Genomic DNA, 144,179 nt, shown 5'->3' with positions numbered 1-144,179 from the left:
TTATTACCGTCGCTTTGTGGAGGGATTTTCATCTATTGCATCGCCCTTGACCAAATTGACCCAAAAGGGTGCTCCATTCAGGTGGTCGGACGAGTGTGAGGAGAGCTTTCAGAAGCTCAAGACTGCTTTGATCACAACTCTAGTGTTGGTTCTGCCATCAGCTTCAGGTTCTTACACCGTGTATTGTGATGCCTCGAGGATAGGCATTGGTTGTGTTTTGATGCAAGAGGGTAAGGTGATTGCCTATGCCTCGCACCAGTTGAAGACCCATGAGAAGAACTATCCTGTCCATGATCTTGAGTTAGCAGCCATTGTTCACGCCTTGAAGATTTGGCGTCATTATTTGTATGGGGTTCATTGTGAGATCTATACTGATCACTAGAGTTTGTAACATCTGTTCAAGCAAAAGGATCTTAATTTGCATCAGCGGAGATGGTTGGAGCTTCTTAAGGACTATGATATCACTATTTTGTACCATCCGGGGAAGGCTAATATGGTGGCCGATGCTTTGAGTCACCGAGCGCAGAGTTTGGGGAGTTTAGCATATCTTCCGGCAGCAGAGAGACCTTTGGCTTTGGATGTTCAGGCCTTAGCGGGCCAGCTTGTGAGATTGGATATTTTGGAGTCGAGTCGAGTGTTGGCTTACGTGGTCTCCAGGTCTTCTCTTTTTGACCGTATCAGGGAGCGTCAGTATGATGACCCCCACTTGCTCGTTCTTCAGGACAGGGTTCGGAGAGGTGATGCTAGGGATGTGATTATTGGTGATGATGGTGTGTTGAGGATGCAGGGCCAGGTATGTGTGCCTAATGTAGATGGGCTTTGGGAGTTGATTCTTGGGGAGGTCCACAGCTCGCTGTATTCCATCCATCCGGGTGCCGCGAAGATGTACCAGGATTTGAGATAGCACTATTAGTGGAGGCGGATGAAGAAGGATATAGTTGGGTTTGTAGCTCGGTGTCTTAACTGTCAGCAGGTTAAGTATGACCATCAGAGACCGGGTGGCTTGCTCCATAGATTAGACATTTCAGAGTGGAAGTGGGAGCGGATCACCATGGACTTTGTAGTTGGGCTCCCACGGACTTCGAGGAGGTTTGATGTTATTTGGATTGTTGTGGATCGGCTGACCAAGTCCGCTCACTCCATTCTAGTTGGTACTACTTACACTTCAGAGCGGTTGGCTGAGATTTACATCCGAGAGATTGTTCGCCTGCATGGTGTCCTAGTTTCCATCATTTCAGATAGGGACACTCAGTTTACATCGCAGTTTTGGAGGGCAGTGCAGCGAGAGGTACTCAGGTTGAGTTGAGCACAACTTTTCACCCTCAGATGGACGGGAAGTCTGAGCGCACTATTCAGATTGGAGGACATGTTGCGCGCTTGTGTCATTGACTTTGGGGGTTCATGGGACCAGTTCTTGCCGCTCGCAGAGTTTGCATATAATAACAGATATCAGTTGTGTATTCAGATGGCTCCGTACGAGGCTTTATATGGGAGGAGGTGTAGATCTCCGGTTGGATGGTTTGAGCCGGGTGAGGCTAGGATCTTGGGTACAGACATGGTCCATGATGCATTAGATAAGATGAAATTGATTCAGGAGCGACTTCGCACGGTGCAGTTTAGGCAGAAGTGTTATGCGGATAGAAAGGTCCGTGATGTATCTTTCATGGTTGGGGAGAAGGTTTTGCTGAAGGTATCACCCATGAAGGGTGTTATGAGGTTTGGGAAGAGGGGCCAGTTGAGCCCCCGGTTCATTGGGCCTTTTGAGGTGCTTCAGAGAATAGGGGAGGTGGCTTATAGGCTTTCCTTGCCACCCAGCTTGTCGAGTGTGCACCCAATGTTTCATGTTTCCATGCTCTGGAAGTATATTGGAGATCCGTCCCATTTTTTGGATTTCAGCACGGTTCAGTTGGAAGGTGATATGACTTATGATGTGAAGTCCGTGGCTATTTTGGATCGGCAGGTTCGAAGGTTGAGGTCAAAGGATATAGCTTCAGTGAAGGTGTAATGGAGAGGTCAGCCTGTGGAGGAGGCCACCTGGGAGACCGAGCGGGAGATGCAGAGCAGATATCCACGCCTATTCGAGACTTCAGGTATGTTTCTAGACCCGTTCGAGGACGAACGGTTGTTTAAGAGGGGGAGGATATAACGACACGGCCAGTCGTTTCGGGAGTTATAGCCCTGTTTCCCCTATTTTGTTTCCTTTATGCTCTTAAGTTATATTATGATATACCAGGTTAGTTGGTTCGGGTCCGGAGTGGTTTCGGAGTGGAATGAGATACTTAGTCTCTAAAGTAGAAGTTTAAGTTGGAAAAAGTCAACTGGATGTTGACCTATGTGTGAACGATCTCGGATTTGAATTCTGATAGTTCTGTTATCTCCGTTAGGTGATTTCGGACTTAGGAGTGCATCCGGAATGTGATTTGGAGGTCCGTGGTAGAATTAGGCTTGAATTGGTGTACGTTGAAAATTTGGTGATTTTGGTCGGCAGTGAAAAATTTGATATCGGGATCGGATTGGAATTCCGGAAGTTGTAGTAGGTTCATAGTGTCATTTTTGTTGTGTGTGCAAAATATAAGGTTATTCAGACGTGGTTTGGTTGGTTTCAACATCGGTTGTCGAATCTGAAAGTTTAGAAGTTCTTACGCTTGAATCCGAGGGTAATTTGGTGATTTGATTCTGTTTTGAGTGATTTGAAGGTTCAACTAAGTTTGTATGTTGATATATGACTTGTTGGTAATTTTTATTGAGGTCCCGAGGGCCTCGGGGTGATTCCATGTGGTTAACGGATTTATTGAAGTTGGAAAATATAGCTCAAGATGCTGCTACTGATATTTCCGCACCTGCGGAAGGAGGAGTCGCAGGTGCGAGGTCGCAGGTACGTTTGGGGTAGCCGCAGATGCGGAAATTGAAGGCTAAGCCTGCGAACACAGGTGCAAAGGATTTTTCGCATCTACGAGCACGCATGTGCGAGGCCTTGAGCGCAGATGCGGGAAGGAAGAGTTGAGCCAGTTCCGCAGAAACGGAGGTGTTGCGCAGGTGCACGCCCGCAGGTGCGGAATCTGGGGTGCATGTGTGGAATTGAGGACTTAAGTGATTCTCGCAGGTGCGAGAATTCGATCGTAGGTGCGGTTTCGCAGGAGCGGACATTTGGCCGCAGGTGCAAATGTTCTGGGCAGAAAAGCCCCTTATCTTCATTTTTCAGTTTTTGGATTTGAGAAACTCGGGAGAGAGGCGATATTTTGAAGGTTTTCAAGGATCAACGTTGGGGTAAGTGATCCTAACCCATAATTGTATAAATTTCGTGCATCTATGGCTTTGTTCACCATTAATTAGTAGGATTTTGGAGTGAAAATGAGGGGTTAGGGCTTCACATTTTGGAGAATTTAAATTAAGGATTTGAGGGACCAAACGATATCGGATTTTGATGAATTTTGTCTGTATGGACTCGTGAGTGAATGGGATTTCTAGTTTTGTAAATTTTTTTAGATTTCGAGAAGTGGGCCCGGGGCCCGGGTTTGAGCCAGTTTCGGGGTTTTGGGCTAATTTGATAGTTTTTCTTGTTGAATTTATTCCATTAGCCTATATTGATGGTATTGTATTGATTGTGAATAGATTCGGAGCATTTAGAGGACGAATCGAGGGGCAATAGCATCGCAGAGTGGGGATTTGATCAGTTTGAGGTAAGTAACGATTTTAAATCTAGTCCTGAGGGTATGAAACCCCAGATTTCATATCATTTTACTATTTTGAAGTGAAACACATGCTAGGTGATGGGCGTGTGGGCGTGCACTATTGGGGATTGTGACTTGGTCCATCCTGTAGCAACTGTGAAGTTGCATATTTTGTTGAAACTATATGATACTTATATATTTTAGCAAGAGTTTCTGTAAATTGGGTTGAATGCCATGTTTTGAGCCTTGTGCCAGTGCTGTTTGGACCCTTAGGGGCCTTTTCTTACTATCCTCTCACTATTTTCGATTTAAAATCTATACTCAGCCATGGTTATACTTGTTTACTGCATAACTCAGTTTTTTAACTCTATTTTGATGCATATAAATATTGTTTTGGGCTGAATGCCCTGTTTTTATTGAAATGCCCGAATGGCTTGAGAGGTTTATGACTGAGTGAGGCCGAGGGCCTGATTTGTGAGAATATTTATGGGATCGGACTGCACGCCGCAGCATGTTCGATATAGGCCGAGGGCCTGAGTGATTTATGCCATGATTTGGCTTGAATTAGCGCTTGGGCTAAAGGAGCCCCTCCGGAGTCTATACACTAGGGCCGCTTATAGAGCGGATCGGGCGGTTATTTACGCCTAACGCTTCGGCTTATCAGTTATTGGTTTTTAAATGTATTAATGCTCTAGCCATCCGATAAGATATTGGGCAGATTGGTATCGGTTTAGCTATTATCGGGCGGTTTATCGGTCTATTTATATATCTTCTATGTATGTTTACATATTTTCTCGGAGATGCATATGATATTCTTTGACTTTTAGAAAAACAATTATGCAATTAGATGTTTTGTGACTTGACTGGAATTGTTACTGATTCATCCACCGAATTAATGAGATGTATTATTACCTTAATTAACAGTATAAAAAAACTACAGAACTAACTAAATTCTGTTTTTCACTTTGTGAGTTGGTTTAGGCTGATCTTCACTTAAGCTTAAGGAAATCCAAATAAAAATAAACTAGTGTTCGAAAAACAAATAGCAACAGAAAAGAGGTAGCGGGCTAGCTTGCTAGTGTTCGAATTCTTACCAGATATATTAGAACTGAATCGAAATCGAATTAGAAATTAATTTAATTTCCTGACAAAGTATGACGAGGAAAATGACATTCTTCTGCCACGAAATTCCTCTTTTAATCCCTAGAATTATTTTGACATTTTCCCAAATTTTTACATAGATTTGGTCTATTTTATCAATAGTAGAACTAAAGATTCGACCATCAAGTAAAGATTCGAAAATGAGAAGAAAGAAACTTATCATCTGCTGCTCTGGCTATGGCCATAACTAAGAGTCTGAGATCTAGTTATGAGATTAGAGCTATAGATAGAGCTATGGAGGAAAGAGCTATGGAGGAGAGAATGGGAGGAGAGAGCGAGAGGCAGCAGCTGGAGAAATTGGGAAGTCTAGATTTTAGGGTTTCTAAATTCTAAATTTCTAATAGAGTAAATTGTACTATACATCATTTTCTCTATATTTAATACAATGGTGAGCGATGACCACTAAGGCACTAACCGGAAAAAATAGAAAATAAAAGGCATGTATTTTGGCTACCAATACCAACACTTGTTAATGGGAAATTGGGAATTGATACTTGACACTTGACAGAAGCTATATCATTAGGATATATAAATATATATATTCTTAGTGGGTTAACGGATTATCCGGGTTAACTGATTATCCATTAAAAAAATTTAATAATCTGCCCACAAATCGATAAGCAGTTAATAAAACAATTTCAATCTGTTCCCCGTCCATTAAACCGTTAACCCGATACCAATAAGCCATTAAGCTTCAGTTTCGGTTTGGTTTTCGGTTTCAGTTCGATTTTGAACACCCCTACTGTACACACCCCCAGTGAGCGCAGGTACCTACTGAGTGCGAGTGCCGAGTGTTGAGTGACTGGGAGGCATGAGTGATTGTGAGGTATGCCCGAGTGGCATGAGTGACTGTGAGGTATGCCCGAGAGGCATGAGTGACTGTGAGGTTTGCCCGATGGGCTGTATATGAGTGATGTTTTTCCCGAGGGGCTGTTTATGATTTCATCATTTGTTTCTCACCTTTGCATTTAGCCTCTATTTGAAAACTGTTGAAAAATATCTTTAAATGATTTTACTGGAACTGGGTTTAAACGAGATGTTTTGATTCAAATCCTGATTTTAAAAGCATGTGGTATTTTATTGAGATTTCATGATATGAACTTTTTATGCTTTATTGCTCGTCAGTACTGCTCAGTCTTTATTTATTGTTGTTACTGACTGAGTTGTCGTGCTCACGTTACTCCCTGCACCTTGTGTGTTGATCCAGGTGTAGCTGGACAGGTTAGCGGTTGTTGATTATTCTGGTTGCAGATTCTCGCGGGGATAGCAAGGTAGCTGCGAGGCGATCGCAGCCCCTGCTCTTCTCCCTCTTATCTTCCTTTAGTTTTATTTAGCTACTTTCCAGACTATGTTAGTCTTGATATTTTCAGACAAATGGTAGTAGATGCTCATGACTAGTGACACCCCGATGTCATGCTTTTCTTTTCTGCAATTTTGTTTTGATTCCTTTATGAAGGTTTTTATGTTAAATAGCATTGAAATTATCTTTGAAATAAAAATATCGGTTTGTTTTGTAAATGAGTCATCTTGCCTAGTTCCACGATAGGCGTCATCACGAAAAGGGTTAGTTTGGGTCGTGACAGTTGTGCAATTTGTGATATGTTGTAATATTTGAGCACTTGATGTGCAATTTCTGATATGTTGTAATATTTGAGCACTTGATGTGTAATTTGTGGTATGTTATAATATTTGAGCACTTTATGTGTAATTTGTGATATGTTGTAATATTTGAGCACTTGATGTGTAATTTGTAATATGTTGTAATATTTGAGCACTTGATGTGCAATTTGTGACAATTTGTGATATGTGAGTACTTGAGGTGCAAGTTGTATTATGCTATGATATTTGGGAACTTGAGGTGCGATTTGTGAAATATCATGATATTGATACGCATGCGGTGATATAAGGTCAGGGTGTTGAAACGCATGCGGTGAGATAAGGGTGGCTTGAAATGCGTGGCTAGTAGGGGAACTACTAAGAAGTCATACGGTGTGATAAGGGTGACTAAAATGCGGGATGGTATTTCGAGAAAAAATGATTTCTTTAAAAATTAAATGTGATGGCTCCCGCGGTGATATAAGGAAATGAGATATTGTGAATTTATTTATGATTTGGGACTACGAGGCGGTACCTCGGGAGTGCCCTATTGATATTTCTTTATTTATGTTTTTGTCTTGGGTGATTTTGTTTCATTTAATATGTAAATTCTTGTCTTCTTTCGTGATGTACTAGTTGACTTTATTATTATGTGTTTTGTGCTCCTAGTTGTATTGTTGGCTTTGGCTTTTTAGCATGAGACTCTGAAGAAGTATATTTCTGGTTTTTCTTACTGATTTTCGATTATTGAGTTGATTTAAATAAAAAAAATTATTATTATGTTTTAAATTAAATAGTTTTACATCCAAATCAGTAGTTTATCTGATGCTTTAATTTAAGTGCAATGTTATTTTCTTCACCCAAATGATTTCTAAAATAAATTTATTTCTTTGTTGATTTCTTACTTGATTTCAAAATTGTAAACTCACTTTAGTGTAAATAAATTGATCATGTGGATCTTATATACATTGATATTATTGGCACGTGAGTTGTCTGTGCAGTTGTGATAGAAATATGGGCACGAGGTGCCGTGGAAATATGGAAGTGGGCCGAGACCCGTATGTTTATGATTTTGAAATGAGGTGTCACAAGGTGGCTTTTATTTGAAAGAAGTATATTAAAAATATTATTTGAAGGAATTATATTCGAAAAATATTTATTTGAAGGAAGTATATTCGAAATATATTTATGGGTAAGGATTATATTATAAAGATTATTATTTGAAAAACTTTTACGTGAAAGATTTATAATTGAAGGACTTGATTAAATGGTTGTACTTGTATTCATTATTAGTTGAGAAATATTTATGGTGTTCTTGTTGTTTTGCTGTTTATATCACTAGTTGATTATTGTTGTTATCATTGCTATTTGTTTCCTATTATTTTTGTATGCTATATTGCACAGGTTATTAGACTAGTGAGTGTCTTGACTATACCTCATCACTACTCCACCGAGGTTAGTCTTGATACTTACTGGGTACCGACTGTGGTGTACTTATACTATACTTCTGCACATTTTTGTGCAAAGCAAGGTATTGGAGATATCAGACTTGGACAAAGTTAGATTGTGATCGCAAGGACTTAAGGTAAATCTGCTTGGTCGTCGCAGTCACTTGGAATCATTCCATTTTATTGTACTGTCAACTATATTTTGAACAGTATTGTATATTCGATTCTTGAAATTATTGCATGTATTCAGTTAGAGTTTGTGACTCAGTATTACCTGATCGGCATGGCGGTATTTTAAGTTCTATACAGAATTTGCATGTGTGACAGGAACCGTATGCCTACCACCATTACTGTGTTAGGCACTTGAAGGCTAAATTTCAGAGGGCTTATCCGAACAAGGACTTATATGATTTAATGTGGATTGCTGCAGCAAATCACCAAGGGTGTAAATTCAGGAGGTGAATAGAATTAATTAGGCAGAAAGACCAGAAGCCTATCATTGGTTGATGCGACATGAGATTGACAAGTGGACTTTGCATAAGGATGGTGGTAGAAGATGGGGAATTTTGACTACAAATGTGTCAGAGTTTTTCAACGGGTTATTGAAGTCTGCGCGTGGATTGCCTATAACTGCCATGGTGCGAATGTCATTCAAGTAGATGATGGAGAGGTTTGTTGAAAGATCTAGAGGTGTATCGTCATTGATGAAAATGGGTGTTGAATTTATGCTACAACCAATGAAACTATTTGAGAAATATCGGAAGCGAGTACAATGGCATTCATTTTTGCAGTATTGCAGTGAGCGAAATATTTTTGAAGTTCGCACTGGTCTGCATCACAATCACGGGAATAATACACACACCGTTAATAAATCCAGAAGATTGTGCTCCTATGAAAATGGTCAATCTATCACTTGCCATGCTCATATGCCCTGAAGTGCTTTCAACATACAGGTTTCACGGCAACAAGGTACGTTGATAAAGAATATAGTGTTGTTGCATACTTAAACACCTATAGTGGACAGTTGCAGCCAATAGGTGCTGAGCTATATTGGCCGCCAGAACTATTTAAAATGGTGTGTAACAAAGATTATGTGCGTCAACGGCAAGTGCAAAAAATAGAGCGGATACAGAACCAAATGAATGTTGGTGATATCATTTATGCGCGTAAATGTGGCATATGTTCCCAAACAGGACACGCCCGTCGTAAATGTCCTTCAGTGTGATAACTCAAAATGTCATCTTCAAAGTTATTAATTAATTTTGTGTTCTAAGACCTCAAAAAGCACTATTTATCATTCCTCGACTTGTGTGCACAGTCCGTAAAATTTTTCGAAAAGTTTTTATATGAAAAATGGATTAAAATGTGAATTAGAACTTTAAAACTCAACTAAGTTGACTTTGGTCAACATTTTGAGCAAACGGACTCGGATCAGTATTTTAACAGTTCCGGTAGGTCCGTATCATGGTTTGGGACTTGGGCATATGTCCGAAATTAAATTCTGAGGTCCCTAGCCAGAGATATGAAATTTTGATGAAAAATTAAAAGTTTAAGTTCAAATAGTGACCGGATGTCGAATTATGTACAAATGACCTCGAAAAAATTTTTAGATGATTCCAACAGCTTGGTTTGGTAATTTTGGACTTAGAAGCATGATCGAAATTTTATTTGGAAGTCCGTAGTGAAATTAGGCTTGAAATGGCTAAAATAGAAATATAAGTTTGGAAGTTTGACCGGGGACTTGACTTTTTGATATCGGGGTCGGAATCCAGTTACAAAACTTTTCATAGCTCCGTTATGTCATTTATGACTTGTGTGCAAAATTTGAGGTCAATCGGACTTGATTTGATAGGTTTCGACATCGAATGTAGAAGTTGGAAATTTTAAGTTTCATTAAGCTTGAATTAGAGCATGATTCGTGATTTTAGCGTTATTTGATGTGATTTGAGGTTTCAAATAAGTTCGTATGATGTTTTAGGACTTGTTGGTGTATTTGGTTGAGGTCCCGAGGGTCTCGGGTGAGTTTCGAATGGTTAACGGATCAAAAATGGGACTTAAACAACTGCTGCAAAAGCTGTTGCAAATTTTCTTCTGCTGAGCAATCGAGCCCAGAAGTCGAGCCCAAATATCGAAGGCCATAAGTCGAGCCCCAAAATCAACCCCATAAATAGAGCCGAGGATCGAAGGATTTCTGTGATCGAAGTCACGATCGAGGCCTAAACTCGAGGGCCATGATCGAAGGTAAGGCACGAGGGTTAGGGATCGAGGCTCAGGATCGATGGCTATGACCGAAGCTAGGATCGAGGGCCATAAAGTGTAATGACCCAACCGGTCATTTTAACTGTTAGAAACTCATTCCCTAAAATAAAACTCCTCGAACATGCTTTTATTACTTTATGACTCGCGAGGATGGTTGGTTCAGGATTTGGAAGTGTGTGGGTTGAAATTGGAACACTTGGTTCCTTAAGTTAGCCTTAAAAGGCCAACTTTGACTTTGGTCAACATTTTGAGAAAACGACCCCGGAATCGGGATTTGACGGTTCCAATAGGTTCGTATGATGATTTTGGACTTGGGCATATGTCCGAATCGGGTTTTGGATAACCCGAGAGCGTTTTGACGCTTAATAGTAAAATTCAACTATTTGAAGGTTTAAAATTCTTTAAATTTGGTTTGGAGTATGATTTTGAGTAATTGAAGTCCGTTTGGAATTTCGAGTTTGGGAATAGTTCCGTATAGTGATTTAAGACTTGCACGCAAAATTTCGTGTCATTCCGAGTAGTTTAATTATATTTTGGTGCATTGGAAGTAAATTGAAGAACTTGAAATTCTTAAGTTTGAATCAATTTGGTTTGAGGTGTAATTCCTACATTTGATGTTGTTTTACAAGTTCCGTATGTTCGAGCGAGTCCGTTTTGTGATTTGAAACCTGTTGGTATGTTCGGGCGGGGCCCCGGGGGCGAGTGTTAATCAGACGAGGCTCGGATCAATTTTGAAAATTTTGAAGAAGAGCTAAAGCCTTCTACTTCTGGTACATTCACACATGCGCTTGGACAGTCGCAAGTGCGACTCTCGCAGATGCGAGGTTTATGCGCAGAAGCAAAAAGGGAAGGGAGGCCTGCCATCGCAGGTGCGGAATCTCGGGCACACCTGTGAACGCGTAGGTGCGAGAAAAAGTGCACAGATGTGGAAATTGGGAAGTCAAGCTAAGCTCGCACCTGCGAGGAATTTCCGCAGGTGCGAAAGCCGCAAGTGCGGTACACCTTCCGCAGGTGCGAAAATGCCTGTTGGACAGAATGGTTAAAAAGTCGGGGCTCAGACATTTTGAGCCCATTTTTCCTCCATTTCCGGGCGATTTCAAAGCTTTTGAGAAGGGGGTTTCAACTAGCAATTGAAAGGTAAGTTAATTCCACACACCTTGAGTTAAATACATAGATTATAACTAGTAAATCTTAAAAATCAAGGGTTTAGGTGAAAAACCTAGATTTTTATAAAAATGAGATTTTAACCACGAAAATAGTTATGGAATTGGGTAGAAATTATATATTTGAGTTTTTGAGATTATGGGTAACGTTTCCATCCGAAAATTTTCGAAATCCGGGCTCGTGGGCCCGGGGTGAATTTTAGGAATTTTACCATTTTGGATAGGGTAATTTATTTAATAGATGAATTTTGAATTATTGAACATATATTAATTATTTTATATAACTTTTGGATAGTTTCGGATTTTTCGGCATCGAATCGAGAATTTTACGCTACGTGGTAATCGGAAAGTGGACTTTGAGACGAGGTAAGTCTCTTGTCTAATCTTGTGAGGGAAAAATTACCCCATGGGGATTAAATTGAATAATTGTTGCTAATTGTGGGGGGCTACGTACGCACGAGGTGATGAGAGTCCATGCGTAGCTACTATTAATGCTAAAGTCCGGATAGTTTAGGACTCAAAGCATGAATTACTTGTGTAAATTTTATTCTTTGTTTAATTAATATTAATTGATATATATGAATATATTGTGAATTGTTAGATAAAGATGTTAAAGGATGGAAATCTCATATGCTTGATTTCTGTTAAATTAATTAATTGTTAAAAGAAATTGTTCTTCCTCCCGAATTTATCTTATAATAAATATACTCTCCTTTCGGAGGTACATAAGAAAATGTCATGCTTTCTTGTGGAACGGGCCGAACGCCTCGGCAGGATAAATGCATCTATGGATCTTGCCGCACGTCCCTCGGCAGTGTACACGACACTCTGGATCGGGCTGTACGTCCTCGGCAAAAATCGTGCTTATTAATAATAATCACACGATATCTTAATAGCTTATTTCAGCTTGCGAAGCCAATTGATAAATTTGAGAATCTTTGGAATTTAATGAATTATTATGCCTGCTTGTTAAGGAATTAATTGTTATTCATGTAAATGAGATTTAATTGATAAATTAGAAATTATTTGAATTGAAGGAATTTAATTAATATATTGAGAATTGTTGCATTTGAATGAATTTGATTATTTTCGCTGATTAAATAAATTATTGTAAATTCTGTGAATCATGCTGATTTAAATATTCTAGTTGTATTTCAATTATTATTATTGACCCATAGTGAGTGTCAAAGTCGGCCATCTCGTCTCTACCACTTCGAGATTAGGCTTGATACTTACTAGGTACACGTTGTTTACGTACTTATACTACACTTGCTGCACTTTTTGTGCAGGAACTGAGGCAAGTACTAGTGGGGGGCCTATCGTCTTACACCCACGTTATCCATGGGCTTAGTGGTGAGCTATTTCTCTGATCCGTTCTGCAGCTACTAGTGTCTCTCTTTGTATTTATCATTCTGTAAATTTTTATTTCAGACAGTATTTGAGGTTTTGTATAATCTACTAGATGCTCATACACTTGTGACACTAGGTCTTGGCACACACATTGGTAGAATTTGGGTTTTATTATTTTTCTTGATTTTAAATTTTTGTCAATATATGCTTAAGTTATTAAATTGGCTTTCCTAGCTGTTGTGTTGGGCGCCATCACGACCTATAGGTAAAATTGGATCGTGACATAAAGATCGAAGCCATGACCGATACCCAGGATCAATGGCTGCCTCGACAGTTTATAAAACTGGGGACTTCATCCCCAGTTGCCATTTTTGACGAACTTGAGCTTGAGCATAAGCGATTTTTGGCAGATTTTTAAGGAGAAACATTTGGGTAAGTGATTCTAACTCGGATTTTGTCAATATACATGAATATATCATTATTTTCACCATTTAATTAGTGTATTGAGATGGAAATTTGAGAAAATTTTAAAAATCTCATAAAAATGAATTTTTGAGATTTCGGTATCGATTCGGAGTCGGATTTGAGTGAAACTGGTATGGTTGGAATCGTAATTGAATGGGTTGTCGGATTTTGTAAGTTTTACCGGATTTCGAGACGTGGTCCCCACGGGCAATTTTTGAGCTAATTTCGGATTTTATTAAAAAATTTAGTATTTTCTTATGAAATTGATTCCTTTAATTTTTGTTGACTGTATTGAATTAATTATGACTAGATTCGAGTCTATCGAAGTCGGAAAATCGAGGAAAAGCATACTACTTGATTAAATTGGAGCAAGTCGAGGTAAGTAACTTGTCTAACCTTGTGGGGGGAGGGGGAGGGTGTGGAGAAAATTTTCCCTAGGATTGGTATTGAAGTGATAAATTGTAATGTATTGAAAGTCGTATATACGAGGTGTCGAGTATGTACACGGGCTAAATGTGAAAGATTATGTTTTTATATTGTGTAGATAATTGCTGCGCATTAATTAAACTATTTTATTCTGATATATTGTTCATCATTGATTTAATGTTTATATTTAAAGTTGGCTGACCTTTTCCTGCTAATTGTTTTACCTGTTTAGTTGAAACTTGGTTTATTTTATTCTGTGCATTATTTAAAGTTGATTTTCTTTAAATTAAATATTATTAATATGAAGTATTTGACATTTTAAAATTTGGTATTGAATCAACGTATTAAAGATTTTGAAATATTATTTTGCTGAATTATTTATTTTTGAATATTTTTGTAAGATTTTCGTACTTATTGTGATGGAGCCGTGAGCTCTTTATTGTGAAAAAGTATTATTGATGATTTATGTTGGCATGAACCGTGAGCTCTTTATTGTGGAATAATATTGTTATTGAAGTATTTTGGCAAGTTAAATTATTGGAGTACTTGAGGTGCAAATTGTGATATATTGTGATGTTGATACGCATGCGGTGGTATAAGGTCTGGGTATTGAAACGCATGCGATGGTATAAGGTCTGGGTATTGAAACGCATGCGGTGAAATAAGGGCGGCTTGATACGAGTGGCTAGTAGGGGAACTACTAGAAGTCTTGCAGTGTAATAAGGATGGCAAAAACGCGGAATGCTATTTCGGAAAAAATATTTTCTTTAAATAAATTGTGAAGGCTCCCGCGGTGAGATAAGGAAATGAGATGTTGTGAATTTATTTATGATTTGGGACTACGAGGCGGTACCTCGGGAGTGCCCTTGATTTTCCGGATTAAAATCTGAAATTCATCCCAAAAATCGATAGTGGGGCCCACGTCTCGAATCTCAAAAGAACATACAAAATCCGAACACCCGTTCCGAGATGAGTCCAACCATACAATAATTACCAAATTCCAATGTTAAATGTGTAACACCCCAGAAAATTTCGAAGTACTTAAGTGTAAAGCCCAGTAAAATATGCAAAGAAAATAATGTTTTATCGTGCCGGACTAGGCTTATGTGTTTGAGGATTGTAGATCGAGTGTTGGACCTACTTCTTCCAGTCAGCCAGGGGATTCTACTAGTTCCAGGGTGAACGGGTTTCTCCAGTTGGATCCTCAAGTGTTCACGGGTACTAACCCAGAGGAAGATCCCCAGGATTTCATTGATGAGATGCACAAAACTCTCAGAGTTATGTGTGCTACTGAAACAGAGGCAGTGGAATTGGCCTCCTACCTCCTGAAAGAGGTGGCGTATTCTTGGTTTGAACTATGGGAGGAGTCCCGTGAAGAAGGGAGCCCTCCGGCAAGGTGAAGTGAGTTTACTGATGCTTTTATTGACCACTTCTTGCCTGCTGAAACTAAGGCGGCCCGTGCCGTTGAGTTTGAGAGCCTGAGGCAAGGTAACCTGAGTGTATTGGGAGTACCATATGAAATTCGCACACCTGTCTAAGTATGCTATTTACATGTTTCCCACTATGGAGGCAAGAGTACGCCGGTTTGTGCAAGGACATAGTCCCAGTGGGAGTTGAAGGCTCAAACCCCTAAACCCTGTCGAACCTCATTGTTCATATTTATAGAAACTAGTGGGAGTTGAAGGCTCAAACATGTCAAAGAAGAAGCATTATCTCGTGATCAAATATATTGAATAGGAAATTTTATGGTAATATTCAAGCTAGAACATCTTAAAGTAATTGTTGGAGGTTGCCAAAGGTTTACTTTGGGTATTCGGCATAGAGATTTAGAATGGAAGAAAGTGAACAGGTTATTCTAAAAGATTTGTCTATGAATATATTGTGTAAATTGTTAAGGAAGGTAAAGTATATATAGTCACCTCAGGCCTTATGAAATCTTAAAGAAAATAGGCCAAACTATGAGTATTATTTTTTTCCCCTATTATTGTCCTCCGTGTACCCGGTGTTTCATGTGTCTATGTGTATAAAGGTGGAGTTAATGAATAATTGGATTATGAGGAGCAACTATTTGGGAGGTTACTTGGGAGGCCGAGGAAGAAATAAAGAAAAGTATCCTTACTTGTTTGAATAGCTATGTATTTACTAAGTTGTGCACTATGGAAATTCTAAAAGTTGCTTTCTATGAGTTATGTATCATTTGTACAATTGGCATAAAGGGTGTTCCCTTCTGGTAATACCATATACCGCTTGCGAGGCCACAGTTTGAGTTGTTTTGTATTATGTTACGTCGTTGGATTATGTATATATTGTTGGAGTGTGTTTTCTGGGCTCTCTGACAGGTGGATAGGCCTAGTTACAAGGGAAACTCTAGCGAAATTTTTGGAAATTTTGGGAGTTAGTCAAATTTGGGGTTGCTCGAATGTGGTATGAAATAAACTGAGTTGCATAAGATGCTAATGATGGATTTTTACCCTCATTCGAGGACGAATGATCCTAAGCAGGGGAGAATGTAACACCCCGAAAAATTTCGAAGTACTTAAGTATAAAGCCCGGCTCGGACATTTTGGGTTGAACAATGCACCGGAAAGTAAAAGAAAATTTTTGGCGGAAATGTGCATTTCTGCGGTCCATTATGCGACCGCAGAATCACTCTGCGGACCGCATAATGTCCGCAGAGTGAGGCACTTAATTGGCTCAGTTGGAAGCAATTATACGGTCGACTATGCGACCACATAACTGTTATGCGGTGTACTATGCGACCTCATAACTGTTATGCAGACCGCATAGTGACCGCAGACTTAGGTAGATTTTTGGTCATTTTGGACTGCAATTATGCGACTGATATGCGGTCCGCATAACCATTATGCGGTCGCATATGCGACCACAGAACCTGTTCCGGAGCTTTATTTTTGGATTTTTAAAACCCGACCCTACTTCGTTAAATACACGCAAAGGGTCATTTTTGAGCAAATATTCTGATATTTTAGAGAGAAGGGAGAGTGTTTTAGAGAGAGAAAACCCTAGGCTAATTATTCATCAAGTCTTGCTCAAATCTTGGAAGATTAACAAGGAAAACCCACAAGTTCTTCATCTAAGAGGTAAAGTTCCATACCCTAGTTTTCAATTTCGAATTTGGGTGGAAGATGGTTGATTATGAGTATGATTCATGGGTATGAGAGTATTATTTATACATGCATGTACCAATAAGAATTGCGGGAGGATTGTTAAACTTAAATAAGTAAGGATTGGGTTGTGGAGTGAAGGAAATCTTGTAGAAGAAACTTATGGTTAAATTTGCACACCTAGTGTTTGACAAAATGCTCAAATGAGCTGAGACCATGAATATCTTCCTAATTATGGTTCAATTTTTTATGTCTCAAATAGATTGGGATTGCTAAAATTTTCGGAACGTTATAGTAATTTAAGGAAAGCTCAATTGAGGTATGTTGGCTAAACTTTCTCTCTTGGAATTGAATTCCATAATGTTTCCATGAGTTTCAAAGTATGGGTTGCATATTAAAATGTGGTGGCTTGAATCGTATTTCAAATGAAAGCTAGTATGCTAAATTGTGTGAGAAAATCTCAATATTCTTAAGACTCTTAATTGCTCATATGTGTACCTAAAGTCTTGATTGGGAATGTCTTATTATTGGTAACCTATAAAGATGGTTGGAAGTAAAATCAGTGAATCGGGGATATAAAGTGTGGCCAACGTGGCAATAGTGAAAGGTATATATGTGGCCAATGCTGCCGATATAATGAAATAATGTGAGAAAGATTATGAATGAGCTTTGACTTAACTATTCCAAAATTTTCTTCGACAATATAATCAGCTAAAAGTTTATGAACTCAAGTGATGCCCATATGTGGCTGTTTTAGCTAATGCTATACTTTGTAAGAAATTTTCAATGTGCTTTGCATTCTTACATATTAATGAGTGTTGCGACCAAACACACTCACGCAAGTACACGTGGTCGTCAAGTAATAGAGTAATGAGTAAAGTATCGTTCCCACGAAGACTTATGATTAACTTTTGACTAATTCAAACTCAAACAACTTATCGATTCAAGCGATTTCTTACAAAATAGATGATTTTCTTATTTACTACTTAAAAACTATCAAGTAATGAAATACTAGAAATCAACCACAACACTTAAATAGTTTCGAATAACAATCAATAGGAGATAATATTCCAGGGTCACGGGCTATCTAACAATCATGTTGCATTCTTAGCTTAAAATAACTAATTAATTTATCTGGATTGTTGATTGACAGGGTTGATATTACTCATAAGAATCTGTCGAGTCCTTACTTGCCTATTTAAGCTAACTTAATACCTATATGTCTATGGAATTAAGATTAACAAGAACGCATTTATAATTCCTGTATTGCAACCGAGCAAGGCAATTAGGTATATCTCTATCCTAATTGCGAATCTGTTCCCCGATGCCCGGGTTTAAGAACTTGCTCTATTTAATTCTATATGCAATCTAGAGTTCCCACTTTCGAGTTCAACTCTAGATTCGTAGATAGTATTTCATTGTTAGCTACTCAGCAAAATAATTAAAAATAGAATTAAATAAACAACCCAATATGATAAAATAAACTTCGTCAAATTAAACTTCAAACATCAACATCCATGTATACCCATGACCCTAGAACAATAGGGTTCTTAGCCACTCATGTTCATACAATCATCAAAAATAATGTTTTAAAACAAAAAACCAATGAGTACTAGGAAAAGAATGGAAGAATTGATCAAATCCTTGCTTTCGAGTGTTTGGCGCCTCCTTCTTCTCTCTAAATCACGCCCTCCTTCAAAAATAGGTTTAGGTTGGCTTTTATATGAGTTGGAGGCGTTTAGGGGTTGAAATAACCGAGTCCTAGTCAAAAAAGGACACTTTCCCGTCTTGAGCGTCCAGGGCAGCATGGGGCGCTAGCCCTGGAGGTCAAATATTTTGGCTGCTGTAAATTGCGCCACAGCCAGCGCCCCACGCTGGCTGTGGCCCTCAAATCTCACTTTTTGCGATTTTGCCCTGATTTCGCTCCAATTCGCGCCCTTTCGTCCCAAATTGCATCCGAATGATCCCTACACATAGAAATACCAAAATGTAGCACAAATAATCATATTAAACATCTCAAATTGTCGAGACATGAGCAAAATGTGAGGCGATATATATATCACAATATGCATACATTAAGCCGATTATCAATGAGTGAAAATTGTGTATGATTTTAATTTGTGCTTTGATTGCCAATCATTTTACTCCATTTATTGGAAAGGAATCGATTATGTTTAAAGCCTTCATTACTAATAAACTTAAAGTTATGATTTCCGAAATATTCTACTTGTTGATAATTATGATGATGATCTATGAAAGGGAAGAAATGAAAGTGTGAAATATAAAATACGGTCATTGCGCCATGAATAAAGAATCATATGTTTGGCCAAGAGAGCCAATGAAATAATGATGTGGTAAGTGGTTGAAAGTATGGATTAGGTGCTATGTGATGTGAAAGGTTATGAGATGTACGTATTTGTACTTTTGTTTCCAATGTGTTATGAAACCCTATGGACGGTCTTTGAAACGCATAGGTATATTGTGTCATGAAACCCTATGGACGGTCTATGAACCGCATAGGTATATTGTGTCATGAAACCCTATGGACGATCTATGAAACGCATAGGTATATCATGTTATGAAACACATAGGTATATCGTGTTATGAAACCCTATGGACGGTCTATGAAACACATAGGTATATCGTGTTATGAAACCCTATGGACGGTCTATGAAACACATAAGTATATCGTGTTATGAAACCCTATGAACGGTCTATGAAACAAATAGGTATATCGTGTTATGAAATCCTATGGACGGTCTATGAAACACATAGGTATATCGTGTTATGAAACCCTATGGACGGTCCATGAAATGCATAGGTATATTGTGTTATGAAATCCTGTGGACGGTCTATGAACGCATAGGTACATTGTGATATGAAATCCTGTGGAAGGTCTATGAACGCATAGGTACATTGTGTTATGAAATCCATTGTGATATGAAATCCTGTGGACGGTCTATGAACGCATAGGTATATTGTGTTATGAAATCCATTGTGATATGAAATCCTGTGGACGGTCTATGAAACGCATAGGTGCATTGTGTATAAGAGGTATAGATGTACAGTATGAATAAAGACTATGGACGGTCTATGAAATGCATAAGTGCATTGTGCATAAGAGGTATAGATGTACGGTATGAATAAACACTATGGACGGTCTATGAAACACATAAGTGTATAATATGATATGTGATCACTAAGGACGGTCTAATGAGACACATTATTAATGCAGACAATAGGTGCCCCTTTTTGTTGTCCTTGTTCGTACAGGTTGTTTCAATTACATTATATTATGTGTTCCACGTATAGATCATATGGGCATTCTATTTTGAAAGAGGATTTCTAGCTATACATACTAGTACTATTCGACAGTACTAACGTCCCTTTTGCCGTGGGCACTGCATCTTTAATGGATGCAGGTGGTTCTACAGCAGGTGGCATTGATCAGTGATAGCAGTACACTCCTTTCAGCCGATTTGGTGAGCCCCACTTCATTTTGGGGTCATGTATCTTTTGTTTCTTATGTACTTTGTGGTTGAGGTATAGCCGGGGCCTTGTTACCGGCATTTCCATATTACTATTCAGTTGTACTTAGAGGCTCCGTAGACAGGTTGTGGGTGGTATTTGATGTTGAGAATTGGATTAGAATTGTTGGCATTTGGCAACATATTTTTCATTAAATCTATAAACTTGTACTATTTTGGAAATATTGAATGATGTTGTTAATGGGAATGAAATGGAAGTGGTTAATGAAATCTCTTCAGTATTTGATTAACGGAGTACATCTCCTCTTTATTCACGAATGAACTTGGGTAGAATAAAATTTAACAGGTTTGCTCAGTCAGGTTCACTCGGTTGAGCGCCGATCGCGCTCCTCGATTTTGGGGCATGACAAAATGGACCTTCAAATCTTAATTTTTTGTTTTTGGAAAGTTTTACAAAAATTCCAATTTCTTCCATCCAAATCCGAAATAAATGATGAATTTAGACATGGATTTATGAAATATAATCACTTTTGGTTATAGAACACTTACCCAATTCAAAATCATAAAAACTCCCTTTGAAATCGCCTAAATCTGAGACTCAAAAAATGAGTAAAAATGGCCAACTCCTAATTTTTAAGCATTCTGTCTAGCATTTTCACATCTGCGGACATATTTTCACATCTGCAAGCTCGCATCTGCGAAATGGGCTTGCCCAGCTTTTGTCCGTATCTGCAGAACTTGAGCCGCATTTGCGAATGCGCAGAACCACATGAAGGAGCCACAGAAGCGGTGCCTTCCGCATTTGCGAAGGCCGAGCCGCAGAAGCGATGCCGCACCTGCGCTCCAAAAGTCGCAGGTACGAAACACCATAACCAGAACTGATATTTTTTGCAAAAATGATCCGAAACTCACCCGAGCCACTCGGGACCTCGTCCAATTATCCCAAAAAGTCCGATAACATAATAAGGACTTATTCGGGGTCTCAAATCACATCAAACAACATCGAAATTACAATTTACACCTCGATTCGAACTTAAGAGTTTCAAACTTTTCCATTTACCAAAACTTGTGCCGAAACATGTTAAATGAATCCGGAATGACTTTAAATTTGGTACACAAATCATAAATGACATAATGGAGCTATTCCAATTTTCAGAATCAAATTTCGGCTCTGATATCAAAAAGTCAACTCAGTGGTCAAACTTGGAAATCTTTAGCCTTTAAATTTCTGGTTTCCGTCAAATGGTCATAACTTGAGCTAGGGACCTCCAAATTAAATTCCGGGCATAGACCCAAGTCCCTAATTATGATACGGACCTACCGGAATTGTCAAAATACTGATCTGGGTCCGTTTGCTCAAAATATTAACCAAAGTCAACTCAGTTGAGTTTTTAAGGCTCTATTTCACATTTTAATTAATTTTTTATATAAAAACTTTTTGGAAAATTATACGGACTGTGCACGTAAGTCGAGAAATAATAAATAGTTCTTTTCAAGGTTTTAGATCATAGAAATAATTATTAAATTTAAAGAGGACCTTTTGGGTCATCACATTCTCCACCTCTAAAACAAACGTTCGTCCTCGAAAGGAATTAGAAAAAGTATCTGAGCTGGTGAAAAGGTGTGGATATTTACCCTGCATGTCCGACTCAGACTCCTAGGTAGATGCTTCTACGGGCTGACCTCTCCATTGCACCCGAACTCAAGGATAACTCTTAGACCTCAACTGGCGGACCTGCTGGGCTAGAATAGCTGCCAGCTCCTCTTCATAAGTCAAATCCTTGTCCAATTAGACTGAGCTGAAATCTTGCACATGGGACGGATCACCATGATATTTTCGGAGCATAGACACATCGAACACCGGATGAACCGCTGATAAACTAGGTGGTAATACAAGCCTGTAGGCTACTTCACCCACCCTTTCAAGAATTTCAAAGGGTCCGATATACCTAGGGATCAACTTGCCCTTCTTTTCGAACCTCATTACACCTTTCATAGGTGAAACCCGAAGCAATATTCTTTCTCCAACCATGAATGCAATATCACGAACTTTACGATCGGCATAACCCTTTTGCCTAGACTGAACTGTGCGAAGTCGATCCTGAATAATCTTGACCTTATCCAAGGCATCATATACAAAATCGGTACTCAACAACCGAGCCTCTCCCGGTTCAAACCAACAACCTAGCAATCGACATCGCCTTCCGTACAATGCCTCGTATGAATCCATCTGAATACTCGACTGGTAGCTATTATTATAGGCAAACCCCGCAAGTGGCAAGAATTGGAAGAACCTCCAAAGTCTATAACACAATCGTGAAGCATATCTTCCAATATCTGAATAGTGCGCTCTGACTGTCCGTCTGTCAGTGGATAAAATGTGGTACTCAACTCAACCTACGTGCCTAACTCACGCTGTACAACCCTCTAGAAGTGTGAGGTAAAGTGCGTACCTCGATCTGAAATAATAGACACGGGCACATCGTAAAGGCGGACAATCTCGCAAATATAAATTTTAGCTAACCGCTCTGAAGAATAGGTAACTGCCAATGGAATGAAATGTGCCTACTTTGTCAACCTGTTCACAATAACCCATACTGCATCAAATTTTCTCTGAGTCCGTGGAATCCCAACAACAAAATCCATAGTGATACGCTCCCACTTCCACTCAGGAATTTCTAACTTCTGAAGCAAACCACCAGGTCTCTAATGCTCGTACTTAACTTGCTAACAATTCAGACACCGAGCTACATATGTAACTATATCCTTCTTCATTCTCCTCCACCAATAATGTTGCCGCAAATCTTGATACATTTTGGCGGCACCTGGATGAATAGTATACCTTGTACTGTGGGCCTCTTCTAGAATTAATTCACAAAACGCATCCATATTAGGCACACAAATACAACCCTGCATTCGCAGAACTCCATCTTCCCCCACAGCAACCCGTTTGGCATCACCGTGCCGCACCATGTCCTTAAGGACAAGTAAATGGGGATCATCATACTGTTTCTGATGCACTCATATAAAGAAGACCGAGCGATTGTGCAAGCTAGAACCCGACTGGGTTCTAAAATATCTAACCTCATGAACTGATTAGTCAAAGTCTAAACATCTGCATCTAACGGCCTCTCACTAACCGGAATATATGCAAGACTGCCTATACTCACAGCCTTTCTACTCAAAGCATCGGCCACCACATTGGCCTTTCCGGGGTGATACAAGATGGTGATATCATAGTCTTTCAACAACTCTAACCTTATTCTCTGCCTCAAATTAAGATCTTTTTGTTTGAATAGATACTGAAGGCTACGATGATCAGTAAATACCTCACACGAGACACCGTAGAGGTAATGCCTCCAAATCTTCAGTGCATGAACAATGGCTACCAATTCTATGTCATGAACATGATGATTCTTCTCGTGAACTTTCAATTGTCACGACGCGTATGCAATCACCCTGCCATCTTGCATTAATACTGTACCTTTCTAGGTCAGTCTGGTCAATGGGCTTGCTATATATGAAAATCCTTCCACGAACCGACGATAATAACCTGCCAAACCCAGGAAACTCCGGATCTTTGTAATTGAAGTAGGTTTAGGCCAATTCTGAACAACCTCAATCTTCTTAGGATCCACTTTTATGCCTTCTGCCGATACAACATGCCCCAAAAAAGCAATCGAGTTTAACCAAAACTCGCATTTTGAAAATTTAGCATATAACTGATTATTTTTCAAAGTCTGAAGCACACTTTGAAGATGCTGCTCATGCTCCTCTCGACTGCTGGAGTAAATCAAGATATCATCAATGAATACAACCACAAAAGAATCCAAATAGGGCTTGAACACCTGATTCATCAAATCCATAAATGTTGTTGCGGCATTTGTCAACCCAAATGACATCACTATGAATTCATAATGCCCATACCGAGTCCGAAAAGCTGTCTTAGGGACATCAGATGCCCTAATCTTCAACTGATGGTAACCAGACCTCAAGTCAATCTTTGAAAATACCTTGGCCCCCTGAAGCTGATCGAATAAGTCATTAATTCTTGGCAGTGGATAATTGTTCTTGATAGTAGCCTTGTTTAACTGCTGATAATCTATACACATTCGCATTGAACCATCTTTCTTCTTTACAAATAACACTAGTGCACCCCAGGACGAGACACTAGGTCTAATAAATCCCTGATCAAGCAAGTCTTGTAACTGCTCCTTCAGTACTTTCAGTTTCGGCGAGGCCATACGGTATGGTGGAATAGAAATAGGCTGAGTGCTCGGAGCTAAATCAATACAGAAGTCAATATCTCTGTCGGGTGGCATCCCAGGCAAATCTGCAGGAAATACTTCTGAAAATTCACGAACAACTGGTACTGAGTCCATAGAAGGAATATCCGCACTAGGATCGCGAATATAAGCCAAATAGGCTAGACACCCTTTCTCGACCATACGTCGAGCCTTCATATAAGAAATAACTATGTTGGTAGAATGATCAGGAGTTCTTTTCCACTCTAACCGAGGTAACCCCGGCATGGCTAGGGTCACCGTCTTGGCATGGCAATCCAATATAGCATGATAAGGTTACAGCCAATCCATACCCAAGATGACATCAAAATCTACCATATCAAGAAGTAGAAGATCCACACTAGTCTCAAGACTACCAATAGTAATCACACACAAATAATAGATATGGTCTACTACAACAGACTCTCCCACAGGTGTAGATACACATACAGAAACACTCAGAGAATCACGAGGCACAACCAAATATGAAACAAAATAAGAGGACACATAGGAATAAGTAGATCCTGGATCAAATAGAATTGAAGCATCTCTATGGCAAACTAGAATAATTCCTGTGATCACGTCATCAGATGACTCTGAACTGCGCCCCACCACTCTGAACTGCATCTCTGGGACGGCCTCTAACTAGCTGGCCTCCACCTCTAATAGCCTGACCTCCACCTCTAATAGCCTGACCTCTACCTCTAGCTGCCTAACCCCTACCTCTAGCTGGCTGAGCAGGCAGTGAAGCAGCCGGTGCCAGTATGATGGCACGAGAATCCTGCCGAGATCTGTTACCTGACAACTTAGGGCAATACCTCCTGATGTGGCCAATGTTCCCACACTCATAACACTCATCCTTATGCCGTGACTGTTGAAGTTGAAGTTGACCCGAACGGGCCGGATAACCGTTGTAGTGACTCTGGAGTGGTGATGCACTGATAGAAGCTGAATGTGCACTAAATGCTAGGTTCCCATAGTAAGGCATAATAGGACCGTGACTCCCTAAAGCACCAGTAGATGCCTAAAGTGCTGAATCAAATGGTCTGGGAGGATGACCCCTACCAAATTTACCCCTGCCTCTAGACGAGGCATCACTGAAACCACTGAACTGATGAGGCCTCTTATCAGACCTATGCCCTCTCTCTTGTGCAAGAACCATATCGATCCTCCTCGCGACATTAGCAGCCGCCTGAAAGGAAATCTCACTTCTGGTCTCCTTGGCCATCTAAAGCCTGATAGGGTGAGTGGGTCCCTTAATAAGCCTCCTCACTCTCTCTCCCTCGGTAGGTAGTAAAAGGAGAGCATGACAGGCTAAATCCATAAAACGGAATTCATACTGAGTAACAGTCATACTGCCCTGCTGTAGACGCTCAAATTTCCTGCGGTAATTCTCTCACAATGTGATAGGGAGGAACTTCTCTAGAAATAGTCGTGAAAACTACTCCCAGGTCAATGCAGGCGATCCAACTGGTATGGTCAATGTATAATCTCTCCACCACATTTTGGCGGAACATGTCATCTGAAATACAACAAAATCGACCCACCACCTCTAGAAATGGGATCGATTTTGCACTGGAGTAGCTATGAATCCTTCCGGGACCTGAACTGGTCCAACTGGTACAGTCTGAACTGAAACTTCCCCCTGAAGATCCACCTGAGGTTCTACAATAGGTGATGCCGCTCGAGCTCTAGACTGAGCTCTACCTCTGCCTCAGCCTCAACCTCTACCCCTGGCCATAGTTGCCACCAGGGACTCTGGTCCCTGCCCGTCGGTAGAAGTATTACGTGTTCTCGCCATCTGTGAGAGAATAAGAATAGAATGGTTCAATTATCGATGATAGAATAAAATCGCACGACTGGATGACGCCTAACATTTCACTTGCTAGGCAAGCCACCGTTAGAATATAACTAGCCATTTTAACAAAATTTTAAATTAATTAATAACAAGGAAACAAATACGGAAATAAAGTTTGAAATAAAGTGAACAATCCATAATAATCGCGATATATAAAATACCATCCAGAATTGGAGTCATAAGTGCACGAACTTCTAGAATAATACAAATAAAGGTCTGAATAAAATTCAAGTTGTTTGAAATATAATACAAAGCTGAGATAAGATAGAAGGGGACTTCAGAACTGCGAACGTTGTGCAGTTATACCTCAAGTCTCCACTGGTAGTTGTATCCGGGCAAATCTACAGTACGTCGTTGGGACCAACTACGAAATCTGCACAAGAAGTGCAGAGTGTAGTATTAGTACACCGACCCCATGTACTGGTAAGAGTCGAGCCTAACCTCGACGAAGTAGTGACGAGGCTAAGGCAGGTCGCTTACATTAACCTGTACACAATAATAATAATAATAATAATAATAATAATAATAATAATAATAATAATAATAATAATAATAATAATAATAATAATAATAATAATAATAATAATAATAATAATAATAATTGAAGTCCATTCAGCAGTCATAATCCCTCAACTTGTTTCCATTACGGCGTGCAACCCGATCTCCCAATATAAACTTAGAATAAATTTGTTGCGGCGTGCAACATGTTCCCCCAATATGAACTTTGAATAAATCTATTGCGGCGTGCAACCCGTTCTCCCCAATATATTTTAACATCTCTTAAATGTAATAAAAATACTCCAATAAAATACCATGTTCAACGAGAAACTATTAAGCATCAAGGCATACAAAAATTATAATTTATTAATGAAACAAACAATGACAAGTAGCAATTAATTGTGGAAAGCAGGGAGAAAATAGGCAGTTTAATATTTAATATGCTAAATGTCAAGTAACAATTAAGACACATAAATCAAATAAGCATGTAACAATTATTGCAGGAATTCAAGAATTAATATTTGACCAGGAATAGGAGAGAAACAATTATTATAATAATTAATTTGTGTCTTAAAATAATTTAAGATATTTAAATAATTAAGCAAATAATTAATTTGATAAAGTATATACACTCGTCACCTTGCCTATACATCGTTATACATGAAATTCACATAGCAAATAATTCAAGGGTTCTATTCCCTCAAGTCAAGGTTAACCACGACACTTACCTCGCTTTGCAACCAAATTCAAGAATTCAATAAACCTTTTCCTCATGAATTCATATCCAAAATTCTCAAATCTAGTCATAAACAATTCAATATACTCAATACAAATCGTAGGATATAATTCCATATGAATTTACTAATGTTCCGGATTAAAATCCGAAATTCATCCCAAAAATCGACAGTGGGTTCCACATATCGAATCTCGAAAGAACGTATGAAATCCGAACACATGTTCCGAGACGAGTCCAACCATACAAAAATTACCAAATTCTGATGTCAAATGGACCTTCAAATCTTAATTTTTTATTTTTGGAAAGTTTTACAAAAATTCCAATTTCTTCCATCTAAATCTGAAATAAATGATGAATATAGACATGGATTTATGAAATATAATCATTTTTGGTTATAGAATACTTACCCAATTCAAAGTCGTGAAAAATCCCTTTGAAATCGCCTAAATCCTAGACTCAAAACTCAAACAATAAGTAAAAATGGCTAACTCCCGATTTTTAAGTATTTTGTCAAACATTTTCGCATCTGCGGACATATTTTCGCATTTGCAAGAAAAATCTCGCATATGCGAAATGGGCTTGCCCTGCGTTTGTCCGCATCTGCAGAACTTGAGCCGCATTGTAACGACCTGAATGATTGTTTTGAGCCCTAGCGTGTCGTTCGGCAGTTTGACGCCTTGAGCAGCTTCACTTCAGGTATTATGACTTGTACGCATGGTCGTAATTAAATTTCGGAAAGTTTGGAGTTGATTTGGAAAGAAAATTCTCATTTCGAAAGCTTTAAGTAGGAAGAATTGACTAAGTTTGGATTTTTGAGTAAACGACCTCGGAATCGGGATTTGAAGGTTCCAGCAGGTTCGTAAGTTAATAAGTGTACGAGTCATATTATAAGTGATGTGGGGTCTAAGGATAGCCCTAAGTCTAAGTCAAGTTGGAAATTACATGATAGACTAAAGTTCCAAATGAATACACACTCTCTCTCTCTCTCTCTCTCTCTCTCTATATATATATATATATATATATATATATATATATATATATATATATATATATATATATATATATATATATATATATAGAGAGAGAGAGAGTTATGATGGACAACCTATCAAATGAAAGATCTTCGAGTCTAGTTTCTAACGCTTTAAACCGTTCGTCATTTGGATATTCCAGCAGGGGAAAACTTGTTATACGAGGTACAACCTGCACATCTCAAAGTACCGAGGTACAACCTGCACAATGCAAGTTACAACTCACTGAAGCACCTATGCCTATATAAGGCAGTCACGGGCAGCAGCCATTTTGGGGGATTTTCTTGAGCTAGGGATTTGTTCTTTCATGGTAGATTCGACCTTGGGGACTACTTAAGAATACAAGGTAAGTTTTTTTGAATATTTTAAGTTAATAACATCCTATTAACACTAGTATTAACATCCTTCAATCTTTGAAATCCCTAGAAATCTTTCAAGTTGTTCAAGAACACCAAATTTTCCAAACATTGAAATTTTAAGGAAAAGCTTCAAGAGGGTAATACTAATGCTTCAAGTTCATTTCTTATGACTCGGTGAGAGTAATTCTAATATTTGTTTCAAGTTGTTATGGTTGGATAATTGATTTCATAAACCCTAGTCCATGGCATGAATAGTGTTCTTGAGAAAATGAGGGAAAGATAAATAGTATTCTTACAAATAAAATTAAAGGATGCAATGAACCTATGAAATCATTTTCTAGCTTAGTGTTCAAATTAGTAATCACCAAATTGAATATTTTGGAAATGTTGGTTAAGGAAGACGATGAATAGTAATTTGGCGGTGTTGGAGAATTAATGTAGTATCATTGATGACTTCAAATAGGTATTAAATGATAAGAGTGGAGTAGAATATGCTAGTAAGTGAACCTATTAGACGATTTGAGCTGGAGACTTATAGCCAACTTGTGAGCCATAAATGGATATTGATAAATATTTTTGAGTCATATTTTGATTGTAATTGGGATTGTAATTGTAGATATCAATTTGTTGGTAGCGTATGAGCATTTTTCTCAATGTTACGATGTAGGAGGAGAATTAAAAACTTGTGAATTTTAATAAAGCGAAAGCGAGTTTTGGAGCGTTGGGCATCAGTCGAGTTATTTGGAAGGCTTGGGAGCCGGCTATGAAACTTCGGAGCGAGGTAAGTCTCTTGTCTAATCTTGTGAGGGAAAAATTACCCCATAGGTAATTAAATTAATAATTGTTGCTAATTGTGGGGCTACAATTGTGGGGGGCTACGTACACACGAGGTGACGAGAGTCCGTGCGTAGCTACTATTAATGCTAAAGTCCGGGTAGTTTAGGACACAAAGCATGAATTACTTGTGCAAATTGTATTCTTTGTTTAATTAATATTATTTGATATATATATATATATATATATATATATATATATATATAAAAATATTAAAAGATAAAAATCTCATATGCTTAAATTTTCTGTTTAAATTAATTATTGTTAAGAGAAATTGTTCATCCTCCCGAATTTATTTTATAATGAATATGCTTTCCTTCCGGAGGTACATAAGAAAATGTCCTCCTTTCTTGTGGAGCGGGCCGAACGCCTCGGCATGATAGATGCATCTATGGATCGCGCCGCACATCCCTCGGCAGTGTACCCGACACTCTGGATCGGGCCGTATGACCTCGGCAGTAATCGTGTCTAATAATAATAATAATTACTCTATACTTTGCTATTTTAATTGCAGCTTGTGAATTAAATTAATAGATTGAGAATTGTTGCATTTGAAGGAATTTAATTGATAAATTGGAAACTATTGAAAATTGAAAGAATTAATTATCTCTGCTTGTTAAGGAAATTATGGTTATTCCTGTAAATGAGGCTAATTGATAAATTGGGAATTTATTGGAATTGAAGGAATTTAATTATTTCTGTTGGTTCAATAAAATTATTGTTAACTCTGTGAATCATGTTGAAAAAAATATTTCTATTTTTATATTACTTATTATTATTGACCCTTAGTAAGTGTCAAAGTAGACTATCTCGTCTCTACCTCTTCGAAATTAGGCTCGCAACTTACTCGGTACACGTTATTTTCATACTCATGCTGCACTTGCTGTACATTTTATTGCGTAGGTACATATTTGTCTAGCGGCCTTGTGGGCGTAGAGGTGTGGTTAATAATTGTGGGGACATAGGTGAGCTGCATTCTGTGTTACGATCCGCAGCCAACAGAGTCTCCTTCAGAGTTATTATATTTTTCTGTCTAATTTGTATTCTGGACAGATGTTGTATTTTATTCTAAATTCCCTAGTAAAAGATCATGCACTTGTGACACCGGATTTTCGGAATGGTTGTGAACTGTTTAGAAATTTAGTTGCTAAAAATATTTATCATTTACTCTATGAGTTTTATCTTTATTATTTCATTGAAGAAGGTTTGATTTCAAAAATAATAAAATGGGTAATTAAGCTAAGTATGTATTGTTGGTTTTCCTGACAATGGTGTCTGGTGTCATCACGACCTTAAAGGATTTTGGGTCGTGACAACATGGTATCAGAGCACTAGGGTCACTTAGGTCTCACGAGTCATGAGCAAGTCTAGTAGAGTCTTGCGGATCGGTACAGAGACGTCTGTACTTATCTTCGAGAGGCTACAGGGCTGTTAGAAATACTTCCCTTTTTGATTCCTTTGAGGCTTATGTCTCATTTCTTTCCTATTCAATCTTATGCGACGTGAAACGCTTGTTATAAATTGGGGATCGAGGAAATTTTTAATGGTACTACAGATATAGTGCAGGATACTTCTCCCTGTATAATTAATTGGGCTATTGTCGTTGCCTTGCGGAAGGCCGCTCTGTCATTTCAAATTAAGTATCAGTACTACCTAAGGTTTTGAGATTTGGCATTGATTGTTATGATGATTCATGTGTTGTTATCACACAGTGTTTATGAAATGGTAAAATGCTTGTCTATGTGTTAGGGCAGTAAACGACTTGAAAGAAGGTTTTTCTCAGTACATGATTCAGAGGTTCCATGTTTTATTTCCAGCTGAGAAAAAGCAATCGGACTATGAATGTTTAGGTTTGGATTTGATGGAGTAACTGAGCTTGATATTTTAGAGCGTGGTAGAGTTCTCAATTGTGATGTGGTGTCATCGCCTTTTTAAATGCGATAAGGTTCGTCGGTGTTATGGTCTTCTTCAACTCGCCTTCACGCTGGGGTGTTAGGAATTGGTGTAGGGGAAGCAGTTGTTAGAGATTGCGGTGTGTAGTGGTTCAGGATCTAAGCAATGTTCCTAGCATTGATGGCTCGATAAGGATGATCCTCGAAAAGGTTTAAAGCTGGTAATGATCTATTGGTTCAAGTGATACAGAGACAGATTTTGAGTTAAGGCAACAACTGGGCATCGAAGGATGAGGAAGGACATGTGGAAGGTGCCTTGCGGTGGTTAGGTTCCGAAAAGGCGAAGTGTAAGAAAAACAGAAGTCAAGTAGTTGCTTAAAGGAGATGGTTGACCAAAGTGGGAGAGTGGTAAGGTAGCACATGGGCTACGTGGTAGGATAACTACACATATTGAGGAACATTTAGAGTGATTTGGGATTCATGGTGGACACTGACTGGGTCTACAAGCTTAATTTGGAATGTTGGCTGTTATACTGGGGAAGATTGGATGAGACAGAAATGAGTTTGCCTGATATGAAGAAGAATGCAACATGACTTCGGGTTGGGATGTATCATCGCACATGTAGTTGATGTCAATGGGGAGTGAATGGACTTGTACAGCTGGTGAACGAGCACGAGCTCAGGATGGTTTATTGGTTTCGTGGTAATAGTACTCGGTGCAGCATTGTTAGAGGATGTCGGCATGGAATTTCCACAGGTGAGATATCTCCCGTAAGTAGGTTAGCGGTTGCGTGGTGTTGACGAAGCTTCTGCGAAGAATCCTACTAGCCACCGGTAAGAAATTTAATATTTAAATGTGACTACAGGTTCGGAGTGTTTATTAAAGGTTAATAGAAGAATTTCGAGAAATTTGGCGAGTTGCATATGCAGGATCATGTCAACGATGAAGAAAGAATCTCGGTGGATTCCAGAATCTATGTAATTGTAGCTTCAACCTAAGTGGGAGAGCCCCGCCGTCTATGATTGGATTGCATAGTGTCAACTTATACGGTTCCTGGTTATCGGTGTATTGGTGGGTCATTACGACTAAGGAAAGAAAATATCGGTGGTATTTTGAGCAAAGGATTTGAGGAATGTGTGCTATATTTGGCCTTATCGACTCATATTCAGGTTTTTGGAAGACTCATAGTTTATGCTTCGTGTAGATGTAATGCACAGGGAAAGTGAGACAGTCGGGTGTTTCCTTGAGAAAGTGTCCATGTGCTAGCAGGGCCTTGGAGTTCATCATGTTTAGGAACAAGTCAGGGCAAGTAAATCTCAATAACAGTCTTAGTGGGTTCATTAATTTAAAGTGTGGTGCCTAAGGATGTCGAGTTCGTAGTATGGTTGAGTATCGAGCTTTTACAGCATATTATGAAACGGGGCTTGGAGTACTCTGCGTTATCTTCAGGTCGTGGTCTCATAAAATAAAGTCACTCGGGATGAGTGCGGATTTGAGTTCGTGATGTAGTGAATGGAGCTATTATTATTTCTAAGGCAAGTGTAGAATAATTGAGAAAAGACGGGTCGGCTAGCAATGGTTGAATTGGCATGATGATGGCAATGATCAATTCCTTCAACGCATTGAGTTATGCATGTGATTTGTGGCGGTACGTGCGAGGCTTGATGGCCGCCGTAATTGATTTTATTTGGAGGAATTCAAGTATTATGGCATGTTATGTGTAGAGGGGTCCCAAAAGAGTTATGGTGGTTTAGACCACTACTTGAGGCCAGTATTTTCTGCGGATATGGGAATTCAGTCACGTGTTGCAATGGTTCTTTTGAAATGAGTTAAGTAGAAGGTTTCTATATGGTGAAGTGTTTACCTAATTAGTGGTTCGGGGGTTATGATGGAATTCTTGTACTCCTGTGCATTTGCGTGATTAAGTGCACTAAGTAGCATGGGATTCGAAAGTTGAGGATTCAAGATTTCGGTTCGGTGTTGACAAGGATGTCATGAGCCCGGATGAACAGGAAAAGGATTTAGATGCTTAAAGTAAGATGGTATAGTTTTAGGCATCACCTAAGGTCGATGTCAGGTGTAAGAGACCTTGTGTATTGATTTGTGGATTTTTGATATGCTTTACAGCATTAGTGTAACCGGTAGCATGGATATGCAGACTTGTTACCTGGTGCGGAAGGTCGTGGGAGTGTGTCTCACGGAAAGACTGTGTAAGAGTGGCATGTAGTCACTTGATTGAGTGAAGATTGAAACCAAGTATGAAGATTATGGTAATATTGCTGATTCGAGAATTTATGCCTGGAGGGCGCTCGGTTCATTTGGTTGTAGACTATGGAAGTTTGTTCCGGTTATGATGGTTGTTCTTGTGTTTTATGAAATAAAAAATGGTTATTATGGATCCTTGATGGGTTATTAGCCTAGTATAGTGTGACCAGAATCGGCTTGAGGTCTGTGGATGGATTTAAATATGAATATGGGCTCTATATCAAGCCGGATGTGTTCATTCAGCATAGCGCTCCTTATGGAGGAGTATTCGGGAGTGGGATATTAATTTCGTCGCCAGCTATTTCATGTTATACTTTATAGTGTCGTGTGGGCTATGAGACAGCTTGATTATTTGTACAATGTGTTGAGGTCCCGCACAGCGGTGGTGTTATGTGAGCAGGATGGCTCTCGAGATGCAGATCATATATCGCACCTTAGTTATGCTCGAGTTTTATAGCGCATGACGCTACCAGTCTCCCCAAGGATTTATATTATGCACTTGGCGTACTTGTGGTTGATATTCAGGCATTGCGTGAGTATGAGTGTTACGGCACGATGGGTGTTTCTTTTTAGATTATTAGGTGTGGATAGGGTGGCATGCTGCCACGGGTTTGTTGTTTGGATCGGGTTGCTAGCCGCAACGGTATCATATGTGAATTGGGTTGCACGCCGAAGTACCGTGATGTTGAGCATTGTTCCCTATATCTATTCTTGTGTGTTTTGTCTGCATTTTCTGAGAAAGATTCATGACATCTTTTCAGTTGTTAAATTATTTACGCGGGTTGAGTAGTTCTTTCCAGAGTTCATTTTTTCCCCTTATGTATCACATTTGAGTTTGTAGCATGTTGGCACATTGTTGGCATCATACGAGATCTTGGTCAGTGTTTGAGGTAGCTTATTGCCTGCATAGCTTATACTAGGTGAGACGAGACTACTGGACCTGAAATCAGTGCCATCAGATTTATATACGGTATATTAAAGAACAAATATCGCTATTCAATTCAGAATGAGGTGATGGTCCTTGTTAGGAGGAGAGACTCCATGATTTGTTAATTCGACTGTTGGTTATGAATTTCTATACATCTCTTCCGTCGTGGCATCATTTCAAGAGTTGGAGCATGAGTTATATGTGTCATGAGGTGTTGTGGGCATCGGATTTGTAAAATTTTGGCTACTGTTATCAGAGGATATTATTATGGTTATGTGAATTATGTGGTGCATGATGTGGATTTAGCAAATGTATGCAACCATGTATTGGTGCATCGTGTAGTGATTGATATGGTGTTCGGATGATGGAAACAGGCCTGGCGGAGAATTCTGAATGTTGGAATTGGGCTCTAAGGTTTATTTTACTAAAAAAAAAAGAGAATCTTCAGACTGGCTCGAGCTAGTAAGCTCAACTAAGTTATGGTAGCACGGGTAGGCGCACGATGTGTTAAATAATGATTTCAAACAACTCTAGAGCTATTCTTAGCACATTCGAGGATGAACGTATGTTTAAGTAGGAGAGAATGTAACGACCCGACTGGTCGTTTTGAGCCCTAGCACGTCGTTTGGGGGTTTAAGGCCCTGAGCAACTTCACTTCAGGTATTATGACTTGTACGCATGGTCGGAATTTAATTTCAGGAAGTTCAGAGTTGATTAGGAAAGAAATTCTCATTTCGAAAGCTTTAAGTTGGAAGAATTGACTAAGGTTAAATATTTGAGTAAACGACCTCGGAATCGGAATTTGAAGGTTCCAGCAGGTTCGTATGTTAATAAGTGTACAAGTCATATTATAAGTGATATGGGGTCTAAGGATAGCCCTAATATATATATATATATATATATATATATATATATATATATATATATATATATATATATATATATATATATATATATATATATATATATATATATATATATATATATATATATATATATATATATATATATATATATATATATATATATATATATATATATATATATATATATATATATATATATATATATATATATATATATATATATATATATATATATATATATATATATATATATATATATATATATATATATATATATACAAGGAGTTATGGACATTTTAGTAAAAGGTGCCCAGCAGGAGAAAACTTGTAATCCGAGGTACAACCTGCACAGAGTAAGGTACAACTCGCTGAAGCACCTATGCCTATATAAGGCAGTCATGGGCAACAGCCATTTTTGGGGATTTTCTTGAGCTAGGGATTGTTTCTTTCATGGTGGATTTGACCTTGGGGACTACTTAAGAATACAAGGTAAGTTTTTTTGAATATTTTAAGTTAATAACATCCTATTAACACGAGTATTAACATCCTTCAATCTTTGAAATCCCTAGAAATCTTTCAAGTTGTTCAAGAACACCAAATTTCCCAAATATTGAAATTTTAAGGAAAAGCTTCAAGAAGTTAATACTAATGCTTCAAGTTCATTTCTTATGAGTCGGTGAGAGTAATTCTAATATTTGTTTCAAGTTGTTATGGTTGGATAATTGATTTCAAAAACCATAGTTCATGGCATGAATAGTGTTTTTGAGAAAATGAGGGAAAGATAAATAGTATTCTTAGAAATAAAATTAAAGGATGCAATGAACCTATGAAATCATTTTCTAGCTTAGTGTTCAACTAAGTAATCACCTGTCACGTCCCAATTTAACCCTCCGTAAGGTGTCGTGATAGCACCTAGTCTTTACGACTAGGTAAGCCTAATATTACGAAAAATGTAAAGAAAACACAACATCTTAAAGATAAACAGCATATACAAAATAATTTTCCAAGACCCGGAATATTACTAAGTCACAAGGTGCTATAATCTATGTAGCTCTACACAAAAGTCTGAAGATAATAAAGAAAGTATTTAGGCGAGGGAGTAGAAGGAGACTCCGAAGATCTGCGGACGCAAGCAGAAGCACCTTGAAGTCTCCTAGAATCAACAGCACGCACTAACCCCAAGGCTGATAGCTCGTACCTGGATCTGCACATGAAAATATGTGCCAGAAAGGGCATGAGTACACCACAATGGTACCCAGTAAGTGTCAAGCCTAACCTCGGTCGAGTAGTGATGAGGTCAGGTCAAGGCCCTACTAGAGTAAATATAATAAATTAAATCCGTTAACCATCCGAAACTCACCCGAGGCCCTCAGGACCTCGACCAAGTACACCAATAAGTCCTAAAATATCGTTATAAAGAAATTAAACAGTTAAGGGAGTCCTCGGCTTAGAACGAGGTAAACACAGTGGGGAATCTCCCGGGATACCGTCTCGTAGTTCCAAATGAATATGCAGTACAAAGGGATTTCTCGGAATACGTCCGTAGTCCCAAAGTAAATATACAGTGCTGGGGGATCTCCCGGAATACGTCCGTAGTCCCAAAGTAAATATGCAGTGCTGGGGGATCTCCCAAAATATGTCCGTAGTCCCAAAGTAAATATGCAGTGCTGGAGGATCTCCCAAAATACGTCTGTAGTCCCAAAGTAAATATGCAAGATAGGGGGATCTCCCGGAATACGTCTGTAGGTCCCAATTTAAATATGCAACGCAAGATGAAATGGCAGGTATGGCATCGAGTTATACAGTTTATACTGAACACGGATAAGAAAAATAGGGATTTAACTAAGCATGGCGCACAGAATGTCAAATAGGTAGTTAAAACACGTAAGCATGTTTTTCTAGTCTAAACTAAACAATTAAACATATTAGTAAAATTTAATAAGAGAAACAATTTATGATTTAAAAAGGATAAACAGGATTTTTGCAATAACAACCCGTGTACGTACTCGTCACCTCATGTACACGGCGCCCACACACCAAATAATATCAAGATATCCTAAGGGGAAAGTCCCCAACACAAGGTTAGGCAAGCCACTTACCTCGAACCGCTCAAATCAACTCGATATCATGTTCTTGCCACGAGTATCTGACTCAAATGGCCTAAATCTATTCAAATTAATTGCATAATGTAAATATAACTACAAGTAACTAATATAGCTAAATAATTCAAAGCTAAAGCGTGAAATTAGGAAAAATGCCCAAAAAGTCTCCCCGGGCCCACGTCTCAGAATTGGGTAAAAATTACAAATTATGAACACCCATTCACTCACGAGTTCACTCGAATAAAAATCATCTAAATCCGACGTCAAATTCCCATTTCAAATCTCAGATTTTCAATTGGGGAACCTTTTCCCCCATTTCCAAACTTTTACCCTCAAATTCCTTAATTAGACTAGGAAAACAACAATAGATTATTGTATTATGATAAAAATAGAGTTAGAATTCGTTACCCAATAGTTCTCCTTCAAAATCCCCCGAGAAATCGTCTCCCACCGAGCTCCAAATCAAATTTTGTGTTATCAAATTTCAAACCCTCGAAATCCCTTTTTCTGCCCAGCGATTTCTGCATCTGCGCTCATGAGGCCGCATCTACGGTCCCGCACCTGCGGAAAAATCAACGCAGGTGCGGAAGTCACTTATTGGGCTGGGTCCGCATCTGCGACCCCTGGGCGGCATCTGCAGCTCCGCTTCTACGGACGACCAGCCGCACCTGCGAGCCCAGCATGCCCTATCTATTTCCGCATCTGCGAACACCCAAGCGCACATGCGAGTCCGCACCTGCGAGTCTGCACCTGCGGACTCCCTTCCGCAGGTGCGAAACACCAGAACCAACAATGCACCAGATTTTCCTAAGTCTAAATTTCTTCCCGTTAAGCATCCGAAACACACCCGAGGCCCCCGGGACCTTAACCAAACATACCAACCAATCCTAAAACACCATACGAACTTAGTCGAGCCTTCAAACCATATCGAACAACACCAAAATCATGAATTAAGCACGGATTCAAGCCTAAGAATTTAAAATTTTCCAAATTCTTCAAGCGATGCCGAACCATATCAAATCTAGTCCGAATGACTTAAAATTTTACACACAAGTCACAAATGACACTACGAATCTACAGCTACTTTCGAAATTCCATTCCGAGCTCGATATCAAAATTTCCACTATCGGCCGAAATCGTCGAAAAACTAACTTTCGCCAATTCAAGCCTAAATCTACTACAGACCTCCAAAACACATTCCGGATGCGCTCCTATCCCCAAAATCACTCAACAGAGCTAACGGAGTTGACAGAATTTCATTCCTGATCCGTCTTCACACAGTTCCGATTACGGTCTAAACTCTAAGGCTTAAACTCACAACTAGGGACTAAGTGTCCCAAAACTCCCCGAATTCCATAACCAAACTCTCCGAAAAATCCCAAAAGCAGAAACAAATATGGGGAAAGCAGATATTAAGGGATCGGGGCTCTAATTCTCAAAACGACCGGCCGAGTCGTTACATCACCAAATTGAATATTTTAGAAATATTGGTTAAGGAAGACGAAGAATAGTAATTTGGCGGTGTTGGAGAATTTATGTAGTATCATTGATGACTTCAAATGGGTATTAAATGATAAGATTGGAGTTGAATGTGCTAGTAAGTGAGCCTATTAGACGATTTGAGCTGGAGACTTATAGCCAACTTGTGAGCCATAAATGGATATTGATAAATAGTTTTGAGTCATATTTTGATTTTAATAGGGATTGTAACTGTAGATATCAATTTGTTAGTGGCGTATGAGAATTTTTCTCAATGTTACGATGTCGAAGGAGAATTAAAAGCTTGTGAATGTTAATCAAGCGAAAGCGAGTTTTGGAGCGTTGGGCATCGATCGAGTTATTTGGAAGGCTTGGGAGCCGGCTATGGAACTTCAGAGCGAGGTAAGTCTCTTGTCTAATCTTGTGAGGGAAATATTACCCCATAGGTAATTAAATTAATAATTGTTGCTAATTGTGGGGGGGCTACGTACGTACGAGGTGACTAGAGTCCGTGCGTAGCTACTATTAATGCTAAAGTCCGGGTAGTTTAGGACACAAAGCATGAATTACTTGTGCAAATTGTATTCTTTGTTTAATTAATATTATTTGATATATATTAATATATTTATATATATATATATATATATATATATTGCAAATTGTTAGGTAAAAATATTAAAAGATGAAAATCCCATATGCTTAAATTTTCTATTTAAATTAATTATTGTTAAGAGAAATTGTTTATCCTACCGAATTTATCTTATAATGAATATACTCTGCTTCCGGAGGTACATAAGAAAATGTCCTTATTTCTTGTGGAGCGGGCCGAATGCCTCAGCATGATAGATACATCTATGGATCGCGCCGCACGTCCCTCGGCAGTGTACACGATACTCTATAGCTGGTCGTACGACCTCGGCAGAAATCGTGTCTAATAATAATAATAATTACTCGATACTTTTCTATTTTAATTGCAGCTTGTGAATTAAATTAATAGATTGGAAATTATTGCATTCAAAGGAATTTAATTGATAAATTGGAAACTATTGGAAATTGAAAGAATTAATTATCTCTGCTTGTTAAGGAAATTATGGTTATTCCTGTAAATGGGGCTAATTGATAAATTAGAAATTTATTGGAATTGAAGGAATTTAATTATTTCTGCTGGTTCATTAAAATTATTGTTAACTCTGTGAATCATGTTGAAAAAAATATTTCTATTTTTATATTACTTATTATTATTGACCCTTAGTGAGTGTCAAAGTCGACCATCTCATCTCTACCTCTTCGAGATTAGGCTCGATACTTACTGGGTACATATTGTCTTCGTACTCATGCTGCACTTGCTGTACATTTTATTATGCAGGTACATATTTGTCTAGCGGCCTTGTGGGCGTAGAGGTGTGGTTAATAATTGTGGGAACATAGGTGAGCTGCATTCTGTGTTACGATCCGCAGCCAACAGAGTCTCCTTCAGAGTTATTATATTTTTCTGTCTAATTTATATTCTAGACAGATGTTGTATTTTATTCTAAATTCCCTAGTAAAAGCTAATGCACTTGTGACACCGGATTTTGGGAATGGTTGTGAACTGTTTAGAAATTTAGTTGCTAAAAATATTTATCATTTACTCTATGAGATTTATCTTTATTATTTCATTGAAAAAGTTTTGATTTCAAAAATACTAAAATGGGTAATTAAGCTAAGTATGTATTGTTGGGTTGCCTGACAACGGTGTCCGGCACTATCACGACCTTAAAAGATTTTGGGTCGTGACATGCATTTACGGCTGTGCAGAAGCGCATGAAGGAGCCGTAGAAGCGGTGCATTCCGTATTTGCGAAGGCCGAGCCGCAGAGGTGATGCCGCACCTGCGCTCCAAAAGTCGCAGGTGCGAAACACCAGAACTAGAACCGGTAGTTTTTTCAAAAATGATCTAAAACATATCTGAAACTCACCCGAGCCACTCGGGATCTCGTCCAATTATACCAACAAGTCCCGTAATATAATACGGACTTACTCGGGGTCTCAAATCACATCAAACAATATCGAAATTACAATTCACACCTCGATTCGAACTTAAGAGTTTCAAACTTTTCCATTTACCAAAACTTGTGCCGAAACATTGTAAATGAATCCGGAATGACTTCAAATTTGGCACACAAGTCATAAATGACATAATAGAGCTATTTCAATTTCCAAAATTGGATTCCGGCTCTGATATCAAAATGTCAACTCCATGGTCAAACTTGGAAATCTTTAGCCTCTAAATTTCTAGTTTCCATTAAATGGTCATAACTTGAGCTAGGGACCTCCAAATTAAACCCCGGGCATACGCCCAAGTCCCAAATCATAATACGGACCTATTGGAACTGTCAAAATACTGATCCGGATCCGTTTGCTCAAAATGTTGACCAAAGTCAACTCAGTTGAGTTTTTAAGGCTGTATTTCACATTGTAATCAATTTTTCATATAAAAACTTCCCAGAAAATTATGCGGACTATGCACGCAAGTCAAGGAATGATAAATAGTGATTTTTAAGGTCTTAGATCACAGAAATAATTATTAAATTTAAAGAGGATCTTTTGAGTCATTACTGTTGAAATGGTTGGCCGAAGGTTAACTTATGCGTAAGCAAACTCGGAATAGAGTTTTGATGATTATAATTGCTCTGTATGGGAATTTTGGACTTAGGAGCGTGTCTGAAAAATTATTTGGAAGTCCGTAGCTAAATTAGGCTTGAAATGGCTAAAAATAGAAATTTAAGTTTGGAAGTTTGATCGGAGAGTTGACTTTTTGATATCAGGGTCGGAATCCAATTTTGGAAAATTTGAATAGGTCTGTTATGTCATTTATGACTTGTGTGCAAAATTTGAGGTCAATCGGACTTGATTTGATAGGTTTCGGCATCGAATGTAGAAGTGGGAATTTTTTAGTTTCATTAAGCTTGAATTGGAGTATGTTTCATGGTATTAGCATTGTTTGATATGATTTGAAGTTTTGACTAAGTTCGTATGATGTTTTAGGACTTGTTGGTATATTCGGACGGGGTCCCGAGTACCCCGAGTACTATCCGGATCGAAATCGGATCAATTTTTGGACTTAGGCAAATTCTAAAATTTGCAGCTTCTGGTGTCATCGCACATGCGGAGGGACTGACCGCAGGTGTGGACTCGCACAAGCGAGTTGTGGCTGACAGAAGCGAAAAGAGCTCCACAGAAGCAAAGCCGCTTCTACAATGTAACGAACCGCTGAAGCTAAGGTTGCGTAGAAACGGGAGGCGAGGTTGCACCTGCGGTTGCGCAGAAACGGACCATTGTCCACAGGTGCGAAGGAAGATGTCCAGTGCTTCTTCGCAGAAGCAAAAATATGGTCGCAAATGCGACTCCGTAGAAGCGACAATTGGTCCGCAAATGTGGAAATACCTGGACAGAACATATAATTCGGGGGTTGACCATTTTTACTCATTTTTGGATTTTAAGAGCACGGGTGAGGCAATTTTCGGGAGATGTTTTAAGGAAAACATCGTTGTAATTGTTCTTAACTCAATTTTGGTCAAATTACCAGAATCTATGGTTGTTTTTAACATTTAATTGGTGATTTAAGTTGGAAAACTTTAAAAACCCTCTTGGTTAAATTTAAAGATTTGAAGGTCAAGTTGATGTCGGAATTTTGTAATTTTGGTATGATTGGACTCGTGATTGAATTGGTGTTCATATTTTGTAACTTTTGTCGGGTTCCGAGATGTGTGCCCCACGCGCGAATTTTGAGTTAGATTTCGGATTTTGTTGAAAAATTTGTATTTTCATATGGAATAAATTCCAATAATTTGTATTGATTGAATCGAATTAATTGTTACTTGATACGAGGCTTTCGGAGCCTAATTCGGGAGGCAAAGGCATAGCGAAGTAAAGAATTACCCAGTTTGAGGTAAGTGACTTGTCTAACCTTGTGTGGGAGAAATTCCTGTCATGACCCAAAACCCCACCACAGGCGTCGTGATGGCACTTAGTCTCTAAGACTAGATAAGCCGATTACAATTACAATTCAAGTCATGCTTTCATTGGCATAAATAGCAAATGCTAGAGGAAATATACTTCCATTAGCATCTACTGCAATGACGATCAACAACTTAATATCATACTTTCTATAGACATGAGTCCCGTCTATGGATATTACCGGCCGACAATGCACAAAACCATCAATGAATGGTTTAAATTCCCAGAATACATATCTGAATATGTATTCTGGTATTCTCAGACTCCTCTGAAGCTTTCATTCAACAGCAGTCCCGGGTTTAAAGTGTTTCAATGCAGCCATGTACCTGGGTAGAGTGGCAAAGGACTTATCCCAGTTACCATAAACAATTTTTCAAACGCACGTTTATGCTCAATAAATGCCTTTATTTTGGTAATGGTACATCCATATACCTGGTGGACAGATGTTATACACTCTTTGAACTTTTACCTTATGGACGCTTCAATGTGTGGAATCAAGATAAGAGAAATCAAGTCAACATTCAAGTTAAAATAATTCCCACTGAATGCGACCATTTCACAAGTGTGGGTGCCAATGTATTTCCCCACAATACACATATTTGTTTTCAACTTTCTTGCACGCAGCATCCAGTTACAACCTTGAAACCATCTACGGCAAATAACCTTATATAGTTCCGGAGATGACTCATGAACCACGATATCACGACACTCTTTTATGTTGTACATTCGCACTGCCCTGCTTAGGCGTATTTTATCAGCAAAAAGCATGCCCTTTGACAGCACCGTTGCTCTAGATTCATCCCACATTGCTGTCTAAATTTTATCAAGATCCCTTGTGAGGGCATCCACATCAGGCATACTTGGCAACTGATCAAGGTAGGTAATTCTCCCTTGAATGAAACACATGGGACTCGTACACTCTTGGTCTAATAGGAGGTGGAGCATGCTCCCTCGTCAAATCAGGTTCATCATTCTCGTCCTCATTATCATCACCCTCATCAGGGAAGGGTCTATCATCTCCAGAATCATCAGCATTATTGTAATAATCACTATCATCTTCCTGACTCTGCGCATCTGCTAGATCTCGATTAAATATGTCATCTTCGGGCAATTGAGTAAGGACAAGACCTTAAAGTTGCTCGTTTTCACTGCACAACCAATAAAATAATGAGTTTCTCTGATTTATCCAAACATTACATATAAACTTTATCACTTAACATACAAATCATAATGTGTTGATATCCCATGATGCACATTATCCTGTTGCTGATGACTCGCGGATGGACCACCGTGATCCAACAAATGAAAATTAGGCATATTCCAACTGTATGTTGGTTCATAACTTGTAAAATTCATATCTGGCTGGTACCCCGTATGAAATATATGAGTGTTAATAAAAATACAATACATAAAATTAAACATCATAACACAAAGGAAAATTGAAGTTTACCACTCGGCTTGTGGATTATGTCTAACTTGGGGAGAAATTATGTCCTCGCTCCTCATTCGACAGTGGAGATAAGTTTAAATCTGGCCAAACTCTTTCACCCGAAACCTTTTTGGATAAAACTGCTCCAAAAGAACTACCCGATGATTGAGGGATATCCCTATTTTGACGAACCTCAATATTGCGAATGTCTTCAGCCTTGACATACATTTCCAACATTTTTATCACAAGAAGTTCCCGATGTCCATCCGGGGTCCTCGATGTTAAACTCAGCATAACAAGAAACCCCTTGCGGAGTAACATAATACGGATATCTTCCGGTTACTTTAATATTAACCGACCTTTTGCTCACACTCATTATTTTACATAACAACGATAATGATCTATTGTACTTCATTGTAAGTGGCAACATAACATGATACTGTGGAGAACAACTATAGCGTACTGAGTTATTCTCCACCACAACCTCACTCTCCCAATATAATAAAACCCTAATTTTTTGCTCTTCGGACATTATGACAAAATATAAAATAACTTAACGAACAAATATTTCGGAATACCTGAATGATCCTTAATGGAATTTTACCAAATTCTGAAACTCCTTAAATAAGAAAATGTCACGACCCAACATCCCACCACAGGCGTCGTGATGTCACTTAGTCTCTAAGACTAGGTAAGCTGATTATAATAACAATTCAAGCCTTTTTTATTTTTTATCTAATACAAGTGCCAAAACCAATAGCGAAAATATTCAAACAACCTCCCAAGAATGGAAATACTGAGTCACGAACTCTAACTGAATACATGCAATGATCTCAATGATCGAATATACAATACTATTCGAATAAGAGCTGATGGTACAATAAAATAGAAAGACTCCAAGGGATTGCGACGACCGAGCAGCTCTACCTTAAATACGTGCGATCAACACACTAACTCTGTCCGAGTCTGATATCTCCAATACCTGGCTCTGCACAAAAATATGCAGAAGTGTAGTATGAGTACAACACAGTCGGTACCTAGTAAGTATTAAGACTAACCTCGGTGGAGTAGTGATGAGGTACAGTCAAGACACTCACTAGTCAAATAACATGTGCAACATTACATACAAAAATAATAGAAAACGGATAGCACTAATAGCAACAATAATCAACTAGTGATATAAACAACAAGGCAGCAAGAACACCATAAATATTGCTCACACAAATATTAAAGACAAGTACAACCAATTAATCAAGTCCTTCAAAATATACATCTTTTATCTATAAGTTTTTCAAATAAAAATCTTTAGAATGTATTCCTTTCAATTAAATATATCTCGAATATACTTCCTCCAAATAAATATCTTACGAATGTAAATCTTTCAAATAAGTATCTCCCAATATAATTCTTTCAAATAAATATCTTTCGAATATAATTCTTTTAAATAAAAACTTTCGAATATAATTTTTCAAATAAAAACCTTTCGAATATAATTCTTTTAAATAAAACCTTTCGAATATAATTCTTTCAAATAAAAACTTTTCGAATATAATTCTTTTAAATAAAACCTTTCGAATATAATTCTTTCAAATAAAAACCCTTCGAATATAACTCTTTTAAATAAAACCTTTCGAATAAGATCCTTCGAATATAGTTTTTTTCAAGTAAAATCCTTCGTATGTAATTCCTTTCAAGTAAAATCTTTCAAATATAATTTCTTTCAAGTAAAATCACCGGTTGACGCCTCACCTCATAATCCTAAAAATCTCGAGTCTCATCCCACTTTCATATCTCACGGCACCTCGTGCCCATATTTCTATCACAATTGTACGGGCAATTCACAAGGTAGAAGACATAATAATTTAATGAGATGACTGAGAAGTGAACGACGAGAATTTACAGAAAAGTAACAGCACAGCAAATAGAGGTAAACAACAGGGGCGCTCCCGAGGTATCGCCTCGTAAACCCAAATGTAAATGCTCAAAAGGGGGATCTCCCGAGGTACCGTCTCGTAGTCCCAAAATAAATATGCAAGACAGGGGGATCTCCCGAGGTACCGCCTCATAGTCCCAAAGTAAATATGCAAGACAGGGGGATCTCCCGAGGTACCGCCTCGTAGTCCCAAAGTAAATATGCAAGACAAAGGGATATTACGAGGTATCGCCTTGTAGTCCCAAAGTAAATATGCAAAGTAAAGACAGAAGAATAACTCAACAAGAATAACCTCTTCTTAAATTCAAATTTCTGATAAATATATTAATGTCCCCCTTTAAACTTATTTAATAATTATTTACAGATGAAAAAATCAAAAATGTAATTATTTCCAAAAAATGTCAACTCAAGCAGTACACGGAATCAACATAAAGATCAAAAGTAGCAATCACACCAAATTATCATATAAAACAAATTCGACAAACAAAGAACGAGGCATGACAAATAAGGATTTAATAAGTGCCAGCAAATTTCTAATTTAATACTTAAAGAATCCTAAGACTTTAAACCAATACAATTTGCACATATAAGCCCGAGTACATACTCGTCACCTCGCGTACACGGCTTTCACATTACACAAATGGCACATACGACTCAATGCCTAAGGAGAAATTCCCTCACATAAGGTTAGGCAAGATACTTACCTTTTTGAAGTTAAGCCGCTATTCCAAAATAGCTTTCTTGCTTGAATTGATCTCCGGACAGCTCAAATCTATCCAAATTAATTGTATAACTTCATTAAAATTTATCGAAAATAATTACGAAAAATAAAACATCGACTTAAAAATTCACATTAAAAAGTCAACCAAAAGTACACGCGGGTCTCGTCTCTCGAAACTCGACAGAATTTTTACGAAATTCGAACACCCATTCCGATATGAGTTCAACCATACCAATTTTATCGAATTCCGATAACTACTCGACCTTCAAATCTTAAATTTTTGTTCTTGAAAAGTTTTACAAATTTCACTAATTTCTTCCATTTGATTCACTAATAGTTGATGAAAATAATCATGGAATCATGAAGTATAATCACTTTTGGATATAGAACACTTACCCCAATCCATATGGTGAAAATCGCCACAAAACTCGCTTCCATCCGAGTTCCATAGCTCCAAATATGTTAAAATGGTCGAAACCCCCGTTTTAAGAATTTGTCCAAGCAAGTCTCATTTGACATTTGAGACTTATAAATCGCATTTGACACCTGTGATTTTTCTCAGCCCCAGAAAAATAGCAGTTTTTTTCTGATACAAAAATGGGCATAACTCTCTCATACGATATCCGAATGATGAATGGTTTACCTTTTTAGAAACTAGACACCAAACGCTACAACGTTCATGTTTTGCTCATCTCCCAATTCCTTATAAATGGTGAGATAAGCTCCCAAAGTCAGCCCTATGCAGCAGAAATTTCTTCTTCGTGATTTCAAAACTCTTCTCAGACAGCCTATAGTGTATCAACTATAACCTTTTGTACCCAAATCCAACTACCAAACGGTTTAAATTTATGAAAATTAGATACAAAGGGCTACAACTTTATTTTTTGGATCATTACCAAATTCCTTATAGATTACGAGATATAAGCTTCCAAAATCAGCCATGTGCAACAAAAATTTCTGCGATGCACCCTACCAGGCAAAACAACTGCAGTATGAGGCTTCAGTTAATCAATCATAATATTTTGTACAAATTTCCAAATGATGAATGGTATAAATATCTGAAAATTAGACTCAAAGGGCTACAACTTTTATTTTTAGATCATCTCCAAATTCCTTACAGATTACGAGATATTAGCTTTCAAAATCAGTCTTGTGTAGCACAAATTACTGCGATGCGCACAATTGTAGCCAAAAACCAGCAGTTAAAAATGGCCTAGTAATGGTCCGAAACCACTTCGAAACTTACCCGAGTCTCCCAGGACCCAGTTCGAACATACTAACAAGTCTCAAAATATATTACGGACTTAGTCGGGGCCTCAAATTATATCAAACAATACCGAAACAACGAATCGCACCTCGAATCGAACTTATGAGTTTATGAAAATTTTCAAATTCTATATCTTGTGTTGAAACGTATCAAATCAATCCGGAATAACATCAATTTTGTATGCAAGTCATAAATGACATAATGGAGTTGTTCTAATATCCAGAATTGAATTTTGACCCCGATATCAATAAAGTTCAACTCCCGGTCAAACTTTCTTAAAATTTTTCATTTTTTAACTTTCGCCAAAATGCATCGAATTGTCCTACGTACTTCCAAATCCAAATCTGAACATGCGCCTAAGTCCGAAATCACCATACAAAGCTATTGGAATCATCAAAATTCTATTCCGGAGTCGTTTGCTCAAACGTCAAATCTCCGGTCAACTTTAGAAATTCAAGCTTTATAAAGGAGAATTGTTCTTTCAATTAAATTCCAAATCTTCCGAAAACCAAACTTGACCCCACACGTGGGTCATAATACATATTACGAAGTTGCTCGGGACCTTAAGTCACTGAACGGAATGTAAATTCTCAAAATGACAAGTCGGTTCGTTACAGAAAAAAACCCAGTCCGGGGGAGGGGGGAGATACAATAATTGAGGTATAGCGCATGCATAATAGGCGTTATATATGTAGCGTATATATTGCATGCGCTATACCCATTTAAATTATTGGTGGGTCAATAAAGTGCAGATGAATTATTGGTGGGGCAAGAAAGTTCAAATATAGCGCAGTTATTCACCGCGCTATACCTTAACGGACAAACGTGTTGTTAATGTATAGCGCGGTGAATAACCACGCTATATATAAAATGATAGTCAGTTTTTTTCATCTATTTTCTTCGTTTGAGTCCAATAAGACCATACTTTGGTTCCGAACTCCGTCATTTGGCATTTAAAGCAAAGGTTTATGTTATCTTCTATGTACTCTTTTTTTTTGGAGGGGGGAGGGGGTCTTTTTTTTTGGAGGGGGGGGGGAATATAAGGGTCCTTACTAGGGTGGGGTTAGGTCAAACCTAAAATACGCATATTCCTGGCCTTAAATATTTTCGAAAAGATGTGAACTTTTATTAAAATCATATGGTAGTATTCTTCTAAGTACATAACTGTTTATAGGAGTATGATTTCAATAAAACACATACCCTTTTAAGGAGGTGGTTTACAATTAGCAAGAAAATACGTTTTTATTCTACTTTATGTGATATTATTTTCTATTTAATTTATCGCAAAAAAGATATATTTATTTTGGAATTATCTGTAATAATATAATTTTATTGCCACACAAATATCATGTCATATTTAAGATCACTACTCTTATAAGTTTTTTTTTTCTTCATTAATTTTTGTGTTCAATTAAATAGGTTTACATAAAATGAAACAGGGTAAGTATTTGTTATGTTCTTTATTTACGTTTACAAAAACGTTTCTTTCAAAAATAAATAAGTAAATTCGCTATACTATTAGAGAACTAGCTTACTAGTAGCAAAAATCATGACAATTCGTTGTATCTTGAAAGTGTTATTGTATCGAACAAATAAGGGTTTTTAACAAATTTGGTCGGTGAGCCAAAAACAATTACCTCCCCTAGCTAAAAATAAACACTAACTGTGTAAAATATGTATATTATACATCAATAACGACTATACAATGTAGATTCACTAAAAATAAATGGTTTGGGCTACTATAAGAGGTATTATTGCTTTTAGCCCGCGTCAGAAACTATTTATAATTGGTAGTCGAAATTATATACGCGTATATATATATATATATATATATATATATATATATATATATATATATATATATATAGTTATTCACAGTACATTTCATAACTATATATGTGACTATTATTTTAAGAGCGACTATACAATATCATTTTTCCGATTTCCTCACATAACTAGTTATTCAAAATGCCAACCGCCTTATGTTTTGGCGACCTACCTCTTTTTTATTTCAATTCCAAGTTTTAAATAGAGGTCATCTATTTCCTACCTTTTACTCATCTTGTTATGTTAATTTTCACACTTGATATTAAGATATTGGAAATGTACCTCTGGCACAAAAAATATCCTCGTGTAATTACAAGTTAATCAAATCACCTAGATGATATTTGTTTATAAATTGCTTCAAATAGAGACGTATGCATGTGTACAAGTATGACTTAACGCATCAAAATCCTAGAGATAATCTCTAGGATGATTAAATTTCTTAAATATCTCATTCATGACAAGAGGGGTTGCTCCGATGGTCAGCACCCCCCACCTACAATATCAGGATAGTGGGTTCGAATCATCAAAGGAGCAATAGCTGCAACAAAGGGGATCAAAGAAGAAAAAAACATAGTCATGCAAATAAGGCATAGACAAGAAGAAATACATTTCGAAACAAAATATAAAGAAGCCTAAATTCTACCCCAAACATGGTATTACATTAATGCTTGCATATATGCTGGTCCCCTCGCATATGTGTCTGTAACGATCCGGCCGGTCATTTTGAGTATTTCAGCCACGTTCCCCCATTTACTGCTCAATTTGTGCTTTACAGTTGTTGTGTGTAATGATCCAATCGGTCATTTTAACTTTTAGAACTCTGTTCCCTAAAATAAAACTTCTCGTATGTACTTTTTATGATTTATGACTTGCGGGGATGGTTGGTTAGGAATTTGAAAGTATTTGGGTTGAAATCGGAACACTTGGTTCCTTAAGTTGGCTTTAAAAGGCCAAGTTTGACTTCGCTCAACATTTTGAGAAAATAACCCCGGAATAAAGTTTTGACGATTTCAACTGCTCCGTATGGTGATTTTGGACTTAGGAGCATGTTTGGAATTTTATTTGGAACTCCGTAGTTAAATAAGGCTTGAAATGGCTTTAGAGTCAGAATCCAGTTCTGAAAATTTTTATAGCTCCATTATGTCATTTATGACTTGTGTGCAAAATTTGAGGTCAATCGGACTTGATTTGATAGGTTTCGACATCGAAAGTAAAAGTTGGAAATTTTAAGTTTCATTAAACTTGAATTGGAGCATAATTCATGATTTTAGCATAGTTTTATGTGATTTGAGATTTCAAATAAGTTCGTATGATGTTTTAGGACTTGTTGGTATATTTGGTTGAGGTCTCGAGAGCCTCGGGTGAGTTTTGGATGGTTAACGGATCAAAAGTTGGACTTAAAAAGCTGCTGTAATTTTTCTCTTCTGCTGGATATTCTGGGCTATAATCGAGCCCAAGATCGATCCCAGATATCGAGCCCAAGGTCGATGGCCAGGGTCGACGGCCAGGGTCGAAGCCAGGGACGACGCTCAGGATCGAGCCCAGATATCGAGCCCAGCTCGAGGGCCATGATCGAAGACCCAAGCTCGAGGGCCAGGATCGAGCCCATGATCGAGGCCATGACCGAGGCCCAGGCTCGAGGGCCATGATCAAAGCCACGATCGAGGCCCAGTTCCGAAGGCTGCCTAGGCAGATCTATAAAGGAGAGAATTTCATCCCATTTGCCATTTTTGACAAACTTGAGCTTGAGCAGAGGCGACTTTGGACATATTTTTAAGGAAAGACATTGGGGTAAGTGATTCTAACTCGGATTTGGTCTATATACACAAATATATCATTGTTTTCACTATTTAATTAGTGTTTTGCGATTGAAATTTGGAAAATTTTTAGAAATCTCATAGAAATGAATTTGTGACATTTTGGTATCGATTTGGAGTCAGATTTGAGTGAAACTGGTATGGTTGGACTCGTAATTAAATAGGTTGTCGGATTTCATAACTTTTTCCGAATTCCAAGACGTGGGCCCCACGGACGAATTTTTGATTAATTTCGGGATTTTTATTAAAAATATAATATTTTCTTATAGAATTGATTCCTATAAATTTTTGTGATTGTATCGAATTATTTTTGGTTAGATTCGAGCCAATCAAAGTTGGATAATTGAGGAAACGGCCTTCTAATTGATTAAATTGGAGCAAGACGAGATAAGTCTCTTGTCTAATCTTGTGAGGGAAAATTACCTCATAAGTAATTAAAATAATAATTATTACTAATTGTGGGGGTACGTACGCACGAGGTGACGAAAGTCTGTGCGTAGCTACTATTAATACTAAAGTTCGGGTAGTTTAGGACTCAAAGCATGAATTACTTGTGTAAATTGTATTCTTTGTTTAATTAATATTAATTGATATATATATATTATAATATATATATGAATATATTATAAATATATATATATATATACTGTGAATTGTTAGATAAAAAAATATTAAAGGATGGAAATCTCATATGCTTAAATTTTTTGTTTAAATTAAATAATTGATAAAAAAAATTTGTTCATCCTCTCGAATTCATCTTAATAAATATACTCTCTTTCCGGAGGTACTTAAGAAAAAAATGTCCTCCTTTCTTGTGGAGCGGGTCGAACACTTAGGCAGGATAGATGCATCTATGGATAGTGTCGCACGTTCCTCGACAGTGTATATGACACTCTGGATCGGGCCGTATGACCTCGGCAGAAATCGTGCTTAATAATAATAATTACACGATACTTTGAAAGTTTAATTGCAACTTGTGAAGCTAATTGATAAATTGGAAATCTTTGAAATTTAAAGAATTATTGTACCTGCTTGTTAAGGAATTATTGTTATTCCTGTAAATGAGACTAATTGACAAATTGAAAATTTATTGGAATTGAAGAAATTTAATTATTTCTGCTGGTAAATAAATTATTGTTATATTCTGTGAATCATGCTGATTTAGATATTCTAGTTTTATTTCAATTATTATTATTGACCCATAGTGAGTGTCAAAGTCGGTCATCTCGTCTCTACCACTTTGAGATTAGGCTTTATACTTATTGGGTGCACGTTGTTTACGTACTCATACTACACTTGCTGCACTTTTTGTGCAGGACCTGAGGCAAGTACAAGTGGGGGACCTATCGTCTTACACCCATGTTATCCGAGGCATAGTGGTGAGCTGCCTTTCTGAGCCATTCTGCAGCTACCTGTGTCCCTTCTTATATTTACATTCTGTTTATTTTATTTTAGACAATATTTGTAGTTTTGTAAAATTCAATAGATGCTCAAACACTTGTGACACCAGGTCTTGGCACACACATTGGTATTATTTTCTGGAATTTAAATAATCGGTTTTTTTTTATATTCTCTGTAATATCACTTGTAAAAGAATAAAATTTCATAGAAATTATTCTGAAAATAACTTATATATGTTTAATTTATTTGTTGGCTTGCCTAGCTGTAGTGTTGGGCGCCATCACGACCTATAGGTGAAATTGGGTCGTGACAATATGGTATTAGAGCACTAGGTTCACGTAGGTCTCACAAGTTATGAGCAAACCTAATAGAGTCTTGCGGATCGGTACGGAGACGTCTGTACTTATCTTCGAGAGGCTATAGGGTGTTAGGAAACTACCTTTCCTCATATTCCATCTTGCAATTAATGTAGTACTAAATATCCTTCTCTTATTCTCTCACAGATAGTGAGAACGTGCTCTAATGAGGTTCCAGACCAGGGAAAAACTACTCATCTAGTGGCTAGAGGCAGAAGCCGAGGGAGGGATCCAGCCCATGGTAGAGGCCGATGATGTCCCAGGACTGTTCCAGTTATGTTGTCAGCGGGTCCAGCAAAGAACCCCATTGTTGAGGAACAGGGTGAGGTGCTTGTGGCAGAGCTAGCTCCGGTGGATTTCACATATGCACCGGGATTCCAGGATATTATGGGTCGTATGTTGCGGTTCATGGACAATATGACTCATGCCGGTTTATTTCCAGCAGACCCAGCCACATCTCAGGTGGGCAGGGGAGCATAGACCTCTACCGCACAGGCTCATGGACAAACAGCTTCTCTATATCAGACCTAGGGTGTACTACCCGTGGGTGGAGCCCAGCCAGTGGCAACAGCTACACCTGAGCCCAGGCCAATTGCAGCCGCTGATCCTCAGAAATTGTTGGACAGATGGACTATACTACATCCTCCTATCTTTGGGGTGAGCGACATGAGGATCCCCAGGATTTCATTGATCGGTGCTCTCATAGGGGTAGACTTTGCTACTTTTCAGCTAGAGGGCAGAGCCCGTAGATAGTGGGAGTCTTATGTTCTTGGCAGACCAGTAGATTCTCCTGCCATGACTTGGGACAGATTCACCCGTATTTTCCTGGAGAGGTATATTCCACCCTCTCAGAGGGAAGAGTTGCGGTTTCAGTTTGAGCAGCTCCAGGGGTCAGATGCCAGTGACCGATTATGAGGCGAGGTTCTCTGAGTTATCTCGCCATGCACTTATGATACTCCCTACTGAGGCGAAGAGAGTACGAAGGTTTGTTGCGGGTTTACATACTGGCATTCAGGACACTACGGCACGAGAGGTTAAGATGGGTACTTCTTATGAGCTAGTCGTGGAGATAGCCCGCAGGATTGAGGGTGTACGTTAGCGGAGCCGAGAGCAGGTTATGAAAGATAAACGGTTTAGATATTCTGGAGAGTTCAGAGGTGCTCCGTCTGGGGGCAGAGGTCAGTTCGTGAGAGGGCAGTCCAGTAGGCCCCCATATCCAACCACCGCCTCCTCGAGATGCTCCAGTGCGACCCTATCTAAGTGCTATACCAGAGAGTTCTTATCGCCCACCAGCTATTCAGGGTCCTCCTAGTGGATATTCAGTTCCCCAGGGCCAGACTCTTAGTCAACATCCCATCGCACCGAAGATTTATTACGAGTGCGGGGACCCCAGTCACATACGGAGATTCTTCCCCAGACTTCGGGGTAAACTAGTGCAACAAGGTCAGCAGCCTATGATTACCGGACCAGTTGCTCCACCAGTTATCCGACCACCAAGAGGTGGAGGACAGGTTGGTAGGGGTCATCCTAGAGGTGGAGTTCAGCCAGGCGGAGGCCAGCCAGTTGGCGCTCCAGCTCGGTTCTATGATTTTCTGGCTAGACCATATGCAGATGCCTCAGATTCCATGATTACAGGTATTATTTCTGTTTGCGGCAAAAATGCCTCAGTATTATTTGATCCAGGATCTACGTATTCATATGTGTCATCTCTATTTGCTCTATTCCTAGGTGTTTCTCGTGAGTCCTTGAGTACTCCTGTTTATGTGTCCACTCCTGTGGGAGATTCTGTTATTGTGAACCGGATCTACCGGTCCTGTGTTATTACATTCTATGGTTATGAAACTAGAGCAGATCTCCTATTGCTTGAGATGACCAATTTTGAAATTATTCTGGGCATGGACTGGTTATCTCCATTTGATGTTATTCTATATTGTCATGCCAAGACAGTTACCTTGGCTATTCCAGCATTGCCTAAGATAGAGTGGAAGGGTTTGTCTGTTAGTTCATTTAATCGAGTTATTTCTTTTATAAAGGCTCAACACATGGTTGAGAAGGGTTGTTTGGCTTATCTAGCCTATGTTCGGCATACTACTGCAGAAATGGCTATTGATTCAGTGCATGTAGTTCGGGAGTTCTTCGATGTATTTCCTTCAAATCTTCCAGGTATGCCACCTAATCGAGATATTGATTTCTGTATTGACTTAGCTCCAGATACCCAGCCTATATCTATCTTACTGTATCTCATGGCTCTGAAAGAATTGTAAGAATTGAAAGAACAACTTGAGGAGTTATTAGCCAAAGGGTTCGTCCGGCCAAGTGTATTGCCTTGGGGTGCACCAGTATTATTTGTGAAAACGAAGGATGGAACAATGCGGATATGTATTGATTATCGCCAATTGAACAAAGTCACTATTAAGAACAAGTACCTGTTGCCGCGTATTGATGATTTATTTGACCAGTTGCAGGGTGCTAGGGTGTTCTCTAAGATCGACTTGAGGTCGGGGTACCATCAGTTGAAGATTCGGGATCCGGATATTCTGAAGATTGCCTTACGGACTAGATATGGTCATTATGAGTCTGGTGATGTCCTTCGCTTTGACTAACGCCCCGGAAGTGTTTATGGATCTGATAAACAGGGTATTCAGGGCATATATTGATTCGTTTGTCATCGTCTTCATTGATGACATCTTGATCTACTCGCGCAGTAAGGAGGAGCACGAGCAGCATTTGAGAGTGGTGCTTCAGATGTTGCGGGAACAAAAGTTATATGCTAAGTTCTCCAAATGTGAGTTCTGGCTAGAGTCTGTAGCATTTTTGGGGCATATTGTATCGGGCGAAGGTATTAAGGTTGATCCCAAAAAGATTGAGGCAGTTCAGAATTGGCATCGTCTCACTTCGGCGACCGAGATCAGGAGTTTTTTGGGTTTAGCAGGTTATTATCGTCGATTCGTGGAAGGTTTTTCATCTATTGTAGAACCTTTGACCAAATTAACCAAGAAGGGTGCTCTGTTTAGATGGTCCGATGATTGTGAAGTGAGCTTTCAGAAGCTCAAGACAGCATTGACTACAACACCAGTGTTAGTGCTGCCTTCTGGTTCGGGGATGTATACAGTATATTGTGATGCTTCACGCGTTGGTTTGGGTTGTGTATTAATGCAAGAAGGGCGAGCTATTGCATATGTTTCACGTCAGCTGAAGCCTCACGAGAAGAATTATCCGGTACATGATTTGGAGTTAGCTGCGATTGTTCACGCTTTAAAGATTTGGAGGCATTATCTTTATGGGGTGTCTTGCGAAGTTTACACTGATCATCGCAGTTTGCAGCATTTGTTCAAGCAGAGGGACCTAAATTTGAGACCGCACAAATGGCTTGAGTTACTAAAGGATTATGATATTATTATCATGTATCATCTGGGCAAAGAAAATGTGGTTGCAGATGCCTTGAGTAGAAAGGCGGAGAGTATGGGTAGTTTGGCTTTCATTTCAGCAGAGGAGGGGCCATTAGCTTTGGATATTCAGTCCTTGGCCAACAGACTTGTACGGCTAGATATTTCAGAGCCCAGCCGAGTTCTTGAATGTGTTATAGCTCAGTCTTCACTATTTGAACATATCAAGGCTCGCCAGTATGATGATACACACTTAATGGTTCTTCGAGAAATGGTACTACGGGGTGGTGCCAAGGAAGTTATTATTGGAGCGTATGGTGTTCTGCGACTCCAAGATCATCTATGTGTCCCTAATGTGGATGGACTGAGGAAAAAGATCCTAGAAGAGGCACACAGCTCTCGGTATTCTATTCATCCAGGTGCTACAAAGATGTATCGTGACCTGAGGCAGCATTATTGGTGGCGACGAATGAAAAATGACATAGTCGAGTATGTAGCTAGGTGTCTAAATTGCCAACAAGTTAAATATGAGCACTAGAGGCCAGGTGGACTACTTCAGCAAATGACTATACTATAGTGGAAATGGGATCGCATCACTATGGACTTTGTAGTTGGGTTGCCGCGGACCTTGCGGAAGTTTGTTGCAGTTTGGGTCATTGTTGATAGGTTGACCAAGTCGACACATTTTATTCCTGTTGTGACTACGTATACTTCAGAGAGATTGGCCCAGATTTATATTCAGGAGATAGTTCGATTGCACGGTATTCCAATTTCTATTATATCAGATAGAGGCCCTCCGTTTACTTCACATTTCTGGAGAGCAGTACAGAGTGAATTAGGGACCCGTGTAGAGCTCAACACAGCCTTTCATCCGCAGACCGACAGGCAGTCAGAGCGGACAGTTCAGATTTTGGAGGATATGCTCAGGGCATGTGTGATTGACTTTGGAGGTCAGTGGGATCATTTCTTGCCTTTGGTCGAGTTTGCTTATAATAACAGTTACCAATCCAGCATTGAGATGGCTCCATTTGAGGCTTTATATGGTTGGTGATGTCATTCGCCCATCGAGTGTTTTGAGCCCGGTGAGGCTAAGTTATATGGTACTGATTTGGTGAAAGATGCCTAAGAAAAGGTAAAGTTGACTCAGGAGCGACTTCGTACATCATAGTCCAGACAGAAGAGTTACGCAGATCAGGAAGCGCGTGATTTATCATTTATGGTGGGTGAAAAAGTTCTCTTGAAGGTTTCACCGATGAAGGGAATCATGAGATTCGGGAAGAAGGACAAGTTGAGCCCAAGGTTTATAGGCCCATTTGAGGTGTTAAAACGAGTTGGGGAGGTTTCTTATGAGCTTGCATTGCCTCCCAGCCTATCGGGAGTTCATCCAGTTTTCCATGTATTTATGCTCCGGAAGTATCATGCTGACCTATCACATGTGTTAGACTTTAGCACAGTTCAGCTAGATAATAGCTTGGGTTATGAAGAGCAGCCAATTGCCATTGTTGATAAACAGGTGCGCCAGTTGAGGTCCAAGAGGATTTCTGCAGTAAAAGTCTAGTGGAGGGGCCAACCAGTCGAGGAAGAGACTTGGGAGGCCAAGGAAAACATGTGGAGAAGATATCCACACTTATTCATCATTTCAGGTATAATTCTAAACTCGTTCGAGGACGAACGTTTGTTTAAGAGGTGGAGAATGTAATGACCCAACCGGTCATTTTGACTTTTAGAACATCGTTCCCTAAAATAAAACTTCCCGTATGTGCTTGTAATGATTTATAACTTGCAGGGATGGTTGGTTCGGGATTTCGAAGTGTTTGGGTTGAAATCGGAACACTTGGTTCCTTAAGTTGGCTTTAAAAGGCCAAGTTTGACTTCGGTCAATATTTTGAGAAAACGACCCTGGAATAGAATTTTGACGATTCCAACAGCTCCGTATGGTAATTTAAGTTTGGAAGTTTGATCGGGGAGACGTTTTGATATTGGAGTCAGAATCTAGTTCTGAAACTTTTCATAGCTCTGTTATGTCATTTATGACTTGTGTGCAAAATATGAGGTCAATCGGACTTGATTTGATAGGTTTCGATATCGAAAGTAGAAGTTCGAAATTTTAAGTTTCATTATGCTTGAATTGGAGCATAATTCGTTGTTTTAGCGTCATTTTATGTGATTTGAGGTTTCAAATAAGTTCATATGATGTTTTAGGACTTGTTGGTATAATTGGTTGAGGTCTCGAGGGCCTCGGGTGAGTTTCGGATGGTTAACGGATCAAAAGTTGGAGTTAAAAAGCTGCTGCAATTTTACTCTTCTACTAGATATTCTGAGCTATGATCGAGCCAAAGAGCGAGCCCAGATATCGAGCACAGGGTCGATACGGACGTGGCTCAAGATCAAGCCTAGATATCGAGCCCAGGGTCGACGGCCAAGGTCGAAGCCAGGGACGACGCTCAGGATCGAGCCCAGATATCGAGCCCAGCTCGAGGGCCATGATCGAAGGCCCAGGCTCGAGGGCCAGGATCGAGCCCAGGCTCAAGGGCCAAGATCGAGCCCATGATCAAGGCCATGACCGAGGCCTAGGCTCGAGGGCTATGATCGAAGCCACGGTAGAGGCCCAGTTCCGAAGGGTGCCTAGGCAGATCTACAAAGGAGGGAATTTCGTCTCATTTGCCATTTTTAACGAACTTGAGCTTAAGTAGAGGTGACGTTTGACAGATTTTCAAGGAAAGACATTGGGGTAAGTGATTCTAACTCGAATTTGGTCTATATACACAAATATATTGTTGTTTTCACCATTTAATTAGTGTTTTGAGATTGAAATTTTTAGAAATCTCATAGAAATAAATTTTTGAGATTTCGGTATCGATTCGAAGTCGAATTTGAGTGAAACTAGTATGGTTGGACTCGTAATTGAATGGGTTGTCGGATTTCGTAGCTTTCGCCGGATTCCGAGACATGGGCCCCACGGACAAAATTTTAATTAATTTCGAAATTATTATTGAAAATGTAGTATTTTCTTATAGAATTGATTCCTATAAATTTTAGTAATTGTATCGAATTATTTTTGGTTAGATTCGAGCCAATCAAAGTTAGATAATCGAGGAAAAGGCCTTCTAGTGGATTAAATTAGAGCAACACGAGGTAAGTCTCTTGTCTAATCTTGTGAGGGGAAAATTACCCCATAGGTAATTAAACTAATAACTGTTGCTAATTGTGGGGGCTACGTACGCACGAGGTGATGAGAGTCCGTGCGTAGCTACTATTAATGCTAAAGTCCGGGTACTTTAGGACTCAAAGCATGAATTACTTGTGTAAAGTGTATTTTTGATTTAATTAATATTATTTGACATATATATATATATATATATATATATATATATATATATATATATATATATATATATATATATATATATATTGTAAATTTTTAGATAAAAATATTAAAGGATGGAAATCTCATATGCTTAAATTTTCTGTTTAAGTTAATTATTGTTAAGAGAAATTGTTCGTCCTCTCGAATTGATCTTATAATAAATATACTCTCTTTCCGGAGGTACATAAGAAAAATATCCTCCTTTCTTGTGGAGCGGGCCGAACGCCTTGGCAGGATAGATGCATCTATGGATCGTGCCGCACATCTCTCGACAGTGTACACGACACTCTGGATCGGGTCGTATGACCTCAGCAGAAATCATGCTTAATAATAATAATTACATGATACTTTGAAAGTTTAATTGCAGCTTGTGAAGCTAATTGATAAATTAGAAATCTTTGAAATTTAAAGAATTATTGTCCCTGCTTGTTAAGGAATTGTTGTTATTCCTGTAAATGAGACTAATTGACAAATTGAAAATTTATTGGAATTAAAGGAATTTAATTATTTTTGCTGGTAAATAAATTATTGTTATATTCTGTGAATCATGCTGATTTAGATATTCTAGTTTTATTTCAATTATTATTATTGACCCATAGTGAGTGTCAAAGTCGACTATCTCATCTCTACCACTTCGAGATTAGGCTTGATACTTACTGAGTACACGTTATTTACGTACTCATACTACACTTGCTGCACTTTTTGTGCAGGACCTGAGGCAAGTACTAGTGGGGGACCTATCGTCTTACACCCACGTTATCCAGAGGCATAGTGGTGAGCTGTCTTTCTGAGCCGTTCTGCAGCTACCAGTGTCCCTTTTTATATTTACATTCTGTCTATTTTATTTCAGACAATATTTGGAGTTTTGTAAAATCTAATAAATGCTCATACACTTGTGACACCAGGTCTTGGCACACACATTGATATTATTTTCTTGAATTTAAACTAATCAGTATTTTTTTATATTCTCTGTAATATCGCTTGTAAAAGAATAAAATTTCATAGAAATTATTCTGAAAATAATTGATATATGTTTAATTTAATTGTTGGCTTGCCTAACTATAGTGTTGGGCGCCATCACGACCTATAGGTGAAATTGGGTCGTGACATTATGTGACTTGCCGGGGTAACTGGTTCGGGTCCGGTGAGGTTTTGGAATGAATTGAAACACATAGTTTCAACATTTAAAGTTTAAGTTAAATTATGATTGAATGTCGACTTATATGTAAACGACCTCGAAATAGAGTTTTGATGATTCCAATAGCTCTGTATGGTGATTTTGGACTTCTGAGCATGTCCAAAAAATTATTTGGAAGTCCGTAGTGAAATTTGGCTTGAAATGGCGAAAGCTGAATTTTTGGGAAGTTTGACCGGGGAGTTGACTTTTTGATATCGGGGATGGAATCCAGTTCTGAAAATTTTTATAGATCCGTTATGTCATTTATGACTTGTGTGCAAAATTTGAGGTCAATCGGAATTGATTTGATAGGTTTCGGCATGGAATGTAGAAGTTGGAAATTCTTAAGTTCCTTAAGCTTGAATTGGGGTATGATTCGTGGTTTTAGCGTTGTTTTAAGTGATTTGAGGTTTCAACTAAGTTCGTATGACGTTTTAGGACTTGTTCGTGTATTTGGTTTAGGTCCCGAGGGTCTCGGGTGAGTTTCAGATGGTTAACGGATCAAAATTTGGACTTAAACAACTGCTGGAATTTTTATGCTGGAAACATCGAGGCTGGAAAATCGAGGCTGGAAAAATCGAGGTTGGAAAATCGAGCTTGGAAAATCGAGGTTGGAAATTGATGTCTGGAAATCGAGGTCAGGAAATCTAGGGCAGGAAATCGAAGCTGGAAATCGAGGGCAGGAAATCGAGGCTGGAAAACAATCAAGACTGGAAAATCGAGGCTGGAAATCGAGGTCAGGAAATCGAGGGCAGCGCCTGGACAGAAACTTCAAGTAATAAAATGGGGGCTTCGTCCCATTTTCCATTTTTGACAAATTGGAGCTTGGGAAGAGGCGATTTTTGACAGATTGTCAAGGAAAATGTCACGACCCCAAATTCTCTCCGTAGGAGGTCGTGATGGCACCTAGTCTCTAAGACTAGGTAAGCCTATCATTGCAGAATAACCATAAATATCTGAAATAAATAAACTACAATTCAAATAATTACATCTCCCAAAACCCTGTAGAAATAAGTTACAAGCTTCTAAACTTTATTTTCAATGTCTCTATATATCAAGGTCTAAAGAAAAATAAGGAAGCAAAATAAAAATGATAGAAGGGGACTCCAGAGTCTGCAAACGCTGGCAAATATACCTCGAAGTCTCCGTGCACAGGTAACTCACTGACTTCTAGACTGGTAAGATGTACCTGGATCTGCACAAAAAGATGTGCAGAAGCGTAGTATGAGTACACCACAGCGGTACCCAGTAAGTGCCAAGCCTAACCTCGGTAGAGTAGTGACGAGGTCAGGTCGGGCCCTACTGGAGAATAGATAATGACATGGAAAAATGTTTAAATAATTTAATAAGATAAAATGATAATGGAAATGAATCAAGTAGTATGTCATATTTAATTGCACCAAATAATGTCAAATAAATACCTCGTGGAAACAAAATAGAATTTCTTTTCAATTTTAAGAAATATCACAATAAAAATCAAAGGCAACTACGGCCATAAATCAATATCATCAAGGGCACTACCGAGGTACCGCCTCGTAGTCCCAAATCATAATTAAATTCACAATATCTCATTTCCGTATCTCACCGCGGGAGCCTTCTGTCACGACCCAACTGGAGGGTCATGACTAGCACCCGGGCCATACTTGCCGAGCACCAACGTACATTTTATCTAACCTTCCTTATTATCTTTAAGGGCCGACAAGACCAATATAAATGAAAGACATGGATCATGAACATCCAACAATGAAAGATAATGTCATGAACATACGTAACATGGGACGACAAGACTGTCAAGAAACTATATATAAGGTACGAGCTACCATGGTGCCATGAAAGACTATACAACAAAAATCAGCCGACAAGGCATTCCAAACCATACATGAGTCGACACCTGTCTATGAGCCTCTAAAAGAACATAAGTGCTACAACATTGCCGGAACAGGGGCCCGACATACCCATAATGTCTATAACAAAAATGCATACCAAGACCACGGCAAGTCCGGAGAAAGGATCTTGCCAATAACGCTGAACCGGATAGCCTACTGTGATGGGGGAGCTGCGTCTACCCGTCTATCAGGACCTGCAGCACGACATGCAGCATCCACAAATAAAAAGGACGTCAGTACGAATAAAGTACTGAGTATGTAAGGCAGAATAGCATAAGTAAGAACAATAATGTAAACAGTGATAGGGAATATACAACCTATGACATCTGGGTACCTCTGAGGGCTACTGACATGAAATACATGATACATACATATATATATACATAAACGTTTAAAACATATGCCTTTGTGGGCATCATCATCATCATATCGTACCCGGCCATAATAGGCTCGGTAAAACGTACCCGGCCATCATAGGGCTCGGTAGAATCGTACCCGGCCACGTGGAGCTCGGTAAAACCCAACTGATCAGTGGTTGCACAATAGGTGCCGTACCCGGCCGACTATAGCGCGGCTCGGTAGAGTAAAATAGATACATATATATGATGCATGCTGGACTCATTGGGATCACATTTTGAACCTTTCGGAGTGACATAAGGTTGGTATCCTTCGTACACGTTATTAGGATTAACTCATCATCAAGAAACTTATAAGAATCAGGAACTACCAACAACATTGATAATATAAGAATAAGAGAAGTAACATCAATACCAATCGTTTCATAAGAAGGGCAGCAATGTAAGTACTGCTAGCTTCTAAGAGTAGAGTATCTTTGGGAGCTCGTTCATTACATTATGTACAATTGGAGTCGTGCAAAAGAATGAAGGGGATAGCCTCACATACCTTGTATATACTGCCCAACCTCAAGCTATGCAAATATCACGACTCCTTAGTCTACAATAAAAGAAATGACACTATCATTATCGTTTAAGCGTCGTAACTATTATGTATCGACCGCAACCTATTTTACGATGAAACGGACAGCACCTCCCCTATTTATATGACTTCACACAAGTCAATACAATCACCAAACAGCCCAAACAACATCATTAATAATCATATTGAGCCTCCAAAACAGTCCACCAACTAACAACGTTACTACCAAGCCTTTCGATATATATTTCACAAGTTCTAGCATCAACGACTTAGCCACAACTTGGATAATCTTAAATATATATAGAGTAAGAGGTTCATTACCTTTAAACAGAAAGAACAACTCCAATTTGACCTTAATTTTCCACGAAATATCCCTTCAATTCTGCCACAAGAACAAGGAAGCGAAACTAGCAATTAATTCGGGTTTTTCGGCACTAGAATTACTTTAGAAGACTTGAAATCACCTAGGGTTGATATTAAAAACTTGAAGGTGTATTTACAGAACATAAAGCACTTAAAACAACCTCCCACACGAGCTGGAACAACACAAAAATCAGCAACAACAAGAAGAACAAGAAACTTACTAGCGCCACGGGATTCCCGATATTTGATTTGTGTTGTTTGCCCTTTGTTTGGATCTTGGATCATGAGAGAACCTTGAGAGACTGTTTTTAGGGTTATAAGGTCTGAATATACTGAAAAATAATGACTTAAAACGGGGTTGAGTTATCTTATATATGTCCAAATGTCTTAAACCGCCTTTGTGGGCCCCATAGAGAGCAGCTTGGCGCACTCTCGCGAAAACGCGAATATCTCTCTATTCCGAGATCGTATCGACGAACGGTTTAATGCGTTGGAAACTAGACTCATAGATCTTCAATTTGATAGGTAGATCACCCCATAATTCCAAGCACATTGGGAGTAAAATGCAGTAACATTTGACCTAAAGTTTAAGTAAAATTATAAACCTAAGTTGCGACAACTTTTATCGACTTTTATTTCATAACTCGCTTGACTTCAAGACTTATGATGCGGATATTATATGATTCAAATACATTAAAACAAGACCTCTTGGGACAGTTAATCACCTCTAGTGTTATCCGAAAATACGGGTTACAACATCCTTGATTAGCTTAACTTCAAATACTTGTTAACCACTCTTATACACCCTTGTATCGTTTAAGACCAATAGGATTAACTTATTATCATCTCAAAGATAATCTCTTCTTGGATTTACGTCGACTACCTTACGGCGTGATCTATGATATGCGAATTTGGGTTGTAACATCCTCTCCCCCTTAGGAACATTCGTCCTCGAATGTAAGGGTTTATGGGGTGTCTAACTCATCGTGGATTCCGACGGAGATTTCCGGCTGAGTTTCCCCCATAAAATGGACACTAGCCAAACTTGCAAGCAGTTAAACCCAACCTATGGCCATACAAGACTATACAAAGCATTATGGATATGTACATTATCTGCATATCACCATTTTGTATTTAAAAAAAGAGTATTCACAAGCTATTGCTTACCTCATAGAGCCGTTTCACCTTATAATGCGTCCTTCTTTCCCCCGGTATCCTCGTTATTTTCACTCTGGAATAGGTAAGGGTATTTAGACTTCATCTCCTCTTCTGCTTCCCATGTCATTTCTTCTATATTCTTGTTCCTCCATAATACTTTCACGGAAGCTACATCCTTTGTTCTCAGCTTGCGGACTTGTCGATCTAATATAGCCACTGGCAGTTCATCATATGATAGATCCTTTGTAACTTGTACATCTTTGATAGGGATGACCCGAGAAGGGTCTCCAATACATTTCCTCAACATAGATACATGGAATACCGGGTGGACAAATTCCAATTCAGATGGCAATTCTAACTCGTAAGCAACCTGTCCAATTCGTCGAAGAATTTTGTACGGCCCAATATACCGTGGACTCAACTTACCCTTCTTCCCAAAACGCATAACACCCTTCATCGGCGAGATCTTCAGGAAAACCCAATCACCAACCTCAAATTCCAGATCACGACGTCGGACGTCGGAATAAGACTTTTGCCTGCTTTGTGCCGTCCTCAGTCTCTCTTGTATCACTTTCACCTTCTCAATGGCTTGGTGAATCAAATCTGGCCCATATAATTCTGTCTCACCGACTTCGAACCATCCAACTGGTGATCTACATCTCCTCCCGTACAGTGCCTCATACGGGGCCATTTTAATACTGGAATGGTAGCTATTATTGTAGGCAAATTCTATAAGTGCCAGATGGTCATCCCAATTCCCCTTAAAATCTAGAACACATGCTCGTAGCATATCTTCCAGCGTCTGGATGGTACGTTCAGCCTGTCCGTCAGTCTGCGGATGGAATGCAGTGCTGAGATTTACTTGTGTGCCTAAACCCTTCTGAAAAGACCTCCAAAAGTTAGCCGTAAATTGAGCTCCTCGGTCTGATATAATAGATACCGGCACACCATGAAGCCTAACAATCTCCTTGATATACAACTTCGCATAATCTTCAGCCGTGTAAGTTGTCTTAACTGGTAGAAAATGGGCAGATTTTGTAAGTCGATCAACTATCACCCAAATGGAGTCAAACTTATGATAAGAGCGAGGTAATCCAATAATGAAGTCCATATTAATCACCTCCCATTTCCAGGTCGGAATCTCTATATTCTGAATCAATCCACTGGGTTTCTGATGCTCGATCTTTACTTGTTGACAATTAGGACACTGGGCTACAAATTCTGCAATAGACTTCTTCATGTTGTCCCACCAATACTGCTCCTTAACGTCATGATACATCTTTGTCGAGCCAGGATGGATAGAATATCGGGACTGATGAATCTCAATCATAATCTTCTCTCGCAACCCTGCCACACTAGGCACACATAATCGGCCCTGGTATCTCAGTGTCCCATCTCCTCCGATCTTGAAAGCTGTAATCTTACACTGCTGAATTCCCTCTCTCAATCTTACTAAGGTAGGATCTTCATATTGCCGTGCTTTTACCTCGGCTACCAAAGATGATTCTGCTGTATTCTGTACAGTAACACCTCCGTCATCAGAGTCCAACAATCTGATTCTCATATTGGCCAGCTGGTGAAGCTCTTTGGTCAACCCTTGTCTACCTGCCTCAATATGTATTAAGCTTCCCATTGACTTACGGCTGAGAGCGTCTGCCACAACATTGGCTTTACCAGGATGGTACAATATCTCGACGTCATAGTCTTTCAGTAATTCAAGCCACCTACGCTGCCTCAAATTCAACTCCTTCTGCTTGAAGATGTATTGTAAACTTTTGTGATCTGTGTAGATGTCAATATGGACGCCGTATAAGTAGTGCCGCCATATCTTCAAAGCATATATTACTGCAGCCAATTCCAAATCATGAGTCGGGTAATTCTTTTCATGCTTCTTCAATTGTCGTGATGCATAAGCAATCACCTTCCCACGTTGCATCAATACGCACCCCAAACCTATACCTGAGGCATCACAATATACCACATAACCTTCTGTTCCTTCTGGGAGAGTGAGCACTGGCGCAGATGTCAATCGATTCTTTAGCTCCTGAAAACTATGTTCACAAGAATCAGACCACTGGAACTTGGTAGCTTTCTGTGTTAACTTAGTCAATGGTGCTGATATAGAGGAAAACCCTTCTACAAACCGCCTATAATATCCTGCTAGCCCCAGGAAGCTGCGGACTTCTGACGGTGTTGTAGGTCTCGGCCAATTCTTCACTGCATCGATCTTCTGAGTGTCGACACTAATACCCTCATCAGATATCACATGGCCAAGGAATGCTACTGAGTTCAGCCAGAATTCACATTTAGAAAGCTTAGCATATAACTTATGATCCTGAAGGGTCTGTAATACTATCCGCAAGTGGCCCGCATGTTCCGCCTCCGAACGAGAATACACCAGAATGTCATCAATGAATACGATCACGAACACATCAAGATAGGGCCTGAATACACTATTCATGAGATCCATAAAAGCTGCTGGGGCATTTGTTAGCCCGAACGACATCACCAAGAACTCAAAATGCCCATATCTTGTCCGGAAGGCCGTCTTTGGAATATCCTTCTCCTTAACCCTCACCTGATGATACCCTGAACGCAAGTCAATCTTGGAGAAATACTTGGCACCCTGGAGTTGGTCAAATAGGTCATCAATTCTTGGAAGTGGATACTTGTTCTTTATTGTAAACTTATTCAACTGTCGATAATCGATACACATCCTTAACGACCCATCTTTCTTCCGCACGAACAAGACTGGTGCACCCCAAGGTGAAGTGCTAGGCCTAATGAAACCCTTATCCAGCAAGTCCTTCAACTGAACCTTCAACTCTCGCAACTCTGCCGGGGCCATCCTGTATGGAGGGATAGAGATCGGTTGAGTGTCAGGCAACACATCAATGCTAAACTCAATCTCCCTTTCAGGAGGAAGGCCTGGGAGTTCATCTGGGAAAACATATGGAAATTCATTGACCACGGGGATGGATTGTAGAGTAGGCGGCTTCGCCTCCACATCCCTAACACGAACAAGATGATAAATGTAACCTTTTGAGATCATCTTCCTTGCCTTAAGATAGGAAATAAACCTACCTTTCGGCATAGCAATGTTCCCCTTCCATTCAATGGTGGGTTCACCCGGAAACTGAAACCTAACCATCTTCGTACGACAGTCAACAGTTGCATAGCATGAGGCCAACCAGTCCATTCCCATTATCACATCGAAATCAACCATTTCTAACTCAAATAAATTTGCCGAGGTTTGACGACTACAAATCATCACAGTGCAACCTTTATATACCCTTCTAGCAATCACAGAATCTCCTAACGGAGTGGATACCGCAAGTGGTTTACTTATCAATTCAGGTTCAATGCCAAACTTATTAGCCACAAAGGGTGTAACATATGATAAGGTAGATCCTGGATCAATTAGCGCATATACATCATAAGAAAACACAGACAATATACCTGTAACAACATCCGGAGACGATTCGAGATCTTGTCGACCTACTAGAGCATAGGTTCGATTTTGAGCACCACTCGAACTCGGCACTGAACCTCTACCTCTACCACGACCTGTCGACTGTTGAAAACCTTGTGCTGGAGGTCGAACTGATGAGGAAGAACCAGACACAGATCCAGTCGGTTGAGCCATACCACCACCTCCTCTGTTAGGACAATCCCGCATCATATGGCCACGCTGTCCGCAAGAATAGCACGCATCGGAACCTCGACGGCACAGTCCAAAGTGGGCCTTGCCGCACTGATCACAACGAGGTGTTGGGGGTCTCGTCTGACTAGTATCTCTATGAAATTGTGAGCCTGATGCCCTCGAACTCTGACCTGAACCAGAATAGGTAAATCGATCATACCGAGGCCTCTGAAACTGTGGAGGAGCACTAGCTACAGGTGGCGCCGAACTCCTCGAAGATTGGGGCCTGATACTGCCTCTGAACTCATCAGAATACCCTGCAAATCTTGCCCTCTTATGCTGGCCCCTATCCTGCTCCCTATCTGCCCTTTGCTGGCGCTTACGATCCTCTAGGGTCTGGGCATAAGCCTGAATACGGGAAATATCCATGCCCTCTACCAAGGAGGCTGTTGTGCACTCATTTATCAGATGTGGTCCCAACCCGTTCACGAACAGATGCACCCTATCACTCATCTCTGACACCATATGGGGAGCATACCTTGCTAAAGAATCAAACTGTATACTATACTCTCGTACACTCATATTACCCTGTCGAAGGTTCAAGAACTTATCAGCTCTTGCTCGTCGTATCTCAACTGGCAAGTAGTGACGAAGAAAGGCCTCAGAAAATTCCTTCCACACGGCTAGAGGAGCGTTCGGACCCCTAGATCTCTCCCAACTATCATACCAGAAAACCGCTAAATCCCGTAACCGATAAGAAGCCAACTCTACTGCCTCCGTATCACTAGCATGCATAACCCGCAATGTACGATGAACCTGATCAATAAATGTTTGTGGGTCCTCCTTGGGATCTGATCCGGTAAACACTGGAGGGTCTAGATTAATAAAATCACGAACTCTCGCACTAACCGGTTTATCAGCAACACCGGTATTCTGCCTCTGAGCCTGAGCAGCTACCAAGCTAGTCAACAACTGCACTGCACTGCGCATATCGTGGTCTGTAGTGCCAGACGGTGGAACTGGATGTACTGGGTGCCTCCTAATATCCTCTGGAGGAGACGGAGAGGTATGAGACGGCATCTCACTCTGAGCCTCACTTTGGCCTGCTCTGGCTGGAGGGACCTGAATGTTACCCTCGCCCACAGCTGTATCAAGCCGTTTACTAATCGCTTGCTTCCTAGTCGAAGGCATCGCTGAAAGAAAACAATGTGAATATTAGATATGAACACTTACAACTCAACTCTACGCACGATCTAGATTTAGGAAGAAGGTAACAACCCTAGATGTCATGTAGCCTCCTGATTATAAATGTGGCGCGCTACACATCCATAATCAAAACTCTACTAGACACGGCTCATAGACAACCCCTAGGATAGACTTGCTCTGATACCAAGTTTGTCACGACCCAACTGGAGGGTCATGACTAGCACCCGGGCCATACTTGCCGAGCACCAACGTACATTTTATCTAACCTTCCTTATTATCTTTAAGGGCCGACAAGACCAATATAAATGAAAGACATGGATCATGAACATCCAACAATGAAAGATAATGTCATGAACATACGTAACATGGGACGACAAGACTGTCAAGAAACTATATATAAGGTACGAGCTACCATGGTGCCATGAAAGACTATACAACAAAAATCAGCCGACAAGGCATTCCAAACCATACATGAGTCGACACCTGTCTATGAGCCTCTAAAAGAACATAAGTGCTACAACATTGCCGGAACAGGGCCCCGACATACCCATAATGTCTATAACAAAAATGCATACCAAGACCACGGCAAGTCCGGAGAAAGGATCTTGCCAATAACGCTGAACCGGATAGCCTACTGTGATGGGGGAGCTGCGTCTACCCGTCTATCAGGACCTGCAGCACGACATGCAGCATCCACAAATAAAAAGGACGTCAGTACGAATAAAGTACTGAGTATGTAAGGCAGAATAGCATAAGTAAGAACAATAATGTAAACAGTGATAGGGAATATACAACCTATGACATCTGGGTACCTCTGAGGGCTACTGACATGAAATACATGATACATACATATATATATACATAAACGTTTAAAACATATGCCTTTGTGGGCATCATCATCATCATATCGTACCCGGCCATAATAGGCTCGGTAAAACGTACCCGGCCATCATAGGGCTCGGTAGAATCGTACCCGGCCACGTGGAGCTCGGTAAAACCCAACTGATCAGTGGTTGCACAATAGGTGCCATACCCGGCCAACTATAGCGCGGCTCGGTAGAGTAAAATAGATACATATATATGATGCATGCTGGACTCATTGGAATCACATTTTGAACCTTTCGGAGTGACATAAGGTTGGTATCCTTCGTACACGTTATTAGGATTAACTCATCATCAAGAAACTTATAAGAATCAGGAACTACCAACAACATTGATAATATAAGAATAAGAGAAGTAACATCAATACCAATCGTTTCATAAGAAGGGCAGCAATGTAAGTACTGCTAGCTTCTAAGAGTAGAGTATCTTTGGGAGCTCGTTCATTACATTATGTACAATTGGAGTCGTGCAAAAGAATGAAGGGGATAGCCTCACATACCTTGTATATACTGCCCAACCTCAAGCTATGCAAATATCACGACTCCTTAGTCTACAATAAAAGAAATGACACTATCATTATCGTTTAAGCGTCGTAACTATTATGTATCGACCGCAACCTATTTTACGATGAAACGGACAGCACCTCCCCTATTTATATGACTTCACACAAGTCAATACAATCACCAAACAGCCCAAACAACATCATTAATAATCATATTGAGCCTCCAAAACAGTCCACCAACTAACAACGTTACTACCAAGCCTTTCGATATATATTTCACAAGTTCTAGCATCAACGACTTAGCCACAACTTGGATAATCTTAAATATATATAGAGTAAGAGGTTCATTACCTTTAAACAGAAAGAACAACTCCAATTTGACCTTAATTTTCCACGAAATATCCCTTCAATTCTGCCACAAGAACAAGGAAGCGAAACTAGCAATTAATTCGGGTTTTTCGGCACTAGAATTACTTTAGAAGACTTGAAATCACCTAGGGTTGATATTAAAAACTTGAAGGTGTATTTACAGAACATAAAGCACTTAAAACAACCTCCCACACGAGCTGGAACAACACAAAAATCAGCAACAACAAGAAGAACAAGAAACTTACTAGCGCCACGGGATTCCCGATATTTGATTTGTGTTGTTTGCCCTTTGTTTGGATCTTGGATCATGAGAGAACCTTGAGAGACTGTTTTTAGGGTTATAAGGTCTGAATATACTGAAAAATAATGACTTAAAACGGGGTTGAGTTATCTTATATATGTCCAAATGTCTTAAACCGCCTTTGTGGGCCCCATAGAGAGCAGCTTGGCGCACTCTCGCGAAAACGCGAATATCTCTCTATTCCGAGATCGTATCGACGAACGGTTTAATGCGTTGGAAACTAGACTCATAGATCTTCAATTTGATAGGTAGATCACCCCATAATTCCAAGCACATTGGGAGTAAAATGCAGTAACATTTGACCTAAAGTTTAAGTAAAATTATAAACCTAAGTTGCGACAACTTTTATCGACTTTTATTTCATAACTCGCTTGACTTCAAGACTTATGATGCGGATATTATATGATTCAAATACATTAAAACAAGACCTCTTGGGACAGTTAATCACCTCTAGTGTTATCCGAAAATACGGGTTACAACATCCTTGATTAGCTTAACTTCAAATACTTGTTAACCACTCTTATACACCCTTGTATCGTTTAAGACCAATAGGATTAACTTATTATCATCTCAAAGATAATCTCTTCTTGGATTTACGTCGACTACCTTACGGCGTGATCTATGATATGCGAATTTGGGTTGTAACATCCTCTCCCCCTTAGGAACATTCGTCCTCGAATGTAAGGGTTTATGGGGTGTCTAACTCATCGTGGATTCCGACGGAGATTTCCGGCTGAGTTTCCCCCATAAAATGGACACTAGCCAAACTTGCAAGCAGTTAAACCCAACCTATGGCCATACAAGACTATACAAAGCATTATGGATATGTACATTATCTGCATATCACCATTTTGTATTTAAAAAAAGAGTATTCACAAGCTATTGCTTACCTCATAGAGCCGTTTCACCTTATAATGCGTCCTTCTTTCCCCCGGTATCCTCGTTATTTTCACTCTGGAATAGGTAAGGGTATTTAGACTTCATCTCCTCTTCTGCTTCCCATGTCATTTCTTCTATATTCTTGTTCCTCCATAATACTTTCACGGAAGCTACATCCTTTGTTCTCAGCTTGCGGACTTGTCGATCTAATATAGCCACTGGCAGTTCATCATATGATAGATCCTTTGTAACTTGTACATCTTTGATAGGGATGACCCGAGAAGGGTCTCCAATACATTTCCTCAACATAGATACATGGAATACCGGGTGGACAAATTCCAATTCAGATGGCAATTCTAACTCGTAAGCAACCTGTCCAATTCGTCGAAGAATTTTGTACGGCCCAATATACCGTGGACTCAACTTACCCTTCTTCCCAAAACGCATAACACCCTTCATCGGCGAGATCTTCAGGAAAACCCAATCACCAACCTCAAATTCCAGATCACGACGTCGGACGTCGGAATAAGACTTTTGCCTGCTTTGTGCCGTCCTCAGTCTCTCTTGTATCACTTTCACCTTCTCAATGGCTTGGTGAATCAAATCTGGCCCATATAATTCTGTCTCACCGACTTCGAACCATCCAACTGGTGATCTACATCTCCTCCCGTACAGTGCCTCATACGGGGCCATTTTAATACTGGAATGGTAGCTATTATTGTAGGCAAATTCTATAAGTGCCAGATGGTCATCCCAATTCCCCTTAAAATCTAGAACACATGCTCGTAGCATATCTTCCAGCGTCTGGATGGTACGTTCAGCCTGTCCGTCAGTCTGCGGATGGAATGCAGTGCTGAGATTTACTTGTGTGCCTAAACCCTTCTGAAAAGACCTCCAAAAGTTAGCCGTAAATTGAGCTCCTCGGTCTGATATAATAGATACCGGCACACCATGAAGCCTAACAATCTCCTTGATATACAACTTCGCATAATCTTCAGCCGTGTAAGTTGTCTTAACTGGTAGAAAATGGGCAGATTTTGTAAGTCGATCAACTATCACCCAAATGGAGTCAAACTTATGATAAGAGCGAGGTAATCCAATAATGAAGTCCATATTAATCACCTCCCATTTCCAGGTCGGAATCTCTATATTCTGAATCAATCCACTGGGTTTCTGATGCTCGATCTTTACTTGTTGACAATTAGGACACTGGGCTACAAATTCTGCAATAGACTTCTTCATGTTGTCCCACCAATACTGCTCCTTAACGTCATGATACATCTTTGTCGAGCCAGGATGGATAGAATATCGGGACTGATGAATCTCAATCATAATCTTCTCTCGCAACCCTGCCACACTAGGCACACATAATCGGCCCTGGTATCTCAGTGTCCCATCTCCTCCGATCTTGAAAGCTGTAATCTTACACTGCTGAATTCCCTCTCTCAATCTTACTAAGGTAGGATCTTCATATTGCCGTGCTTTTACCTCGGCTACCAAAGATGATTCTGCTGTATTCTGTACAGTAACACCTCCGTCATCAGAGTCCAACAATCTGATTCTCATATTGGCCAGCTGGTGAAGCTCTTTGGTCAACCCTTGTCTACCTGCCTCAATATGTATTAAGCTTCCCATTGACTTACGGCTGAGAGCGTCTGCCACAACATTGGCTTTACCAGGATGGTACAATATCTCGACGTCATAGTCTTTCAGTAATTCAAGCCACCTACGCTGCCTCAAATTCAACTCCTTCTGCTTGAAGATGTATTGTAAACTTTTGTGATCTGTGTAGATGTCAATATGGACGCCGTATAAGTAGTGCCGCCATATCTTCAAAGCATATATTACTGCAGCCAATTCCAAATCATGAGTCGGGTAATTCTTTTCATGCTTCTTCAATTGTCGTGATGCATAAGCAATCACCTTCCCACGTTGCATCAATACGCACCCCAAACCTATACCTGAGGCATCACAATATACCACATAACCTTCTGTTCCTTCTGGGAGAGTGAGCACTGGCGCAGATGTCAATCGATTCTTTAGCTCCTGAAAACTATGTTCACAAGAATCAGACCACTGGAACTTGGTAGCTTTCTGTGTTAACTTAGTCAATGGTGCTGATATAGAGGAAAACCCTTCTACAAACCGCCTATAATATCCTGCTAGCCCCAGGAAGCTGCGGACTTCTGACGGTGTTGTAGGTCTCGGCCAATTCTTCACTGCATCGATCTTCTGAGTGTCGACACTAATACCCTCATCAGATATCACATGGCCAAGGAATGCTACTGAGTTCAGCCAGAATTCACATTTAGAAAGCTTAGCATATAACTTATGATCCTGAAGGGTCTGTAATACTATCCGCAAGTGGCCCGCATGTTCCGCCTCCGAACGAGAATACACCAGAATGTCATCAATGAATACGATCACGAACACATCAAGATAGGGCCTGAATACACTATTCATGAGATCCATAAAAGCTGCTGGGGCATTTGTTAGCCCGAACGACATCACCAAGAACTCAAAATGCCCATATCTTGTCCGGAAGGCCGTCTTTGGAATATCCTTCTCCTTAACCCTCACCTGATGATACCCTGAACGCAAGTCAATCTTGGAGAAATACTTGGCACCCTGGAGTTGGTCAAATAGGTCATCAATTCTTGGAAGTGGATACTTGTTCTTTATTGTAAACTTATTCAACTGTCGATAATCGATACACATCCTTAACGACCCATCTTTCTTCCGCACGAACAAGACTGGTGCACCCCAAGGTGAAGTGCTAGGCCTAATGAAACCCTTATCCAGCAAGTCCTTCAACTGAACCTTCAACTCTCGCAACTCTGCCGGGGCCATCCTGTATGGAGGGATAGAGATCGGTTGAGTGTCAGGCAACACATCAATGCTAAACTCAATCTCCCTTTCAGGAGGAAGGCCTGGGAGTTCATCTGGGAAAACATATGGAAATTCATTGACCACGGGGATGGATTGTAGAGTAGGCGGCTTCGCCTCCACATCCCTAACACGAACAAGATGATAAATGTAACCTTTTGAGATCATCTTCCTTGCCTTAAGATAGGAAATAAACCTACCTTTCGGCATAGCAATGTTCCCCTTCCATTCAATGGTGGGTTCACCCGGAAACTGAAACCTAACCATCTTCGTACGACAGTCAACAGTTGCATAGCATGAGGCCAACCAGTCCATTCCCATTATCACATCGAAATCAACCATTTCTAACTCAAATAAATTTGCCGAGGTTTGACGACTACAAATCATCACAGTGCAACCTTTATATACCCTTCTAGCAATCACAGAATCTCCTAACGGAGTGGATACCGCAAGTGGTTTACTTATCAATTCAGGTTCAATGCCAAACTTATTAGCCACAAAGGGTGTAACATATGATAAGGTAGATCCTGGATCAATTAGCGCATATACATCATAAGAAAACACAGACAATATACCTGTAACAACATCCGGAGACGATTCGAGATCTTGTCGACCTACTAGAGCATAGGTTCGATTTTGAGCACCACTCGAACTCGGCACTGAACCTCTACCTCTACCACGACCTGTCGACTGTTGAAAACCTTGTGCTGGAGGTCGAACTGATGAGGAAGAACCAGACACAGATCCAGTCGGTTGAGCCATACCACCACCTCCTCTGTTAGGACAATCCCGCATCATATGGCCACGCTGTCCGCAAGAATAGCACGCATCGGAACCTCGACGGCACAGTCCAAAGTGGGCCTTGCCGCACTGATCACAACGAGGTGTTGGGGGTCTCGTCTGACTAGTATCTCTATGAAATTGTGAGCCTGATGCCCTCGAACTCTGACCTGAACCAGAATAGGTAAATCGATCATACCGAGGCCTCTGAAACTGTGGAGGAGCACTAGCTACAGGTGGCGCCGAACTCCTCGAAGATTGGGGCCTGATACTGCCTCTGAACTCATCAGAATACCCTGCAAATCTTGCCCTCTTATGCTGGCCCCTATCCTGCTCCCTATCTGCCCTTTGCTGGCGCTTACGATCCTCTAGGGTCTGGGCATAAGCCTGAATACGGGAAATATCCATGCCCTCTACCAAGGAGGCTGTTGTGCACTCATTTATCAGATGTGGTCCCAACCCGTTCACGAACAGATGCACCCTATCACTCATCTCTGACACCATATGGGGAGCATACCTTGCTAAAGAATCAAACTGTATACTATACTCTCGTACACTCATATTACCCTGTCGAAGGTTCAAGAACTTATCAGCTCTTGCTCGTCGTATCTCAACTGGCAAGTAGTGACGAAGAAAGGCCTCAGAAAATTCCTTCCACACGGCTAGAGGAGCGTTCGGACCCCTAGATCTCTCCCAACTATCATACCAGAAAACCGCTAAATCCCGTAACCGATAAGAAGCCAACTCTACTGCCTCCGTATCACTAGCATGCATAACCCGCAATGTACGATGAACCTGATCAATAAATGTTTGTGGGTCCTCCTTGGGATCTGATCCGGTAAACACTGGAGGGTCTAGATTAATAAAATCACGAACTCTCGCACTAACCGGTTTATCAGCAACACCGGTATTCTGCCTCTGAGCCTGAGCAGCTACCAAGCTAGTCAACAACTGCACTGCACTGCGCATATCGTGGTCTGTAGTGCCAGACGGTGGAACTGGATGTACTGGGTGCCTCCTAATATCCTCTGGAGGAGACGGAGAGGTATGAGACGGCATCTCACTCTGAGCCTCACTTTGGCCTGCTCTGGCTGGAGGGACCTGAATGTTACCCTCGCCCACAGCTGTATCAAGCCGTTTACTAATCGCTTGCTTCCTAGTCGAAGGCATCGCTGAAAGAAAACAATGTGAATATTAGATATGAACACTTACAACTCAACTCTACGCACGATCTAGATTTAGGAAGAAGGTAACAACCCTAGATGTCATGTAGCCTCCTGATTATAAATGTGGCGCGCTACACATCCATAATCAAAACTCTACTAGACACGGCTCATAGACAACCCCTAGGATAGACTTGCTCTGATACCAAGTTTGTCACGACCCAACTGGAGGGTCATGACTAGCACCCGGGCCATACTTGCCGAGCACCAACGTACATTTTATCTAACCTTCCTTATTATCTTTAAGGGCCGACAAGACCAATATAAATGAAAGACATGGATCATGAACATCCAACAATGAAAGATAATGTCATGAACATACGTAACATGGGACGACAAGACTGTCAAGAAACTATATATAAGGTACGAGCTACCATGGTGCCATGAAAGACTATACAACAAAAATCAGCCGACAAGGCATTCCAAACCATACATGAGTCGACACCTGTCTATGAGCCTCTAAAAGAACATAAGTGCTACAACATTGCCGGAACAGGGGCCCGACATACCCATAATGTCTATAACAAAAATGCATACCAAGACCACGGCAAGTCCGGAGAAAGGATCTTGCCAATAACGCTGAACCGGATAGCCTACTGTGATGGGGGAGCTGCGTCTACCCGTCTATCAGGACCTGCAGCACGACATGCAGCATCCACAAATAAAAAGGACGTCAGTACGAATAAAGTACTGAGTATGTAAGGCAGAATAGCATAAGTAAGAACAATAATGTAAACAGTGATAGGGAATATACAACCTATGACATCTGGGTACCTCTGAGGGCTACTGACATGAAATACATGATACATACATATATATATACATAAACGTTTAAAACATATGCCTTTGTGGGCATCATCATCATCATATCGTACCCGGCCATAATAGGCTCGGTAAAACGTACCCGGCCATCATAGGGCTCGGTAGAATCGTACCCGGCCACGTGGAGCTCGGTAAAACCCAACTGATCAGTGGTTGCACAATAGGTGCCATACCCGGCCGACTATAGCGCGGCTCGGTAGAGTAAAATAGATACATATATATGATGCATGCTGGACTCATTGGGATCACATTTTGAACCTTTTGGAGTGACATAAGGTTGGTATCCTTCGTACACGTTATTAGGATTAACTCATCATCAAGAAACTTATAAGAATCAGGAACTACCAACAACATTGATAATATAAGAATAAGAGAAGTAACATCAATACCAATCGTTTCATAAGAAGGGCAGCAATGTAAGTACTGCTAGCTTCTAAGAGTAGAGTATCTTTGGGAGCTCGTTCATTACATTATGTACAATTGGAGTCGTGCAAAAGAATGAAGGGGATAGCCTCACATACCTTGTATATACTGCCCAACCTCAAGCTATGCAAATATCACGACTCCTTAGTCTACAATAAAAGAAATGACACTATCATTATCGTTTAAGCGTCGTAACTATTATGTATCGACCGCAACCTATTTTACGATGAAACGGACAGCACCTCCCCTATTTATATGACTTCACACAAGTCAATACAATCACCAAACAGCCCAAACAACATCATTAATAATCATATTGAGCCTCCAAAACAGTCCACCAACTAACAACGTTACTACCAAGCCTTTCGATATATATTTCACAAGTTCTAGCATCAACGACTTAGCCACAACTTGGATAATCTTAAATATATATAGAGTAAGAGGTTCATTACCTTTAAACAGAAAGAACAACTCCAATTTGACCTTAATTTTCCACGAAATATCCCTTCAATTCTGCCACAAGAACAAGGAAGCGAAACTAGCAATTAATTCGGGTTTTTCGGCACTAGAATTACTTTAGAAGACTTGAAATCACCTAGGGTTGATATTAAAAACTTGAAGGTGTATTTACAGAACATAAAGCACTTAAAACAACCTCCCACACGAGCTGGAACAACACAAAAATCAGCAACAACAAGAAGAACAAGAAACTTACTAGCGCCACGGGATTCCCGATATTTGATTTGTGTTGTTTGCCCTTTGTTTGGATCTTGGATCATGAGAGAACCTTGAGAGACTGTTTTTAGGGTTATAAGGTCTGAATATACTGAAAAATAATGACTTAAAACGGGGTTGAGTTATCTTATATATGTCCAAATGTCTTAAACCGCCTTTGTGGGCCCCATAGAGAGCAGCTTGGCGCACTCTCGCGAAAACGCGAATATCTCTCTATTCCGAGATCGTATCGACGAACGGTTTAATGCGTTGGAAACTAGACTCATAGATCTTCAATTTGATAGGTAGATCACCCCATAATTCCAAGCACATTGGGAGTAAAATGCAGTAACATTTGACCTAAAGTTTAAGTAAAATTATAAACCTAAGTTGCGACAACTTTTATCGACTTTTATTTCATAACTCGCTTGACTTCAAGACTTATGATGCGGATATTATATGATTCAAATACATTAAAACAAGACCTCTTGGGACAGTTAATCACCTCTAGTGTTATCCGAAAATACGGGTTACAACATCCTTGATTAGCTTAACTTCAAATACTTGTTAACCACTCTTATACACCCTTGTATCGTTTAAGACCAATAGGATTAACTTATTATCATCTCAAAGATAATCTCTTCTTGGATTTACGTCGACTACCTTACGGCGTGATCTATGATATGCGAATTTGGGTTGTAACATCCTCTCCCCCTTAGGAACATTCGTCCTCGAATGTAAGGGTTTATGGGGTGTCTAACTCATCGTGGATTCCGACGGAGATTTCCGGCTGAGTTTCCCCCATAAAATGGACACTAGCCAAACTTGCAAGCAGTTAAACCCAACCTATGGCCATACAAGACTATACAAAGCATTATGGATATGTACATTATCTGCATATCACCATTTTGTATTTAAAAAAAGAGTATTCACAAGCTATTGCTTACCTCATAGAGCCGTTTCACCTTATAATGCGTCCTTCTTTCCCCCGGTATCCTCGTTATTTTCACTCTGGAATAGGTAAGGGTATTTAGACTTCATCTCCTCTTCTGCTTCCCATGTCATTTCTTCTATATTCTTGTTCCTCCATAATACTTTCACGGAAGCTACATCCTTTGTTCTCAGCTTGCGGACTTGTCGATCTAATATAGCCACTGGCAGTTCATCATATGATAGATCCTTTGTAACTTGTACATCTTTGATAGGGATGACCCGAGAAGGGTCTCCAATACATTTCCTCAACATAGATACATGGAATACCGGGTGGACAAATTCCAATTCAGATGGCAATTCTAACTCGTAAGCAACCTGTCCAATTCGTCGAAGAATTTTGTACGGCCCAATATACCGTGGACTCAACTTACCCTTCTTCCCAAAACGCATAACACCCTTCATCGGCGAGATCTTCAGGAAAACCCAATCACCAACCTCAAATTCCAGATCACGACGTCGGACGTCGGAATAAGACTTTTGCCTGCTTTGTGCCGTCCTCAGTCTCTCTTGTATCACTTTCACCTTCTCAATGGCTTGGTGAATCAAATCTGGCCCATATAATTCTGTCTCACCGACTTCGAACCATCCAACTGGTGATCTACATCTCCTCCCGTACAGTGCCTCATACGGGGCCATTTTAATACTGGAATGGTAGCTATTATTGTAGGCAAATTCTATAAGTGCCAGATGGTCATCCCAATTCCCCTTAAAATCTAGAACACATGCTCGTAGCATATCTTCCAGCGTCTGGATGGTACGTTCAGCCTGTCCGTCAGTCTGCGGATGGAATGCAGTGCTGAGATTTACTTGTGTGCCTAAACCCTTCTGAAAAGACCTCCAAAAGTTAGCCGTAAATTGAGCTCCTCGGTCTGATATAATAGATACCGGCACACCATGAAGCCTAACAATCTCCTTGATATACAACTTCGCATAATCTTCAGCCGTGTAAGTTGTCTTAACTGGTAGAAAATGGGCAGATTTTGTAAGTCGATCAACTATCACCCAAATGGAGTCAAACTTATGATAAGAGCGAGGTAATCCAATAATGAAGTCCATATTAATCACCTCCCATTTCCAGGTCGGAATCTCTATATTCTGAATCAATCCACTGGGTTTCTGATGCTCGATCTTTACTTGTTGACAATTAGGACACTGGGCTACAAATTCTGCAATAGACTTCTTCATGTTGTCCCACCAATACTGCTCCTTAACGTCATGATACATCTTTGTCGAGCCAGGATGGATAGAATATCGGGACTGATGAATCTCAATCATAATCTTCTCTCGCAACCCTGCCACACTAGGCACACATAATCGGCCCTGGTATCTCAGTGTCCCATCTCCTCCGATCTTGAAAGCTGTAATCTTACACTGCTGAATTCCCTCTCTCAATCTTACTAAGGTAGGATCTTCATATTGCCGTGCTTTTACCTCGGCTACCAAAGATGATTCTGCTGTATTCTGTACAGTAACACCTCCGTCATCAGAGTCCAACAATCTGATTCTCATATTGGCCAGCTGGTGAAGCTCTTTGGTCAACCCTTGTCTACCTGCCTCAATATGTATTAAGCTTCCCATTGACTTACGGCTGAGAGCGTCTGCCACAACATTGGCTTTACCAGGATGGTACAATATCTCGACGTCATAGTCTTTCAGTAATTCAAGCCACCTACGCTGCCTCAAATTCAACTCCTTCTGCTTGAAGATGTATTGTAAACTTTTGTGATCTGTGTAGATGTCAATATGGACGCCGTATAAGTAGTGCCGCCATATCTTCAAAGCATATATTACTGCAGCCAATTCCAAATCATGAGTCGGGTAATTCTTTTCATGCTTCTTCAATTGTCGTGATGCATAAGCAATCACCTTCCCACGTTGCATCAATACGCACCCCAAACCTATACCTGAGGCATCACAATATACCACATAACCTTCTGTTCCTTCTGGGAGAGTGAGCACTGGCGCAGATGTCAATCGATTCTTTAGCTCCTGAAAACTATGTTCACAAGAATCAGACCACTGGAACTTGGTAGCTTTCTGTGTTAACTTAGTCAATGGTGCTGATATAGAGGAAAACCCTTCTACAAACCGCCTATAATATCCTGCTAGCCCCAGGAAGCTGCGGACTTCTGACGGTGTTGTAGGTCTCGGCCAATTCTTCACTGCATCGATCTTCTGAGTGTCGACACTAATACCCTCATCAGATATCACATGGCCAAGGAATGCTACTGAGTTCAGCCAGAATTCACATTTAGAAAGCTTAGCATATAACTTATGATCCTGAAGGGTCTGTAATACTATCCGCAAGTGGCCCGCATGTTCCGCCTCCGAACGAGAATACACCAGAATGTCATCAATGAATACGATCACGAACACATCAAGATAGGGCCTGAATACACTATTCATGAGATCCATAAAAGCTGCTGGGGCATTTGTTAGCCCGAACGACATCACCAAGAACTCAAAATGCCCATATCTTGTCCGGAAGGCCGTCTTTGGAATATCCTTCTCCTTAACCCTCACCTGATGATACCCTGAACGCAAGTCAATCTTGGAGAAATACTTGGCACCCTGGAGTTGGTCAAATAGGTCATCAATTCTTGGAAGTGGATACTTGTTCTTTATTGTAAACTTATTCAACTGTCGATAATCGATACACATCCTTAACGACCCATCTTTCTTCCGCACGAACAAGACTGGTGCACCCCAAGGTGAAGTGCTAGGCCTAATGAAACCCTTATCCAGCAAGTCCTTCAACTGAACCTTCAACTCTCGCAACTCTGCCGGGGCCATCCTGTATGGAGGGATAGAGATCGGTTGAGTGTCAGGCAACACATCAATGCTAAACTCAATCTCCCTTTCAGGAGGAAGGCCTGGGAGTTCATCTGGGAAAACATATGGAAATTCATTGACCACGGGGATGGATTGTAGAGTAGGCGGCTTCGCCTCCACATCCCTAACACGAACAAGATGATAAATGTAACCTTTTGAGATCATCTTCCTTGCCTTAAGATAGGAAATAAACCTACCTTTCGGCATAGCAATGTTCCCCTTCCATTCAATGGTGGGTTCACCCGGAAACTGAAACCTAACCATCTTCGTACGACAGTCAACAGTTGCATAGCATGAGGCCAACCAGTCCATTCCCATTATCACATCGAAATCAACCATTTCTAACTCAAATAAATTTGCCGAGGTTTGACGACTACAAATCATCACAGTGCAACCTTTATATACCCTTCTAGCAATCACAGAATCTCCTAACGGAGTGGATACCGCAAGTGGTTTACTTATCAATTCAGGTTCAATGCCAAACTTATTAGCCACAAAGGGTGTAACATATGATAAGGTAGATCCTGGATCAATTAGCGCATATACATCATAAGAAAACACAGACAATATACCTGTAACAACATCCGGAGACGATTCGAGATCTTGTCGACCTACTAGAGCATAGGTTCGATTTTGAGCACCACTCGAACTCGGCACTGAACCTCTACCTCTACCACGACCTGTCGACTGTTGAAAACCTTGTGCTGGAGGTCGAACTGATGAGGAAGAACCAGACACAGATCCAGTCGGTTGAGCCATACCACCACCTCCTCTGTTAGGACAATCCCGCATCATATGGCCACGCTGTCCGCAAGAATAGCACGCATCGGAACCTCGACGGCACAGTCCAAAGTGGGCCTTGCCGCACTGATCACAACGAGGTGTTGGGGGTCTCGTCTGACTAGTATCTCTATGAAATTGTGAGCCTGATGCCCTCGAACTCTGACCTGAACCAGAATAGGTAAATCGATCATACCGAGGCCTCTGAAACTGTGGAGGAGCACTAGCTACAGGTGGCGCCGAACTCCTCGAAGATTGGGGCCTGATACTGCCTCTGAACTCATCAGAATACCCTGCAAATCTTGCCCTCTTATGCTGGCCCCTATCCTGCTCCCTATCTGCCCTTTGCTGGCGCTTACGATCCTCTAGGGTCTGGGCATAAGCCTGAATACGGGAAATATCCATGCCCTCTACCAAGGAGGCTGTTGTGCACTCATTTATCAGATGTGGTCCCAACCCGTTCACGAACAGATGCACCCTATCACTCATCTCTGACACCATATGGGGAGCATACCTTGCTAAAGAATCAAACTGTATACTATACTCTCGTACACTCATATTACCCTGTCGAAGGTTCAAGAACTTATCAGCTCTTGCTCGTCGTATCTCAACTGGCAAGTAGTGACGAAGAAAGGCCTCAGAAAATTCCTTCCACACGGCTAGAGGAGCGTTCGGACCCCTAGATCTCTCCCAACTATCATACCAGAAAACCGCTAAATCCCGTAACCGATAAGAAGCCAACTCTACTGCCTCCGTATCACTAGCATGCATAACCCGCAATGTACGATGAACCTGATCAATAAATGTTTGTGGGTCCTCCTTGGGATCTGATCCGGTAAACACTGGAGGGTCTAGATTAATAAAATCACGAACTCTCGCACTAACCGGTTTATCAGCAACACCGGTATTCTGCCTCTGAGCCTGAGCAGCTACCAAGCTAGTCAACAACTGCACTGCACTGCGCATATCGTGGTCTGTAGTGCCAGACGGTGGAACTGGATGTACTGGGTGCCTCCTAATATCCTCTGGAGGAGACGGAGAGGTATGAGACGGCATCTCACTCTGAGCCTCACTTTGGCCTGCTCTGGCTGGAGGGACCTGAATGTTACCCTCGCCCACAGCTGTATCAAGCCGTTTACTAATCGCTTGCTTCCTAGTCGAAGGCATCGCTGAAAGAAAACAATGTGAATATTAGATATGAACACTTACAACTCAACTCTACGCACGATCTAGATTTAGGAAGAAGGTAACAACCCTAGATGTCATGTAGCCTCCTGATTATAAATGTGGCGCGCTACACATCCATAATCAAAACTCTACTAGACACGGCTCATAGACAACCCCTAGGATAGACTTGCTCTGATACCAAGTTTGTCACGACCCAACTGGAGGGTCATGACTAGCACCCGGGCCATACTTGCCGAGCACCAACGTACATTTTATCTAACCTTCCTTATTATCTTTAAGGGCCGACAAGACCAATATAAATGAAAGACATGGATCATGAACATCCAACAATGAAAGATAATGTCATGAACATACGTAACATGGGACGACAAGACTGTCAAGAAACTATATATAAGGTACGAGCTACCATGGTGCCATGAAAGACTATACAACAAAAATCAGCCGACAAGGCATTCCAAACCATACATGAGTCGACACCTGTCTATGAGCCTCTAAAAGAACATAAGTGCTACAACATTGCCGGAACAGGGGCCCGACATACCCATAATGTCTATAACAAAAATGCATACCAAGACCACGGCAAGTCCGGAGAAAGGATCTTGCCAATAACGCTGAACCGGATAGCCTACTGTGATGGGGGAGCTGCGTCTACCCGTCTATCAGGACCTGCAGCACGACATGCAGCATCCACAAATAAAAAGGACGTCAGTACGAATAAAGTACTGAGTATGTAAGGCAGAATAGCATAAGTAAGAACAATAATGTAAACAGTGATAGGGAATATACAACCTATGACATCTGGGTACCTCTGAGGGCTACTGACATGAAATACATGATACATACATATATATATACATAAACGTTTAAAACATATGCCTTTGTGGGCATCATCATCATCATATCGTACCCGGCCATAATAGGCTCGGTAAAACGTACCCGGCCATCATAGGGCTCGGTAGAATCGTACCCGGCCACGTGGAGCTCGGTAAAACCCAACTGATCAGTGGTTGCACAATAGGTGCCGTACCCGGCCGACTATAGCGCGGCTCGGTAGAGTAAAATAGATACATATATATGATGCATGCTGGACTCATTGGGATCACATTTTGAACCTTTTGGAGTGACATAAGGTTGGTATCCTTCGTACACGTTATTAGGATTAACTCATCATCAAGAAACTTATAAGAATCAGGAACTACCAACAACATTGATAATATAAGAATAAGAGAAGTAACATCAATACCAATCGTTTCATAAGAAGGGCAGCAATGTAAGTACTGCTAGCTTCTAAGAGTAGAGTATCTTTGGGAGCTCGTTCATTACATTATGTACAATTGGAGTCGTGCAAAAGAATGAAGGGGATAGCCTCACATACCTTGTATATACTGCCCAACCTCAAGCTATGCAAATATCACGACTCCTTAGTCTACAATAAAAGAAATGACACTATCATTATCGTTTAAGCGTCGTAACTATTATGTATCGACCGCAACCTATTTTACGATGAAACGGACAGCACCTCCCCTATTTATATGACTTCACACAAGTCAATACAATCACCAAACAGCCCAAACAACATCATTAATAATCATATTGAGCCTCCAAAACAGTCCACCAACTAACAACGTTACTACCAAGCCTTTCGATATATATTTCACAAGTTCTAGCATCAACGACTTAGCCACAACTTGGATAATCTTAAATATATATAGAGTAAGAGGTTCATTACCTTTAAACAGAAAGAACAACTCCAATTTGACCTTAATTTTCCACGAAATATCCCTTCAATTCTGCCACAAGAACAAGGAAGCGAAACTAGCAATTAATTCGGGTTTTTCGGCACTAGAATTACTTTAGAAGACTTGAAATCACCTAGGGTTGATATTAAAAACTTGAAGGTGTATTTACAGAACATAAAGCACTTAAAACAACCTCCCACACGAGCTGGAACAACACAAAAATCAGCAACAACAAGAAGAACAAGAAACTTACTAGCGCCACGGGATTCCCGATATTTGATTTGTGTTGTTTGCCCTTTGTTTGGATCTTGGATCATGAGAGAACCTTGAGAGACTGTTTTTAGGGTTATAAGGTCTGAATATACTGAAAAATAATGACTTAAAACGGGGTTGAGTTATCTTATATATGTCCAAATGTCTTAAACCGCCTTTGTGGGCCCCATAGAGAGCAGCTTGGCGCACTCTCGCGAAAACGCGAATATCTCTCTATTCCGAGATCGTATCGACGAACGGTTTAATGCGTTGGAAACTAGACTCATAGATCTTCAATTTGATAGGTAGATCACCCCATAATTCCAAGCACATTGGGAGTAAAATGCAGTAACATTTGACCTAAAGTTTAAGTAAAATTATAAACCTAAGTTGCGACAACTTTTATCGACTTTTATTTCATAACTCGCTTGACTTCAAGACTTATGATGCGGATATTATATGATTCAAATACATTAAAACAAGACCTCTTGGGACAGTTAATCACCTCTAGTGTTATCCGAAAATACGGGTTACAACATCCTTGATTAGCTTAACTTCAAATACTTGTTAACCACTCTTATACACCCTTGTATCGTTTAAGACCAATAGGATTAACTTATTATCATCTCAAAGATAATCTCTTCTTGGATTTACGTCGACTACCTTACGGCGTGATCTATGATATGCGAATTTGGGTTGTAACACCTTCACAATTCTTTTTTTAAAAAAAATATTTTTTCCGAAATAGCATTCCGCGTTTTAGCCATCCTTATCACACCGCATGACTTCTGGTAGTTCCCCTACTAGCCACGCGTATCAAGCCACCCTTATCTCACCTCATGCGTTTCAATACCCAAACCTTATACCACCGCATGTGTATCAATATCATAATATATCACAATTTGCACCTCAAGTGCTCAAATAATTTAACGTGCCAACATAATTCAACAACAATATTTTTCAAAATAAAGAGCTCACGGCTCATGTCAAAATAAGCCATCAATAATATTTTTTCACAATAAATAACTCACGGCTCCATCACAATGAGTACAAAAATCTTACACAAATATTCAGGAATAAATAATTCAGCAAAATAATATTTCAAAATCTTTAATACGTTGCTTCAATACCAAATTTAAAATGTCAAATATTTTATATTAATAATATTTAAATTTAAGAATCAATTTCAAATAATGCACAGAATAAAAGGAACCAAGTTTCAACTAAACATGTAAAACAATTAGCAGGAAAAGGTCAAGCAAATTTAAAGTATACAAATCAAATCAATGATGGAAAATATAACAAGATTTAATAAATTAATATGCAACAGTGATCTTCACAATTTAAAAACATAATCCTTCACATTTAGTCCGTGTACACACTCGTCACCTCGTGTACACGACTTTCATCACATTACAATTAATACCAATCCTAGGGAAAATTTTTCCCATACAAGGTTAGACAAGTCACTTACCTCGACTTGCTTCAATTTAACCATTATATCCAGGCTTTTACTCATCGCGATCGTGAATATCCACACGCGATCGCAATCCTCTTCACGCGCTCGAGAGTCACAAGGTCTCAAAGCTACGCGATCGCATCCCGCTTCACGTGATCATGAAGCACAAAACTTAGCAGCCCTCAATTAACCTTACGCGATCGCAAACAATGCCACGCGATCGCGATGCACAGCTTGCCAAACCTACGCGATCGCGGTTGACCTCATGTGATCGCGAAGAATAAAATTAACACTACCTCAACTAAGCCTACGCGATCGCATCCCAATCTTCGCGATTGCGGAGAAGGTTTAAAATACCAAAAATCAGCAGCTACCAGCAGTGCCAAAATGAAGGAAAATACTCTGAATAACATTCAAAACACGCCCGAGCCTCTCAGGACCTCAACCAAATATACCAACAAGTCCTAAAACACCATACGGACTTAGTTGAGCCTTCAAATCACATCCAACAACACTAAAAACACGAATCACTTATAGATTCAAGCCTAATGAACTTTGAAACTTTCAATTTCTACAAACAACACCAGAACCTATCAAATCAAGTCCGATTGACCTCAAATTTTGTACACAAGTCATAAATGATATAACGGAGCTGTTAAAATTTTTAGAACTGGATTCCAACCCCGATATCAAAAAGGCAACTCCCCGGTCAAACTTCTAAACTTAAATTCCTATTTTAGCCATTTCAAGCCTAATTTTACTATGGACTTCCAAATAAAATTCCGATCATGCTCCTAAGTCCAAATTCACAATACGGAGCTGTTGGAATCATCAAAATTCTATTCCGGAGTCGTTTGCACATAATTCAACATCCGGTCACTATTTGAATTTAAACTTTTAATTTTTCTTCAAAATTCCATATCTTGGGCTAGGGACCTCAGAATTTGATTTCGGGCATACGCCCAAGTCCCAAATCACGATACGGACCTATTGAAACTGTCAAAACATTGATCCTTGTCCGTTTGCTAAAAATATTGACCAAGGTCAACTCAGTTGAGTTTTAAAGCTCTAATTCATATTTTAATTCATTTTGCGTATAAAAACTTTCTGAAAAATTTTACGGACCGCTCACCAAGTCGAGTAATGATAAATAGTGCTTTTCGAGGTCTTAGAACACAGAATTAATTATTAAATTTAAAGATGACATTTTGAGTCATCACATTCTCCACCTCTAAAACAAACGTTCGTCCTCGAATGGAGTTAGAAAAAGTACCTGAGCTAGTGAATAAATGTGGATAACAGCAGCGCATATCATGCTCGGTCTCCCAAGTCGTCTCTTCAACCGGATGACACCTCCATTGAACCTTCACGGAAGCAATGTTCTTTCGAACCTGTCTATCCAAAATGGCCACTGGTTCCTCAACATAAGATAGATCCTTGTCCAACTGAACCGAACTGAAGTCTAACACATGAGACGGATCGCCGTGATATTTCTGAAGCATGGAAACATGGAATACCGGATGAACTGTAGAGAGACTAGGTGGTAGTGCAAGTTTGTAAGACACCTCTTCAACTCTCTCAAGAATCTCAAAAGGCCCAATATACCTAGGGCTCAACCTGCCCTTCTTCCCGAACCTCATCACACCCTTTATAAGCGAAACTCGGAGCAATACCCTCTCACCAACCATTCATGCAACATCGCGACCCTTTCGATTTGCATAACTCTTCTGTCTAGATTGGGCTATACGAAGTCAATCTTGAATCAACTTAACCTTCTCCAAGGCATCCTGAACCAAGTCTGTACCCAATAGTCTAGCCTCGCCCAGTTCGAACCAACCCACTGGAGAACGGCACCGCCTACCATACAATGCCTCATACGGAGCCATTTGAATGCTTGAATGGTAACTGTTGTTGTAAGCAAACTCCGCAAGTGGTAAGAACTGATCCCAAGCACCCCCAAAATCTACCACACACGCACGAAGCATATCCTCCAATATCTGAATAGTGCGTTCAGACTGCCTGTCCGTCTGAGGGTGAAATGATGTACTCAACTCTACCCGAGTACCCAACGCACGTTGTACTACCCTCCAAAACTGTGAGGTAAAATATGTACCCCGGTCAGAGATGATAGATACCGGTACACCGTGAAGTTTGACAATCTCGCGAATATATACCTGAGCTAGCTACTCTGAAGAGTAAGTAGTAGTCACAGGAATGAAATGAGCTGATTTGGTCAGCCTATCCATAATTACCCAAACTGCATCAAACTTCCGCTGAGTCCGTGGGAGCCCAACAATGAAATCCATAGTGATCCGCTCCCATTTCCATTTTGGAATCTCTAACTTCTGAAGTAATCCACCCGGTAGCTGATGCTCATATTTCACCTGTTGACAAATTAGACACCGAGATACATACTCCACTATGTCTTTCTTCATCTGCCTCCACCAATAATGTTGTCTCAAGTCCTAATACATCTTTGCAGCACCCGGATGAATGGAGTACCGCAAACTGTGAGCCTCCTGGAGAATCAACTCACGCAAGCCATCTATATTGGGTACACATAGCCTGCCCTGCATCTGTAGTACACCGTCATCTCCAATAGTGACTTCCTTGGCATCACCGTGCTGAACTGTATCCTTAAGGACAAGCAAATGAGGGTCATCATACTGACGCTCCCTGATACGATCATAAAGAGAAGACTGATAAACCACACAAGCCAAAACTCGGCTCAGCTCGGAAACATCCAACCTGACAAACTGGTTAGCTAAGGCCTGAACATCCATGGCTAAAGGCCTCTCTGCTACCGGTAAATATGCTAAGCTACCCAAACTCTCCGCCCTACGACTCAAGGCATCAGCCACTACATTGGCCTTCCCAGGATGATAGAGAATGGTGATATCATAATCCTCAAGCAACTCCAACCATCTCCACTGCCGCAAATTAAGATCCTTCTGTTTAAACAGATGCTATAGACTCTGGTGATCGGTGTAGATCTCACAATGGACACCGTATAAGTAATGCCGCCAAATCTTCAATGCATGAATAATAGCTGCTAACTCAAGGTCATGTACAGGATAATTCTTCTCATGCACCTTTAACTGTCTGGACGCGTAGGCAATCACCCTACCGTCTTGCATCAACACTTTGTCGAGACTAATACGCGATGCGTCATAATATATAGTATAAGATCATGTACCTATAGGTAATACCAATACTGGGGCTGTAGTCAAAGTTGTCTTGAGCTTTTGGAAGCTCTCCTCACATTCCTCGGTCCACCTGAACGGAGCACTCTTCTAGGTCAATTTGGTCATAGATTCAGCAATAGAAGAGAAACCCTTTACAAATCGGTGATAATACCCTGGCAAACCAAGGAAATTTCGGATTTTCGTAACTGAGGACGGTATGGACCAACTCTGCACTGCTTCAATCTTCTTCGGATCTACCTTGATTCCCTCGCCCAAAACTATATGACCCAAAAATCCCACTGAATCAAGCCAGAATTCACACTTTGAAAATTTTGCATATAACTTCTTTTCTCTCAAAATCTGAAGCACAGTCCTCAGGTGTTGTTCATGATCTTCCTGACTCCGGGAATACACCAAAATGTCGTCAATAAACACAATGATGAAAGAATCAAGATAGTGCTAAAATACACTATTCATTAAGTGCATAAATGCAGTCGGGACGTTGGTCAGCCCAAAAGACATCACAAGGAACTCGTAATGACCGTACCGAGTCCTGAAAGCAGTCTTCGAGATATCTGGCTCCCGATTCTTCAACTGATGATAGCCTGAACGCAAGTCGATCTTAGAAAACACTCTGGCACCCTGAAGCTGATCAAATAGGTTATCAATACGTGGCAATGGATACCTGTTCTTCACTGTAACCTTGTTCAACTGGCAATACACATCCGCATAGAACCATCTTTCTTCTTTACAAATAAGACAGGAGCACCCCAAGGCGATACACTGGGCCGAATAAAGCTCTTATCCAGCAATTCCTGTAACTGTTCTTTTAATTCTTTCAACTCTGCTGGGGCCATACAGTATGGTGGAATAGAAATGGGCTGAGTGCCCGGTAACAAATCAATGTCAAAATCAATATCCCTGTCGGGTGGCATACCTAGAAGACCCGCTGGAAATATATCGGGAAAATACCTTACTATAGGAACTGACTCCACGGTAGGAGTATCAATACTAAGATCTCTTACATAGGCCAGATACGCATCACACCCCTTCTCAACCATTCGTTGAGCTTTAAGAAATGAAACAACCCTGCTAGGAACATGATCAAAGGTGCCTCTCCACTCTAGCCGCGGTAGACTTGGCATAGCCAACGTCATCGTCTTGGCATAACAATCAAGAATAGAATGATAGGGCGACAACCAGTCCATGCCCAAAATAATATCGAAATCCACCATACTGAGCAATAATAAATCGACCCTGGTCTCAAAACCACTGATAACAATTAAACACGACCGATACACATGGTCCACAATATTAGATTCACCCACGGGCGTAGATACATAAATAGAAGAACTCAAGGAATCACGTGATATGCCCAAATACGGGGCAAAATAAGATGACACATAAGAATAAGTGGAGCCTGGATCAAATAAGACTGATGCATCTCTATGACAGACCAGAATAATACTTGTGATAACAGAATCGGATACAACAACATCTGTCCTAGCAAGAAGGGCATAATATCTGGCCTGGCCTCCCCCTCTAGGGCGACCTCTACCTGTCTGACCTCCACCTCTGGCTGGCTGTGCAGGTGGAGTGGCAACTGGTGCAGTAATCATGGCTTGAGAAGCCTGAGGACCCTGCGGAATAGGTGGGGCCTGAGAAATCCGTGGAGGTGCACCTCTCTTAAGTCTAGGTCAATCTCTCATGATATGACGAGTGTCACCACTCTCAAAATAAGCCCTCGAAGGACGTGGCTGTTGGGACTAGCTCGGGCCTGATCGACTAGACTATCCGCTGAAAGCACCCCGTACAAGAGGTACAGAAGACACTGGTGGTGCATAATATGGAACCTGAGGTCTGGAAGTAGTCAGAATACCACTGGAAGCTGGAAGTGATGAATGAATAGGACGGCTCACATAACCTCTATCATGACGGGCTGCAACTGGGGCACAAGAATTATTATATGTGCCAGAATCTCGGAGTCTCTTAGCTTCTCTCTCTCTTCCCTCTCCCGAGTCTACATACCTTCCAATCTCCTAGCAATTGACACCACATATTGGTATGTGATGTCCATCTCTAGCTCTCGGGCCATACTGTATCTGATACTAGGGTGAAGACCCTCAATAAATCTGCGAACCCGCTCTCGAACAGTAGCAACTAAGGCTGGTGCATGCCTAGCCAAATCACTGAATCGGACCGCATACTCTGACACGGTCATAGAACCCTGGCGCAACTGCTCAAACTTTGTGCGCCATGCATCCCTAAGACTCTAAGGAACATATTCCCTTAAAAATATATCCGAATGAGTCCAAGTGAGTGAAGATGCCTCAGCGGGACTATCCAACTCATATGCCCGCCACCACTGGTAGGCTGCTACTCTAAACTGGAATGCCGTGAAAGAAACCCCACTGGAATCCACAACACACATAGTACGAAGGATACGATGACATTCCTCCAGAAAACCCTGAGCATCCTCTGAAGCTAAACCGCTGAAAGTAGGAGGGTGGTACTTCTTATACCTCTCGAGCTTGAGCTTCTCCCCCTCTGAAACTGATGTCCTAATCTCAAGCCGAACTGGGACAACTGTTGTACTGGTATAACCTCTGGGGCATGGTCAACTTGGGCCTGTGGCTCTGGAGTACGGGCGGTGGGAGTCTGCGCTCCTCCCCCAGCCTGAGATGTGGCAGGAGCAAGTGGAATTAATCCTGCCTGAGCGAAAGTGTCAAACATGCTCAAAAACTAGGCAAGAGTCTCCTGAAGTGCAGGAGTAGTAACAGGCACCTTAGGTGCCTGCTCTCCAACTGGAGCTACTGGTGGCTCTGGTGCAGCAGTTCGTGCAAGTGCTCTCGCTCGGCTTCTGCCCCGTCCCCGACCTCTTGCCGCTCCAATAGGGGGCGCGGGTGTCTGGTCATCAGATCCAGTTGTGCGTGTCCTCACCATCTATGAGAGAATAGAAAGACAATTGTTTAGAACTTTGAAATCAACAAAGGCGCCCGATAAGGAATCAAAGAAGTGAAAATTTCCTAACAGTTCCATAGCCTCTCGAAGATAAGTACAGACGTCTCTGTACCGATCCGCAAGACTCTACTAAACCTGCTTGTGACTCATAACACCTATGAATGTAGTGCTCTGATACCAACTTGTCACGGCCCCAAATTCCCTCTGTAGGAGGTCGTGATGGCACCTAGTCTCTAAGACTAGGTAAGCCTAGCATTGCGGAATAATCATAAATATCTGAAATAAATAAATTACAATTCAAATAATTACATCTCCCAAAACCCGATAGAAATAAGTCACAAGCTTCTAAACTTTATTCTCATTATCTCTATATATCAAGGTCTAAAGAAAAATAAGGAAGCAATATAAAAATGATAGAAGGGGACTCCGGAGTCTGCAAACGTTGGCAAATATACCTCGAAGTCTCCGTGCGCAGGTAACTCACTGACGTCTAGACTGGTAAGATGTACCTGGATCTGTACAAAAAGATATACAGAAGCGGAGTATGAGTACACCACAACGGTACCCAGTAAGTGCCAAGCCTAACCTCGGTAGAGTAGTGACGAGGTCAGGTCAGGCCCTACTGGAGAATAAATAATGACATGGAAAAATATTTAAACAATTTAATAAGATTAAATGATAATGAAAATGAATCAAGTAGTATGTCATATTTAATTGCACCAAATAAAGGCAAATAAATACCTCGTGGAAACAAAACAGAATTTCTTTTCAACTTTAAGAAAAATCACAATAAAAATCAAAGGCAACTACGGCCATAAATCAATATCAACAAGGGCACTACCGAGGTACCGCCTCGTAGTCCCAAATCATAATTAAATTCACAATATCTCATTTACTTATCTCACCGCGGGAGCCTTCATAATTTATTTTTTAAAGAAAATATTTTTTCCGAAATAGCATCCCGCGTTTTAGCCATCCTTATAACACCGCATGACTTCTAGTAATTCCCCTTACTACGCGTATCAAACAACCCTTATCTCACCGCATGTGTTTCAATACCCAAACCTTATACCACCGCATGCGTATCAATATCACAAAGTATCATAATTTGCACCTCAAGTGCTCAAATAATTTAACGTGCCAACATAATTCAACAATAATATTTTCCAAAATAAAGAGCTCACGACTCATTCCAAAATAAGTCATCAATAATATTTTTCCACAATAAAGAGCTCACGGCTCCATCACAATGACTACAAAACCTTTACACAAATATTCAGGAATAAATAATTCAACAACATAATATTTTAAAATCTTTAATACCTTACTTCAATACCAAATTTAAAATGTCAAATATTTCATATTAATAATATTTAAATTTAAGAAAATCAATTTCAAATAATGCACAGAATAAAAGGAACTAAGTTTCAACTAAACAGGTAAAACAATTAGCAGGAAAAGGTCAAGCAAATTTAAAGTATACAAATCAAATCAAAGATGGAAAATATAACAAGATTTAATAAATTAATATGCAACAGTGATCTTCACAATTTAAAAACATAATCCTTCACATTTAGTCCGTGTACACACTCGTCACCTCGTGTACACGACTTTCATCACATTACAATTAATACCAATCCTAGGGGAAATTTTTCCCATACAAGGTTAGACAAGTCACTTAACTTGACTTGCTCCAATTTAACCATTATGTCCAGGCTTTTACTCATCGCGATCGCGAACATCCACACGCGATCGCGAAGCAAAAATTGCCACTGCCCAAATTAACTCTACGCGATCCCAGTCCTCTTCACGCATTCACGAGTCACAAGGTCTCAAAGCTACGCAATCGCATCCCGCTTCACGCGATCGCGAAGCACAAAACTTAGCAGCCCTCAATTAACCTTACGCGATCGGAAACAATGCCACGCGATCGCGATGCACAGCTTGCCAAACCTACGCGATCGCGGTTGACCTCATGTGATCGCGAAGAATAAAATTAACACTACCTCAACTAATCCTACACGATCGCATCCCAATCTTCGCGATCGCAGAGAAGGTTTAAAATACCAAAAATCAGCAGCTACCAGCAGTGCCAAAATGAAGGAAAATACTCTGAATACCATTCGAAACATGCCCGAGCCCCTCAGGACCTCAACCAAATATACCAACAAGTCCTAAAACACTATACGGACTTAGTCGAGCCTTCAAATCACATCCAACAATACTAAAAGCACGAATCACTCATAAATTCAAGCCTAATGAACTTTGAAACTTTCAATTTCTACAAACAACACCGGAACCTATCAAATCAAGTCCAATAGACCTCAAATTTTGTACACAAGTCATAAATGACATAACAGAGCTGTTAAAATTTTCAGAACTGGATTCCGACCCCGATATCAAAAAGTCAACTCCACAGTCAAACTTCTAAACTTAAATTCTTATTTTAGCCATTTCAAGCCTAATTTCACTACGGAGTTCCAAATAAAATTTCGATCATGTTCCTAAGTCCAAAATCACCATACAGAGCTGTTGGAATCATCAAAATTCTATTCTGGGGTCGTTTGAACATAATTCGACATCCAGTCACTATTTGAATTTAAACTTTAACTTTTTCTTCAAAATTCCATATCTCGGGCTAGGGACCTCGGAATTTGATTCCGGGCATACACCCAAGTCCCAAATCACGATACGGACCTACCGAAACTGTCAAAATACTGATCCGAGTCTGTTTGCTAAACATATTGACCAAGGTCAACTCAGTTGAGTTTTAAAGCTCTAATTTACATTTTAATTCATTTTTTGCATAAAAATTTTACGGACCATGCACGCAAGTCGAGTAATGATAAATAGTGCTTTTTGAGGTCTTAGAACACATAATTAATTATTAAATTTAAAGATGATATTTTGGGTCATCATAGAAAAGTATCGGGTTAGTGATTCTAACTCGGATTTGGTCAATATACACGAATATATCATTGTTATCCTCACTTAACTAGTGTTTTGAGTTGAAAATTTGGAGAAAATGAGAAAGAGTTCTTGGACTAGAATTTTGAGGTTTTGAATGGGATTTTGTTATCGGATTTGAGTAAAATTGGTATGGTTAGACTCGTGAGTGAATGGGCTTTCGGGTTTTGTGACTTTTGTCGGATTTTGAGATGTGGGCCCAGGGGCCGGGTTTGAGCCGATTTTGGATTTTTGACTATAATTTTATATTTTCTTGTGGAATTGATTCTTTTAGCCTATATTGATTGTACTGTACTGCTTGTGGCTAGATTTGGGATATTTGGAGACCAATTCACGAGGCAAGGGCTTAGCGGAGTAAGAAATTACACAGTTTGAGGTAAGTAACACTTCTAAACTTGGTTCTGAGGGTATGAATCCCTGAATTGGTGTTATATAAATTGTTTGGAGGTGACGCACACGATAGTTGATGAGCGTGTGAACGTGCACCATTGAAATTGTGACTCGAATAAATTCTTTGAAATGGTAAAAATTAAAGAATCATGTTATTATTTGAACATTTCCCACGTGTTAGAGAAATTAAACTGAGGCTCTTATTAAAGATCATGTTTAGGCTACGTGCCGATATTTTGGGACCCATGGGGTCGTGTTGCCTTTAAATTAATTGTTTTAAAAATGTACATTTCACACTCAGTCATATTCATCCATTGTGAAGATATTTATGGGATCGAGCTACGCGCCGCAGCAGGCCATATTGGCTTTATATATTATTATTATTATTATTATTATTATTATTATTATTATTATTATTATTATTATTATTATTATTATTATTATTATTATTATTATGGGATCGGGCTGCACGCCGCAGCAGGCCTTATAGGCTTTATTGTTCTGGATCAGGGATGCACGTTGCAGCATGCTTATAGGCATTGTTGTTCTGGATCGGGGCTGCACGCCGCAGCATGCCTTATAGGCTTTATTATTATATGGATCGGGGTTGTCCGCCTGCAGCAGGCCTTATAGGATTTATTATTTTATGGATCGAGGTTGCCCGCCTGCAGCAGGCCTTATAGGCTTATTTATTATATGGATTGGGACTGGCCGCCTGCAGTAGGCCATATCGGCTTTATATGACGCTTGGGCTGAATGAGCCCCTCCGGAGTCTGTACACACCCCCAGTGAGCGTAGATGATTATATATTCAGGATGGACTTCCTAGGGCATGGATTTGCCTTACTTATTTATATTTTGATGTAACTCCCTAGATATGGATCTTGTTTGTATCATTTATATTTGGGGATGAATTACCCCAGGGCTGGATTGGCCTTATACGGTACAATGTGACTTACTATCAGTTGATGTGTGTGTGTGTATATATATACGGGATGGAATATCCCTGGGCTGGATTGGCCATAAACAGTACCGAGTGACTAAATGATTAGTGACCAGTGGTACATGAGGTCTTCCCATCGAGATGTCATATTCCTCATATCATGTAGTATTGATCTATTTTGCTTGTACTGAGTTTAACTGTTGAATTTGAAAGCATGCCTACATTTTTGTACCTTTATTTATGTATTGAACTGTACCTAGGGAGCTCGTCACTACTTTCAGCCTAGAGGTTAGTCTTGTTACTTATTGAGTTGGTTGTACTCATACTACACTCTGCACCTCGTGTGCAGATCTGGGTGCTTCCGGACACGGCGACTGTTTAGATCTCAGAGTGCTATCAGTTGGAGATTATCAAGGTAGCTGCCTAGCATCCGCTGACCTTGACTCTCTTTCCTTTAGTTATTGTACTGTTTTATACTTTCAGATAGTGTTTTTATCAGTCAGACTTTGTATTCATATTAGATGCTCATGTACTTAGTGATACCGGGTTTTGGGAGTGTTTATATTTGTATTTGTGAGATTTCTTTCGCTGAATTTAAATATTATATTTTCGAATTTAGAAGATATGGTGGTTTATTGAGATTGTCGATTTGCCTAGTATTGAGATAGGTGCCATCACGACAGGTGAGATTTTGGGTCGTGAGAGTGTCGCCCCCAAACATGTTGTACTTTGCATATAACATCATTTTATAAAATATTTCTTCAAATCAAGATTAGCCAAGCTTCTTACCTTATTCGAGATAGGCTTCAACCCCCAAATATGCTCTTTTTCCTCTATCCGTGTCACGACCCAAAATCTCACCAGTCGTGATGGCGCCTAACTCAACACTAGGCAAGCCCAAAATCTTAATAAACCACCATATCTTTTAAATTTGAAAACAAAATAATTAAATTCAGCGGAAGAAATCTCACAAATACAAATATAACACTCCCAAAACTCGATGTCACTGAGTATATGAGCATCTAAATGAATACAAAGCCTGACTAATAGACATCACTGTATGAAGTATAGAACAGTACAATAATTAAACAGGAAGGGAATCAAGTCTACGGTCGTCAAGCAACTACCTTGATACTCTCCAACAGAAATAACTCTGAATTCTAGCAGTCGTCGTATCCGTGAGCACCTGGATCTGCACACGAGGTGCAGAGTATAGTATAAGTACAACTAACTCAATAAGTAACAAAACTAACCTCTGGGATGAAAGAAATGATGAGCTCCGCAGGTACAGTCCAGTAAAAAATATTATGGTACAGAAATGTAGGCATGCTTTCAAGTTCAACAGTTAAATTCAGTACAAGTGAAATAGATCAATACTGCATGATATGAGGCATATGACATCTCAATAGAAAGACCTCATGTAAATACTTGTCACAAATTATATGGTCACTAGGTACTGTTTATGGCCAATCCAACCCAGGGGTGTTCCAACCATATATATATATACTGTTTATGGCCAATTCAGCCTAGGGGTGTTCCAACCCGTATATATATGCACATCGACTGACAGTCAGTCACCCAGTACCGTATAAGGCCAATCCAGCCCTGGGATAATTTATCCCTAAATATAAATGATACTGACAAGATCCATGTCCAGATAACTCATTATAATACAAATAAGTAAGGCAAGTCTATGCCCTGGGAAAATCCATCCCAAATATATATATATATAAGCAGTAAGTAAGGCAAGTCCATGCCCTGGGAAAATCCATACCAAATATATATATAAGCAGTAAGTAAGGCAAGTCCATGCCCTGGAAAAATCCATCCCAAATATCGATGATCATCTACGCTCACTAGGGGTGTGTACAGACTCCGGAGGGGCTCCTTTAGCCCAAGTGTAATACAAAGCCAATATGGCCTACTGCAGACGGGCAGTCCCGATCTGTATAATAACAAAGCCTATAAAGCTTGCTGTAGGCGGGCAGCCCCGATCTATAAAATAATAAAGCCTATAAGGTATGCTGCAGGCGGACAGCCTCTATCCAAAACAATAATAATGTATAAAGTCATTATGGCCTGCTGCGTTGCGCAGCTCAATCCCATAAATATCCTCACAATGGACAATTATTACTCAGTGTGAAATGTATATTTTTGAACAATTAATTCAACAACAACACGACCCCATGGGTCCTAAAATATTGGCATGTAGCCTAAACACGATCTTTATTACAAGCCTCAGCTCAATTCCTCTAACACGTGCCACATGTTCAGATAATAACATGATTATTTGATTTTACAACTTCACAGGATTTATTCAAGACACAATTTATGTGGTACACGTTTACATGTTAGTCACCTATCATGTGTGTCACCTTCAACAATTCATATCATACCAAATTCGGGGATTCATACCCTCAAAACCAAGTTTAGAAGTGTTAATTACCTCAAACCGTGTAATTCTTTACTCCGGTATGCCTTTACCTCGTGAATTGGCCTCCAAACGCCTTGAATCTAGCCACAAATAATTCGTTTCAATCAATAAAAATGATAGGAATCAATTCCATAAGAAAATAAAAATTTTCCATCAACACCCGAAAATTTGCCCAAAAATCGTCCGTGGGGCCCATGTCTCGGAACCCGACAAAAGTTATAAAATCCGAAATCCCATTCAACCACGAGTCTAACCATACTAGTTTCACTCAAATCCGACTTCGAATCGACATTCAAATCCCAAAAATTCATTTTATGAAATTTCTACAATTTTTCCCAAATTTCCACCTCAAAGTACTAATTAGATGATGAAATCATTGATATATTCATGTATATTAACCAAATTCGAGTTAGAATCACTTATCCCAATGAATTTCTTGAAACACCCACGAAATATCGCCACAAGACGAGCTCCCTAGGTCCAAAATATGAAATAATACCCCAAACCCCATTTATATAGTGCACCCTCTGAACTCCCACTTCGCGGTCCGCGAAATTCCAAGCGCCAGAACCATTACCTCAGTTCCGAAAATGTCTGTACTCGCTCAAAACTCACCCTAAAACACACCTGAGGCCCCCGGTATCTCAACCAAACATACCAACCAATACTAAAACACCATACGAACTTAGTCGAACCTTCGAATCACTCAAAACAACATCAAAACACCAAATTACCCTCGGATTCAAGTCTAAGAACTTTAAACTTACAAATTCGACAACCGATGCCGAAACCAACCAAACTACGTCCAAATGACCTCAAATTTTTTACACACATCACAAAAGACACTACAAATCTACTCCAACTTCCGGAATTCCATTCCGACCCTGATATCAAATTTTCCATTCCGACCCTGATATCAAATTTTCCATTGCCGACCGAAATCGCCGAATTTCCAACTTTCGCCAATTCAAACCTAATTCTACTACGGACCTCCAAATAATTTTCCGGACATGCTCCTAAGTACAAAATTATCATACGGAGCTATTGGAATTATCAGAATTCAAATCCGAGGTCGTTTACACATAAGTCCCCATCCAGTCGACTTTTCTAACTTAAATTTCCAAATTATGAGACTAAGTGTCTCATTTCACTCGTACCAGCTAACCCGGTAAGTCATAAAATAACTATAAAGTATAAATTGAGTAGCAAATGGGGGAACGGAATTATAATACTCAAAACGACCGGCCGGGTCATTACATTCTTCCCCACTTAAACATATGTTCGTCCTCGAACATGCCAGGAGTTGTTTCCAAGCCACCACATCACTATTCCATCTTACCGCGCACGTACCCGAGGGTGATCCCACATCACCCTATTCCGCACAGTCCTGACAACACAATACAACTGAAAATCCTTACTTTAACCTTAGCCTAAAAACTTGGAGCCCAATTTCTAACACCCAGAATTCTTTCCAAGATCTAAATCTCACATCTACACCGTATGAGTCTGAACAAGCTGTATCTAGCCATAACCATAATCAAGCATGATAGTACCTATTCTAGGTCCGATGACCTTATATTATTAAACACAACTATCCCACAGACACGCCACATCAATATAACTCAGGCCACAACTGTGCAATCTTTGTACCCAAATATGGAAAATGTCTCAAAGAAGAGAACCTTATTGTGAGTTCAACAATCACCACCATAACTGCAATGCTATAAGCTCGTTATATATAGTAGAACCAAGACACACAATTTTAATAACAGTAACCGACTCCTCTAGAGCTCACATTAACATCACTCGCACGGATAACTCACGTGCTATAGTATCAATATCTGGACCCGCACGGACAACTCACGTGCCAATAATATCAGTATATGAATCCGCACGGACAACTCGCGTGCCATTAATATAATCCGCCTGGCATGGTCACAGGCTTCCAGTCCAAGCATATCATAGAGGAGCAATCAAATAAGTACATATATATATGATAAATGAAATAAGATTCACATGCTCCTGGACTGGTATAAATAGCACGCCATAGTGTAAGCATGTGCAAAGTCTGCTATCACACTTCCAATCGGCAATTTTTTTTTAATGCAGAATTAGTAACTGCCCCATTTATTTAGGGAATCATCTTCTTTGTAACCTCAAGTATATCCCAGATAGTTCTCAACAAAGGTACGAATATGGAAAACGTTATAACTTTACGCTTAACAGTCAACTGTAGGCATATAATAGCCTAAGCATTCTTTCGAGTATAAATACTTGTCCCAATGCCTGCACATTGGCTCAAACCTCACATATATGCACATTTATAGCGTGTAGCTATCACAAATAATTAACACAACTAGTGCCTCCACCGAGTTTTAAATAAAATAGTCACCTCAAATAGGCCGCAACCCTAAACAATATACTTCTGAGAACTCCCAATCTCCAAATTCATTGAACACATGAATCACCATAACTGATCCCAACTCTAGCACTAAAATGACTAACACACCTTCCATTCACGATAATCCCATGAGGAATACTTTCATAATTCTTCTGTGCCACATAGCAATAATTTGAATATCAGCAGTCTATCAACCATGTGAGTATCGCAATACTAACTAAACATCAGTGAGTCAAAATACAATGTGCCTTCTGGAATACGCACCTTTCTCATACAATACCAAGTAGTAGTAGTAGTAGTAGTAGTAATAGTAGTAGTAGTAGTAGTAGTAGTAGTAGTAGTAGTAGTAGTAGTCATTTGAAACCGCCCATGTTGTCTAAGAATTCATGACCATTCTGCCCAAACTTCATTACCTTCCTTCAAGACTAAACTGCTACCTTGTACATGTAAATCTAACTTCCGCACAACACATAACATCTATTTTTCCATCATGTGAAAAGCACAAGAATCTCATTATCAAATCTGGGTCACCAGCAAATTACATATCCGGTTAGTTAGAAACCTTTATCTTGCTTCCTTCCAGGAGGAAATCATAATACATAATACGTTTACCACACCAGTAGAAAATATCTAGTTCAAACCATGGTGGAAACTATCAAGAACTCTTTGAAATCTATCTACACATAACCAAGCTATTAGAACTAAATTCCTCTAAGTCGACCAAACCACGTAGGTCACCAAAACCCAAGAATATTGCCACCAAAACATCTGTAGAGTCTCACTACATCATAATTACCCCTATAAATACCACAACTGAAACACCCACTCTGAAAATATCTTATTTGAATCTAAGGCCGTTTCATTCACATTCCTGATACTGAAATATAAAATCCATAATGATATACAAAAATTCCACAAGTCTCGACACCATCCAACTTAAATCTCAGATTTTAGCCATAAACAAATCCGCCAAAAATTCTCAATTGTTACATATTAATATCGAATCCATTAGAAGTTTCTCGAGAGTTGCCCCCTTTGTTCAAATCACATTACACCGCCCAACTGGGCCAAAAGACACGTGCCCCATTAGCACAATACTCAAAGAAGTAACTATGCTTTAATACAACCTATCAAATTCATATTTCGTGCGCACTACATCATTCACAAATAACAACTCACTCATCCCACAATTTTCATATACTCATAAAGCGCAATATAACCCGTATCCAGAAATTTCCTTACTCGAGTCATTCTCGAACTCCACCTCTGCAAGTCATCACTGATTCCCAAGTATACTTCAGTCCAAAACAAAAAATTTGACACCCAACCATGAATTGCATTGTCAATAGCAGGCTCCCCCACTTGGCTCAAAGCCATAGATTAAAATACTTGATAACTCACAATACCCATACTTTATTACTGCCTTAATATCGCAGTTAGTTCAACAAAAATTCTTCTCAAGCTCAAGACACACCAACCATAAAATATCTCAATCATCCTCTAAGTTAGCATTTATTCTCGCGACAATCAAGTCAAATTTTCTCAACCCGATTCAATTCAAATCTCAACACATACGCCCTGTTGGTAGAAAAGAAACTCTCTATTCACATCATAAGGAAAACACCTACATAGATTACTGCGCAGGAGATAACCCACCTACTTAGTCTCAAATTGGCATCTTGTTATAGCCTTTCGTAGCCACAATTACTATGAAATCACTAAATCTTTCTGAGTCCAAACTCATTAACCAGACACGAGAATTTAATTTGCTCCAAAATTTAACAACGTGAAAGATCTTTCAAAACATTCACACTCGAGATTGTACGTCACATCAAACGAAAATAAAGCACCCAATGGCATTCCTTTACATTTCAAGGAAATACTTCCCGTCACATTCAAATCGTCTTAACACATCCCGCAGTTACATCATGCTCATCACAAAGCCAATTCACCGCTCATCGAGCCACAAATTCCACTCGTAAGGACATTGCCGGACATATGAGTCCAAATGTACAGATTACAACTGAAGCTACCGAGCCTAAGCTGCGGTCTAAACATGGCCTCAAGTCCTCCAGACTGGCCCATCACCAAAACACATAATACACATCTTGAACCTCATTCATAGAATCACAAGCCGGTGATGCACAGCTGATACCGAGCGCTCATATGCGCATACGAAATACGTGGAAGGAATTCAAAGAGTTATGTTTCAAGCTGAATCAATTCGGCACGATAGAATACAAGAAAGTAAAATTTTTCTAAGGGTTCGGCAGCCTCTCGAAGATAAGTACAGATGTCTCTGTACCGATCCGCAAGACTCTACTAAACCTGCTCATGACTCGTAAGACCTATGTTACCTAGAGCTCTGATACTAACTTGTCACGACCCAAAATCTCACCAGTCGTGATGGCGCCTATCTCAACGCTAGGCAAGCCCAAAATCTTAATAAACCACCATATCTTTTAAATTTGAAAACAAAATAATTAAATTCAGCGGAAGAAATCTCACAAATACAAATATAACAATCCTAAAACCCGATGTCACTGAGTACATGAGCATATAAATGAATACAAAGCCTGACTGATAAACATCACTGTATGAAGTATAGAACAGTACAATAACTAAACAGGAAGGGAATCAAGTCTACGGTCGTCAAGCAGCTACCTTGATAATCTCCAACAGAAATAACTCTGAATTCTAGCAGTCGTCGTATCCGTGAGCACCTGGATCTGCACACGAGGTACAGAGTGTAGTATGAGTACAACTAACTCAATAAGTAACAAGACTAACCTCTGGGCCGAAAGAAATAATGAGCTTTGCAGGTACAATCCAGTAAAAAACAATAATGGTACAGAAATATAGGCATGCTTTCAAGTTCAACAGTTAAACTCAGTACAAGTGAAATAGATCAATACTGCATGATATGAGGCATATGACATCTCAGTAGAAAGACCTCATATAAATACTGGTCATAAATTATCCGGTCACTCGGTACTGTTTATAACCAATCTAACCCAGCGGTGTTCCAACCCGTATATATATATATATATATATATATATATATATATATATATATATATATATATATATATATATATATATATATGCACATCGACTGACATTCAGTCACCCAGTACCGTATAAGGCCAATCCAGTCCTGGAATAATTTATCCCTAAATATAAATGATACTAACAAGATCCATGTCCAGATAACTCATTACAATACAAATAAGTAAGGCAAGTCCATGCCCTTGGAAAATCCATCCCAAATATATATATAAGCACTAAGTAAGGCAAGTCTATGCCCTGGGAAGTCAATCTCGAATTCGAGTCCATGCCCTGGGAATATCCATCCCAAATATCGATGATCATCTACGCTCACTAGGGGTGTGTACAGACTCCGGAGGGGCTCCTTTAGCCCAAGTGTAATACAAAGCCAATATGGCCTACTGCAGACGGGCAGTCCCGATCTGTATAATAACAAAGCCTATAAAGCTTGCTGTAGGCGGGCAGCCCCGATCTATAAAATAATAAAGCCTATAAGGTATGCTGCAGGCGGACAGCCTCTATCCAAAACAATAATAATGTATAAAGTCATTATGGCCTGCTGCGTTGCGCAGCTCAATCCCATAAATATCCTCACAATGGACAATTATTACTCAGTGTGAAATGTATATTTTTGAACAATTAATTCAACAACAACACGACCCCATGGGTCCTAAAATATCGTCACATAGCCTAAACACGATCTTTATTACAAGCCTCAGCTCAATTCCTCTAACACGTGCCACATTTTAGATAATAGCATGATTCTATGATTTTATAACTTCACAGGATTTATTAAAGACAAAATTTTTGTGGTGCACATTTACATGTTCATCACCTATTGTATGTGTCACCTTCAACAATTCATATCATACCAAATTCGGGGATTCATACCCTCAGAACCAAGTTTAGAAGTGTTACTTACCTCACCGTGTAATTCTTTACTCTGGTATGCCTTTGCCTCGTGAATTGTCCTCCAAACGCCTCGAATATAGCCACAAATAATTTGTTTCAGTCAATAAAAATGATAGGAATCAATTCCAAAAGAAAATAAAAATTTTCCATCAACATCCGAAATTTCACCCAAAAATCGCCCGTGGGGCCCACATCTCGGAACCCGACAAAAATTACAAAATCCGAAATCCCTTCAACCACGAGTCTAACCATACTATTTTCACTCAAATCCGACTTCGAATCGACATTCAAATCCCAAAAATTCATTTTATGAAGTTTCTACAATTTTTCCCATATTTCCACCTCAAAGTACTAATCAAATGATGAAATCATTGATATATTCATGTTAGTTAACAAATATGTATAGTGTAGTCTTGTCCCACATTGAAAAAGGAGTAATATCTCCTTGTAGTGTATAGCTATAAATAGGGACCTCTTGTATTGTATTTATCATCTAATATCAATAATATATTTTCTCTCGTGCTTTCTCACATGGTATCAGAGCATTAGTGAGAAAAGATCGTTGTGCGTCATTCTAGCATTAACCGGAAAGAAAGAACTTAGTCATCGTGCAATTTTTACGGTGACCTAAGGCTTGTCTAAGTGAAAGTCACTTTTTGTCGGTGTTGTGCTAAAACCAATACCACCATAAGGTAGATCACCCTCCGACTACCAACCCCTGAAATTTTATCCGACAGAAAAGCCGTCACGCTCCTCCACGCGCCGGCAACAACTTTTCCGGCGAGGGTTCCGGCCACTTTTCAGCCATTTGTTCGCGAAGCTTCTTCAGGACAGTATGCTCTCCTCAAAATTCCGAGCCTACCCATCTAATTCAAATCAAATTCCGGTCACTTTTATATTTTTCCGGCATGAACAGTGACCTTTTCGGCCATTTTTTGAAAACATTTCTTCAGGACAGCTTGCTCGCAAAGGAATTCCGAGTCTATCCATCTTGGTTACGACAAATTCCGACAACTTTAGAATTTTCCGGCGAGATACAGTATTTCCGGTGTGAACAGTATTTCCGGCACAGAACAACGTTCTATTATCCTGGTGTAAACAGTGTTTTTCAAGCTATTTCTTCAGTTTTCTCACAGGAGTTACTTATTTTCACTATTTCAAGTTAACCCTACTACTACAAATTGTAGCGACATGGGAACCGATGCTTTGAATAGTCGGATGGTTTCTTTAGCAGAGTATATTGAGTTCCTTCAGTATAAAGCATGTAAGCAGACATCTTCTGAGATAGATTCTGTTGTTCAAACAGGTAATAGCTTGACTTGTTTCTCCCAATCTTCATCTTCTGAGTCTTGGGTTACTGATTCAGGTGCATCAGATCATATTTCTGGTAATAAATCTCTTTTCACTACTATTTCCTATTCTCAATCTCTTCCAAAAGTTACAATGGCCAATGGGTCTCAAACCATGACAACTGTAATAGGTCAAGCAAACCCACTTCCTTCCTTACCTTTAGATTCAGTCCTTTATGTTCCCAATAGTCCTTTTAATCTCATAGCTGTTAGTCGCTTAGCCAAATCACTTAAATGCGCTGTTTTATTTTTTGATGACCATGTTTTTATACAGGAACGCAGTACGGGGCAGATCATTGGTACCGGGCGTGAATCAAATGGACTTTATTACCTTATCTTTGCTAAATCACATGGACTCACATCTTGTCTTCCTTCTACAACTTGTCTTGTTACTGATTCACCAGATTTATTACATAAACGGTTGGGACATCCCAGTTTGTCATAACTTCAAAAAATGGTATCTGGTTTATCTCACTTGTCAGCTCTAGAGTGCGAGTCATGTCAGCTCGGTAAGCATACCCGCTCCCATTTCCATCGGCGTCTTGATAATCGAGCAGAGTCACTTTTTACTTTAGTCCATTCAGATGTTTGGGGTCCTAGTCGGGTCAGTTCCACCTTGGGATTCCGCTACTTTGTCAGTTTCATTGATGATTATTCCAGGTGCACTTGGATATTTTTGATAAAAAATCGATCTGAACTGTTTTCTATTTTCCAGACCTTCCACGCTGAAATTCAAAATCAATTTGGGGTTTTTATTCGCACATTTCGTAGTGATAATGCCCGAGAGTATTTGTCTTTCCCATTTCAGCAGTTTATGAAATCTCATGGGATTATTCATCAAACATCTTGTCCGTACAAATCTAACCACAAAATGGGGTAGTTGAAAGAAAGAATATATATCTTATTGAAATTGCTCGTACCCTACTCATACAATCTCATGCTCCGTTGCGTTTTTGGGGGATGCAGTTCTTACATCTTGCTATCTTATTAATCGTATGCCATCTTCAGCTATCCAGAACCAAGTTCCATTCTCTGTCATGTTTCCCCACTTACCTTTGTTCTCTCTTCCACCCCGTATCTTTGGAAGCACTTGTTTTGTCCATAACCTTACTCCACGAACAGATAAGTTAGCTCCTCGTGCTCTTAAGTGCATATTTCTGGGTTTCTCGAAAACACAAAAGGGGTATCGATGCTACTCTCTGACCTCCAGTGGTACCTTATGTCCGCTGATATTACCTTCTTTGAAACCCAATCATACTTTACAGGTTCAGGTCATCACTTAGATATTTCTGAGGTACTACCAGTTTCATGTTTTGGAGATTCAGTCACTCCAGCTCCATCACCTACAGCTCCAGTTGTAGCTCCACCACCTATAGCTCCAGTTGTAGCTCTACCACCTATAGCTCCAGTTCCACTACCTACAGCTCCGGTTGTAGTTCCACCACCTATAGCTCCAGTTCCTCCACATAATCCAGTTCAACCTTTTGTAGCTCCACCACTATTGACTTATCATCGTCGTCCACATCTAGCATCAGGCCCAGGTGATACACACCCCGCATCAGATTCTGCACCTACTGCGGACTTGTCTCCTCTTAGTCAACCAATTTCACTCCGCAAAGGTGTACGATCCACACTTAATCCTAATCCCCACTATGTCGGTTTAAGTTATCATCGTCTGTCGTCACCTCATTATACTTTTATATCTTTTTTGTCCACTGTTTCTATCCCTAAGTCTACAGGCGAGGCACTATCTCATCCAGGATGGCGACATGCTATGATTGACGAGATGTCTGCTTTACATGCGAGTGACACTTGGGAGCTTATTCCTATTCCTGCAGGTAAGTCTAATGTTGGTTGTCATTGGGTTTATGCAGTCAAAGTCGGCCCGGATGGCCAGGTTGATCGGCTTAAGGCTCGTCTTGTTGCAAAAGGATATACTCAGATTTTTGGGCTTGATTATACTGATACTTTCTCTCCCGTGGCTAAAGTAGCATCTGTTCGTCTCTTTTTGTCCATGGCTGTTGTACGTCATTGGCCTTTTTATCAGTTAGACATTAAAAATGCTTTTCTCCACGGTGATCTTGAGGAAGAAATTTATATGGAGCAACCACCTGATTTTGTTGCTCAGGGGGAGTTTAATGGTTGTGTGTGCAGATTGCGCAGGTCACTATATGGTTTGAAACAGTCCCCTCGAGCTTGGTTTGGTAAGTTCAGCACAATTATTCAGGAGTTCAGCATGACTCGTAGTGAGGCTGATCACTCTGTGTTTTATCGGCATTCTGCTCCTAATCTGTATATTTATCTAGTGATTTATGTTGATGATATTGTTATTACTGGTAATGATCAGGACGGTACTACTAATCTTAAGCAACATCTCTTTCAGCACTTCCAGACTAAGGATCTGGGCAGATTGAAGTATTTTCTAGGTATTGAGGTCGCTCAGTCTAGCTCAGGTATTGTTATTTCACAGCGGAAATATGCCTTAGACATTCTTGAGGAGACTGGAATGATGGGTTGCAGACCTATTGTCTCTCCTATGGATCTGAATGCTAAGCTTCTGCCTGGACAGGGGGAGCCTCTTAGAGACCCTACGAGATATAGGAGGTTGGTTGGCAAATTGAATTACCTTACAGTAACTAGACCTGGCATTTCTTTTCCGGTGAGTGTTGTAAGTCAGTTTATGGATTCTCCCTGTGATAGTCACTGAGATGCAGTTGTTCGCATTCTTCGGTATATAAAGTCAGCTCCAGGCAAAGGATTACTATTCGAGGATCGAGGCCACGAGCAGATTGTTGGGTACACAGATGCTGATTGGGCAGGATCACCTTTTGATAGACGTTCTACATCTGGATATTATGTTCTAGTAGGAGGTAATTTTGTCTCGTGGAAGAGCAAGAAACAGAATGTAGTTGCTCGATCTAGCGTCGAATCCGAATATCGGGCCATGGCTATGGCGACGTGTGAGTTAGTTTGGGTCAAGCAGTTGCTCAAGGAGTTAAAGTTCGGAGAAAATCAGCAAGATGGAACTAGTGTGTGATAACCAAGCTGCTCTTTATATTGCGTCAAATCTGGTGTTCCATGAGAGAACCAAACACATTGAGATCGACTGTCACTTTATCAGAGAAAAAATACTTTCAGGATATATTGTTACAAAGTTTGTAAAGTCGAATGATCAACTAACAGATATTTTCACTAAGTCTCTTACTGGTTATCGTATTAGTTACATGTGTAACAAGCTCGGTACATATGATGTGTATGCACCGGCTTGAGGGGGAGTGTTAGTTTACAGATATGTATAGTGTAGTCTTGTCCCACATTGGAAGAGGAGTAATATCTCCTTGTAGTGTATAGCTATAAATAGGGACCTCTTGTATTGTATTTATCATCTAATATCAATAATATATTTTCTCCCGTGCTTTCTCACAATGTATATTAACCAAATTCGAGTTAGAATCACTTACCCCGATGAATTTCTTGAAAAACCCACGAAATATCGCCACAAACCGAGCTCCCTAGGTCCAAAATGTGAAATAATACCCTAAACCTCGTTAATATAGTGCACCCTCTGAACTCCCACTTCGCGGTCCGCTAAATTCCAAGCGCCAGAACCATACCCGAGTTTCGAAAATGCCCGGACTCGCTCAAAACTCACCCTGAAACACACCCGAGACCCCCGGGACCTGAACCAAACATACCAACCAATCCTAAAACACCATACGAACTTAGTCGAACCTTCGAATCACTCAAAATAACATCAAAACACAAAATTACCCTCGGATTCAAGTCTAAGAACTTCTAAACTTATAAATTCGACAACCGATGCCGAAACCAACCAAACTACGTCCGAATGACCTCAAATTTTGCACACACGTCACAAATGACAGTCGACTTTTCTAACTTAAATTTTCAAATTATGAAACTTAGTGTCTCATTTCACTCCGAATTTCTTTCGGACCCGAACCAACTAATCCGGTAAGTCATAAATAAATATAAAGTATAAATTGAGCAGTAAATGAGGAAACAGGGTTATAATACTCAAAACGACCGGCCAGTTTCAAACAATAAAGCTATTATATCGGAACCGAAATTTTGTTTTATAAAAGAAAAGAGCGTGTGAGCTGCAAGTCATAGTAAGTTTCTGCGGCCTAACTTTGTCTGATTTCAATTTAATGTTTTAAATAGAGTTCGTTTATTTCCTACCCTTTTTACTCATCTTATTAATATTCACACTTAGAGATTAAGATAATGGAATTGTACATCTGGCACAAAAATATCCTTGTGTAATTACAAGTTATTTAAATCACCTAGATTACATCTGTTTATAAAGTGCTTTCAAATTACGCATATCATTTGCTATTGATTTGAAGTTAATGGTCATTTAAGGCTGTCATAATTATATGAATATTTTCACTCTTCTTTAATTTTACTTTTTACTTTTGGTAAATCGCATGTACTCCCTTTGTTCCCATTTAATTTAATTGTTATGTACATTAAAAATTATGGTTCCCCGAATACTTGTCATTTCAAAAAATCAAGAGATGATTAATTATTTTTTAGTTCCAACTTTAATGTTAGTATTAATTATTCTAGTAAAGTAAAGTAACAGATTAGCATAACTTTAAACATCAAATTCTTAACATATGCACATATCAAAATACTGATTCTAAGAATATTTTTAAAATAAAATATACTGTATACTACATAAGTACTGTAATTGTCAAATATTTTAAAACAATTAGTAATAATAGAAAATGTTGTACAAGATGCAAAGAGCAATATATCGAGATGTGCTTCTTTGTTTTTGTCAAATCTATAGGGGCAAAATTAAAGTATCGAAATCTTCAAACACCAAATTACACAAATAAGAGGTTTTAACACATTTGGTCGGTGAGACAAAAACAATTACCTCCCCTTGCTAAAAGTATACACTGACTATACAATGTGGATTTCACTAAAAATAAATGGTTTGGGCTACTATAAGGGGTATTATCGTTTTTAACCCGCGTCAGAAATTATTTACATTTGATAGCCGAAAAATGTATAAAATTATATATTTTTTATATATATATTTTCGGTTATTATTTCAATAGCGACTATACAGTGTCATTTTTCCTTCACATGACTAATTATTCAAAATGCCAACCGCCTAATGTTTTGGCGACCTACCTCTTTTTTATTTCAATTCCAAGTTTTAAATAGAGGTAAGCTGTTTCCTACCTTTTACTAATCTTGTTATGTTAATTTTCACACTTGATATTAAGATAATGGAAATGTACATCTGGCACAAAAGATATCCTTGTGTAATTACAAGTTAATCGAATCACCTAGATGATATCTGTTTATAAATTGCTTCAAATAGAGACGTATGCATATGTACAAGTATGACTACGGCTACAATGTATAATCTAATATACCAAATACCCCTTCATGTCAAAATAACACATCAAAATCCTAGAGATAATATTTAGGATGATTAAATTTCTTAAATATCTCTTCATGACAAGAGTGGATTACTCCGATGGTCAGCACCCCCACCTACAATATCAAGATTGTGGGTTCGAATTATCAAAGGAGCAATAGCTGCAAGTCTGCAACAAAGGGAATCAAAGAAAAAAAAAAGTAGTCATATAAGCAAATAAGGCATAGACAAGAAGAAATATATCTCCAAACAAAATATAAAGAAGCCTAAATTCTACCCCAAACATGATATAACATTAACGCCTGCATATATGCTCGTCGCCTCGCATATGTGTCGCCCCCAAACATGTTGTACTTTGCATATAAGATCATTTTATGAAAGATTTCTTCAAATCAAAATTAGCCAAGCTTCTTACCTTATCCGAGATAGGCTTCAACCTCCCAATATGCTCTTTTTCCTCTACTCGTGACCTCCAAACATTCTAAATCTAACCAAACAATACTTAATAAGGTTAAATAAAAATTATAGGAACCAATTTCAAACAATAAAGCTATTACATCGGAACCGAAAATTTATTTTATAAAAGAAAAGAGCGCGTGAGCTACAAGTCATAGTAAGTCGCATGTTGGTTCGACGACCTACCTTTATTTGATTTCAATTTAAAGTTTTAAATAGAGTTCGTCTATTTCCTACCTTTTACTCATCTTATTAATATTCACACTTAGAGATTAAGATAATGGAAATGTACATCTGGCACAAAAATATCCTTGTGTAATTACAAGTTAATTAAATCACCTAGATTACATCTGTTTATAAAGTGCTTCCAAATTACGGATATCATTTGCTATTGATTTGAAGCTAATGGTTGTTTAAGGCTGTCATAATTATACGAATATTTTCACACTTCTTTAATTCTACTTTTTACTTTTGGTAAATCGCATGTACTCCCTTTTTTCCCATTTTTAGTTGTCATGTACATTAAAAATTATGGTTCCCCGAATACTTGTCATTTCAAAAAATCAAGAGATCGATTAATTATTTTTTAGTTCCAACTTTAATCTTAGTATTAATTGTTCTAGTAAAGTAAAGTAACAGATTAGCATAACTTTAACCATCAAATTATTAACATATGCACATATCAAAATACTGATTATAAGAATATTTTTAAAATAAAATATACTGTATACTACATAAGTAATTGTCAAATATTTTAAAACAATTAGTAATAAAAAAAATATTGTACAAGATGCAAAGAGCAATATATCGAGATGTGCTTCTTTGTTTTTGTCAAATCTATAGGGGCAAAATTAAAGTATCGAAATCTTCACACACCAAATTACACAAATCAAAGCTCAATGGTCCCATTATGAAATTTAATAAAAACTGATTTTGAGAATTCCAAAATGACGAAATTGCCCATGCGAAGTACGCCGCAGAACATGAAAACTCAAAAGTCAAATAGATACCAATATCTTCTATTAAAGCAAACTAAATACTTACAGTTACAGAGGTTGTTTTAAGGAATCTGTGTGTTGTTGTAATTTATGTACTATTTATAATGTATTTGCTAATAAATCCGTCTGAAAATCCGATGGAAGCAGCATTCACCGGCGACGCCGTCAGCGACGGCGGCGGCGGCAGTGAGATGTCGAAATCATTGGCGGTGATTACGTGTACTGCGTTGGCAATTTTCTATGTTGCAATCTTGTATTCTCCGACGTTGATTCTCCGTTTACAACCGCCGGATTCGTTTCAATCATACATGATCCGACGGTTCATATGCGCCGCCATTTCCTCTGTTTTCTCGCTCATTGCCTGCTCTCTTATCCTCCCTGTAAGATTTTCTTTTTCAGATACTATTTTCTGCTTTCTTAATATTTGACTTAGATATTCTGATTCCATTTATATGACATAATTTGACCGGACAAGCAGTTTAAAAAAGAAATGAAAAGACTTGTAGAACTGGTGGTCTTAAATATGCTACACTCTTTTCGTTCTAAATTATGTGACTTTTAGCTTTTTAAAATTAATTTGACTAATTGTTGAAGCTAAATTGAATTTAAAAAATGGGCAGCCCGATGCACTAAGTTCTTGCTATGCGCGGAATTCGGGAAGGGCCAGACCACAAGGGTCTATTGTACGTAAACTTACCTGCATTTCTGCAAGAGGCTGTTTCTACGACTCGAACCCGCATGGCAACAACTTTAACAGTTACGCCAAGGCTCCCCTTTTGAAGCTAAATTGAATTAAATCAACTTAATAGTTTAAAACTAAAATTTAATATTTAACAACTATACGAAAAATACTATAAGTTGTAATTCTTCTAGTGTCAATGTAATGAAAAGTAGATCTTAAAATGTTCGTCAAAGTTCACATAGTTTTAATCTCGAGAAACGAAGACTGTGACATAAATTGAGACAGAGGGAATACAACATTTCTGTGGCTTTAAAACTTTTGAAAAGTTAGAGTATACCTTAAGTGTGACTATAAGAACTTGTCTGTAAAGGTAAAACAGGAAATTCAAGGGTAAATTGTTTTCAAAATCAGAAAGGTGTTTGTTCCCGTTGGAACTGGCTAATAAGGAAATAGTGTCATTCTTTTCTAGTCTTTTATTTTAAAATAAATAGTTCTTTTTTCCCTGCTAAATGGCTCATTATGTTTATTCAAGAATATGATTGTCTGTGCTGCTATGTTACGTTGAATCAGAGTTTTCAATTCACATGGTCTGTTAATTTTGAGGAATTAATGCCAAGGACAGATAATCTTGGATGAGAAGGATGATGAGTTTAGTTAACTTATGGGGTAGTTTGGTTCACATGTTAGTTATGCGAGGATTATAATGCAGGGATCCTTTATGCGATAATTAATAATGGAGTGATTGTTGTGCGGTAATTTTTTTTATTTTTTATGAGACCAACTAAACGTTGTATTAAGATGTTATGTTGGGATTAATCATTCCAATAAAATAAACCAAGCGACCCCTAAATGTACCATGATCCCTCATCCTGACCTATATCAGCAATTTAGTGTGTTTCGTATGATAGAATTTCCAGTGTTTGGATACTTTGTAATCTGGAAAAGGCCTTCACTGTAAAATATTTTCTACTAAAATGGAAAACTGACTTCACTCCTATTCTCTTTCAATCAACTCTTAGGCATTGTTGTTAGCATTTACTAATAAAATCATCTAAACATTATTCTCATACCCTATCCTACACCTTGTACAATTACCGTAACTCTGCTACCCTATACACACCCAAAAGGGTAATATGATCAAGAAAATGATTTTCTAAGGGAAAACATTTTTGCAGAAAATCTTTTCCATAGAAAACATTTTACTCTAAGTTCCCAACTTTTATAAGAGATAGGAACATTATACTAAGTGGAACGGCCATTTTGCATCAGAATGTTTTTCTGTAACTTCTATTCTATATAGGCTAAACAAGTGAGGAAAGAAGCTTCTTAATCCGAGTTAACAGAAGCTCGATTTTAAATTCTACATCTTTTTTTGTTCACAATTGTCGTATACATTAAGTCTTCATAATGTCCTTGTTGATATATCACTTCATCTTAGTATTAAGTCCTCATAGTGTTCTTGTCAATATATCACTGTACCTTCATATTTTTTGTCCCAGAGGACAAGTATGTTCATCTAGGGTGATGACTCACATGCTACAAAGCGTTGACAACTAATGTCACGTATATGGGTAATAATCCACAGACTAAAAAGAACGAAAGGTGAGGTTTAATTAGGAAAAAAAGAAGGGAGAGTGCTCCGACAACTATTCGGAATATCTTCTACAATGAAATGCAACTACTTTTCCTTCCCAACATTTGGAATTTCTCCTTCCATATTGTCCATATTAAGCAGAGGTTTCAAAAGGAACCTCTTTGTATATCTGTGAGTTTTTCTGTCTGCTTGTGTATATTTACATTCTAATTCTCAGTTAGGATATGTGTTATCTCTTATGTAGCTCTTATACTAGATACTTAGATTTTGCTGGAAGCCAGGACTTACCTTGGCTTTACATAATCTGAGTCCGTTCATCCATGAACAAATCGTTGGTGTCTAAACTTTTATGCAAAGCTTCTTTTGCCTGCAACTTATTCTTTTATTCTCTTTTTTCGGATCTTTCAGATTCAGTGGGGCAAATCTCACCTTTTCAGTGTTTATGGCATCAGATTGGATCATATGGTAAGTATCACATCTTCACTGGATAAATTATTTTGCCTGAGACAATGCTGTGCATGTGTTTGTTATCAAGTTCTGTTCTTTTATGATTCGCAGATTCAGAAAGGGTGACTGATTGCTGAAATGCAATTTTATGTTTAAAACAGTGGCAAGCTGTCGTCTTTCCTCTGACATTGACTTCCTTAATGTACGCTGGCACCTTGATCCTCAAGCTGTTATTGTTGCTAGACTCTGGCCAAGAAGATAGGGAAAATGGAAGAAGCCTGTCACTTGACAGTATTAAAAATGTTGTCTATGAATTTATTGAATCGACCTTTTCACTGGCTTCCGATATTTCAGCATGGCGCAATTATCTTGTGGTCAGTAACTTTAATGTTAAGCTTGTTACGTTCTCTGTTCTCTATGTAAATGCAGTTGCCTATCTGATTTTCGTTTCAGGATTTAGATTTACTCTAGTCCTTCTATTTCATGGTCGTGAGATCAATAATAATTGTACCCTCAAACTTCTATTCTTACTAGCTTAGTTTTCTAGTAGCTTTTGTACCACCAACTCCCTGCATATTTGGTATATATATATAGATGCATTTTCTTATGTTAGAGTGTATGGTAACATCAAACGAGAATATATTGAGTCTTCTGTTTCTTTTTGTTTTCGGGGTGGTGGGGGCTAAGTTGCTCGGACTCTTCACTTTTGGTACCGTACCTGTGTCGACACGATGTGGGTGTGGGATCCGTACCGAAGTCAACCGATCTTGGGTACTTTGACCAAAAAGAGAAATTCGGGACAGATACAATGATTTATGAAATCAAAACAAAAGCCAGGTGAAATTGAAGAAAATAGAATACCTTGTATATAGAAATTTCTATGTCAATCCTTTTCGCTTTTATCTTCTTTCGGGATTCTCCTCTTGATTAATATTTGAGTTTTTTTTAAACGAATCCCGCACCCGTTATTCGTACTTGGATCCGTACTCCCGAATCTTAAAATTTAGATCATGAAGGATTCGACCATAAAGATCTGCACTCGTATCCTACGACACCCGCACCCGAGTCTGAGCAACTTAGAGTGGGGATGGGATGGGGCTAAAGATCAAGTCTTCTTTATATAATCTCTTTGAAGCAAATATTACGTACTCCATCAACCCCATTTTAGTTATTCTTTTTATGAAGTTAGGGGATTTCATTAGCGGATGCAGTAGTTAGAAAAAGGTGAGCTCCATTGCAAGAGTGTAGATAAACATACTATAAGGAGCGACAAAATCAAGGAGTTGTCCAATATTATGTACATTTTGTGAATTGCTCCGGCAAAAAAGGTTTAAGAGACACCTATTATTTAGAGAGTGATTAGGAGTTGAACTTCCATAAAGACATCTACTGTTTCTCTCTGTCCAGATACACCAAAAAATGCAAGCTAGCACTGATTGCCAAATCTGGGGAAGTGGTTTTCAAGGGAGAGTTGCCTAGCCAGATTCCTAACTCCTAGACCACATTTTAGTTTTGGCAACACAACTCTCTCCTATTTTAGCAGATAGTATTTATGCTGCGAGCTATTTCCCTTCCCATAGGAAATTTTTCCTGATTCCGTCTTGCCGCTTGAGGACTTTGCTGAGAATGGTGAAGTGACATGAAGTAGGTGGGAATACTGTGCAGCTCCTCCAGTACGCTGTTGATTAATGTCAACCTGCCTCCCGTTGACAAATATTGTTTTTGCTAAGTATCCAGCCTTTTCTCAAAACTTTCTGTGCCACATCAGCATATAGGAGGTGTGATACAGTGACTATATCTCAATTTCTGTTGCCTACACTAAAGCCCTTAAGCCATTGACTTTGCACTGCCTCATTTGGGCTGGTCAAGATGGTCTGTCTCATTAAATGGGTCATTGTCCAACCCTGCTCAAAGTTCACTTAGGTTAAGATGGGCAGATAGGCTGGGTCAAGATGGGGTAAACAATGGGTTGTAACCCAACCCGCCCAGATTGACCCAAATCTTTGCAATATTCTCAACCTTTCAAACAAGCATATATAAAAATTAACTTATGTTTTGGAATAAATGTCAATTCATGCCAAATGATTTCTTTCCTCAATTTGGATTTAGAATTTTATTTGATAGTTACTAACAAAGATCAAAATAATAAAAAAGTAGTAAAATTAGACCTTCCCACCCACCCCAACCCACCTCCCACCACTCCAACCCCCACCCCCACCCTAAATAGAAATATTATTTAGAGTTATTAATTAAAATACTATATCGTAGATATAGTATTTTCTTTTTCATTCAACAAAATGAATATTTTCTTTTTATAATGTAGAAAGTTCTTTCATTTCAATAAAATAAGTACGTTTTTTTCATGACGTAGAAAATATATTTTCTTTTTCACAAAATGAGTACTTTCTTTTCATGTTGTAGAAAAAGTATTTTTTTTTTTTGTTTCAACAAAAAGAGTGCTTTCTTTTCGTGATATAGAAAAAGTATTTTCTTTTTCACAATAGTATTTTCTTTTAATGTTGTAGATAGAGTACTTTCTTTTTCATTTCAACAAAATAAAACTTTTCTTTTTATGATGTAGAAAAAGTATTTTCGTTCATTTCAATAAAATAAGTACTTTTTTTTCATGATATAGAAAAAGTATTTTCTTTTTCATAAAATGAGTACTTTTTTTTCATGCTGTAGAAAAAGTATTTTCTTTTGTTTCAACTTCTTTTCGTTCATTTCAATAAAATAAGTACTTTTTTTTCATGATATAGAAAAAATATTTTTTTTTTCATAAAGTGAGTACTTTCTTTTCATGTTGTAAAAAAAGTATTTTCTTTTGTTTCAACAAAAAGAGTACTTTCTTTTCATGACGTAGAAAAAGTAAAAAAAAATTTCATAAAATGAGTACTTTCTTTTCATGTTGTAGAAAAAGTATTTTCTTTTGTTTCAACAAAAAGACTAATTTTTTTTTCATGATGTAGAAAAAGTATTTTCTTTTTCACAACATGAGTACTTTCTTTCTGAAGATATCAACCAAACATGGAAAAATTAGAAAATATTTCCAGAACATAGGTCAAGGTAGAACTCTAAGATTGAGCATATCCATGGGTCAAGGTTGGACATCATCATGAGTCCATTTGAACGGATGATTTTGGCCAAATACATAAACAACCCTTTAAAGTTGTCACTATTTTCCATTTAGACACTTAAACTGAACCTATTACCTATTGGACACTCAAACTATTGGCGAAGTGTACTATTGAACACAAAAAAACTCATACCCACAAAAAAACAAGCATGTGAATTCAAGGGCTGCTTACATGGCAATGTAACCGATAAAAGAAAACCACATCACTAAAAAAAATACACATTGCCTCTTCAGACCAGACCCACCACCTTCCTCTTTCTCTTATTTTCCTCATCACCTGCTTGTTCATCTTCAGTCACCGCACCAACAATAATCACCATAGAAAATCACTAACTTCATTGAAATTTAAACTAAAAATTAAAAAAAGACAGCACACTACAATCACACTTAAAAAGAACACAAAATCAATCACCAAGTTGTTGCTTTGGATCTTCCAGTCAGGATGAGGATAATAAGGAATCAACAACACCCAGAAAGTCCACTACCCCCACTCACGACATAACTGCAATATATGCAGATTGCAGAAAATTAATAGTTCCAATATATGTGTTTTGGCATGTTCGAAGAATATCAAGAGAGAAACAACGGTGCAATTTCTGGGTCATCACATTGATGACGGATTTCCCGATCACCACGATCCCGCTCCCCTCTTCGGAAGAAATAGAGTACCTGCGAAGGGGTTAGAAAACCTTATATTCTAGTGCTTAGTAAAAATCTGATTTTGTAATTTTAATGTTGTATCTTTGAAGTGAATCTGTACAAAAACCAGAATTATTAGGAGGAAGATGAAGGAGAAAGTAGGAGAAAACAAGTATTTGAATAAAAAAGTAAAAAAACTTTACTTCAGTTATTAAAGGCTTCACGCGCGCAACTCTTGGTGAGATTCACTAATTATGCCACGTTTGCATTAAGTGTTCAATAGGTACACTTCGCCACTAGTTTGAGTATCCAATAGGTAGTAGGTTCAGTTTAAGTGTTCAAATGAAAAATAGTGACAACTTTAAAGGGCTGACTATGTATTTGGCCGATGATTTTTGATGGGTTAACTTGGGCTAGCCCAAAACAGCCCATTTGTAAAATCATTCTAGCCCAAACCCATTAAAGCTTGGGCGGATTGGGCGGGTCAAATGGGTTTGGGTTAGTTTTGCCACCCCTACCTTAAGCCATTGACCTTGATGTCAGAGTTGGAGATACCTAAGGATCTCTCTGAAGAGCTTCCTTTGCTGTGTCCTTTTCTCAATATAATCTTCAAATAAACTAAATACGTGTTTTCTGAATGCACTCTTTTCCCGTCCTTTCAAAAGGGATGTGCTTGACGTGCAGCCCAAGATGTTTGGTATCAAACTCCTTTAATGTCATCTTGCAGATTCTCCTGTCGCATAAACAAAATAGATTAAAGATGACCTGTTTTTATTGTAGGACAAAAAGAATAAGTGGTGCTGCAGGATAAAACAAGATACTTTATAAGAGTTAGACCAATTTTAAACATTAAGATTTGTGATGGTATTTAGTCTTTTCTAAAATAGCTTATATATCCTCTCAAAGCCACCATGAATTGCGGAAAGTGATCCTTAACCATTAATCTTAGAAGATTTCCATTCCTTAGGTGCAACCAAATACTCCAACATGTTGTGAGAAAGTTCTTCTAGCATGTGAATATCTTTTTGAAGTTATTGATACATGGTGTGTACTTTTCCTTATCTTTCTTTCAAGAAAAAAAATCACATGGTGTGCATTTTCTTTGTTTTTCATGTCGAAGCAAAATCTCACTCTACAATTTGTAAACGTGAAAATATATTGTGAACTTAATTCTTGTTTGGACAATTTTCTTTTTTAACAGGCCCCACTTACAGAAGAGCTGGTATTTAGAGCGTGTATGATACCTTTGCTTCTTTGTGGAGGATTCAGCACCTATACAGTGGTGTTTCTTTGTCCTATATTTTTCAGTTTAGGTAAGTACAAGGATTTCATTTTCAGATAAAACTTTCAAGAAACAAGAGGCAATACTTGCATATATTATTAGGGTTTAAGAGTAAGGTATATGTATTCTCGGAAGTGATACTGAATTTTCTTGGTAATACCATATGTCTTGTCAATTTCTTTTCTTTCTTATAATCATATTTCCTACTAAGAAAGAAACTAAAAATTTCGCATTGTAGTTGTTATTCTCCTGTGTTCTGATCTCAATAGTGTCTAATTGGCTCACTCTTGCATGGCATGATATAATTAGAATAAACACAATCTAAGCATGGAGACAATGCAACGACACAGACACTTTTCAACATAGAGAATGGCAAATATTTTCATAAAAATAAGGACATTACATTGTTAGCAATAATGTTTGAAAAATGGCAAATATTTTCACATGAAAGAGGTATTTGAAAAATAAATAAAGAGGAGAAGTTATCCATTGTTTTATATTTGCTAACTTTTGGTCTTAAAGATGAAAGTATGCTACTTTGGTTGAAACTATGGATTGTTTTTCATTTCCTCATCAGGCGCAACTATTTGTGTTATCTGCTTGCAGCTCATTTAAATCATTTGTTAGAATATGCTCAACGAAGCGGCAGCTGGCCCAAAGCTTTTGCGGTTGTAGGTATGATCTTTGTCTCTATGTTAAATGTTTGCATATCAGAAGTTTAAGATCTCAAAGAAGAAGAAGATCTTCGTGTGAACTGGTTGGGTGAGATAGATCATCACATTCGTGTCTCGTATGAATGAACCATTATGATGCTTTATTGGGATTAGTGTCATGTGATTTAAGTTTGAGTTTCTTTTAAAGTTAGACACTCATTGAAAAGCAGAACATTTTAATAGGAACAACTGCATCAAATCTTGAGCATGGATAAAGACTGTCAGTTCACTACGTCATTCTTTCCCCATATATTGGGACGGCTTAAGCAATTTTGCATATTATCACATGGCGTGGGGCAAAATGATATTCAGCTTGCACGCATACATGGTACTCCAAAAGAACTGAATATATTAAAATAAGATCAATTGCATCAAAATTTGAGTGTGAATAGAGCTGTCAGTTCACCGGGAAGATAGTTCAAATTTTGGAAGAATCATTTGAAAATGCTAGAGCTCCGTCTTCTCTTTAACTCCCGGCGATTCCAAATCATGCTCTCCTTCCCGTCTCCGAATTATTCTCTTCTCGTTGCGGAATCTTTCTTCTCTCTTTCCCGCCACTCATTACTCTTTCTGTCCATCTCTTCTTAGTCTTCACTCTTCAGTGTATCATTTTTATAGGTGATCAACATAAAACTTAGTTACCCATCCTATGCGAAATACCTTCTTCACCATTGGTCACAAGTCATTTGAAGCCAAGGAAAGGGCTACTGATGTGACTGTTGGTGCTGATGAAGCGAAAACCGTCGCTTATTCATCAACAAGTCAACTTTTATTTGGATATGTTGGATTATGAGGAGTTTTTCTTATAGGAATGCCCTTCCGTGGAACTCGCCAACTCTATTGGATCTAGGCTTGTGATTCGTAGCCCACTGAACCTGCAGAGCGCAACTCTCCCTTTTAACCCCCCTTCAAGTTCTAATAATTTTAGGCACCGTTGGGCCTTTATAACAAAACCACTAACCCTGATAACCTCTCTCTTGGCATACACAAACTGACCCGACCTCCTATAATCCCCGCAGCAACCAATCTACTTTCCACCACGTTAACACGCATTACATAATAAACATAGCCTAAATATGGATCCGTTCACCCCAAAAAATCCCATACCTTGCCTTTAACGCTTCTTCCTTCTACTCTCCACTACATCAACACCTGTTACATATACCAATGAATATGCATGCTTAGTTTTTGGTGCAACATGTCAGTGGAAAATTTATTAGAGCGTGAAACCTTGCTAAACTTTGTCTGTGCATTACACTCTCTGATGTTCTTACTACTTTATGGATGTAATCTTTTCCAGCCTTTAGCTCACATACATCAATAAACTACATCAGAAAAATAAAACTCGTCTGTTCACGACATATTTCTTTCTCCATATATTTGGACTATGTTGCTTGGACTCGGTGCGGGTATCCGATACAGGTGTGGATCTAGAGGTTGGATTCTTGATCACTTAAATTTAAGGAGTTGGGGATATGGATCCAAGTGCAGATACGAGTGTTGAGATACGGCCAATAAATATATATTACGACATATAAAGTATATTTTATGATTAATTAAAGTTATTGAACTAAAATTAATAAATTTTAATTCTTTATAAACGCCTAATATTTTATTCATAAGATATCTTGCGTTATAGCAAAGTATTCTCATACTTTATATAACTATACAAATATATGACATAAACCAAAAATCGAACCAAATGAGCAATACTTCTTGGACACATATGTAGTCAAAGTACCCTAGGTAAGTTGGTCAAATCCGTTGTGGATCCCACACCCACACTCATGTCGTGCCGATACGGGTGCGACACGGATTTTGAAGAGTCCGTGTAACTTAGACTTAGTATTTGGATGGATTAAGAAGTTTTGCCTTTTCACCACATAGGGCAAAGTGATATTTAGTTTGCATTCAGACATGGCTTTTATGTTTTCAGGCTTCCAGCTCGGCTACACGGTCATCTTTGGATCATATGCTTCATTTCTCTTTGTTCGGACAGGTTAGCAAATGCTTACACTATGCTTTATCCATATGGAGAATCTTCTCACTTCTTTTATTTCATGTTTGAGTTACTACATTTAAATCTGTAATTTTAGGGGCTAAAATTTCCCTAAGAAATGCTCATCTTTCTTCCGATAAGAGCTGCTGATTTTTGGTAATTGCTTTATTAAAGTCCTTAGACTCTAGTTTTACATATTTTCCTGTTTATTTCCTGTTAAAGTATTTTCCACATCATACTTGGATCTCTAACGTACCTTGTTTGAATGCATCGAGTTAGTATGGGAGGTGAATGCTCTTTTTTGTCACAATGGCAGCCCTTGCTAATGTTTCTCTCTTTTCTTTTGTTGGTCTATCTTTTTAATTATGTTCTAAACAATTGATGCTTTTGTTTAATGCACTATACTTATATCAACTACAGGACATCTTACCGCTCCACTAGTTGCTCATATTTTTTGCAACTATATGGGCATACCTATAATAATTTCACGGAGGACAGGTATGTTATTCTTTTCACTAGCTGATTTCAACTGTCTGTAAAGCGATTGCGAAGGGCCGAAGGTGCTTGTGCTTGATAAGTGTAAATATAATGAATGAGAAGTTAAAAACGTCGAAGTACAAAGCAATCAGTTCTGGGGTTCCACTAGCTCCAGTTCCTTTGTTTTCTCCGAGCGTGTTTGGCAAGGCCACAGTACAACTTTTCAATTAGGAAAATAGAGGAGATTGTATGATTAGGCATATGGTCTCAATCAGACAAATATAGCAATTTTATCTTTCTTTAGAAGAAATATTGTGCCTGCTTCAACAAACAACAACAAACCCTGACAAATATTGTGCCTGCTTCAATTGAATATAATGTTGGACTAAATGAGCTTAAATAGAGCAAATTGAACTATGAGGATTCATATAGTCTACCCCAACTTGCTCGGCATTGAGGCACAACAGTAGTTGGTGTTCAAGAAAATATAATAGATTGTGACCTAATGATAGAAGGATAATTGTCAACAAGAACTTAAATGCATGAATATGCATAGCTGCCACTTCATTCCTAAAATTCATTTGGTATCAAGCATCTTTGTTGCACAACCTAACCTAAACAGGTTTTTGTGTTGGTTGGGAGGTATTAGGTACTCGGCGGAATTGTCAAGGTGCACCCAAACTGGGGAGAAATTCAAAAATAGCCAGATTTACAAGTGGTAATTGAAAAATAGCCACAGTTTCAAAAGTAATCGAAATTTAGCCACTTTTCATGTAAAGATAAATCTGAACAAAAACACTGTTCAAAATCCGGAAAATATTCCAGCATAATATACTGGAACTCCAGTATAATATACCGGTTCAACATAATATGCTGAAAGTTCATACACAGGTGCTCCAATCTCCAGTATATTATGCTAGAACTTTCCGTGTGTTGGAGTTCCAGCATGTTTAAGTTCATACACATGTGCACCAATCTCCAGTATATTATGCTGGACCGGTTCGTGTTGCAGCAAAATAGTGGTTATTTTTCAATGACTTTGCAAATGCTGACTATTTTTGAATTATCAGTCCGTAAACTGGCTAGCCCGTGCTATTTTTATCCCAAACTAGTCTGAACACCATTGTTATAAGTAAGAATAAAAATAAGTAGAAGTTACATATTAGTCTCTCAACCAGATCACCAGTTTTACATTTTGGCCTACTTTCCTTAAATAGCTTCATTTGTTGCTAGGTATGGGAGTTTTGATCTTTAGGAATGTTCTTCCTAAGAATACTAATGACAATTCTTGTTTCCTCTTTTATGGTGGCTTAGGGATGGTAACAGTGGCATCTGTAGCTGGGCTGCTAGGTTTCCTCTGGCTTCTTTTTCCACTAACCACTCCTCATTTGTACAATGCCATAACAGATAATTGCATGTGCTGGCATAGATATTGTAGTTGGAGCTAATTTTCTGAATTCCCAGAAAATTCCTCTGAGAGTAAAAAAATAACACAAATAATTTGGAAATTTCTATTCCTTCTCGATTGAATTAGTGAAGGGGAGCGTGACGTTATAGGTCACAGGTTCGAGCCGTAGAATCGGGCACTAACCTTGTGTTAGGGTAAGCAATACCCTGTACCTTGCGTGAATGCGAGACGTTTCGTGCATCGGGCTGCTCTTTTCTTTTCCATTGTATTTGTATTTAATTTTCCTTTTTTTAACCCTTTATTTAGCAATCATTGTCACGTCTTCTGAAAAATCTGAAGGGAACTTTATCATGAGTTTACTATTGAAACATTTGCTTGAAATACCTTTGCTTCTTTTCTTTCTTGGCTAAAAGAAGGTAAAAGTTATTTCAAAAGACAGTTATTTAAGTACTATAACCTCAATTTTGTGTAGTTACTACAGAAGATCTACACGAAAATCCTATTTCATATATCTTTATGCTGAGTTTTAATTATCGAGAAAGACTGAAACGAAAGAAAACTGTAAAAAAGTTAATTTTAGCACTCATGTTGATCAATATTGAATAGGAGTATCATTCTTTTATTGTTTCAGACTAGAGCGGAATTTTCTTTTCGTAGGACGTTTTTAAATATTTTGAATTAGTTTTAAAAGATGAAAACATAGAAAGAAATATTTTTCTATCTTTAATATTATTATTATTTTTGAATGTAAGTTGATTCATTTTGTAATCAGTTTATGATATCTGAACCAAGAATTTCTTGTATGCATTTTGGTTGGCATGATACTTTCAACATTCTAATATTTGAATTCTTAAAAGTTGAAAAATTCTGTAGAAAATATAACTAATGGAATAGTGTCAAACATCTTAGAACGCCCCAGTATGGCCAGAGCAACATATAAATTGAAATTGAAGGAATAAATGTTTTTTACTTTTGGGTGGGAAGAGAGCAGAATTTGTTAAACACAAGGGGTGGGCAAAGAAAAGATTGGATGACGCAACTTTACAAAATTTAATTACTATTTGCTTCTGGACTTTACACATCTTCAAAGTTGGGGTGTAACAACTAACATGTACTAATCACAGTTTCACCAACTTATGGGCGTTTGGACATGAGAATTGTAAAATTCCGAAAAAAGTGAATTTTTTTATTAAGTGAAAATGATATTTGAAAATTAGAGTTGTGTTTGGACATGAATATAATTTTGGGTTGTTTTTGAATTTTTGTGAGTGATTAGAGTGAAATTTGAAAAATAGCTTTTTGGAGTTTTTCAAATTTTCGAAAAATTTAAAAATTCATCTTCAAGTATAATATGGAAATTTTATGGTCAAATATTGATTTCGAAAAAAGTAAAATTTTTCATGGCCAAACGGGCTCTTAATTGGTCTTGACCTTATCCTAACTATAATTACGAATTCTTTATTTTTAAATGACGTCTCATTTTAATTATTCCGCTTAGTCATAGTTCAACAAATTTGTATATATTGTCCAACTTAACCATCTTAACGACTTTGAATGGTAATGTTAAAAAATATTAGGGAACTTTACATAACTGTCACATTTTAAAGAAATATAACAAATTCTTAGCATGAAATCCAATATTCAGTTGTGGCAGAAAAATATTTATATTTGTAGCATACAGTTCCATTAAAATATGAATATTAATTATTAATCCTTAAACATAAGCAATTTGAATGGAAAGTCAATAATTCTTTGTACAAAAATCGTGCCTTTTTTTTCTTTATCTATTAGCTTTTCTTCTTTTTGTTCATGTTCTTACTTTTGTCTTCTACCGAAGTCAATATATTATCTAAATTTGTTCCATTCGTTTTCTTTTTAATTATCTTTCTTAAGTTTTTCTCTTCCTTCTTTCTTCCTTTCTTAACATAAAGATCTTACTTCGATAATAATATACAAAATGTATATATAAAAAATATATGTTGAATTAACACATAAAATATACAAAAAATATACATAAAAAATACATCTTCAATTAAGATGACACTTAGACATGTGAAATATACATAAAAAAAATATATGTTAAATTTAATTAAGATGGCATATAAATATACAAAAAATAAATATATAAAAAATGCATCATGAATTAAAATGGCACTTGACATATAAAATATATTTGAAATATACATTAAAAATACATCTTAAAATAAGATGGCACTTCACAAATAAATATACAAAAATTATATACATAAAAATACATTTTGAATTAAAGTGATACTTGATATACAAAGTATACATTTGTCCTGAAATTTAAACTAAAACTTTTAACTTCAGGACAATTAAGGATATTTTTATCCCGAAAATTTGAACTCAAAAACTGAAATTCAGGATGCATTGACTAAGTTTTAAATAGCAGCCCTTTAGAGTGGCTACCTTGTGTCATTTTTACCTAGATTATTCATAGCCCATTAATAAGTTCTTCTCCTAAACTCTACTTATAACTTGTAAATACACCATTACAAGTTTAAAGAAAAACAAAATCCTAGTATTTTCTATGTAAAATAAATGACGGCTAGGGTTAGATTCCCTGCATCTAAGAGATGGGGTAATAGGATGTGGACAAAGGTAATTCATCGTTTCGTGAGAATTTTCGACGATCGGTGACACAAGTTGTGGTTATTGTAGATCCGCTTCCGCTAAAAAAACGTATATATCTCCTAACTAGTATTTGCGGGCCAAATACTACAGATAAAAACAAATGAAAAAGAAGTAGGACACTAAGGGCCTATTTAGAAAACCACTTGGTAATTGAAATTGGTGTAATTACTAGGGTAGTAATTACACAGCCTAGTAATTATACAATATAGTAATTACAATGACCTGTTTGTTTGCCATAACTTAATTATAGAGTAATTACAAGCGTATTGTTTGGTTGTACAAATGTAATTACATAGTTAGATTAAAGAAGTAATTTTCATAACTTAAAAGTTAATATAATAAATATATGCCGATAAATAAGTTTTTATAAGTATAAATGATATTAGATTTGGTATTTAAGATGCATATGTTTTTTGAATATACATTAATTAGTAATCATATATTTATAACTAATATTTTAAAAAAATAATTGATATATATTTTTTAAATTAATAATATTTAGTTTAATTAATTATAGAAACTAAAAATATACATCTTGTAAGAACATCATGGAATGCATGTTTGATACAATAAATTAATATTTATAAATATAATGTCATAACATTATTCAAATGTTTGACAAAACTAATCTATCAATTCTAACTAAAATTTGAACTACATGCAATGTGAAATAACAAGCCAATACTACTAAAACAAGTAAATTGGAACCATAAATATAACACAATTTTAAAATTCTAAAAATAAAAAATAGTTTAACATATGTCAAATTCCAACATAATAAAACTAAGTTCTAATACAACTTAAGATTATGAGGCATAATAAGTTTATAATCTCATTCAACAACGAAATTCTACTTTAATGACATCACTCATTATATGCCAAGTTTGTTAATGACTCATTATTTCTAATATTAAGAGGTGTAGTTTCAAAAACTAGAATAATAACGCAGTTACGCTCAATGAAGAAAATAAAACAAATAAGAAGTAAAATATACGAGCAATTACATGGAATCACAAGAAGTAATGGTAGAGAAATAAAAGAAAAATAATTTACAAAGAAAAATATATTTAAAAATTAAAGAAGAAATTTAAAAAGTAAAAATAAAATAAAAAGAAATTAAAATAATGAAAATAAATAGTTATAAAGAAAATAAATTAAAATAAAAAACAAAAAAGAAGGAAATTAAAAAGTAACCTTGTAATTACAAAGTGTAAGTACCACCAATTCTCACCTCCCCTTTGTCACGACCCAAAACTCAAGACGTCATGATAACGCCTATCACAGAACTAAGTAAGCCGATAATCACCCTTCGTGCTTTTACACTCTCTGAAAATGACACGGTATCACCCTTCGTGCTTTTACACTCACAAATGGCACGGCAACACCCTTCGTGCTTTTACATTCTTCCTTACCATGACAATGATATTATAAATAATGCAAATGGTACGGCATCACCCTTCGTGCTTTTACACTCTTCCTTACCATGAAAATAATAATATTGATTCGGAAGAGTATTTAAATGCGGGGATATACACTTATCAATCAATTCAATACCAAAATACCGACTTCACCTTCTAAAATATTCAACAATAATTAAATGAATAATAATTTCACGAATAATGATCAAATAATCAATAATAAACTTAAGCATGAATATCTTAATTAAATAGGTAATTATTCACAATAAACAAATTGCACCCGCATGCTTTGACTCAACCACAACGTATAAGTACTTGTCACCTCACATATACGTTGTATCCGCACATTAAATCACGTAGCAAATAGACAAATAAGTCCAACTCCCTCAAGTCAAGGTTAACCACAACACTTACTTCGCTTTTCAACCAAATTCAAGAATCCAATAAACTTTTGCCTCGCGAATTCATGTCCGAAATCCTCAAATCTAGTCATAAATAATTTAATATACTCAATACAAATCGTAGGAATTAATTCCATATGAATTTACTAATTTTTCGGATTAAAATTCAAAATTCATCTCAAAAATTAATAGTGGGGCCCACGTCTCGAATCTCGAAAAAACATACGAAATCCGAACACTCATTCCGAGATGAGTCCAACTATATAAAAATTACCAAATTCCGATGTCAAATAGACCTTCAAATCTTAATTTTTTCGTTTTTTGGAAAGTTTTACAAAAATTTGAATTTCTTCCATCTACATCCGAAATAAATGATGAATATAGACCTGGATTTATGAAATATAATCACTTTTGGTTATAGAATACTTACCCAGTTCAAAGTCGTAAAAAAATCCCTTTGAAATCGCCTAAATCCGAGATTCAAAACTCAAAAATGACTCAAATGGCTAACTCCCGATTTTTAAGCATTCTGTCTAGTATTTTCGCATCTGCGGACTTATTTTCGCATCTGCAAGCTCGCATTTGCGAGAAAAATCTCGCATCTGCGAAATGGCTTGCCCAACGTGTGTCCGTATCTACGGAACTTGAGCCGCATTTGCAGTTGCGCAGAAGCACATGAAGGAGCCGCAGAAGCGGTGCCTTCCGCATTTGCGAAGGCCGAGCCACAGAAGCGGTGCCGCACCTGCGCTCCAAAAGTCGCAGGTGCGAAACACCAGAACGAGAACTGGTAGCTTTTGCAAAAATGATCTGAAACAAGTCCGAAACTCACCCGAGCCAATCGGGACCTCGTCCAATTATCCCAACAAGTCTCGTAACATAATACGGATTTACTCGGGGTCTCAAATCACATCAAATAACATCGAAATTACAATTCACACCTCGATTCGAACTTAAGAGTTTCAAACTTTTTTATTTATCAAAACTTGTGCCGAAACATGTTAAATGAATCAGGAATGACTTCAAATTTGGCACACAAGTCATAAATGACATAACAGAGCTATTTAAATTTTCGGAATCGGAATTGGATTCCGACCCCGATATCAAAAAGTCAAATCAGTGGTCAAACTTTGGAATCTTTAGCCTTTAAATTTTTAGTTTCTGTTAAATAGCGATAATTTGAGTTAGGGACCTCCGAATTAAATTTCGGGCATACGCCCAAGTCCCAAATTATGATACGGACTTACCGGAACTGTCAAAATACTGATCCAGGTTCGTTTGCTCAAAATGTTGACCAAAGTCAACTCAGTTGAGTTTTTAAGGCTCTATTTCACATTTTAATCAATTTTTCACATAAAAACTTTTCGAAAAATTATATGGACTGCGCACGCAAGTCGAGGAATGATAAATAGTATTTTTCGAGGTCTTAGAACACATAATTAATTATTAAATTTAAAGATGACCTTTTGGGTAATCACAAGAAGCATGAGGCAACATGGCACCTTATGGGTTTTGATTTCTATAAATAGTATGATATATTTGTGTTGAATGGAGGATATCAGACATACCAATTAGCAACTATTTCTCTAGCTTTGGTCTTTGCTTCTTTCTTTATCTATTTCACTTTCCTCTTGTAGTTTTTTGGATTCTCTAAGAGTACTAATAAAATTTTAAAAATTTCTTTCTTTGTGAGATTTAAATACTCCATAATAAAGTAAACACTTTTGTTGGGGTAGTTGATGAAACTCGATATAGTTATAATATTAATCTCAATTTTACTACATGCTTGACCTGAAACCTTCTACTTATATTTCTATATTGCGCTGAAATATTAATTTTAATTAATTATTATCACTTCTATCTATTTCTTCTCTAAAGTTAGTTGTATGTCAATTTTGTAATTCTTACAAAGCAAAATTAATATATGATAACTATTGGGTAAAATAATAGAGTGAGAGTAATTCTTATTAATCTATCATTCCAAGTCTGTAATCTTACTTACTTCCATTCTAATTCTCACGAAGGAGTTGTAGTAGGCAAGATTAGTGATTTTTAGTAAAAAGTAATCGCAAGAGGTTTTTCCTATCTTTTAGCAAAATTCAGGCAAGAATGATTCGCCAGTTGGATGGTTCGAGACCGGGGAGGCTCGGTTGTTGGGCACCAATTTGATTCAGGATGCCTTGGATAAGGTCAAAATTCTTCAGGATCGGCTTCACACCGCTCAGTCCAGGCAGAAGAGTTATGCCGACCGTAGAGTTCGTGATGTTGCATTTATGGTTGGAGAGAGGGTATTACTCCAGGTTTTACCCATGAAGGGTATGATGAGGTTCGGAAAGAAGGGCAAGTTGTGCCCTAAGTATATCAGACCCTTTGAGATTCTTGAGAGAGAGGATGAGGTGGCCTACAGGCTCGTATTGCTACCTACTTTGTCAGAAGTCCATCCGGTATTCCATGTGTCCATGCTCCGGAAGTATCACGGTGATCCATCCCATATGTTAGATTTCAACTAAGTCCAATTGGACAAGGATTTGACTTATTAGGAGGAGCCGGTGGTTATTCTAGCCAGGCAGGTCCGGTAGTTGAGGTCTAAAAGTTATCCTTCCATTCGAGTGACACTTTAGAGGCGATTCTTCCAAGAGATTTTATTCCTAAATACATTGGTAAGTGACTTTAATCTACTTCTTTTCAATTACCCATTACATTTCATAAGATTTTAACATCAAATCTAGGATTTTCATGGTAAAAATTAAGGATTTGGGTAGAATTAGGAATTTTTGTAAATTTGGAATTTAGACCTCAAATTGAGGTCGGATTTCGAAACTAATAACGTAACCGGACTTGGGGTGAATGGGTAATTGGATTTTGGTCTGAATCTCGGATTTTGACCAAGCGAGTCCGAGGTTGAATTTTGTTGACTTTTCGGGAAAAATGTAAAGATCTTAGCTTTATGTTTTGTAATTGATTTCCCTAGCATTATTTATTGATATTAAGTCGATTTTGGTTAGATTCGGTCGATTCGGAGGCGAATTTTAGAGGAAAAGCCCCGGTTGAGATTTGATTTGCTTGCGAAGCGAGGTAAGTGTTAGGTCTAACCTTGATTTGAGGGAATTATGAACTTTTGAGCAATGTGCTATGCGAATTACATGTGTAGCGGCGTATATGCGAGGTGACGAGTGTATATACGCCGTCAAAATAGATGTTTTCATGCTTTCCCGTATTTCATTGATTATCTCATTCCATATCTTAACTGTTACATGTCTTAGTTGCTTTCTATGTTGTAAACTTGTTACTTGTCATCTATTTACTCTTGTATTGAAATGCTCGTTCCTTCCATGATTCCATGGTTAATGGCTACATGTCTTACTTTATTTACTTGTACACTTTAATTGTCTTATATTTGGTGTATCTTGTTGCTTAGTATTAATTGTAGCATTCCTTGATTTGGTACAAGGTTCCTTTGTGGCTTTGCTTTCATATTCTCTAATAGTAGAGATTCTTGTGATTTGAGTTGTTGAGTTGATTACATTTATTGATTTTGCTTATGGATCGGGTTGTACACTGCAATGGGTAGAATACGGGAGGATTGATATTGATATGGTGGGATCGGGCTGCACGCCGCAACGGATTTTATATGTGATTTTGATACGGTGAAATAAGGGCGGATTATGATATTAATTCTGATTATATGGTGGGATCGGGTTGCGCGCCACAACGGATTTTACATGTTATTCTTGATATTGATATGGTGAAATAAAGGAGGATTGTGTTTGTACGGTGGGATCGGGTTACGCGCTACAACGGATTGTGTGTTTTGTATTCATTGTTGCATTGTGTTAGCTTTCGGTGTTTTGAATACGAGATTCTGAGGACTGGTGTTTCTGATTTTACTAATTTCGAGGATTTAGTTTATTTTCATAAGTTAACTACCTTATGTGTATTTTTTCTGTTATTATTATTATACTGCGTACATGTTATTGTAAGTGGCCCGCCTTAGCCTCGTCACTACTTTGTCGAGGTTAGGCTCTGCACTTACAGAGTACATGGAGTCGGTTGTACTCATACTACACTCTGCACTTCTTGTGCAGATTTTGGAGTCGGTCCTGACGGCGGTCAGTAGATTGCTCGGATTGATTGCCTGACGGAGACTTGAGGTACGACTGCACGGCGTTTGCAGCCCCGAAGTCCCCTTCTACCTTATTCTAGCTGTTTATTTTATTTCAGACAGTCAAGTTTTTATTCAGACCATTATTTGTATTACTCTAGTCGTTCGTGTACTTGTGACACCGGTTCTGAGAAATTATCTAGATATCGTGATTGTTATGAGTTTCTCACTCTATTTCAGATTATTCAATTCCTTGGTTATTATTTAATTTGAATTGTTAAAAATGGTTAAAAACTATTCTAACATTGGCTTGCCTAGCAAGTAAAATGTTAGGCGTCATCACGGTCCAGAGGGTGAGAATTTCGGATCGTGACAGAGCAGTAATAGAACAGAAACGAAGAACAATGATTATACTGGAAATATTTTGGAGAGGAGAAGGGGGAGGACATGCTGAAGTGATGGAGAAATACTACTTAATGTCAAGCTTGACTTTTTAAACAAGAAGTCACATACCAATGAAAATCCATTCAACAAAATAATCAATGAGTATTCATAAATTGAAAGAAGAAAAAAAGTTTTCCCTCATAATTAATAGGTGTATGTGTGAAAGACTATTGTTATAAATGTGTTGATTTCATTTCTTGATGTTTTTGAAGGGATGGTTTTGAAAGAAAAAGAAATGATGCCTTTTAGATATAGGTTCTGATGACCAAGATCTTCAATAGGATATTCTCATCAACCAAAGATGACCCAAGTTTTTTACAAGTGAAATTTTAAATAATTAAATACCCAAAAAAATATATATTTAAAATGGAGTGTTGAAATTAGAAATTGAATTTGCCATCATTTCTGAGTGATGGGAATGGATTTATATAATTTATTGGAAGATTTTGGCAGCTTGTTATAAGGACATTTTTACAGTAATCATAGCCTATATGAGGCTTCTGTCTTTAGCTTCTATAGTTTGACTTGTGTTCAAAATTTTGTTACTAGTTGGGATTTTACTGAAGTGACCTACAAACCCTAGATATTCAGATTATAATGATGAAGAAGAAGATCAATATAATTTGAAATCTCTTGGATAAGAAATGAAGAAAATTGACTATGGGATATGATGGCCAAAATTAATCATTTCCTTTGGTAGTATATAAATATTTTTTTTAGTGAAACTCTTACCAAGGGGAAGGGATGAAGGAAGCGGGGGCGGAAGTAGTGTTACGACATCGAATACATCTGAACCCAGTACTTTGATGAGAAGCATAAATTTATATATAAAAATTTATTACAACAAGTAGTAAATATTGTTCAATGCTATGGGCTTAAAGATAGAATTTATAGAAGTTAAATTCTGAATTTTTCCCGGGAGAAAAGTGTGGAGTAAGGAAAAAGTGAAGGGAATGGTTAAATGAAATTGAATTATGCACCTTCTTTACGGATGGCATGATCACTATTTCCATTTTATCTTAAATATAAGGTATAGTCACTCAAGTCTAATATTTAAAAATGTTTCCTAGAATAATTTCAATAAATATTCTAGGTTCGACACATAGGTATGATTTTGGAGATCTCGTACATAAGGGGAATACGGTAATAACCATGAAAGTCTACATCAATCTTCCTTCTGTTAAAGAGTTTAATTTATATATATATATATATATATATATATATATATATATATATATATATATATATATATATATATATATATATATATATAAAATTACAATGTCAAGTCATTTATATGTATTTGTCCAAATAGAAGTTGTTTTATTAAAAATACGATAGGTTACTTTCGTTATGTATTCTTTATATTATCTTTGTATATAAATTAAACTCTTATCTAAAAAAATACTTAAAAGTAATGATCCTTATGAGTCGGAACTAATATAAATAAGACTTTCAGAATTTGAAAATAGTAGAGATTTAAGTGTGAAAAGGGGGCTACTAGAATGAATTGCGTCACCAATTTTAAATAAATACACTACTTTCCCATTGAAATATTCGTCGATTGTTATTAATGGAGATGTTGATATCAACAAATTTCATGCTCAATTCCTATTGCAATGCGAGTTCATGTTTAACTTCATGTTGGTATTCTTTTCTCTTCTTGTTTTTAGATAAAACAAAACAAAATTCTAGTGTTCGATATTTGATTTGGGTCCGACTAATTCGATTCACACAGGGTATTCTCTTTTGGGGTAGCGCTACCTATCAAAAATAACTTTATACTCAAAATTCGAACTCAAAATCTCTAGTTAAAGATAGAAGAATACATTCCGACTCATGACCAGAAAAGTAGCTAGCGTTTGAACATATATTTGGTTGAAATTTGAAAAAAGTATTTTTGAAGATGCGTTGAAAAATAATTTTTAGAAGTTGAAGTTGTGTTGGACATGCATTTTATTTGAAAAAGACTTGAAATTTTCTGAGTGGAAGAAAAACTTTCACGCAAAAACTGTCCTAAATTAGTTTTTGGGAACTTGAAAATTTTTGAATTTTTTTCTTCCCAAAACATGATCATATTTCATAAACAAATAATGATTTCAATTTTTTTTTGAAAAACTAAAGCCAAAATCTATAACCAAACGGGGGCGTACTTTAAGTTATAGTGTTTTTTGTTTTTTCACGCGATGTTCGATTATCCTTATTGGGGTTCCACCAAATCCGAATTCGTATTAGGAGGTCTCACACTGGGGTGTAAAGCGCTATCTAACAAATGCGATTCATATCCCGAGCTCGAATTCGATACCTCTAACTAAAAATGAAGGAGTACTTAACATTCCATTACACCGGTGTTAATATTTAAGTTGTACTCCATTTGAATAACTTATGATGTGCACTAGTTTGAGGATGGTCAACCTGAGGTGGATGGCATCAGCAAATGACAAGACGCCATGTCATATCCAAAAGGTTTAAAGATATGGTGGGGTCCTCCTCCTCGTCCTACTTTACTTACTAATAGTAAAACCGTAAGTACTAAAATCCTCATTGACTTTATAGTATACGTAAATCTTTTCTATGACGTTTCCTCTGATTGGATTTCCCCTCACAGAATCTCTTTGATTTGCCAACTTTTCTTCTTTTTATTCCTTTTCATCCTCTGTTTTTTTTCTAATAATCATTTAATATTCGAAATTTACTAGTTCCACTAATCCAAATTTGCTTTTGTATATAAATTTCATTAAAGTAGAAAACGCATTTCTATTACTGTTTATTTATTTTTAGGATTTAAATTCGAGATCTATTGTTAAAAATGGAGGAATCTCATCTCATCCATCTATGTACAACAAATTCTGGCGGTGTTTTTTTTTTTCTCTTTTACTGAAAATGTTGAGTTACTCCTTTTTTTCCATTAAATTTTTTATCCATCATGAGAATAACCAGCAATGAGAAAAAAAATTCAAATTTGTAATTAGAGGTTTTATACCATTTTCTAAGAAACAGAGAGAGAAGAGTAACATTTTCCTTCGTAGAAAAAATAAATAAAAATAGATAAAAGAAGCCTATTTAGGGTTGTTATAAAATCCCACTTAATGGATTATGGATCATAATATAAAGCATTAATCAAACAAATTTAGTTTACACTTCAAATCACATAGTGTTCAAGAAAGGATTATCTCGCCCAAATACTTGACTTGATACTAAAGTTACATAAACTATTTCCTCTTCTATCTGTTTTAATCTCAAAAGAAAAATGATTTTTTTAACATTTCTCCTGGCATTATGCAAATTAAATGCTACTACTGCACCTTACCTAAATAAAGGAAATTGGATTTACTCTAATTTCTGTAACGATCCGACTTGTCGTTTTAAGAATTAACGCACGTTCAACAACTTAAGGTTCCGAGCAGTTTCGTAATATGTATTATGACCCGCGGGTATGGTCGAGTTTGATTTTCGAAAGATTCGGAATTTAATTAAAAGAACAATTCTTATTTAGAAGCTTAAATTAAAAGAGTTGACCGGAGAGTTGACTTTTGGGAAAACAACCCCAGAATGGAATTTCGATGATGGCAATAGCTTCGTATGGTGATTATGGACTTAGGAGCGTGTCCGAAAAATTATTTAGAGGTCTGTAGTGGAATTAGGCTTGAAATGGCGAAAGATGAATTTTTGAAAAGTTTGACCGGGGGTTGACTTTTTGATATCGAGATCGGAATCCGATTCTGAAAATTGGAATAGCTTCGTTGTGTCATTTCTGACTTGTGTACAAAATTTGAGGTCATTCGGAAGTGGTTTGGTAGGTTTCAGCGTCCTTTGTGGAATTCAAAAGTTTTTGGCTTGAATTCGTGTGTAATTCGTGTTTTTGGTGTTGTTGAAGGTGTTTTGAAGGTTCGACTAAGTTCGTATGATGTTATGGGACGCGTTGCTATGTTTGGTTGAAGTTTCGAGGGCCTCGGGTCAATTTCGGAAGGTTAACAGATCATTTTGGACTTGGCATGTTGGCTGAAGACTGCTGGTGTGCTTCTTCTGGTTTCCTTCTTCGCGTTCGCGAGTGGACCCTCGCGTTCGCGGAGGGGAATTTGAGATAGGAAAGATTTTCCCTTCGCGTTCGCGAGGGAGGTCTCGCGTTCGCGAAGAGGAGCTGGTGTTAAAGCTACGCGTTCGCGAAGATGGGCTCACGTTCGCGAAGAGGAGTGAGGCAGTTGAGGACCCCGAGTCCTTGTTCTACGCGTTCGCGAGGTTGTGGTCGCGTTCGCGAGTCATGTGTCGCGTTCGCGAAGAGTAAAGTGGAGAGGCAGTCAAGTTGGTCTATGCGAACGCGAGAGGACGGTCGCGTTCGCGAAGGAGAAATTTGGCAAAACGAATATTGTGCTTCGTGAACGCGAGGCAGTGACCGCGTTCACGAAGAAGAAGAAAAATACCTGGGCAGAATTAAAAGTCCCAAAACGGGGGTTTGAGTTCATAACACAAAAATTGATTTTGGAACTCGGTTCTTGGGCGATTTTGAGGGTTTCTTCATGACTTCGACTCGGGTAAGTTTTCTACATCCTAAAAATAATATATTTCATGAATCTATGGTTATATTCATCATTTAATTCGGATTTTAATGGAGGAAATTAAGTTTTTTGCAAAATCTTCCAAAAATAAAAATTTAAGATTTGGAGGTCGAATTGTTATTGGAATTCGATAAAATTGGTATGGTTGAACTCGTATCGGAATGAGTGTTTGGATTTCGTAAAATTTATGTCAGGTTCCGAGAGGTGGGCCCCGCATTGACTTTGATTGACTTTTTGGAATAAATTTTTAAGTTGACATTTTATTATCCGAAATTATTTTTGATAAATTTTAATGAAGTTATACAACTGATTTGAATAGATTTGAGCAGTCCGGAGGTCAATTCAAGCAAGAAGGCGATTTTGGAATATCGGCATAACTTCAAAAGGGCAAGTGTCTTGCCTAACCTCGAGTGAGGGAATTACCCCTTAGGCATCGAGTCTTATGTGCCATTTGTGTAATGTGAAAAGCCGTGTACGCGAGGCGACGAGTACGTACTCGGACTTATATGTATAAAATATATTGGGTTAAAGTCTTAGGCATATTGTATAGTAAATTGGATATTTGTTGGCATTTATTTAATCAACTGTTTG

At 38.6% G+C, this 144,179-nt stretch overlaps 2 protein-coding genes across 4 annotated transcripts; one reads left to right on the top strand and one right to left on the bottom strand.

The window, feature by feature from the left end:
* Positions 1-65,599: 65,599 nt before the first annotated feature.
* On the bottom strand, positions 65,600-116,888 carry LOC142173825 (uncharacterized). Its single transcript, XM_075239628.1, has 12 exons — positions 116,878-116,888; positions 116,280-116,353; positions 84,662-85,369; positions 82,196-84,601; positions 81,944-82,084; positions 76,878-77,585; positions 74,412-76,817; positions 74,160-74,300; positions 69,094-69,801; positions 66,628-69,033; positions 66,370-66,516; positions 65,600-65,670 (listed from the first exon to the last, which is right to left on the bottom strand). Exons 1-12 carry the CDS (start codon positions 116,886-116,888, stop codon positions 65,600-65,602), a joined length of 9,927 nt encoding a protein of 3,308 aa, XP_075095729.1.
* Positions 116,889-117,656: 768 nt separating this feature from the next.
* LOC107763027 (CAAX prenyl protease 2) lies at positions 117,657-130,383 on the top strand. Of its 3 annotated transcripts, none has more exons than XM_016581435.2 (8): positions 117,657-118,018; positions 120,323-120,379; positions 120,523-120,735; positions 125,338-125,449; positions 126,025-126,093; positions 128,068-128,130; positions 128,551-128,628; positions 129,922-130,383. In XM_016581435.2, exons 1-8 carry the CDS (start codon positions 117,743-117,745, stop codon positions 130,053-130,055), a joined length of 1,002 nt encoding a protein of 333 aa, XP_016436921.1. In that variant the 5' UTR covers positions 117,657-117,742; the 3' UTR covers positions 130,056-130,383. The 3 variants fall into 3 exon arrangements, with proteins under 3 accessions (XP_016436921.1, XP_075085858.1, XP_075085865.1); XM_075229757.1 differs by having other exon boundaries at positions 129,257-130,119; XM_075229764.1 differs by lacking the exons at positions 128,551-128,628; positions 129,922-130,383 and adding an exon at positions 128,228-128,418.
* Positions 130,384-144,179: the final 13,796 nt, after the last annotated feature.

This window comes from Nicotiana tabacum, chromosome 2 (assembly GCF_000715075.1).
Source record: "Nicotiana tabacum cultivar K326 chromosome 2, ASM71507v2, whole genome shotgun sequence".
NCBI lineage: Eukaryota > Viridiplantae > Streptophyta > Magnoliopsida > Solanales > Solanaceae > Nicotiana > Nicotiana tabacum.
Note: the sequence above shows the minus strand (reverse complement) of the source record. Positions and strands in the feature narration are given on the sequence as shown.

Excerpts from the sequence above, each read along its gene's own strand:
- LOC142173825 (XM_075239628.1), bottom strand. Across the intron at positions 84,602-84,661 it reads GAAGGACTTGCTGGATAAGG|ATGGGTCGTTAAGGATGTGT; the intron begins GTTTCATTAGGC and ends TGCGGAAGAAAG. Across the intron at positions 77,586-81,943 it reads ATACCCTTACCTATTCCAGA|GTCGACAAGATCTCGAATCG; the intron begins GTGAAAATAACG and ends ATGCTCTAGTAG.
- LOC107763027 (XM_016581435.2), top strand. The coding sequence starts at position 117,743 with ATGTATTTGCTAATAAATCCGTCTGAAAATCCGATGGAAGCAGCATTC. Across the intron at positions 125,450-126,024 it reads TCCTATATTTTTCAGTTTAG|CTCATTTAAATCATTTGTTA; the intron begins GTAAGTACAAGG and ends ATCTGCTTGCAG. Across the intron at positions 128,131-128,550 it reads ATTTCTCTTTGTTCGGACAG|GACATCTTACCGCTCCACTA; the intron begins GTTAGCAAATGC and ends TATCAACTACAG.